We start from the raw sequence: 115,161 nt of genomic DNA, 5'->3' as shown, positions 1-115,161 counted from the left end.
AATAGCAGCAAATGATGGCATAAAACTCAGATGCCTTTCTGAAGCTTATGTAAGGGATGTTCTAGGCAGGCTTAACCAATTGCTTCTAAGGAAACAGGTATTTTGAAGGATGTCTTAATTTTGCATGTTGGAATATAACATTCCCACTTCAGATGTGTTCTCTTTAGAATGGCCTGTTCATGTGTACCTGGAGGGTAATGTTCAACTCCCACGTAAATAATGCACAGGTTCAAATTAGTCTTTAAATCTTTTCAGAGTTTATGGCATAGTGTGCAGTCAGTACAGTGATACATTCATCTTAATAAAACAAAAATCAAGGTGATGGCTGGCAACAAAATAGTTTTTAAAAGATGCCTTATGGTACTCTTAGTCTAGCAGCTGTGTGCATAAAACTTTCATTTCCTTTGGTGCACTGATGAATGTGATGAAGGAGGGGTGGGTTTGAGGGGTGAGGAAGCTTTGTTTGTTTCTTTTGTTTTTCTGAAAGCCTCTCTTAATTGCAAACTTTGTGATTAGTTCAAGAAATAAATGCATTTGATGGAGAAGAAGCCTTCATGATCAAAGCTGAGGTATAATCTGTACAGAATTTTTCTCCTTTTGCTTGGTGCCATTTGCTTTCCACCCTAATGACCTCAAAGTGCCTCATGTGTATGTTGCTTCCATTAAACCTCAACTGCTATTTCTTTCTACTAAATGATGTATAATTTAGTTAACTCATCCCATAGGCGTTTCTTTTTTGTACATGAATATAGCTTATTACTTTGAGTATATAATGTTAATATGCCTTTAAATTTGTAACTGGTTTATTACATCCTATTCTTGTAAGTTGACATAGCAGATAACACCATAAAAATTGTTTTAATATTTTTTTTCTCCTGTAATTACTTAATTAAAACTATCTTGAAATGAAACAGTTGATGTTTTTCCATTCTGTGTTGGGATTACGCCAAACAGTGCATATGAAGTCAAGCATTGCAGCTCAAGAACAGAATAAAACTATTTCAATACAGGTAACATTTTGCCATAGTATTTTATTTACTGGTTAAACAAAATCAGGTCATTTTATGATTTTTAAGATTGATCAAACCTAAATATTGTATTACCTTCAAGGTCTCTCATCTTTCATTCTAAGAACTGTTTATAAGAGTTGCTACGATGTTTTATACAAAAATGTCCTTTGCTTTGTGTCTCCAGCGGTGCGTGTTCTTGGCTCATTCTTGCCTTCATGCTATGCAGGTCAAGATTCCTTTATATAAATCATATCTATTCTAGCTTCCACTCAACCCCCATCACAAAATATGTGTGTGTTTAGATATAATGTTAAGCTTTGTGCAAATTAAATAATAATACATTTATGTGTACACCAACAAAAAAAAAAAAAAAAGGAAAGTCCCTCTGTTCATGAAGAAAAATGGAGCTGAAGATTAATGTAGAAATCTGAGAGACTTTGCTTTTGAAAGCTCAGTGGTCAGGATTTAGGGTGGATTATTCTAAACTGAATCTTACTTGCCTCTAGCTTTTGTAAATGTTTCCTTACTTGTTACAATTGATAAAGTAATTCTCAGTGTTCATTTAATCAGTTTCTAATGTGAAGAACTTTGGTTGCTGGGGGTAATCATTAGGTGGACAATTAACTGTTGATACTTGAGCTTTTAACTGGTGATTTGAAAGTGCAGCTCTGCCAGAAAAAGGAAAGAGGCACGTGATTTAAGGGACAACCAAAGGAGGGGTTAACAGGCAATGTTATAGAACTATTGAGGACCACATATAAGGAAGTGTTTCAGCGTTAAATGTGGCTTTACAAGAATTGAAAACCTAACTGTAAGATCTCTGTCAAATCCCCCTTAATGTTATGGATAATACACAACCTTCTGGTTTTGAATGAGAGAGAAGGACAGGTAAGAGGGTCCTTTTTCATTTTTTTTTGGAGAAGGAGAGTAGGGTGGCAGCTAAGTCAACCTTGCCTGCTGGGTTTTATAAATTAAATCCAAAACTGGCTATGGCACACAGATATAGTGGCCAGTTTCTAAGGAGACTTCATAATAGTATCCCAATTAGTCTTTGCTGTATTCCAATTAATGTATTAACATAGTACTTGCGTGTCACCATTTCTTGAACCTTTTGGCTTTCTGTCATGGATCAATATATGCTTATATACCAGAATGGAGACTTTAGACTGTGGTGTTATGTCAATACTTGCATCATTTGGGAATGCTGAGCTAATGAAATTCAATAGTTTAGAGAGAGATTTCACAAGTAAATGGATGGGAATAAAAATGATTCCTGCATTTCATACCTTAAACTTGAGGCTGGAGAGTATACACATATACACACAATGGGCTGTTGCTAAACTATGCTTTGAGTACAGCACAGTGTGAATGACTAGGAATATTTGTTTTTACATGGGAGGAAAAGAAGAGGGAAGTCAAATTCTTCAAGAAGCTAATATCTGTGTACTATCCATGTTCAAATATCTTTATAGTATCAATGCTTGATTTGAGAAATTTAGAAATACTTCATAAAATCCAAGGTAATGAACTCCTCCGATAGAGCAAGTCTCTCAGATGGATTGTGAATTCAGTTAAGTAGGGATTTGCCAAACTCTTAAGAATATATTAGTACCCACCAAGCTATATCCGATGCATTTTTAGCAGCGTACAGTTATTTGTGTCATTTTGAGGTAATACACAGGAACAATTATATTTGGCACTTACAATTTACTTTAAAACCACAAAGGAAAATCTCTCCTGTGTTCTGGATGTTGAGTAATGTGTAACAGGATAAGGTAAGATGACCAAAAAGCTCAGTATTTGGTGGGAGGATGGGTGGAAAGGAAAACAGTCGTGGCAAGATGAAGGCTGTTGCCATAGGACCTGCTCTTTAAAACTTGAGACTTTTCCTGTGAAGACAGATTTAGCCTAGTGGCTTGTTATGTTGGACTATGAGAGAGTTCCAAGCAGCATGAAGGAAAACATGCAGATGTTAATGAGTTTGCTAACCCTGGAAAATACAGCTTTTTGTGACAGTAGAACCTTATTTAGCAGGATTAACAATATCTGTTTGAAAGATCAATACAGGATCTATGTTTGAAAAGATTGTTGCCCATGTCCTGACTTTGCTGTAATAGGCACCATCTTTGAAATCCACCAAGTGGATTTCACCCCAGACCACTCCCTTTTGTAAAAGCTTGTCTGTGATTTGCACAGATGAATAACCGATATTGAAGGCTGACTGCTTTTCAGATGTTTCAATTAACACCCTGTTCTAAAGTGATCGTGTTCAGATTTCTGAATAATTCTAGCTTGTGGTGGGCTTACAAAGCTAGTAATGTAAACTTATGTTTCAGAAGTCTGGGTTATGAAAGTAGCATACAGAAAACCTTAGTGTGTTTGGAGCTGGTTGCCCACAGAAGGCGGTGGAGTCTCCATCCTTGGAGACATTAAAAACATCTGCACATGTCCCTGAGCAACCTGCTACAACTGACCATTCTTTGAGCAGGTAGGGTTGGACTTGGCGATCTCCAGAAGTCCCTTATGACATCAGTGATTCTGTGACTCATTTTTCAAGAAAATGATGATTTTGGAGAAGGAAGACAGCAGTCTCAGAGACTTTGTACCAGAAGAACTTGTTTCCTGATTTGGAGGCAGATCCTACTGTTACTGCTTAAATATTTCAAGTACCATAGAAGGATTGTCTTTTTAGTCACATCATTGCTATATTTCAATGTTTTTCACTGACACAATTATTAAAATATTAATGCATTTCATGAACGAAGTCTTCAACATACATGTAAGTAATAGATATTAGCATAGCATTGGGGTGAGGGGAAAAACTGTTCCAACTGTTAGTAAGTTTAAAAATATGCACAGGTGTTTGCATAAGTACTGAACAGCAGCTTGAAATGCTCTTCTGACACAGAAAATGTTTTCCCATAATTGCTAGCTAATTTTAAGATAGTTCAGTTTAAATAAAAATAAAAACTAGGTCCTCCAAATCTTTTCCAGATTACCAATCAAGTTTAAAAGCTTCTCTAAAAACTGGCTGGAATCTGAGGTAAGTTTGCTGAGTGAAGACAGGCAAAAATGCCTGAGCAGACTGTGCTTGGAAGGAGCGCACATGCTCAGACTGGAGCAGCAGCAGGGGGATGAGACTGGACTCTGGTTTCCCAACTCATGGAGAGTTGGCAGCCTAGTAGTGGCTGTATCTTTGGGACCCTGCAGGTACCCTGCACCTACTTCACAATTTATGTTGTGCTCAGTGGCCAGAGTCAAAGGACAGGTGGGGACTTGAGAAGAAGTTTGAGTCATTTGTTTTCTTGCCTCTCCTGAAAAATCAAAGTAATGTTTCTGCACACAGACGTCCATCCTGTCTTCAGACAGACATTTCTCTCAAATGGTTCATAGAATAATTCTATTGTATAATGGCCAGTTCAGAGTTCTTGGTCACGTTTGTCTCTTACAAAGTTTAGAATTATAAAATATTCTAAAAACTTTGTCTCTTTCTTTGTTTTTAGAAAATTCCAAAGTACCTGAACTTCACCATGTGCTTGTCAGTTATCTGGTTGTCTGTGGATGTCTGCTAGCTTACCTCCAGCCTTTTCTGAAGGGGCAGCTCCAGCTCACCAGTTCATTCACAATCATGACTCAAGCCCTTCCTCACTTCTTGACTTCGTTCTCCACAGCTTTCCTCTGCATTGATCTACCAGTCTTTCCAGGAAGTGCTCAATTATTTGCTGAAGTTTCTCTTCCCTTTGGATGGGAGGGTTCAAAAAACTGTTTTCCTCTCAGTCCTCATTTGTTCAGCCTGATACCTCTGAACAGACTCAAATATTTGTAATATGGCAGCAGTCCTGGCCATACAGTACTGTCTGTCCACCAACAGCATTGTCTGCCTGCACCTATTAACTGCAGATCTCATCTCTTGGTAACCACTGCCTTTAGGCTTAACAATAGTTTTAGTAAAGTAGTGTGGAGGATCCTCCCCAAGACTAACAAAAAAAATTAAAGAATCTCAGTCTCTCCTTTTAGCAAGATGGGAAGCAAGCTGAGGGGAGGGAGGAGAAGATGTGTATGATGTACTTTCCATGCTCTCTCTCCCCAGCCTTGCAGCAGTAGGTCCTTGGACAGGTGCAAAGGTCACACAGGCAGCAGAGTTTTGATCTTTGCACACAGCAGCTGAGGCTCCGACTTCACACCATTAGCCTCTAAGGCAGGCTGGTAGCTGATGGACATATCATTATCAGCATGATTTTTGGCTTCCTGAACTGCCTGTCTTACTAAAACCTAAAGCTAACCCTATCTGGGCATGTGGTCCGTAAGTATCTGCTGAAACTCTTTCACCACAAAGTATCTTCATTCTCTTTTCAGCTTCCCTTTTTCTAGCTTTCCATTTCTTTAAAATACACATTTATATTTAATTTTACATTTTGATGCTAAAATAGAATGAGAATGCTTGCAGATTTTTATTGTAACAGGACACTTACTATTTAGAAAAAGTTAGAAAATGGGCACAACCTGTTGAGCTTTATAGTTCTAGATCATCTGGAGTAGTTTCAGATTTTCCAGACTAATCTTTACAATGTACTTTGTTCAGTGCAAGTATTTATAATCTGCTATGTATCCAATGAGGCATGGTCCAGAAGTTACCTTTAACATACGCCTGGGGTTTAGGCTTCAGTTATATCTTGAGTACAAAGCTATCTGCACTTTGCAGCAGCTTTTTTGCAAGTCGTAGATCCCTTGATTTGCATTTTTTTCATTCTTCGTAAGCACCTGCACCTGACAATCTACTTTAAATCTTCTAAGGAGGATAAGATTTCCTTCTAGCAATCTTTAGGTCAAATAGTGGAGATTTTTTTTGTAGATGTGTACAGAACACCATATGGGTTTCCTCTTCAATTCACAAGTGGCAAGTACTAAATTAACGATGGTTTGTGTTGCCACACAAAAGGTTCATTTATCCACAAATGAACCTTTAACAAATGTAAGTTTCCTTATCGGGCTTTTGGTTACAGAACTGTTCTTTTCAAGACACCAAAGCTAAGTAGGCTTCTAAACAGTGAAACTACAGCCTGCTATGTGTGGGGATCTGCTCTAAGATTGCATCCCTTGTGAAAAATTTGTGCGTGTGAAAAACCACACTTTGTGTAATTAATGATAATATTGTAGAAAAGATCTTGAAGTATGCCCAGTTCAAAATAGTGTGTGTGGTAATTGGGCATAAGAACATGAAAGTGAAACAGCTCCCACGTGTTGCCAAGGTCATTTAGGAAAGGTTGACATCATGACTGATTCATGTCTGCAAAAACAGGGTGACTGACATACTATCACAACATCACTTGAGATGAAAGTCTTGGCTGTCAGAGTGTTTGGTGACCGCACTGCCAGGGCTTGGTGGAACTTGGACATCTGTGATGAAGCTTAAAACGACTTCTAGTTTGCATATTTACATGGGTGATCAGATGGCACCTCATCAGCAGCAGTCAATCTTGCAATTAATTTTCTTTGCCCATTTCCACTACATCGTATGATTAGGGCTTAACTGTTATATCTCTGACTTGGAAGAACTGCTTTGTGGAGATATATCATAAGAAGTTTCTTTCCAGTGGGGCAGAGCTTAGTGAGCCAGAAAACATCCCCAGGAACAGACAAAATGTCAGCTCATGTCTTGATGCTGAAGCAGAATATGTTATCCCAAGCAAAATCTTTACAGTCAGGTCATTCTGCTCCTCTCCTGTCACCAAATACATCGCAGAAATGTGGCTGTTTTTCTTGGTTGCTTATTTGCTTACATACACTGTCCCCTGAGCAGCAAATGTACATGGTTAAGGTCTTTCTTATGCTGTCTGCCACCTGTGGCATGAGTATGGAAGTGTTTATACAAGGCTCTCTTCTATATGCACACTGCTTTAGATTCCTACCGACAGTCAGGGCCAGCTCTTCAGGAGGTCTGTTATGAGCTTGAATCTTTGACAACAAACACCAGACAGCAACATGATCAATATCACTTGTGGTCTTACAGGTTCCTGTGGTGTGACTCAAAGCTTCTTCATGCTTTTAGTTAGTCTCACTGCTATAACAGCAGCGACAGCACTGCATTTCATCAAGGACCTTAACAATGAAATTGCAATCTTGTGCCAGGATGTACAGACTATGACAGTTTTCAACCGTCCCATAGAAATAAAGAGGAAAACTTTGGGGGATGGGGAGCACCTCCTAAGCAATGTTTCAGGAAAAAGAAAGATTATACAGCTTATATCAAGGTTTCCAACAATAATATCATGTAATTCTTTGGTTAGCAGGTTAGAGGGCACAGTACCTTCAGTTTGAGGTCTCTGCAGAGGAAATTGTTCCATTCCTTTTGAAATGATGAGATCTGATTACACCAGCTCCCTGATCTCAAGCTCTTTTTACACCATCTTTTTTTCTTGTCTCAGAACTTCCACTGTGCTCACACTGTTGCCATTCAGTGATGTTAATTTTTATTATTGTCTACATGTATTTATGTACATTGCTAAGTGTGACTTGCACAGCTCAAATGATCTTAGAGGTCTTTTCCAACCTAAATGATCCTATGATTCTACGATTCTAAGCTAGCTTTCTCCTGTTCCCTCTGTCTCCTAAAAACAGGTCCTTATAGGCCAGGGGGAGCCCCTCACCTGATTCCTAACCCACCAAAGCTCCCAAATCCCTCATTTAGTCTCTGTAAATTGGATCACTACAAAGCCACCTGGCAAGCAGTGACCCTCCTGTGTGCAGCCTTCCAATGGCATTGTTGTGCTCTATTTTAGTTCATTTTCAGGCTGTGGCAGTCCCGAATTCACTTTCTCTCTTTGTTTTGTCCAGTACACCCATTCCAGCTGGTAGCAGGCCTCTGAGTCTGTCATTGCTCAGTGAATAAACCACATTGATGTTTTTATAAGTTGCATGGATAAACCCTGTTGTGCTTTTCCTCCTTTACTCCCTCTGCTATGAGAAGCCTGCATAAATTTCAGCGTCACTTAGTCAGAGATGAATAAGACTCTTTCAATGCCGTGAAAAAAAATGTCATTGGAAGGCCAGTTATGAAAACAAACTCAATTTCCCTTAAATACAGTAGAAGCTGTAAGTATTAATTTTATCTCTGGATCAGGTCTTTAGCTGTTAGAACTTATGTGGGTGCTCTTATTGTGATATACGTCTCAAGTGATTACTTTTTTTTTGTTTCAAGGAAAAATGCATAACTGGATAATGTATGAATTTCATTGTACAGGTTGAGGAATGTAAGCAGAGGGGCGCACTGAATATTTCCAAAATTGTTTTAACCTGTAAGTGGTTAATGTTAACATTTGTCTAGTGCCAAAAAAGTTAAATTTATGTGGCACGTAATTTAGGAAATTGAGTAGGCAGAGAGCTGGTGGATGCCTTCTTAGCTAAAAAAAAAAAAAAAAAAAGAAAAAGAAAAAAAATGTTCACTTTCCGTTAAACGCTCACACACATTTGTCATAGCAACCTTGAAGGTGGCCATAATGCTAAGCAAAATAAATAGTGCTAGCATAATGTTCGCTGTAATAACATGTCTCATGAGCTAGTTCAGTACTTCTTTTTATTACCTTATTTTCATTGCTCATTCTCTGTGCTGGAGTTCTGTTTTGTGGTTTAATCATTATTACATCATTTTCCTTTCTTAATTTAAAGCTGCTGCCCTGTTCCTGTCATTCCATGCCACCTCTTTACTATGTGCACGTATCACTTCTGACTTGATTTCTTAATAATGAGTTCTCCGCTCCTTTAGTTCCCAATAATGACTAATCATTTGATAAAATTTGTATAAATCTAAATAGCTGATACTTTATCATTAGAAGAAAAAAAACAACATGCAGGATTAACAGGAAAAGGGTAGTACATTTAACAAAGTATGACAACCCAAAAGGCACAGAAAGCTTAATCAAGGTGCATCATATACACTTTTACATGAAGCAAAGCTAAGCAAGATTCTGAAGTGAAGTTAATTATCATTGAACGTAACAAATCATGGTCAAACTAACCAACATTTTTCACAAATACTGAGTTTAGAGTAGGGAGGAAAAAAAAAAAAAGAAAAAAAAAAAAAAAACTCTATTCCAGTCTTCTTCCTTTTTGTAGATGAAGAAACCCATGTAAAAACAGGGCTGGATAAGTATTATTCTGAATTATTTGCAGAATAAAGCACCAGAGGTTTCTAGAGGATTAAAAATTGCTATTCTGTGCACCTTCCCAGTCTCTCCTAATACTCCTGGCAAAATCCCTGCTGACGTTCCCTGGGAAAGGCCACTACCAACTCAGGATACAAGAGGGACAGGAGTCCAGGGCTGGCACCCTATTTTATTCTTTTTACTGTTTAATAACTGAAATGATGAAATAACTGAACTGCTTATTCTTGAGCAACATATGTGAATGGAATAAATAGTGGACGTTTTTCCTTTTCTTTTTCCTTCTACCTTTTTAGAAAAATGTGCTAGTTCATCATATTGGTAGATATTTTTTATCTGCCTCATCTGAAATGTGAAACTCTGGTTGCCTCAGTGGCTCACGTAGAGGAAAAGAAATGTTTGCTTTCAAGAACTTTTCTAAGTTTCCTTCACAGCATTTTGACATAAATTTTGTTAAATGGACAGTTTTTTAAAGGTTTCATATTATCCATTATCCATCTTCTGAAGTTCTGTCAAAGTGTCCAATTGTGTATAGATATATGAAAATTATCTTATGTGAGTTGTTTTTTTTTTTTTTTTGACATAATGTTTATTCACAGTGCTATATTTATGGAAAGACTTTGTGTGATGTAAAGAACAGCAGAAGGAACCAATAGGATAATAAAACATCAATCTAATAATATATTACTTACATTAACTTTATATTTTCTTTACAAAGCAACAAAAAAAGCAAAAAAAAAACACAAGGCTAAACCAACTAGAAAGGTCTCCTACCCTCCCAAAATAAAAATATAACCACCAAAAATGTGCTTGTTTCAGGTACTGATAATTCTGTGACTACTTGCAAAAATGGTGCAGCGTACCTAAAGCAACAAAGTTGCTCTTATTTGATCATCTGCACTGAAAATTAATATAGTTATTTTTGCAATGGCTGTATGATTCCTCTCTCTCCTCACTAATCTTTTCAGGTACCACCACTCTCACCAAGTTCCCCTCTCCTTGTGCTCATCTAAAGGAACAATGGGATAATTGCCAGCAGGCAAAACTCATGTCCAAAGGTCTATCTGCATGAGTAAGGACATCCTTGCAAGATTGTGAGTTGACAGTCTGGGTCACGTTCTGCTAAAGCACAGTAGTTTCATTTACAACAACAACAAAACACTCAATTTCTCATTTCAAATGAAAAAGAAATAAGCAACATACTAGAAATGGAGTAAAAGACCTTGACTGGTACTTTTTCATTAGTACAATGTGACAATTCATTTATAGAACTGGGTTTATTTGAGAGTATGCATCCTAACCTTTTTATGCAATGGTATTCAGAAGAAACTACTAGATTAGTCAAGAGCTCATGGGCTAATGCAGTTTGTCTTTGTTTTATGATGTTAATTAGGTTTACTTGAATGTCTGCCATTTACCTCAGACCACAGGATTAACTGAGCGCCCTTCGTATTAACTCGCTCATCAAATAATTATCATTGCTTTTTCCATGCGGTATTATTACATACAGCATTTACTTTAATTTCCTCCAAATACTGAATAAAATGCGCATTCATTATATATTTACTCTCAGAGTCATGCAGTCATGAAATCATTTTAAGGACTGAGGAAAAGAAGCACATATAAAATGATTATGGGCAAGACATGCTGTCTGCCTCAGCAGTCAGTTTAATGTCTATCATGGAGAAACGTATTTTCCAAGGCCAATTGTGGCACAAGTATTTTTAACTTGTCCTTGCTTACACTGTTTTAAATCTGCAGTAACTCACTAAAGTTAAAGGAGAAGCCTGGAAAAATTCCACAAAGTGAGAAAAGAATTTGGCTACCAGCATATAAAACTAACACTGTTAATCTTCCTTTTGGTTCTAGAGTAGGTCATTTCTTTATGAATGTTTACTACAGTTGTAGTATCCAGGAAGAAAATTTTTTAGCATTTTTGGCTGAAAATATAAATTCTCTTCTTGAAATGTGTATCTCAAGTGTTGTATTCTATCCAATATGTTTGCCTTTTTCCCTTCCCCCAACTGTATACTTCTCAATATTTCCAAGAGATTTTCTTCAAAATGCTTCCAGGAAGTAAGGATGTGAGAGTATTCCCATTTTAGGGACAGCCAGCTGAATCTCATAGGGATTGTGGTCTAAATTCAGAGCAAGGATTTTTTCCAAAACTGCACTGTCTCTGTGAGGACTTACATATATGTTCAGGTCTCTTATTTACTCAACGCTGGAAGGCACGTAAAGTCAATATCTAATATTTCATTTGTGAAGTCATATTAGCTGTTGGACCTCTCACAGAATCATAGAATAATTTGGGTTGGAACTTAAAGCCCATCCAGTTCCAAAACCCTGCCACAAGCAGGGACACCCCCCATTAGATCAGGTTGTCCAAAGCCCCATGCAACCTGGCCTTGAATACTTCCAGGGATGGGGCAAATAATCATCAAAAAATTATGTGCAGGTGCATCAGGTTTCAACCATATCAACATAACTAGCTTCTGGGCAGTTCCTGAGTTCTGTCAGGATTCCCAAAGAGAAGTTCCTTGTCTGCTTTTTATCCACGAGACTCAGTTCACTACCTAAATGGGTAGTATAAATTTTACAGAAAGACAGGGTGGTCATACAAGGTGGTCCTGGTGGTTCAGCCTAAGTATTGCCTTGGGCTCTGGGCCCTGGCTTGGGCCCCATTAGTGTGTATATGAATCCTCACCCCCAGCTTCTAGGCGATTGCTCCATCGACCAGGTGCTCTGGCGATTTACTGCAGTGGGGTTTGCTTTCTATAAAACACATATTGGCTATGTGAAAAAGGCATATTTATTTGACAAGCATATAGACAGGAGAGGGTCTCTCAGATAGACAGGAGAGTTTTAGAAATTTCTCTCTGCAACCAATTCATTCGTAACTGACGATCGATCTTCAGAGTAGAGGTTTGAGATTGGCACTCCTACAATACCCAGAATGCTGGAATACTGAGTTGAAGTATACCTTCTCCATCTCTCTTGTCTTAGCTGTTGATAAAAGAAATTGACCACTGCTTAGAAGAGCAGTGACACCAATCGTTGCCCACCCCTCCAGACAACCATGCTGCCTCATGCTCAAATCACTCTGTCTTATGAACTTCACCCTTCAGCATCTAAGACCTTACATGCTTTATGAGGAGAATGATGGGCACTTATATCAGGATGTACGTTGCAGATTGTAACTAGAAAAACAAAACCCAGACATGCAAGACCCAGCCAAAGACTTGAGCACCGCCATCACCTTGCGGGCAAGATTGACGGAGGTGAAAACTAACCTGGAAAATCTGCTCCAGCATGTTATCCCAGTTTTCCCTGATGTCTATTGCATTTTTATTCTTGAAACATAGCAGCGTCTCAGTGGCATTGCAAAATATGTTAGTTTTTCTTTTTTCTTAAAAAACAAACAAACAAGCAAACAAAAAAAAAATCACCAACAACAAAACACCATCTCACCACTTTTATTTTATCCTTATCTTTAGAAAGACAGCAAGGAGAGCAGCAACCATATGTGAGAAAGGAGTGGTGAAAAGATCTTCGGTGCATATGTAGCATGCTTAATTTGTCATGGAGGAAAGTATCTTTTCCACTGTCATTGTGAGATTGAGAGTGAGCCATTGTCAACTTGTATACTTTGTACATGCTGTGATTTGTAACTGTTCCCAAACAAAGAGCCTTCTGTCTTGCATGATGATGAACTCTTCATCTCAGTAAAGCCAATAGAAAACAATACACTTCAAGGTTTAGTTATGCCTCAACACTATTTTTTTATTATTTGTATTTATGATTATAATTATTATAGGTAGTCTGGTGTGGTCTGAATGGGTGTCTGTATGGTAAAAAATAAAATAAGGATGAGCAAAAGTCCCTACAAGAGTGCTCTTAAATAATTCTGGCACATGTATAGGTGTCATTTAATGATGGGAACAAAATAAACAGAACAATAGTGCATGATAATCAACATAAAGGGCTAATATAATATGTATTAAAGGTAAGTTTATTGCTAAAATATGGTGGGGTTTTTTGGGGCTTTTTTTTTTTTTTTTTTTTTTTTTTTTTTTTTTAAGGACTATTAAGAAATATCATTCTCAAATAAGGACCTAAGCAGATATACATATGGAGCTACATGTAGTTATGGTGAAAATCAGTTCAGCTGGGAAACAAGCTTGTTTACTGATTTGTTTTCATTTACTACCTTATATACAGAAGCCAGAAGATCCACTGAAGCAGAACCCGCCTAAGACAGTACCTCAACTGAAAGAGGAGTTAGAAAATAAGAGACAAAACGTGTATTTTTAAGTTAACATAACTAAAATGATAAATATTTTTTAATTAAAATGTACTTTTTCTTCTGCAAAGTCCTTTCTGTTCCATTTAAGGGAAGGCTATGTAACAATTATTTCCTATAAAACCACTCGATGCACATACGGTGTGTATGCAGACAGCATACAGAGCACCATCTACTGGCATGCAAAGAGTATGAAGCATTCGTCCTTCCTAAAGCATTTTTACTACTCCTGGTAACTGTGATTTTAGTTTTGTTACAGTGCACTGTTTGTCCTTCATTTAGCTTGCTTTCTAACTCCAACTCATGTAGAAGGAGTATAAGGCAAAAGGAAATATGCTGGGAAGTGATCAGGCTGAGGAGTTTCTCATCCTGTATCTCAAACCAGCACATGCTTTGTCCTGAATGTGGTGACTTCTAAGAGTAATTATGTTTATAGTAATAAAAGCCACTATTTTAAAACATATATTTATACATATCTTCTTGCATTGGCAGGGAGTAAAACAGGTATTTGTACAGGCCATTCATCTTCTCTGTCTGCATGCATAACTCACACCAAATCCCTGCCTGGCTAACCAGCTCTTTCAATGACAGCAGCCTTAACTTTGCTTGCTTGTGGGAAGAGCCAGTAGCAGGTATTATATGACAGGGATCATTGTATCTGCCTCTCCTGTTAAGATGAGTTTTAAGGTTTTAGTCTGCCATTTGAGAGCTGTTGATTAAGGACTGCCATCTCTCCTTCTCTCAGTCAGGTGTGAGGAAGGGCTATATACCACAGTTCCCTGTCCTTCCACCAGACAAACTGAATGTGACCTTTCAAGACTGCTCTTGGTGGATTTACTGCTGTCACTCTCCGGATATCCCTGAAGTGGCTCAGATAGCAATAGCTTGCTGATAAGAGACAGTGAGTGGTATATAGCTATATGAGAGTTCTGTAAGCTAAATGTGATCTGATGGAGATTTTTTTTCCCAGTTTATAGAAAGTAAATGCAGTTCCAAAGAATGCAGACATAAATGACAAATAATGCTTCAGAAATAAAAAGTAAGTTGTGTCTTCCCTACTTGTCCATTCCATAGTATATTATTATTATTTTAATAAAATAAAAAGCTAATAAGGGAGCAAGAAATCCAGGTGTTTTCCCCCATCTGTGTAGTTTAGCCACCAGTTAGTTTACCCAGGAATTACAAATGCAAATAGTGAGAGGGAAACGAATATTTGCAGTGTAGCTGGAGGAAGCCGTCACACACACTTCAAGTGACTGTCTTGGTATCACCCAAATTACTTCCTCATCTCAGTTACAGACCCCCAGCTCTTTGAGGAGCAACCATGTGGTCAGGAAGAGGGGAACTGATGCTGCACAGACAGGACTTTTTTTCTTTTTTTTTTTTTTTTAATGTGCTCTCAAACAGTGATCTCCTTGGGGACAAGCTAGGCTTAGGTCGTTGCATAACTTTGTTATATTTCCCCAGTAATTTTTGCAAGATCCTTTTCAAAAGCTTGCCCAAACCTCCTTTTCTTAGTTTATAATCTTATCTTTTTGTTTCTGTCTTAATAACTCATCTGAAGGTATGTTATTGGCAAAGTTCTATCATTTAACAAAGGCAGTCTTTGGCAGCATAGCTGATATTTTAAAGGGCTATACTAATGTTAAGAGGACACACAAAAATACTGCCAGATTCTTTCTGCAAGTACTGAAAAGTGTCTGAGTTTCCTGAGTATTCCCTAAAGACATTAAAAAAAATGTGGATAACCCTTCTGATTTCATCTTACCAAGATTATATTGAGGTCATCTGAAATTTATGCAATGCAGGCATTCGGGGAAAGGGGGAAGGGACTTTTCTTAAAGAGCTGCAAGTGTGCTAATAATTATTGTTATTATACGTTAATAGTAAGGTCAGAAATATATTAGATGCCTTCAAGCTGCATTAGACATGATGTTACCATTGGAACCAGACCCCAAAAAAGGAAACATAAGCAATAAATATGCTGGAAGGTCAGAAAAAGAATTTAGTACTGTCAGAACAGAATGGGTCTAAGCATTTTTCCTGATGGGGAAAAATAGCCATTAGAAAAAATGATTGTTGCTATTTATGAACATCAGGTTGCTAAGTGACATCATGTGATGTTCGCTGCTTCATCGGCCACCCACAGTTCTCAAGGAATAGCAACAGAGGAGGTGAGAGGGGTGAAAGAAAATCAAAAGGCTGAGTTACTATTATAAAAAGTCCTAGAGTTAGGGAAAAAAAAAAAAAAAAAAAAAAAAAAAAAGACAAAATAAGCTTTCTAAAAATACCTTATTTCTTTTTCTAGGAGAGTCTATCACAATTAGGTTAAGAATTTTAAACAAAACCAATACATAGGTGAATCATCTGAAAGAGAAAGAACAAGAACCAAACCTACTCCCAACCTCAAACATATGTCAGCCACTTGCTAACCTGTGTGTGTGAATTAATTTCCATATACCACAAGGAAGAATGTATGCAGTTATGGCCACACAGTTTTGAGCTGCTTCTAATGTTGTCAGACTTCAATCATTTGGGCTCAAATGCTTCATGCTCTTTAAATGTATGCATTATTAGTACTTCACCAATGTCAGCTCAGCTGCTTCATGTAGGTTAGATTGTTTAAGCAGCCATGCCACTGAACCTTCAGCACTTCTCAGGCTTTGTAGTATTCTTTTGAGATTTGTCAGAGGAAGTGGGACAAGGACAAGATTGAAGAGGAGAGGAGAAAAAGTCTGGATCAAACACCCGAGGAAAGCATGTCTAAGGAACTGATATGCTTGGATGAAGAAACAGAAGATGGAGAAGAGACAAGAGATTGAATAATTCCATTATGTTGTTGTTGTTGTTATTATTTCTTAAGAAAACATACCATGGGTCCAAGGACAGAAAGCAAAACCTCACCTCTTCCCAATTTGGATATTCCTCACACTGGGCCACAAGCATTTGTCTTAACTTTCTTGATGCTTTGCTTTCAATATTAATATATAAAATGATCAATATATGTGCATGCCATAAATGTCCTTCCTCCCACCCTCTAGGAACCTTGTGGTACCTCTCTCTTTTTCAGATACTTTCAGTTACATTATTCACACACAGAAAAAAAATAAATGAATAGGTGTTTCTCGAAGATTCTGATTGTTTTCATTTTCAATGAACATGTTATTAATTTGACACAGGTTATTAATTTAATGTCTGCTGTCCAGAGAAAACCACTTAGGATAATGAATTAATTTTCTCTAATCACACATACAGCGAGTGGAAAGGAAAGGCAATTCAGCAGCTGTGAGTGCTAGGATAAACATGTTAGCCAGATACGTTTGTTTTTTGCCTCTTGACATGATTATCAATAAGTACCCATTATCAGTACATCATTGCTAACTTTCAGAGTTAGTATGCACAGAAGTACATAAACTGTTTACTGTTTCAGAACTACAAGATTATGCTGATTTACATTCAGGTCACACTTTGATTCGGAGCATAATTCCCTCCCAAGAAGGGAATTTCTGTTAGAAAATGAAAAATGTAGCCTTCTAATCTTGCTTGGTTAAGCCTTTCCATTACCAGACTCCCTGAAAACTATTTCTGTAGCACCACTGAAGCCTTTAAATTAGAAATGTGTCTGCTTTTAGAGGGGAAAAAGCAAAAATTTCATTTCATGCACACTTCTTTTGTTTACATTTTCATTTGTGCTGTTTAAAAAAAAAAAAAAAAGACAAACATGCCCTCAGTTCATTTTCCCATGCTAACAGAGTAGCTTTTTTTCTGTGGCAAACACACCTTCCAGACAGGGAGTTGCTTTCGGACTTTAGTGGTTCACTCCCTTCCTGTTTGAGACCAATTACGTCTCATTTGCAATACCATTAGTCAAGGAAGTGGCTATTCTGAGGTCACGTCTTAGCCCACCCTTCCTAAATGGCACTGGTAGGCCTTTCTTCCAAGCCACTGGCCATGAGGTTGGGTCCTCTTTGTGGTTCAGTCTCTTCTAAATGTACAAGCAATGTAAATCTTTCAGGACTGGCCACAACTGGTGCATGCTGAAATTCTCCAAAATAATTTGAAAGCTGTGGTTGCAGGCTATTTATTAAAACAGCAAGCATGATCAGACCAAGCCAACTTGCTGGTTTAACAGATGGAAGCTTGTTAAAAATCTTTATTCCAATACGTTAAGAATCCAGTTTTGCTACAAATTGTGAAGTATGACTTGTGAGTCAAGCCCCAGTGGAAAGGATGTCTCATACTTTGAAACTCTCAGCTTTACATTCAAGACCTAACATTTGCCACTTTATAATGCTTTGATTTGTTTGTTGTTGTTGTTTTCCTGTGATTCCTTTCTTTTTTTTTTTTTTTCCTTTTTTTTTTTGGAGAGGATCAACTATTCCCATCATATAATAGCTACCTCACATTTCCTGTTTTTCCTTTCAACTAGGACAGATACTCTGATACTTTGCATTTTGTGAGTTGAGGAGAGTATGATGGTTACTATTATTTCTTAAATTCTTTAAGCTCTGGTCTACCATTTCTACCATGCAGATAACACTGTTTTTTACACATGAAGCACAGAGACTTCAAAGTGTTTTCTCAGGGTCACACTGTGTGTGACTAGGAGAGAAATCATTTTGTCTTACAATTTGAAAAAGACCTGCCTTTCTCTCATTTTTGTTCCCCTCGCTAGAAAGAAGCAAATTGGAAAAAGAGAAAGAGAAAGAGAAAGAAAAAGAAAAAGAAAAAGAAAAAGAAAAAGAAAAAGAAAAAGAAAAAGAAAAAGAAAAAGAAAAAGAAAAAGAAAAAGAAAAAGAAAAAGAAAAAGAAAAAGAAAAGAAAAAAAATCATTTAGCTGTGGAAAATCCATGGAATAAAGAAATCAGTAGTGAGAAAAAAAATCAGTAGTGAGCTGAGAGAGATCTTTTGCAATTCTAGATGTTTGGTTTCTCTATGGAGGCAGCCTGAAGTGTGCCCTACCACACATGCGTTCCTGGAAAACTTCAGGCTCCTAGTGCTTCTGACACAGGCTGTGGGAATTCAGCAGCAGCTTTCTGACCTCAGAGAATCCCCTGCAGGTAGCTCACACACTTAGCCACATACCTCATTCACCCACTCAAATATTCATCATATTTTAATTCAATTGATGCTTGCATAATACTTTTCTCTGTTGTTATCATGAGACTTTTTCTCTTTCTTATAAGGAGGATGGCGTAAGTATTAAGCAGGCACCTCTGAATACATCATATATGAGTAAAAAATCTTAAAATAAGTTTGTGTGCATTCATGAAGAGATTAATTTTCAATCAGAAAACCTAAAAGTAGGAACTCTGTATGATTGTTTTTTCACACCTGCAACTCCAAGCTGAGTAAAATTACCTTTCAGTGAAGCAAGTGAAACAACAGAGAAAGACTGCAATACACAGAGCTCCTCACAGTGAGGCCCTACCACTTAACTTCTAAGAAATAATGTCGATGTAAATCATGATGTGATGAATGCTTCACTGAAATGATTCATGCCATATGGTCTGAAGAGCAAAATGGGCACAGTTTATTTTTAAAAGAATGAGAAATATGAACTTGGAATATTCATTGCTTTGTCCTGCCAGGCTGAACATTTGCTGCAGCAGGGGCCAGACCTACTGCAGGTCTGTCTTTTTTTGCTCACTTAATAGCATATGTTGCAGTAGTTTGAGGCTTTAGTCTCATTCATAGTGGAATAATGTCTAAAAAACTATGACCAGTACTCAGAAGAAATCTTCTGTAAACAGATGTTCACTGTGCACCCAGAGATTAAATTGTCTTCTCACTATCTCTTACAAAAATCTATGAGAACTTCACAAGCAAACAGTCCTCACAGGGTAATGACTATCTTGGTAGTGAGAAGCTAATTAAATTCAGTCCCCTGACAGAGGCAAAAGGTGCTGGTGGTTCCACAAGTCACTCATCTTTCCCTTTTGTGAGGCTACTGATGATCAACAATTTTCTTGATATTCTGTCATATATCAGTATATTCAACGTGAGATTCCATTTAAGCAAAACAAAATTATCAATAAAAATTAGGTTCTTTCAATAGTCATAACTCTTCTCTTGCAATACACCAATGGGAAAGAAAATAAATAAATAAATAAATAAATAAAAGAAGCGAAAAAATGTGTACGCTGGGGCTGCAAAGAATTGTTTTTATGTTAAGAGTGGTACCAAAATGTACAAGCACATCTCACTGAAATACTTTAGGCTGCACACCTACTCCTTGTAAAGTAAATGACAAAAATCTCAGTAACTTCAGCTATGTGCTTTTAAGTCTATAACATCACAGAGCTAGACTGTGCATTATTGATTTTATTCCAAGTTGCAGATAGTGAAGAACCACTGCCTCCTTAGACAGGCACTGGTAAAAGAGGAATGGTCAATATGTTGCAGTCAGTCTGCAAAGTCTGTTGATGACTGCGCGCTCCTGACTTCTCCCCTACCAACTGTGCAGAGATGTGTGCCCCAGGAAAGTACTTTGAGAGCAGTCCACTTTCAAGAAATTGACATTTTCATTAGAATTCACAGAATGGTTTGGGTTGGAAGGGATGTTAAGGATCATCTAATTCCAACCTCCAGGGACACCTCACACTAGATCATCACGTATATAATTTCTAGCAGAAATTCATTTGGGATTGAGAACTTCATTACTTTGGGTGGCTTGATTTGGTGTAGAATATGTTAGAAGCGTGATCTCTAAATCAAATGTTTATAATGTCAGGTCGGCTTCAACTTAATTATACAAGAATCCTGCCTCTTAAACCAACAGGTAGGATTCTTGTATAAATCCTTTCAGGTTCAGTGGAGTCAGTAGACCTATCATTCACATCTACTTTATTTGCAAGACTGATTTAATTTATAAATAGACAGATTTTACCTTGCAATCTGGTTCCACAATGTTCTAATGAAGTTGGTAATGCCTGGGGTGAGTGCTCCCAAATCATCCTTAAAGATAGCAAAGAGTTTATTGAAGGATTAAGAGCAATTCTAAAGAATGGTACCTATTTTTTTCAATAGCCTAGTGCGTTTCAACACATGCAAGTTGAACAAATTCAACCTGTATCAATTTAAACTGATGGAAAAAAAAAAAAAAAAAGTAAAGAAGTTATTTCACTTTAACAATTAAAACTGCTATTGATCTGTTTTAAACTCAATTGACATAAACTTTTTATATTGTCTTAAGTATGCATAATATGGTGTTGTTTTTTTTTTCAATCATTTTTAAACTGTGAACACACAGTAAAATATTGCATACAGGTAAGTTTATGTTAGGGGAAAACATTTATTATGTGGTATATCCAATTCCTTCTCTATGCCTGTGATCCCCTCTGGTGGTCAATAATTGCTAAATATTTCTTAGTACTACAAGTTACTTGTATCTCTTCTGTATTAAAATAGAGACCGTCTCCTTCTCATTTGAATTCAAGAAATCTGTTTTTTAATCCTGTGCCGCATTTTAGAAGGACAGAGCAACTGAATCTTTCCAAACATGCAGCTGGCATATCTGTGAACAGTTTCACTCTCTTTACTAGAAAGAGAAAGAGATATGTTGTGCATATAATGCACAAGCAAGAATGTTTTCTCACATCACAAGCCAGGAGGTGACTGTCCTGCTGCAGCAGGAAGCAGAGCCCTTTCTCCCCACCCTGCCCATTGGGCTGTATGAGAATGCCTGGTGCCCATTTGTGAGTCTGGAAGTAGGAGTACTCCTCAAGCAATTTTGAATAGTGTAACAACAGTTTGTCATAGTCATACAAGTAATTTAATAAGTAGTTGAGATTTACCTTAGATTAACTTCAGTAGAAAATAATAATAATAATAATAATAATAATAATAATAATAATAATAATAATAATAATAATAATAATAATAATAATAATAATAATAATAATAATAATTATTATTATTATTATTATTATTATTATTATTAAGATTACAGACACCTTGTAATTGTAGAGATTTAATATGAATTGGCAGAAGACCTAGCCCCAGATTCTTGTCTTCACCTTGCTTTCAACTCCAGGTACTTTCCAGTATATTTAAGAGAGGTGTAGACAGCTGCAGCTGCACACTCCATTAAGATGCCATTTCATATCAGTTTACAGGGATTCAAGTCAGTGCTGATCAGTCCTGACTACATTTCCTAACCCAGTCTGTGCATTTCTGCAATGTCCTCATGCTAGCACTAAGGCATACCTGACTGCCAGGTGAGATTCCTAACTGCTAGACTAATAAAAAATAAATCCTGACAAAAAACTAGTTCCGGTTTCAAATATTTAGGTCTCTTGACGAAAGAGCTGACAGCAGGGAAGCCACATATACCTTTCACGTGAAGGTAAGTAAGAGCTGTATGCTGGGGCCTCCACCCTTGTTGTTTGTGTTTTACATGGTGCATAATATAAAGGCAAAATCAATTCTCTTGAGAATAAGCGGCTACAAAATATTATTTAGCCAGCTTTATCATGATTTCTTTTTTTTTTCACTCACCAGGGACAGGAGACAGAGGAATGGACATGGAGAAAGGTGTGGACTGTATGAATGGCAAAGTTGTAAGAAGGTGTTGGGCAACATTATACGTGCAATATATGTACGTTGTAGGTGAATGACAGTAGGAGAAATTTTGTGTATCTTATGTTATTTATATTATTATATATTAATTACATTATATTAATATAATTATATTATATTATTATGTTATGTTTATTTTATTTTATTTTATTTTATTTTATTTTATTTTATTTTATTTTATTTTATTTTATTTTATGTATTAGGAGAAGTTTTATGTATTGTTCGGTAACATAGGAAACCACACTTATGACGTGACAAAACATACAGAGAAACCCAGGGAATAATGCTGCCACCTACTTGTATCATGCAGTACTTCTTACATTACCAGATTACTTTCTAGTTTTGATATCGTTATTTGATAGTTTCACTTTCAGTTGTTCCCAGTCCTTTTTCTTAGCGTGAACTGCTGGGTGATACAAAAATATCAGGAAAGAATGAGAAAGAAGACTTTTTCTGCATATTTTGCTTTCTCACTCTGTTAACTAGGCATTCATTTAAATCCAAAATAGGGGTAGAATTCTGCTACAGTGGCAAAAGCCTGGTGTTTCAGGACCTCAAAATGCACAGACAAGAAAACTTGATTGAAATGTTATTTTTCAGCAGACTGGAGAAGACATTATTGTAGGCCTACAAGACTTCAGCAAAAAAAGTTTTCTGACTAAAACAGAGCTTTCAATGGGGAACACTGGTATACTAATTACACCACCCTTGAATAAAATGCACAGTATTTTCCCATTCAAGTTGCTGCAGGAATATCCTGGTTCTATTTCAAACAGCAAGCACAAATGGAAGAAATAAAGATTGAAATCCTTTTGGGGTTAGATCCATTTCTCAAGTGGGAGAAAAAAAGGATAAGGAAACTCCCTGTGACCCTTTCTTCTTGTAAAGTAGGCAATGCTCAAACTTCCATCTTATTTCATATTGTCCATGGCTTTCATCATTCTCCTTAAAGCTATCCTGAAATCTTATCTATTCCATTAATACTAACACTACTCAGTACAAGCTTCTCATTGCCAGATGATGCAGGAACGTTTGAGTCTACCAAAATGTGGTCCTAACTAATGTTGTTTTAGCAGGAGTAAGAGATCTTATTTTCAGATTCTCCACTCTCAGAGACATGCTCTTGGGTTAGGATAAACCCTGCTGAAACAAAACTGCTCTTAAAGCTCTATTGTTGGAGAGAGAGGCAGATGAGAGCTGTGAAAGAGGCTGCAGAGCAACTGGCACTGATGTACATCATATGGTTGACATAAGCCTGCCTGACTTTAGCATGCTCTTTTCCACTGACTGCCATAAACATTTTATTTTTTTTTTACTTTCTAGATTTCTGTCCATATGTGTGGGAGGGTCTCATGGCTGTTCAAAATAGTTGCTTCCAAAATTACGGCAATTTCACTCATTGGGAATGAGAGAACACCTTTATAGGCCTTCAGCACAGGGTTAGCTGTTTCTGAAGGTACATGTAAAACATTAAAAAAAGAAAAGAAAAGAAAAGAAAAGAAAAGAAAAGAAAAGAAAAGAAAAGAAAAGAAAAGAAAAGAAAAGAAAAGAAAAGAAAAGAAAAGAAAAGAAAAGAAAAGAAAAGAAAAGAAAAGAAAAAAAAAAAAAGAAAAAGGCAGATTTTTCCTTCACCTAATAGAAAAGATAGGAGTGCATGGCTGAGGTGGGGGTGGATGAAATTAGTATCTTTGGACGGCTGATGTGGCAGTAGCGTTTTAGAGGGAATGCAGTGATGCTTCAGCAGAAGTGGCTGAGCGAGCCTATGGAATAGCTTGCAGCCAAGCAGAAAAAGAGAGAGAAAAAAAATGTTTTTTGGTTTATTTCTCTCTCTCAACACCGCTGAAAAGGGATCTCAGGAGACCCGAGTCAGGACAACGCGACCCGCAGGCAGCGGAGGCCCGGCGTGCCCACGGGCCGGGCCAGGCCGAGGGGGGCCGGGGCAGCCCGACCAGCCGGCCGGGCCCCGCCGCGGGGCTGACAGCGGCCGGGGGCAGCCGGGGGCCCCCTGCTGGGCCCGGTGCCCGCGGCCGGCGGAACGCAGCGGCGGGTGCAGGTTGCGGCGGGCCGCTTTGAGGCGGGCACAGCGCGGCGCGGCGCGGCGGGCCGCCGGGGCGGCATGAGGGAGCTGGCGGCCGGCCTGAAGATGGAGGGCGACATCTTGGACGCGTTGGAGGCTCTGGGGTGAGCGGGGGGTGGCCGGGCCTCGGCGGGCGAGGGGAGGATCCTGGCGGCCGCGCGGCCCGGGCCGGCCCTGCTCGGGCGGGGAGCGGCTGGGGACGGAGCGGGGGCCGGGGCCGGCCCCGGGGCCGGCCCGGGGTCTTGTCGACCGCGCTGGGGCTGCCGTGGCCGTGCTGCCGGGGGCTGCCCCGAGGGGGGATCTGGTCGCTGCTTGGGGCTGGGAGGTGCCCCGGCTCGCAGGGGTGGTGGGTGGCTTTCCGTTTCGTACGGATAAAACGTGTTTTCTTTGTTCGGGGTGGAGAATAACGGGTGCAGCAAGTAAAAATAGTGTAACATGCAGTTCAGTTATCAGTTACCTCTTAGTATTGAGGGTCTCGGGCAGCGAGTTAAAGGCGTTGGAAGGAGAATTGCTTGACTCAGCACTTGAATTAATGCTGGATTTAGTGCGTTTAGCATGTATTGAAACATGGGACTCTGTTCTCACATACCTGTCATGCGTGAAGATGCCTCTCACATTTTCTGACAAACCGTTTTGTTTATAAATTACCTCTCTTTTGTTGGCATGTTTAAAAAAGTCTGAATTATTCATTCACAAAAGTAATTCACAAGTATTCATCTCAGTGTAGTTCCTAACCAGCTTATGTTAAAATTATTTAGAAGTATGCACATTTTATGTTAAACCCATTTCTTATTGCAAATGTTTATCTCTCTGCACAGGTACACAGGTCCCCTTTTGGAGGAGGAAGCCCTGAAAAAAGCAGTCGAAAAAGGATTGTCTTCACCAGAGTTTTTTGACCTCTGTGTTTGGTTAGGTTCCCAAATAAAGCCACTTTGTAACATGGAAGAAAGTATCACGCCAACAGATGGTAAATGGATGTTAATTTGTTGAAGCTACTTAGTATTTAGTGGATTCAGTATATTTAGACTTGTATTTTTAGCTAGTAGTAAAATCAGTGTTGAAATTGAACGGATAACCAAAAGGTAGCCAAAGAGGTGCTGATGTTTGTGTGTATGTAGCTGTTAGATTAAGGTCCTACCTTGTGAAGATTCTTTACAAAACAAAAGAAAAAAGAAAAAAATAAAAATAAAATGGGCTCATACATGTGGTTTGGTTAATTTGATTCCTGTACCTTGTTCATCAGAAAGTTAATTACGTTGATCCACTGTTTTGTGACATAAGCTGTTCACATGATAGAAGGAATAAGCACTGTCTGTTCCTCTGCTTGGTGTAAATTAAATGCTGGTTCATTCCAAATACTTGCATTCATGTTTTCAAGCTGTTGTAGCATCAACTTTTGTTTAAAGCATGAATACAACACTGTTTTAACTATTATAAAGGAGTGTCTGCTTGTATGTGGGACTTCTTTAAGAAGAAAGAAAATATTATGAGTGGTAGGTGGTAAATATTTGTCTGGGGTCTTGAAACCCACAATCTAAATGTGTAAATTAAAAAAAAAAATTAAAAAATTATAGTTTGATGTTTCTGTAAAAACAACATAAAAGGGCCATTAACTTTTAATTTATTTCTTTATAACTTTATAGGTGATAAAGATATAGAGAGCTTCCAGCTTGAGATTAGTGGCTTTCTGAGAGAAATGGCTTGTCCATATTCATCGCTTATATCTGGAGACATAAAAGACAGATTAAAAGAGAAAGAAGATTGTCTTAAACTCCTCTGTAAGTTAAGACCATTTTTGCCACTTAGTATACTACTATTTTACATGCGTCTTTTATCATTATTCTACAATTTACATTAAATAGTTCTTTGTGTGTATTTTAGCTTATCTCTACAATCACTACAGCCTACCCAAGCATGCTCACTTGTGGAGGGGTGGAAATGGTAGAACTAATATTTCTCTGTGATGTACAGTTCAACCTACTGATTCCTCCTGACAATTTCTTGATCCAATTCCAGCTCAGCTGAAACAGATTTTCCTTCTCTTGTTTCTGAGAGGTTTTGGGGCAGCTTGTAAGAACATGTGACATGCTTTGAAGGTGCTGAAAGCAGGATCAAGAGGAGTGAACTTGGACAAAGGAGGACCAGCTGAGACTAAGTGTGGAAAGAGATTACATTGAGAAATTGGTGGTGGCAAACGCTTGGAATTTTCCAGGAAAAGAATGGAATAACATCAGGGATCAGTGTGACAACATGAAACTAGTCAAGGAACTAGGGGTCTGGGGAAGGAGGTATGGTAAGCAGTTAAGTATGGTGTACAGACAGGAAATTAGATGGAAGTCAGTTTAGGTAATGAATGGGAAACTGATACTGGTCTGTCTAGAAGAGGATGGAGAGTCTGTTTTATTGTTGTCTTCTTATCTGTATTATGAGAATGTGGGCGCAAAAAATTTTGAGTCCCTAAATATGCCATTATCTGCCATTTTTCTTTCTAGTATTTCTAAGTACAGAACTCCAAGCTTTGAAGATATTGCACAGCAAGAAAAGTAAAGGCTCTCATTTGGAAAAGCACAATGAAATTTATCAGGAAGTACAAACTATTTGTGATGCACTGGGCCTGCCAAACTCATCACCTGATATTCCTCCCTTGTTAACCAATGTGGAACAAAAGGTATGGGTTTTATGTTTTCTCTCTTGTTAACTCTTACTTCTGTAAGCGTTCATCTTAGTTGAGGGCCTAACAATATGATTCATGAAGGCCCTATCCAACAAGTGCAAAGGGATTTTTATTCTGGAAACCAGTGTAGTGTACAAGTTAAACTGTCTTAGCTGTGAGGTGAAATATTTGAGTGGTTCCCTCAGGATGAGATGTACCTGATGCACCTTGCCACGCAACCTTAGGGTATGAGTTGTAGGAACGCTTTCCTCCTACCTATTCAAATATATCAATCACAAAACTTTGGGTAATAACTGATTGCATGTTTACATACCTGTCGTTGTCAATTCTGAGATGTTTTCAAATTTAATGTGTAAAACTAAACTTCTTGCTCTTTGGTTTATGAATACCTTAATTGCAAGTATTGATTTGTTGGTGCCATTTCCTTAGTTTTAATTCAGGCATTTTTCAACCTACTAAGTTAGGTAGTCAATATGCAGCCTCATACCTTATCCAACCTTATAGTTCTTTCAATTGTATCCCACCAGATTCTAACTCATTTCACTGATGTGATGTTTAATTTGGATTCCTCACTGCAGATTATAAGTGCCACCCACCATCTTCTCTGTTAAAAGTTTGGCTCTTCATTTCTCCCTAGTATTTGGGAAGAGAATTGGTCCCCTCTTGAGTTATGAGAGATGCGTGAAGTGAATTTCCCTCTGCTGCTCTCTGAATCTTTGAATTTACTAATTTTTGCGTGATGATCGTTTTTTGTTTTTTTTTCTCCCTCCTCATCGCTCAATGGGAAGTTGAACATTCAGAGGTTTTGGGGAGGGGGCCTGTTTTTTCCCAGATTTTCTTACAGATGTAGATCTTTATTGTGGCAAGACAGAACCTTTAATAGATTCATATATAAAAAGCAATATCCAGGTGGCAGTGAAATTGTCTGCATTCCCAAAGTGTCCCTGTACTTGATCTGTTTAGTTCATATGAAATCTTTAAATCTATTCTTTCCATTAAATATCTTTGAGGGGATGGAGAAACAATTCCATCACTGTTTTCTGAGGGTTAAAATGTCAGAGTTCCAGCTAGTAACTAGTTGATTAAAGCTGCCTAGTACTGTTGATCTTCCCCTGTGGGTGTTTACATCCAAGGGGCTTGTAGTCTCCAACAGGAACAACAAGGAAGACAGTGGCCTTCCTTGCACACTTCTTGGCTTCACTTCTTGGATACAGGCTTAGTTTCATGCCATATTAAAAGAATAACACTCTAATGCTGCAATAGCAGACATGGTGGGCCAGCTTTTCACACAAACACCTAGCAAGTTGTCTTTGCATTACAAGGTTTTGCAAAGTCCAAGACTTCTTTCAGATAGGGTCACATGCTTGCACTGATGTGTAGTGTGTTACTGTTAAACTGTTTACATAAACTGTTAACAGTTTCATAAGTCCTGAAGCAGAAAAATCTTCTAAGCATGTTCTCTCACTCTCCCTCCTTCCCCCTCTCTCCCCTCTCTCTCATATCACAAACTGCCTTGAGCTGTTTTTCAGTGTTTTCCAGGTCTGTCAATTTCACAGTGGTTATACAACTTATACGCACTTCAGAGTGTAGAAAGGTGGCAAAACTAGTTCATTCATCTTCTCTGACTTCAGATTAATAGTGTAATTTGTGCTCTGAAATGTTCTGGCCCCTTACAACTGAAGAACTTTTATTTTTCCTGCTTCTCAGGAGATTTTGTACAATTTCTGCTGTATGTTTCATTGTCCTTCATCCCCTACTTTCATGTGGGACAAGTTCCGAGTTTATTTTGATACAGTGCATAGAGAATTAGATGCCTAAGTTTGTTGATGTAGCTGCATTAGCGTGGTGATGCCCCTGATTGAAATTCTTTGGCTTCATAAACATCTTTTTCAGTCCCATTTATAACTTTTTTAGATTCTCACAAAATTTCACTTGCAATGATCAATTTATTTTTCCAAATATTATGTTGCTCCTGATTTAATTAGGCTGTGTAAAATTGCACTGCTAACATGTAGTGTTATACTATATGATTTGTAACAGAAACTTATATACTAATCTAGCATTTTTATTGAATTTGAAAATGTATCTGCAGCATTTCAACATGTCTACTCTTTGTCTCTGTCTAGCATCTTCAGCATTGTCAGTAGCTGTGGGAATAGTTCTGAGAATAGTTTGGCTGTGCAGCAGCAATCTACCAAAGGGACAGATCACACATTGTGTTTTGGTATGACACGTTAGAATATTGATTGTTTTTAATAATTTGTCAGATTATTTAAAAGACTAGTATAAAATCAAGATCACCTTCTTCATTCAAACTATGAGTTTTGTTGTACATCAAACCGAATATGCAATCATTGGAAGTACCTTTTAAATTTGCATCTCCTGTAATGAACTACGGCAGTGGTTACGCATATAAGAAAAATTGAGGGAAGAGTTGGTAGCGTTACAGCTTCCTACCGCTTAATGTAATGTATTATATTCTATAGCATAGAAAAATTGATGGTCTTTTTTTTTGAGATTCCCTTGTGAAGTTTCCTTATAAAGTATATTTATAAAACTTACCTCTGGGAGGTGTTCTGAAATTTGCTACTAGAAAGCCCATAACTTGTAAATGAACCTTGATCAAAGATTCAGAAAAGTTTCTGCCAGCATTATGCTACATGCTTATATCTAGCTTTTTCCATTCAAAATGGTGTGAATTTTACACCTAGTTACAAAGAAACTTTCTAATACTGTTTATTCCAAAAACCTTTTTACTACAAAAATATTCAATTTTTTTTTTTTTTTTTTTTTTTTACCATGTATTGCTTTGCATCATTTTTTCTTAGTTTTCTAATGTAAAAAAAGGTAATCTCCTAACAGTCTACTGCAATAAAAGGAAACTGTAAAGGGTTACCTAAGAAATTAAATGGAAAGCAAGCTAAAATAGGCTTTAACTGAAATGTGAGGAGGCTATCTTTAAAAAAAATATTTGGGAATATTTTCGATAATTTATTCATATTTAAGTTAGTGTTAGTGTTTAGTAATTGTACAGCCATAATGGTGCCTGTGCATTAAATGTCAATATAGCTTCAGGGAACAAGACAGAAGAGTTGTCTGGTTCGAAGTCTTTGTGCCTAAACTTGTAGGCATTCACCAGACACAAAGCTCAGGCAAAAATGTCTTTAAAATTAGATAAGTATTGAAAATAAAATGACATGTAAGTAAATGGAAGACGGGCATTGTTTGGATTAACATGTTCTGTGCTCAAGAATTTAGGTGATCTTTCTGCAAATTAAGAAAATGTTCCTTCCTGTGTAGTGACAGCGTTTTAACATAAATTCCTTTAATGACACCTCTTTACAGGTTATTTTTTAAAATATGAGAAACCCTGAAGTTGTGTGCATATATTGTTTCTCTTTGCAAATAGTGTTAAACATAAAAAGTATAGGTTTATTTTGACCGAGGGTAAAGATATTTATTAAATATGTGGAACATTGAACCTGTATTGTGAGCTAATGTTTTGTTTTTTTAAAGGAGCATAGACTTATAAAACAAATGAGAAATGTTCGATACATAAAGGTGCGCTTTATTTGGTAAAAAATAGAATAACTATGTTTTTATACAACAGAGTTTGGAGTCAAATCCCAATACTTTTGTCTCAAACATCATATTTTTTTGAGTATATGAACTTCTAAATCAATCTTGTAAATATTTAATGTTATCAAGGAGTTTGATTACAATATATATTGAATAGTCAAATATATGCATCTCCCTTTAGCTTTTAATTAATTGGTTTGCTTCTCATAACTAAGTGTGGGAGAGTTTTAGGATGATTTGGCTGGCACAATTTGTTTTACATTTCTGTGAATATTTTCACTGCCCTTTTATCTGGACACTGCTTTTTGTATTGTTCCCACTTACAAATGCAGAATTTATATTTTTTATTTTTCTCCCCCAGAACTTCTGTTTATTCTCCTTAATGCAAGGCAACTATCATGTCTAGGAATGAGTTACAGCATAGATTCTTGTATTGGTTGTGCTTTTGTCCTTTGGTAGACAGGATATGTGCCAGAGACCTTATGCTCATAGCCCTGTTGGTCAAGGTTGGACAACATATTCTGGAACTATAAGGCAGCAAAGCATATTTCACTCTTGTAGTTGTAGGACATGCACTCAGAGTACTGCTAAGTGAGGGAGTAAAGTATTAATGGAGATTCAGAAATCTGGATATGACTTTTCATTGTCTGTAAAACTCTGCAAGTAGATAAAGTTATCTGTGGAACAAGTTTCTCCTTAACTTGATTCATTTTATCCAGTGACAATTATACTATCAATGTATTTTTTTTTAACTCGGGGGGAGGGGGGGCGAGAAAAAGGTTGCAGAATTTTGCAGTTTCCTAGCCAGTAAAGGCTAGTTTCACTTAGCTGCTCCTACTGCTTCTGATTGTGAGTTTCACTGATTTTCTTCTTTTATTGTTCCTCTGAACTTCCTTTCATATTTCAACTTACAGAAATCAGGGGTAGATGGTGCTGAGTTAGGTCTTTCAATTGTGATTCACTTGTCATGGCAGAATTTATTATTTTTTGTGTGTGGAGCCCAGTGTTGTATTTACTTCTTAGCTGCACTGGCAGCTGCAAGCTTGTAATAATTCTAATCTCCAGAGCATCTTCATCATCTGTGCTTTCCAGGTTTTATTTCAATCTATAGCTACAAGTTATTGAGGTGTTATGTTGTTGTGTTTTTTGGCTTGTGGCTTTTGTCTTCTCCCAGAAGTCAGGCTCATTTTGTTAGATTCTTATCCTTTCAACTCATTAGGACCTTTGAGGATAATATATTTCTGACCTTAATGGCTACAAACGTCTTCACTAATAGAGCTTTTAATTCATGTGTTGTTTATTAGTATAGAAGTTCTGTAGTAATTGCTGGTTTCTACATCTTTTTCTGTCATGCTGATCTTATGTTGATGATTATTACATTTCTTCTTGGCTCTTCATGTATTTATTTAAATTAAAGCATAGTTTGTGCTAAAGTACATTTGAATTTTGAAGCAGATTGAGAGGCATCATGTACATGCTTCATTAGAATCAAAACAGGTTGGCTAGATTTACAGGATAGACAAGTCAGTCAGCCCTGGAGGGCTTTTTGTAAATAAAGGTTGCAAAGGTACAAGAATTTAAGAGAAAGAAGAGTGTGGGGGCAATACGGTACATGAAACAGAACTTCAACCCTTATCATAATCACTTCTTTTATATGGATGGAATCTAATAGCACAGGTGGTACTTTTAATTCATCACTTCATGCCATTTGTTCCTTCTTCTATATTAATTGATGATTTCTTCATCTCTTGCTGTCATGCTGATCTTATATTGATTATTGTTCATTGACTACCACAATGCTAGGTGAGCACTTCTCAGTGCCCACTATGATAACTTAGTTAACTAGGTGCTCTAGAATTTGAGCAAGTTGACTTGTCTCCTGCAGTTACTGCACAGTGCTCACTGCAGATGATATTTCTGTAATGTGTAGAACTCAAAACTCTGACAAAATGAGAAGGTAATACTAGAGAAGTTAGCACTGGACCTTACCTCTATTATAAATATTAATGTAAATGGCTGTATGCCTACGCGAAGTCTTATAATCCTAGCAAATGTATCTAATGTCTCTCTTCAGCTATAGGTTTTATTGTAGGTCATGGACTGCCTTAGTCCTTCCTCGTGAAATGTTTAAAAAAGAAAAAAAAAGATATAGTTTTAGTCTTGTTTGACTTGATTCCACATGAAAGCAAGTGAAGATGTAGTTCTTCCAATCAGACCATGTCCAAAACTTCTTCCAATCAGACCGTGTCCAGGAACAGTAATATGCTGTTCTCTAGTAATCTACTACTGCTTAAAAATCAGTTGGCCTGAAAGTTATGTAGGAGTGTTGTGACCATTTGTGGTAAGGTTTGTAGAAGAGTGTGTGGAAAAGAAAGTGTATGCTGAAAGAAGTTCCTTGGTAGAAGCTTTTTGTAAGGAGAGAGGGGGATGCAGTGGAGTTTGGAAGTCAGAAAGAGAGGGCACACTTCGTTCCCAAATACCGAAGGCAAAGCTAATAAAGAAGTATAAGGCAAGCTGGTTTGGAGTGAGTGCAAAAGTCTTAAACAATGTTAATTGGAACCAATAACAGGATTAGAAGGAAAGAAGTGGGAGAGCGACCTCATACCTATCATATCTCCTGCCTTCCTTACTGACACCCATTGTCAGCTTTCTGTAGCCAGGTCTACTATTTGTCAGTGAACTCCCAGCTTTCAATTGTTAATTTCCTTAGATGTAATTACGATGCTTAATGATGAGTAAACCCAGTAAATTTAATTAGTTGTATTGCCTGTGTGCACTTCATAAATTTGACATATAGATATTTTTCAATTATAATTGGGAGGAGAAATGCTATGCCGTATAGTCTTTTTATATAGAGGTTGATCATGTAGTGGAAGTATTCAGGAACTCGTCTTTTTGTAATGGATGATAATAAGGCAGAAGACATCTGTTTTTATGAGTCTGCTAAAACAAACGTGCTATAGTTGATCTTAGAATTGTAGCATATTTTTGCTGAAATAAATGTAAATATAATTTGTGTTCTGAAAAGAAGTATGTGTTTTGTTACAGATAAAGGACGTTCTCTCAAAAGTTCAAAAAAACCATGTGGGGAAGTCACTGCTAACAAAACCTCTGAATTCTGATCAAGTGGTAAAAAAAAAAAAAAAAAAAAAAAAAAAAAAAAGTCCCTTATTTTGTTTTCTGTGTTTTGTGGGGTGGTCAAAATTAATGCTTATGGTTTTGTCTGTCTATTTTACAGTCACTCTTCTACTACTTAATATTCAATTACTAAATATTAATAATGCTAATCAGATACTTCCAGAATTAATGTTTTTAACAGACATTGTCTTGATATATGTACATACTAACTTTTAAAATATTTCGTAAATACATGCTACTGCAGCACTACATATCTGCACCCCTAATTTTATGTTGTTTGTAGTGATCACCAGAGAATAGTCATCTTATTTGCTGAGTGGGGTTAACTTTCAATTGATTTGTATATCTTTATTGAATTAATATTTGGACTTTTTATTGTAACACTGTAGGAAAGATTGGAAAAAATCAATGATGCTCTTCGCAGTGAGTATGAATGTCGCCGACGTATGTTAATGAAGAGGCTAGATGTGACAGTGCAGTCTTTTGGCTGGTCTGATAGAGCAAAGGTAAGGTTGCTGTATTTTTTGCTTCCTGTAGGTGGGAGTCTGCTACAGTTCCATAGATCTTGTTACCAAGTATATGTACTATGTAAATACACTTCCCTTACTGCTGTCTTCTTTCCAAGCAGTTTCTCATCCTGGATTGTAACATCCAAGTTGTAGGTATTGAGAAAACTGAAGGATTTGAGTAGGTGACACGGTCCATGTTTTGTGACTGTCTATAGCTTCATAAATATATATATTCTAGCATCCTTTGTTGGGGGTTTTCACTTTAAGTCCATACCTCCCTTTTTCTTTCCTATATCCGCCCCTCCAATCAAGTAAAGTAGGAGAAAACCTCAGCATTTCTCTGGAGATGCAGGAGGAAGACAAACACTAGGCCTTAACAGAGATTGGGTGCAGAAAGCGTCTTCCCACAAGGTCAGTGAGATTATTACAGTGACTGCTACCTATCTTGGGTGCAAAGCAACCGAATAAACAAACGGTCAACTGAACAGCTGGTGTGAGAAAAGCCTTCAGATGGCTAAAACATCCAAACTATTGGGGATTTTGTCTGCTGGTATTGTTTTAATCACAGTAATTTCATTTGTGGTATTTTCTAGCACTCTGTATATTAGAAAATAGACATGACTTAACCAGTCTGATATTTCTGAGCTAGAAATCCATATTGTTTCTATCCAGCAAAGTAAGAAGATACTAAAAGTTTGTAACTTGATTAATATATGTGTGGTAAGCTGAAGGCTTTTTTTTTGCTCATGAACTGCAAGATCAACTTTACTTCTAAGAGAAGGTTTGTGTAGAAATCTTAAGATTGATAAGTCTTAAAACTTCAAAAGCTTTCTGAAAGTGATATTATAGTTTGGCATAGATATGTGCAAACAGAGTCTGCTCACTAAATATCACTGAAAGACATGAGTCTACATTCTGCTTTGCTGCTTCAAAATGGCCCACTTTAATTTCTGCAGGGGTTATGAGTGCTTTTATGGTACAAGAGAGGAAAAGAGGGCATTTACCTCAAAATTATCAGGAGATTTCACTATGTGTAACTCTTATAACTGAACCAATGCAACTATAAATTTTTAAATTTAAGGTGTACTTCAAAGATGTAGTTGATGTTTACTGATAACTCAGACTAAAATCTGATGTTTATTCCAAATGACATTAAAAACAATGAATACTTTTATGATAAATCAAGTTTAATGAGATTTTTAATGATGCCAAAGCAGTAAGATGATTCCTTTTCCTGTCTTAGAAAGGCTGTTGATGCAAAATAGCATGCAGTTAGAAATAACCCCATTACATATTAAATCTGTGATGAAGATTTACACAAATTGACCTTCATTTAAAATTGCATATGATTTTTTTGTACTTTTTCCCCTCATTTTTCATGTAAAATACTTGTTTAGAATGTCTCCAAAAACTTTGGGGGGGGATTCAAAATATTTTGGCATTGAAACAATTTTGATTTTTCTTTTTTTTTTTAAGCAATGAAGCAAGTTCTTGTCCTTTTTTAATTCATTAGCTAGGTTGCCTTCCCCTCCCTCTCCATTAAGTAGGTATTTATACCTGTCTCTGCTTTTGATGGTGTGTTTTGTTGTTTGTTTGTTTTTTGGAGGAGTGGTGGCAGTGTAGTTTTATTTTTTTCTGTCCCCCAGGGGGTTAGTTTTGCAGATTGAAATGGATCCATAAATGATGACGTAATTGTCTAGCAAAACAGCAGTGACAAAGAACAGCACCTGTTGTCTGGTCCATCCAAGATCAAATGTTTATTTACTCTGAAGATCGTCCTAGTTGCTCACAGAAAGTGTGTTTATTTTTCATCTTTTGTTAAACAAGTAAACATCAAAGTGAATTTGGAAAAAAATCTATTTTTTTCCCCTTCTCAGTTTCACTTTTTCATGGCTTGCACAAGTGTTCTGCTTCATTGATGCAGATTTTCACAAATTGACCTGCATTTAAAGTCACTCCTTTTTCACATTTTGGAGTGATCTGTTAAATATGGCTATTTAAAGCACTGCTTCAGACAACAGCATGGAGCCTAAAATTTAGTCTTAGATATGTTGCCAGTGGATACAGTTTCTGTTGTAATAAGTTCAGCATCAATTAAACATAATCAACATTTCCTTGCACATCATCAGAGAACAGAACTGGTAGCAACTGGCACCAAATTTTTCATACATCACACCTTGTGCTCAAACTGCAATGTACTGAGACCACTGTGTGGCTTACAGTGTGTGTTTGTATTTGTATGCCTCACAAGTAAGTAATGTCTGATTTTTATTGTTTAGGTAAAGACAGATGACATAGCACGCATCTATCAGCCCAAGCGCTACGCATTATCTCCAAAGTCAACTATAACATTAGCTCACCTTCTTGCTGCTCGAGAGGATTTATCAAAGATCATAAGAACAAGTAGTGGATCAACACGGAAAAATACAGTCTGTGCGATCAACAAGGTAATGTTTCTTCCTGGGATATGATAAAAGGATGTGGGAGTTTACAGACCCATCAAAAGTAATTCTGGAATTACACTCTTTGTTTAACATTTTTGTTCCTTTGTACAAGGTGGTTATAGCTGGTGCTTTTAACAAGAAAAGTTTGCAGCATTCCAATAAACACTGCATTAAGTTCTTTTTTTATCTTACTACACAGTCAGTTTTACAACCAGATTAAATAGTAATCTAGATGAGAAAGAACAGTGGAGGAAGTAGACAGAGTTCAGAAGTTACTTTTCCCTTCCTACTGAGTTGTTCTTTTCAAACAGCAGTCTCAGAAAGCAGGGCTACACTAGCCAGTTCTCAGGAAGAGTCAATGCTTAATCTTTCTGGACAGCTTGGCCTGTCCTGCCTTTTCACAGCAGAATCTGCTGAGTTTTAATCTGCCTTCCAGCAGGGTCAAATGCACCATTCACAAATAAGATAAGATAAGAATCATCCATTTGCTTTGGTATCTGTATTTTCATAGGAAAGGGACTCCATTCAGCATAAAATTATAGTAGCGATTGTTTCTTTTTCTTAGTCAACACAGAAACAGGATCACCTGAGAACTGTTAATTTTCCTTAGAGCTACTAAAGAGCAGGTAGAGTATACTTGGTAAAACAGGGGAAAGGAGGAAGGTTTGCTTCAAGTCGGTTTATACTTCATGTTAGGACTAGGGAGTAAATACAATACTTAACACAGCTGGATTTATTATTGATTGTTTTTTGTTGTTGTTCTTTTTGTTTGTTTCTATATTTGGCTTACAAACTTAGGTCCTTGAGTTCAATGGAACTGTACACCTCAAGTTAAGGATACGTGTTAGTCTTTCTGGTATTGGTGCCTAGGCATTGGTGCCTGGGTATTGTCAAGCACAGTAATGAAAAAGTAAAACACAAGGTTTTTTTAGTTTCCTTTTGTTGTTGTTGTTGTTAATAAGCATCTTTAGTGTATCAGTACATTACAAACCTCAGAAGTTTCTGTGGAAGTGACATTTAATTATTTGGTAAAATTGTTTGGTTTGGCTGTTTGTAATAAATAAACATAGTACTTCCTTCTGGACTATAACAAAAGCTTGCAAATAACTGTGTTAGTTCACTATTTCAATAGTGAATAGTTCACTATTTAAATGGTGACTGTTTTCATTAATCCTTTATTTACAGACTTTCTTAAATGCTGTGCCCCATTTTGAAATCCTTTTAATTGTTTTGATCTCAAGAGTTCTGAAGTTTTATTTTACCATACAGGTTCTTATGGGGAGAGTACCTGATCGTGGAGGCAGACCAACAGAGATTGAACCACCACCTCCTGAAATGCCTCCATGGCAGAAAAGACAAGAAGGTGGCGGAAGAGGTGGCTGGGGAGGTGGTGGTGGAAGGGGCGGCTGGGGTGGTGGAGGGGGTCGAGGAGGAGGAGGTTGTGGTGGTGGTTTTGGAGGTGGGGGTTTCAGAGGTGGTGGAAGAGGTGGAGGTGGCTTCCAAGGTGGAGGTGGCAGGGGAGATTATGGTGGCAGGGGAGGTTATGGTGGCAGGGGTGGTTACGGAGATCCATATGGTGGAAGAGGAGGTGGAGGATACCGGCGATACTAAAAAAAAAAAAAAAAAAAAAAAAAAAAAAAAAAACTACAACAAAAAAAAACTGTAAATACTAAGAGTAACTGGCAAAATATAGTGGTGGTGTTTACTGGTAATCAGAAATGTAGCTATGGTACCTTTGGTTTAGGTTAGATTTAAGTATGACCATATGAATCATTGCTTTAGACCAACTGATGTTGTCATTGAATTCTTTTAGTTAACTGAAGAGAAGTTTTATACTAAAATATTATGACTAGAATCCTTGTTTTTCGTACTGGTCATGTTTTTTTTTTTTTATTATGTCCTCTTATTTAAAATAAGCCTCAGAAAACTGAATAAAAACCTTTTTAAAGTAAAAATAATTTTTTGATGTTCAGGCCTCTCTAATTATTGCATGTTGCATGTCCATTCCCTTGCTCCTAAAACTGTATAGTACGGAGAGAGAGAAGAGGAGAAAAACAAAACAAAACAAACAAACAAACAAAAAACAAACAAACAAACAAACAAAAAAACAGGCCTGAGAACCAGAGGGAAACACTTTCAGAAGAATGCTGTTTTCAGGCTTTTCTCTTCATCCAGTTTTCTTATCAGACATGTAGAAGAATTTAGATGTTAAAACCCTTAAGGCTTTGGTCAAAATTATTCATTTAGGTTTCTTATTATTCCAAAACTTGTCATAAAAGTAATATTCTGAATTACTTCTTTAGAGAAATTGATAAAATTAGGTAGCTTTGTGTGTTCATAAATATATTAGAGACTAATTGAAAGTCAAAGTTTGTACCATAAAATAAGAATAATGGTGACTTTTTTTAATGTTTATTATCATTTTACCTGTTTTCCGTTTTATTGAGGTTTCATAAAAGTATTTTAAGATCGGATTGAGCTGGAAATGTCTGCAACCATCATGTCCAGTGGGAGTTCATTCCTTTTGCATCAGCCTTTAAAAATAAAGGTTGAGTAAAGCTGAGCTTTCTGAGAAAGAACGTGCCATTTCTTCTTCTTTTCCATTTTTATTTTTTTTTCCCTCCCGCTTGGTAAGGTATCTCATACAAAAGTTGTTCTTCCGCATTGAGTTCTCTGGAAAAAGTGCAATTGTAATTTTCAAAGGCTTTTCTTCTCTTATTCTGCCAACCAAATGGTCTGATAACTTAAAAGAAACTCCATCTTGATATGATGTGGATATCTTCTCCTTCACACACAGTGCTACGCTAGGAGAAGAGCATCTAGGTAAGGAGTTAGATTTTGTATAATTACGGCTGTAAATACATATAGGCAAGTTCACGGCTGTCAGTTAAAGAAGGCAATTTCTGTTGTCCAGCTTCTTGAGATCTCCCTTGTTATGATGCTACCTGAGTAGATGTGGAACAGGGAGACAATGCCCAAGTGTATATTCATGACAGTATTTATCAGGATCACATTACTGCAGAGAGATTCAGGAAGACATATGATAAACCTTGGCATGTGTGTTGATGGCATAGCACAGAAACCTTCCAGCACTTCCACTGAATATATAACTTAGTCTTAACTGCAGGTTGAACTCTTAAGATTTGATTGTAGTTTATGTTCCACAGTTATGAGGTGTGGTTTTCTTGTTTTTTGTTTTTTCACAAATCTACTGTTGGTGTCTGTATTTGGTCTGCTTTCAAGTTGTTACCCTGTCTTCAGGGACACGTGCATCGTGTCCTCAGTTACAGAGGCAGATCTGTGCACGAATGTAAAGCTCTGTTTAAAACTGGGATTATCTATCACATCCTTTAAAAGCCTGTGTAAGATGTTATTAATTAGTTACCACCAACACGTTCAGTTGAAATCTTAGTCTAGATAACTTGAAAATTCCCTCCTGGAACTTCCCTGAATGATTGCTTGTTCGAGTGTGCTGCTTTATGATGGGACTGATGGAGTCTTATCCATACCTGGGGTCCCAGCAGGTGCCTACCAAAAAAGGGCAGTTTTCCTTGCTTGAACACATTGGCTTGGATGTAAACTTGGTGCAATGAGTTGACTCAGCTGGCCTAACTTCACCTACCTGCTAGCAGTATGGTTTCTTTATCACTTTTTCCTATGCTCATTTCTGTTGTCAGTGTCTGCTGTCATTGCAGAGGTCTTCATGGGTCATGTGGAAACATAGCACTGGTGTACTTGCTTTTGAGCTTGATTTTTGCCTAGTGCTACAGAATGTCTCACAAGTTCATGACGTTCTGGGTGAGTCTACTGGCCTTGGACTTGAGAAGTATTGATCAGCAAGGAAGTGGAAAGAGTAAGTTTTAACAAACAAAGCCTTAATTTTAAGTTTTGTTTCCTCATTCCAGTGATGTTGTTTCTGTTACAAGTAATTTCTGAACTGCAGCCAAGCATTTAATAATATCAAGGAAATTCGGGTGGTTTGTCTCTACATAAAAATTTCATCAGTCAAGATCTGAAATTGCACTGGTTTAGTTGAACTGTTTTAACTGTGTGTGTGGATGTGTCTTGGTGCTTTTATGCTCACCAGTTCATATAGTTTGTAACAGGGAAGGCAGTTTGGAATGAAGTAGACCGTCATGTAAACCAGCTGTGTGCCCACATCCAATTCTAGCAGTTAAGTATGCCAATATCTTAGTTCAATTGTATTGATGTGGGCCATGTAGAAGACAACAGTTTAAATAGGAGGAAGTTTTGTTGGAGACTTTTTTTTTTTACTCAAGCCATTTCATTTTTTCTTGAATAATTCCAAAATGTGAAGGCAGTAGTAAAAAAGTAAAGTAAGCACCACCACCTTTCATAGAGGTATCCTTTTCTCAGTTTCCTTTACTGTCAGAATGTATGTTTTTATCAAAAGATACAATAATAGCATTAAAATAATTTTGAGAAGAGGTTTAAATCAATTTTCTGTTTCAGTCCTGACAAAAAGTATCGTCAGAACAAAAATTCTGTTGTAATTTTTTTTTCATATATATGTTTGTAAGCATTTTTGTGTTTATTCAGACTTAGTGAATGGTTTTGGTTGCTTGAGAATTGGGAAAAAAAAAAGATTTTTGTGTCAGGTTTTGAGACTTTTGTTAACAGCTGTAAACACTGAGGAATAAAGTACTGTATTTGAAGTTACTTGCATGACTGTATTTGAAATTACTTGCATCACTGTAGTGTGATTTGGATTCTCTATCTCATAGTGCTCCTGTGTTTGTAAGGAAGAATTCCAGCTGGCGATTTGCAGTAATGATGAAACTTGCTTTTTATGACCATGACCAAAATAGACAAGGCAGATAACAATACAGGAAAATTTCACCAGACAGGACAGATTCCAGATACATCCCAATTGTATTGTCTCATTTGAAAGTGTCGGTGTCCAAAAGAATTGGACAAAAAGCATAGGCCTACATGACTGTTACTACTGTCTTTATGTAAATTAAGGAAATAACTTCTAATTACTTGTGAAACTTTAAATTTTTAACTTCTGTAATTCTGAAATAGAACAGAACTTGTCTCCCCTGTCAGATATTTTGATGTTCAGTACCTCACATAAAAAACGCCTTTAAGATACAGTATTTTGAGTTTTGCTGTAAGGTAAATAGCAAATTTTCAGGCTGCTGTGATGCTGTGTGTGTAATAGCCAGCCTTAGTAGAAAGGTTCTTTGTCATGCTGTTAAATCTATTCAGAATTAGTAGAAGATCGTGCTTTGCAATACTTGGAACATTAGAGTGGCAGAAACAGTGTCTGCAGCGTCTCAACCACTAAAATACTGAAAGAATAATCTGCACAGGCCTAGCTTCCTGAGCATTCTCAATATTCTCAGGTGCAAGAGAGAGTAGAGACTCAGACACTAGGTTAGTCCAGCAGAAGTGTCACAGATAACAGAATCAAGGAAAATGAATTTAGGTTAAGATTTTTCAGATACAAACACAGAGGTAATGTGCAATTTTAATATTTTTTCTATTATAAATATTAAACGAAAATCTTACACTTTTATATATAAATCTTTACAATCTGTACACTTTTTCAATCTTCTTTAATATCATTAAAACAAAAACTTTTCAAGTTGCTGTAGAGAACAGGTACAACAGAATAACAGACTGCTTCTATAATAAAGAGTTCCAAAGGGTAGCTTTGTTATTTTCAGAAGCTACTTTAAATGCGGTTGTCTTTAATTTGAATATTAAAAGTAGCTCTGCCATTTTAACTTTCATATTATTCAGTCTACTTTATCTTTAGAAGATCAGAATTTATACTTAAAAATAAACAGTAGTTGGGGCAGGAGTGTTCATTTTTTCTTCCTTCCCGTACTTACATGAAACACAGCTGAGCCTGGTGAGAGCATAAAAGGTAAGTGCTTTTCATTTTTATTGACAAGATAAATGGTAAGTGGTGTTCAATATCACTGTTTGCTGATAAGACTTAAACAGCATTTGGTAGTTTAACTCTATTTTTTTCCTAGCATAGAGCATTAAGATTAACAGAGATGCATGTGATGTTTGCTCATAGCTTAGTCTGTTTCAGCAGTATCCCACTACAGTCTGTTTTTGCTATTAGCACAAGTCTTTCATGCATCAAAATTGAAGTTCCAAAAGTAATAAGAAGGAACTATCACCAAAACAGAACAAAACAGACAAAAAACATTGTAAAGGGATTTTGGCAAACAAAGAACCTGAAGGTAGTTGAAGAGCTCTCAAGTTTTCCAGGTATCAACCAAGTCATTTGAAGCAGGAAGCTTTCAGCACACATGAAGCACCACTTGTGATGTCAGATGTTCCTGCAAATAGGTGTTGTAAATCATTTAAGCTGTTTGTAGGAACAATAGGATGACAAAGAGAAACATTAACATTTACAAATATGGTCTTAACTCAATTTTAAGCATTAAGCACTAAAAAAACCCCTTAGTACTCTTAACGTAATAATGCTGGTCTTTGGGCCAGCTGTTGACATTAGGTTGTCTACTTTGGAGAGGGAGGGAAGGAAATGAACAAAGTATATATATGTATATACACATACAGAAATTCTATTAGAATCCAGAGTTCAGAGCATAAGCAAGCAGTTAGCTGCACAACAGGATTTACCAGTCTTTGTTGCTCTTTTTAGCTATTTTCCAAATACATGAAAATATATTCAGTATTTATCCTGTTTTATTTGTTGCAGAAGTAGACTTTTGTTTGCTAAATGCATATCAGAAGTTCTTGCTGTAGTCCTGCATAGAGGGCAAATATCAAGAAGCTTACAGAAAATTGGCAAAGCAAATTTACAAACGTGATCTGAAAGCCATTTCGACTGCTTCACTAATCAAAGTGCAATTACGTGTTAACTGTTAATAATTCAGGTTTAGTGTATGAGGAACAAAAGTTGCACAATCTTCACAGCTGCTATATGCATTTCAATTCTTTACATACCATATTTATTTACAGTAAATAACAAACTCCATTATTACTACTGTCTCCTTCCAGTCATGGAGGTACAAGCACAATCCAAATGCTAAACAAGGACTTAGAACCACTAAACTTCAAAGTAGTTTCCAATGTTGTCTTTTTTTTTTTTTTAAACAATAATTAAACCATTCATATACTTGACAATTAATGACTGTAAACTAGAGATAGAACATACACTTACGCCACTTTGAACACAAAGCACGCATGCTATTATAATGGGTCAACTAAAAATTCAATCTATAATGGAGTTTGTAAAGTAACTTGCAAGTTTTGAAGAGCATTAAGTATAATTTATTAGTAAATATATTAATTTTAACTTTCTGCTGTTTACATGTTTGATGAGAAATGCCTGCTTGATAAATGCAAGTGAGTTTTATACAGCTGTAAGTGTAAGAATTACCTTGAAATGCAAATGCAATTTTAAAATTGACTATTTTGACAAATATACCAGTAACTTGAAAGACTGTTTTGTCATCTTTTGCCAGTATGAACACTTAATAGCATTAAGAAAACTAAGTTAACTCCCTAGCACCTTTTGCTATACAAAATTTATACACATGAGAGCATGGTCATCTTGACTCTTTATCTAAAGTGCATGTGAAAACTGAGAAAGATAATGGAGAAATCCTGGTTAGAGCTTTAAGATGTTAGAAGCTCCGAAATACATTATCTGTTGCACTGGGATTACTATACAGTTTCCCTCATAATATGGCCTTTAAGGTTTTACTCAGATGTTGCAACACTGGTGTCATTTGACATTATAAAAAAAATAATCAACTTTGTCCCATATTTATGGTAAAGGAACAGCAAGCTATCCTTTAAGCTGAATAAGTAGGGCTCATTTCCACAAAAGTGGAAGCAGTGTTCACTCTAAACTCTCAAGTCTTATATATTACCTTAACAAAGGTAAGCATTTGAGCAGCAGGACTACAAAGCTCTGAAGGAGTTTTAAAACATCTGTCAGTTTATCCTAACAAAGCCTAAAGAATCAAGTAATCAAATATCATTAGCTTTACTTATTTTAATATTTTTGCTAAACTTCAGAAATACAAGTCACAGTCCATGTAATGATTTTAATTGTTTTCAGACACAATGAGAAGGAACTCTCTCTCAATGAAATATTTCTGCAGTTTTACTTAAATGCTTAGCTTTATGGACCATGTTTCTACAAACCTGAATTTGGACCAAATCTGACGTGACAGTCTTATGAATAGCTATGTTGTCAGAACACTTGTAGAGTAATGTGTGCTGCCTGCAGCCAACTCACTGTGGAATCCATCATGAACATAAACTTCAGGAACAGTGTTGCTCCTTTTAAAAGCAATCCCAGAAGATTGGATTTTCATTGTGCAGATGGTGCTAAATTACCTTAAAAAGGTCAAAGGAATTCATTGATACACTTGAAAGTGTATTTCTAATACAGAAGTGTACAGAATAGAGAGCATTTCCATTTAAAATCCTTTGGACTAGCTCTCCAGATCACTTGGTAAAGCAGCTTTGTCACACCTTCAGTCTTTCATTCTTCCATAGGGATCTTCCCCTTTTCTGCTAGGAGCAGTCTCTGTGCTGTAGGTCATCAACTACATGATTTCTTCTCTGGATTGTAAGAGATTCGATTGTTTTATGTGCCTGCTCCAGCTGGATCTTTAAACCTTCATTGTCTGCCTTTAGAATATTTCTTTCCTAGACAAACAAACAAACAAAAAAAAAGAGAATGGGATTTGATTTTAATTCTGTTTCAGGATTGTCTGGTTGTATATTTAGGTTGATTGGCTTAAACATAAGTTGAAGGTGTCTCTTAAAGATAGAAAAGATACTGCATGTAAGCTAGTAACATTAAAAGGATGAGACATTTTAGCTAACAATCAGTTAATGTATTAAGACTTAATCATTTGCAAATCATATATATATGCATATATACACAAAGCTATCTATAAGATGTGTTATCAGTCATTAACAAGAAGTTCCTCTTACAATCCAAAGCAGAGTCTAAATTAAGACATGTTTTAGAAATGTGTCTCTTTACAGTGCTTGATTACATAGTGAGAATCAACACATGCAAGAGATAACAGTAGACACTACAAATTTTGGAGCTTGTACACAGAGCTGATTTACCAGCATTGTAATCCATGAGGAAAGAAATACAGAAAACTTCTCTATGCATTGTTCATAACAGTTGTCTCCAAGGCAGGCTGGGATATTTACATTATTATTTTTTTTAATTTTAAGAAAATGTTAAAGCTTTGAACAGATTTCTAATTCCTTGTTTAGTAATAGCTGATGTGCATCTCACTGTATGCTTTCTGTTTATTCTATATTCTCTGTACTTCTAGGAATTTTTTTTTTTTGACTAACATTGTTGTCTTAAACTTGTAGTAGAAGTCATTTTCTTTAGCCATAAATATTTTTGTTAAGGTAAGTGTTAGACTGGTTTCAATGTAATGCCTTACATAAATAGTATTCTGTCAAAGTTATGTTAAAACACTAATTCAAGTTTCCCAGTCCTGTATTACATGTGCAGAAGGCTGTTCCTTAAAATAACTTATTTTGTGGAGTAACATCCTGTCCTAAGCAATTGGATTACAGTCACATTCTTACTTGTCACTTATAAGGCTACAGGGATGAATGTAACCATAACAAAGGCTTCAAAATATATTCCCTAAGCCCTGTACCACTACTAAAATTTACATTTGAAGTGAAACATCACTGATGCGGTTAAAGCGGCTAAGAATTCATTATACCTCTCATAGATTATTCTGGCAATTATACTGGAGTACAGTGGTAGTGTGACATCTTCCCACTCAGCCACCCCACTCTTACCACTTTACAGTACTGTTGTACAAAGACAATTTTGTTTCACTATGTACATACCTGCTCAAGTTCATGGTATGAGGGTTTATAGCTGTGATGCTCCTTCATTTTCTGGCTGGAGTCCTTGTTTTCCCATTTAACATATGCCTTTTTGCGGCTTAGTAGTGGGCTTGGACATGGGGATGATGGGGTAGGCTGGAGATAAGGATTTTCTGGCATCCTTTCTTTCTTCTCTGTCTGCCTATGAGATACATCACCAACCAGCAGTACAGAATCAGTCTGTGTACCTTTATGAACGACAGCTGGTTTCAGTCTTACTGAGATTTTCTGAGCTGAGGAACCCATCAGCATAATGGTTCGGTCCTTGCTGCCTTCATTGTGTTCCACTACTTCTCCATTAGGAAACGTGAATGGTCCTTCTTCTTGTCCTATAGAACATGCATCATAAATTGAGTCAAGATTTTATCCCAGGAAAGGAGCACAACAGGTACAGTAATTAAATATTATTTTAATGAATAAATAAAACAATATTTGTTCTTTATTTTTACATTAGTAAATGTAAAATTGGTGCCATGGGACATCTTTCAATATCATGTTTCTTGGAACAATGCTGTGCCCTATCTCAGTAGCCTAAATATGGATTATAAAGAGGAAAACACAAGTCTTCTATCACAATCAGAGCATACCTGTCATTAAGCTCAGAGAAAAACCTCTAGCTATTTATATGTTAATAAATTTTATACAGACCATTGATCTTACTGCTTGGGCTGGAGGTCTACTGGTTCTAGTTACTATGTTGGTAAAACTCTGCAATTAAATTAACCAAACCCTAAACAATACTGTACAACTCATCTTTAAAAGAAAAAGAAACAAAACAAAAAATATCTAGATATTTTGATCTTTTTAACATGACCTTTCCTCACCGTGGAGTTGCTCTTTGACCCCTAGTGTGCAGAGGTTTGAAGCAAGAGCAGATGTTGGGCTGCTGTCTGGAACTGAAGTTTTGGGTCTTCTTTTGCACTCTATCACAACCAGGTCTTTGCATTGCTTGTGGCAATTCATTCCACAATCTGTAAACAAAACAAACTTTGCATGATTCAGTGGCTCTGTTGTAGTATTTCAGGTCAGCTCTCACACTGTGTTGCTTCCAAAGGAAGCAGGAAAGTTTCTTTAAGATTCTCTACGTGCCTTACCTGAAACATATGCTTAGTAACAACTCAACTGTATCCCCTTGCTATATACACCTCAAACTCCTTTTCAATATAAAAATATCAAATAGCAACATATGGTTGTAACAGTTCTGACTGTAGAAGTTGCAGAGAAAGCAGATACATGCATGAGGTGGAAAACTGCAAAATACTTGTGAATCTGTTATGTTACATGGTTTTCAGAGAATTTGTATTGCACTCATCAGAAGAGAAGGGTCTGTTTATCAACCCTTGGGATTCAGTGAAGGTTTGCAAAAGTTTAGGGCTATCAGTTCCTTCACCTTTGCATTTCTTTTGGAGCATGCCTGTCATCCTATTCTTGTCACCTTCTCCCTGAGAGGCCAGATTAAATAGGTCCATAGACATAGCAATGGATCTTGGAAAAAATCAAGATGTTTTTTTGTTTGGTTGTTTTGCCATTCACCATTGGTTATAGATTAAATTTAACAAAGAATAAAGTATCTTACCTTTGCATCTGTATCCTTGTTTTATGACTCCCCAAAGCTGAAATTGAAACAAACAGAATAATTTATTAACATATGTCTGTGCACATTTGATACCTCTAGATAAAAATATTCACTAAACACTCCACTCACATCTGAAATTTGAGCACCTGCAGAGTACTTTGCTTTCATATCCTTTTAATGGTAAAAATCAAAATATGAACTATCTACACATCTTCAGAGTAAGGTAAACAGAATATTTGTATGCATGTTCCTTAATCACAAACAAAATAGCTTAACTGAGTCTCTAATGAATACATCAGCAGATCTAACAGCTCCCAATGAATGTGTAAAACTAGAGTGGATGTAGAATTGTGCATCAGCACTCTTGTTTGATCCCAGCTAAGCCAGGTAGTGGTTGGAGTCAGTTTTACTAAACCTTCCTGTGCCAGGCACAGGGCTTGTGTGTACCAGGACATGAGTTCATATAATCATAGAATACCTCAAGTTGAAAGGAACCCACAAGTCCAACGCCTGGCTCTGCACACGACCACCCAAAACTAAAGCCATATTTCTGAGAGCATTTTCCAAACACTTCTTGAACTCCAGTAGGCTCAGATCCATGAATATTTACAGATATACATACATACAAATATTCTCAGTGCCACTTTCCTGGGGAATCTACTCCAGTGCCCAACCACCCTCTGGGTGCAGAACCTTTTCCTAACACCCAGCCTGACCCTCCCCTGTCCCAGCTCCATGCCATTCACTCGGGTCCTGTCACTGTCCCCAGAGAGCAGAGCTCTCTGGATTTGGAAAGTCTTCTCGGAGAGTGACACAGCCAAATACCACAAGGTAGGAGCCATGTTTAAACAAATAATAGCACTGCCAAGAGGGATTTAAAGGGTACATTAAATAGCTACACAGGCAATAGCCTGATGGTTGTAGTTTCACTGGTGTTTTAAGCAGATTCATTTCTGTATGTGACACAAAGTAATTATGAGATAAAAATAGGCATTTTTCTAGACAATATTAACATAGTTTACTAAAAAGTGAACTTACAAATCCAGCACAGTTGTCGCAGAAAGTAGGCCTTAAATAAGTGGTTTCTTGGAAGTTGTGAGCAAACCCAAGTCCTAATTTGGAATAGATTGAGCTAGCCCTCATAAAGTAAGCAGTTATTTCATCCCTGCTAATCAGACCTTCCCTGAAAATAAACAAGAAAAGGTGTTTGTGAGGCACCTCTTTTCTTAAAAACAATAAGGAGAGCTAAACATACCTTCACAATTTATAGTGGCAATACTTTAATTGGCCAAGAACTACAGCGATATCAGTAATTTTGTCAACAATTAACAAAGTCTACAGAAGCTTTTCTACACATTACAATTGCAGCTTGTAAGGATAAATGAACTACTTGTATATGAGGTGCAACCTCAAAACTACTTTAAAATTTTGAAATAACCATGTTTGCATTTTTCCATGCTTTAATGTGTTGAGAGAAATATTTTTAATTTGGCCAAAATAGACATTTACCAATTCTCTCTCTTTTTTTTTTTTTTTTTTTTTTTTTTTTTTTTTACAAACAGGCCATCTTTGGAAAGTTCCTCAGTAGTATATACTGCATATCATTCTAAAAATATTTCTTCTTCTATTATCTCTGTTCTTACGATGCTTTTGTCAGTTATGTTTTCATTTCCATTTGTTGGTGAAGAGGATGATTTTACCATTCTAGTGACAGAAGTAAAAAAAAGGAAACAAACAAAACCACCAACAACAAAACAACAGAATAACACACACAGGACCTACAAAGTTGATAAGCAGAACTAGGTTAAGAGGTTTGTAAGTACTTACCAGTCTTTAGTCATTACACAAAATGAGAATGGAAAACTGGCTGCTATCTTTTCAAATTCTTCCTGAGAAATGTATCCATCCTGATCATGGTCATAATTTTTGAAGACAGACTGTGTAAAATAATAGTAGAATAGTTTATAACATGGACAGAAACTATTGAATTACCACTTCAGAAAGTCTTCACAGTATTCAGAGGATTCCTCTCCCACTTTCCCTCAATATCTATTCAACAGTACAACAGTTTTTTTTAATTGTTTTTCTTGCTTGAGTCTGAAGAAGCATTATGATTTCTTGATTTGTAGGAAGGTATAGATAAACCAACATAAAACAGACTGAGCACTTCACAACACTAGCTCTTATTTCATCAGTCTTCAAGATCATCATTAAGGCACAACTTGTACTAATACACTCAGTTAATGCTGTCAGTGATGCTCTAGCCAAATCCGTGCAGCTGCCTGGGTTATTTGGTCAGTTTAATGTTATGTGAGAAGCAGCTGTATGACAGACCTATTTTCACTTATAGGGTGACATCACTGATTGTGTCTGGCCCTATTTTTTTCCCTGCTTTGTGTCTTTTCATACCTAAACATTGAGACTATAATTGAGGTGTAAGGTAGATAGTCCAACTGTACTTACATCCACCATCCTCTGAACATGTTTGCTGATGGTTTTTGGATCAGGTTTTGGGGCTACTCCTGAGGCCCAGTCTGCAACTACTGGTGGTCTGGAAGGTGTCAAAGGCTACAATAAATTGAATGGAACTTTATTAGTACTATGTTAAAATATTTTCAGTGTAATGCTTCCTCAATTTGTGATGATGAACTGTGTGATACAGGACTGCAGAAATGGCTTATCTGACCCGACATCATACTTTTGATAATTATGTGGTACTTCAGAGCAAGCTTTTCCCTCAACTGTCCAAAACAATGGTTTAAATTCTCACAGTTCACTGGCAACCCTGCAAATTCCCTCTTTTCCATGTTTATAAAACAAGAACAAAAACTGCACTCATAGGTTTGATCATTTGAGTCATGTAAGAATTCTTAACTTAAAAGAACCAATATGGTTTGTCAAGGTTGAGCCTGATGTCTCTATAAAAGTAACTGCATTTTTGTTTGTACTGTGAAAACCAACATTGGTGTTGTCTCACATATGCTCTCATTTATGCTTCATCATCATCCTATTCAACCATCAAACTATTTATGCTTTAACAGATTTTGCTCAGTCTATGAAGTTTATGCTAAGCCAAAAACATATAAAATAAAATGAATGCAAGGGATAAAATTTAATTGCTCAAAATTTGTTTTGTTAAGAATCTGGAAAGGCTCTTACTGCCGCTCGGTGACTTCTTGGCTCTCGTGCATATGAAAGCTCATAAATTTCATCTTCTGTGTAGTACAGATCAAGGGACAGCTGAAAACAAACACAATATTAGTTTAATCCCAAAGCATTTGCTGCTACTTGATTCATTTCTTCCTGGCACACATTAGTATATTATGGTGGGCTATTTTTTAATTTAGGTTGCACCACAGGAAAAAAATGCATTTGAGCTGCGTAGGCGTTGACCATGATTTGAAATAGGCACATTTCTATATTCCAGTATGTTGCTGCTGTTATCTGGAAATCTGTAACATTACACAGCTACAGCCACTAACAGGCAAGTGACTGAAGGCATAACTAGCTGTGTGTTAATAAGTAACCTGAAAAAAAAACCTGTTACTCCCATGATATACAGATAGTCTACCATGCAACTAAGCACAATTCCAATGAAACTGTCTGTCAACCATAATTCTCAGAAAATTCTCGTTTCAACATGTCAGGGGACCACACTGAACCAACGAGTATATGACGAGGATAAAAGATGGACTCTCATATGTTTAGTGAGAACTTAGCTGTCAACTGCAGTTATGTAAAACAAGAAAATTTACACCTGGATAAATAAAGGAATTTGAAAAAGTTATCAAATTTATCTCTTTGCTTATGGGTGTGCCCCAGAAAATGGTATAGCAAATAATTGGAAACAATTTCAAGTTAAGTTTTTAAGACTGGCAACATGACGCTTTTTGACTGTATGAAAATATTCACATTAGAAATGTGAAGCAAGTCTGAAGAAAATATAATGTTGAAATACTCTCTCCGTAACAAAATTAGTTTCAAGTTATCCTAGTATATCAATCCAGATGGTGGCACTCACATATATATAAAATAAGAAACCAACATACTGCGGAATGCAAATAACACATCAGACCAAAGCTGAATAATGTGGCTTAAATTTTATATGTGCAACAACTTTCTTGTGAATGACTAAAAGATTGCTGTTGTAGTAAAAGTAGTGAATAATTTTTGATTCCTGGGGAAATATTAAAGTATTTTCTAACACTCAAAAACTAGTGCAAATGTCAAGATATTTCTATTAATTATTGATTCATGTATGTAATCACTACTACCTCTTCAAACTGATTTGGCTGTTGTTAGGAACACATAGGAGAAAGAGTGTTGAGAGAAAAAAAAAAAAAAAAAAAAAGGGAACAAACAAGAAAATCATACAGCCTGGAATATTAGCAGTTGAGAAACTCCTGCTTTGAAATGAAGAAGTATTTCTTTTATGTTATGTCCTGTAATATATAGTTACATGAACTTGTGGCCAAAGTTCTACAAGCTTGTAATAGGCACTTTTATAAAATGTTAGTGAAAAAGATCTACTTCTAATCATTTGAGACAAAGCATTTAAAACATTTTACAGGAAGAAATTCACCACTTTATGTAGCTGTATGAGAAGTACTGAATAGCCTGTTTCAGGCCCTGGGCACAAGACCTTACACAAGTGTTCCCAGAGAGGACAAATAACCTTAAGCACATGAACATTCTAACTATCAGGTTTTCCTGAAACAGGGCATATAACCAGAAAGAGTCAGCAGGCTATCTAGCTTTTCCAATCTGTGAGACTTGTTAGGGCCAAACAAAACTGAGAAACAAGAAAATATTAATTTTGTTCGTAACATGTACTGACTAGAGATTACTAGAAGCACAATACAACTACACTTGACTGATCTTTATGTCAAACAGTTTTATTAGTATCAGAAGAAACTTGGCTAGAAGTGTGGTATGTTTAACCCTACACATCTTGAGGAACCCCTTTTATGTGCAGGTTTATATGTTCAACACGAGCAAGCATTATATGCAATCTTCTGCCTCCAAGGTGCACCCTAAGGAAGCTTTCCACCTTTTTCCCTATTTAGGCTTAATCAGCAGAGGAGTCAGGGTGCTTCCGTAGGGAAAGTACACACAGAATGTATGGTACCATAGTGAAATGTAAATAAATGTTTCCTTTCCTTATGTAAGTAATTGGGAGCAAATTTCAATAAACTTTAAAATAATAGTGTTCATGAGGCACCTCTACCCTTGCTGCCAGGTAAACTAACTTTTTCTCCTCTTCTGTTATTTTACACTTCTTTAAGGAAAAAAAAAAAAAAAAAAAAAAAAAAAGTCTTAACAGCGTTATAATTAATGGAATTCTCTACTTAGTTTAATTTGAGAGGTACTTGAAAATCATTTTTTAAACAGAGGTATTTATCTCATCCAATAGACTTACTGTAAGCAAATGAACAAGGTCCATATTAGCCTCCAGGGGAAGTGGCATTTCCTGGAGTTGTATCAGCTCATTTATGTGGTTATACAGAGAGTACAGTTTGTATATGTTAATTTTCTTGTCTTCTAAGTAGTCTGGCATGGCCTCATGAAGTGATATCAAGTCTTTCAGGTGAACCCCAAGGATTGGGATCTTAAAGTTAGTGCACTCATTATAGGCACGTCGATAACTGTCATAGTTTTTGTAAGACGAAAGCAATTCTGTCATTTCATTAAACACCTAAAAAGAAGAGAACACAAATAATCAAAAGTGGTTCCTCCTTCTGTTCTGGGCATATATCACAAGAATTTTCCATATTCTTAAGTGGTTTGCTCACTGTGACTCTCAACATTGATTTAAAAATGTAAGGCTCCAAATGAAATCTAGTTATTTACCTTGTTTAAATTAATAATACATCTTATGTGCCTCATTTATAATGCCTTCCTACATTCCCTATTAAGTCAATTAAAAGAAAGAATCTTCTCAAATCAAGGGAATGCTTCTGCAGATAAAGCAGCTGTCACGTCTCTGACCTTCCTAAAATCAAGCATCCTCACCTTACAATGTGGAATGTAATTCTCCAACTTCCAGGTCACCAGCTGGAATGGACTGGCAGAGAAACCTTACACTGTGCTGTGATTCTATCACAACATGACCAGAACTCTTGCAGTTCAAAGTGGCACATCTGTGTCACTTTAAGAAGACTTTCTTCCTTGATAAGGATGGTAAATATATCATAACTTGTTGCAAAGACCAAACAAATCTTATGTCTAGCAATATAAACACCTTCCTTGCTTATAACTGTACAGGCACAAAACTGACTTTTAATGTTATAAAGTCACTGGAGCATTTATTTTATTTGTTTAGTTGGTTGGTTTGGTTTTTTTTTTTGGTTGGTTGGTTGGCTTTTTTGTGGAAGTTCCTGTCTAACCACTTGATTTTTAACCTTCACAAGTTAATCTTTTTAGTTAAAATTTAATTACTTTAGTAGTGTAAAGTTTATTTAATTACCAACCTTAATTTACTTAGTTTTTATTAGTGCTTATATACAATTTCTTGATGCAAAAAGTTACTCAAATCATAGGCACGTGCAGTACACTCCTCACAACGAGGAAATTTGTAAAACAACATGCTTCTAAAATAAGCTTGCTAAACTGGATCTATAGATCCTGAGATCTGCACCAGTGGGAAGTCATTTCAGTTCTATACTCCAGATATGCACTGTTCATTAAAGCTGTTTAAATATACCGTGATCAAAACAAATTCTTTAGATAACTTTATGAAACCTTTCAGGACACAAATAAGATAAAATAAAGTGTATTAGTCTCTTAAGACCAAGTGACTAAAGCCATTTCATAAAACCAAACCAAAACAAACAAGCAAAAAATCTTCACAGTTTTAGTAGCTGGAATCACAGCAAAAATATGTCCATTCTACAACTCACATGAATTAAAATGAATATATCAACTAATTCCCAATGTTACACTGTATTACAATATATGTGTCTTGGAGTTAAGTTTGTTCAAGTCTCAAATAGATAAAATCTGTCATAGGGAAAGATCAGATGAACAAAACTGGTCTTTTCAGGTTTAAAGTGCAAATGTCTGTGCTAGCATTTTATAGACTCAGGCTGGTGAGTGTTGCTATGGATAGCAAAGTTTTGTTCTCAAATATTCTAGGATCTAATTGTCTGCATTTGTATTTGAACGCTATTCTGTGCTACTCCATGTAAATGAAAATGCATCTTCTCAAACTCAAACAAAAAAATTGAGAAAGCTCTACAAATCTCTAAGAGAGGGTTGAAAGCATAGGACGAACTGGTGTTTGTAAAGATGAAATGACAACCAAAAAAAAAAAAAAAAAAAAAAGAACAGAGAGAACAGAGGGAGTCTCCCTTTTTCTTTTTCTTTTTTTTTTTCTCCTCTTTCTATCTGTCAGATTTAACAAAGTAAGCTTGTTTTTTTGCATGTGTGCGTAGGCAATGACAAAAAAAAACCTTAAAGTTATCTCATTTATAAATCAATACCAACCTTAGTTACATCATGAGGAACACATGAGCTTGTTTCCTTGAGTCTGGAAATGGAACTGTGACAGAGACCTCCTATCACTGCCATTAATGTATTGAAATTCTGCAACTGGTGAAGCTTCTGTGTTGACATAAAAACAGTCAGTATTTATTATTTAAAGGGTGAAATTGTTCTACATGAATACCCAAATTCTACATTTCCTCTATTGTTCAGGGACAAGTTTAATATTGTTCTTACAAGTTTTGTCCCATAATCCATAGCAGTTCATACAGTAGAAAGATAAGCAGTTTCAGCTTCAGATCTCACCAACTGATTGAAAAGGAATTCTAGTTTGTTGGTGCAGTTTCTTCAGAATAGATATGAGAAAGCCATAGTGCCATTGAAGATAATGTAACTGAATACGTGGTATGAACTCACACATATGTACACTGTATATATGAATCAGAAGACCACTGCCACCACCTCTTTCCTAGCTGACCCCCAACTAGTAGCGTGGGAAGAGCATCTAAAGGGCTGTTACAGAGAAAGACAAAATAAATAACTGTAGTTATTTATTTATGTAGGGTTTATGTGGCAAGGTTTTGGTAGCAGGGGGTCATAGGGATGGTTTCTGTGAGAAGGATCTAGAAGCTGCCCCATGTTTGGTAAGGGCCCCACTGCTGACCAGAGCCAAGCTAATAAGCAATGTTGCTTTGCGCCTCTGTGAGAGCATATTTAAGACAGGGAAAAAAACGCAGCACCACACAGCAGCTGGGAGACTGAGAGGAGTGAGGAACAGACTTGCAGGCACCAAGGTCAGTGAAGAAGGAGGGGGAGAGGTGCTCCAGGCACTGGAGCAGAAGTCCCCTGCAGCCTGTGGTGGGGATCATGGTGAAGCAGGCTGTCCCCCTGCAGCCCATGGAGTACCACAGTGGAGCAGGGTTCCACGCTGCAGCCTGTGGAGTAGACCACAGTGGAGCAGGTGGACCTGCACTGATGGGAGGCTGTCGCCTGTGGAAGACCCCTGCCGGAGCAGATTCCGGGCCGGACCTGTAGCCTGTGGAGAGGAGACCACACAGGAGCAGGTGACCTGGCAGGAGCTGCTGCCCGTAGGGGAGCCAGGTTGGAGCAATTTGCTCCTGAGGGATAGATCCTGTGGTACAGACCCATATCTGGAGCAGTTCTGGAAGAGCTGCTGCCGGTGGGAAGCCCACGCTGGATCAGTTCATCAAGGACTGCATCCTGTGGGAGGGACCCCACAGCACAGAGGATGAGAGTGACTGAGAAGGAGCGGCAGAGAAGAAGCGCTGTAGACTGACCATAACCCCCATTCCCGCGTTCTCCTGCGCCGCTTGGGGGGGGGGGGAGGAGGTGGAAGATGGTGAATGGGGGGGGGAGGTGCTTTTGGTTTCTTTCCTTTGTTTCTCACTTCTCTAGCTTGTTAGTAATAAGCAATAAATCTTACTTTCTCCCTATGCCGAGTCTGTTTTGCCTGTTACAATAATTACTGTGTGATCTCCTTGTCCTTATCTCAACCTTTGAGCCCTTTTCATCGTATTGTCTCCCCATTCCTCTTTGAGGAGGTCCCCCTCCTCAAAGTGAGAGAGAGGTTGTGGTGGAGCTCAGCTGCCCACTCGAGCGGAACCACCACAATAACACGTGTCAAAATTTAACTGACCTGTGCAACATGAATGAACTTGATGAACACTTCAGCTCGAAGCTGTGGTGTTGGTCTACTGAGAACCATTAGCTGCACCCACTGAGAGATACCATTGCAAAGAGCAATTGATCTTTCCATCGTTGGATTCTCCTTCACACAACTATTCACAATGTAGTTTTGATAATCTGAGAACTTAAAAGAAAAAAAAAAAGTATATTAAAATTCATCTTCCATTTCATACACCTTGTGATCTGTTTGCAAATAAAGGTGCACTTTACAAGTTAAATACTAAAGAACAAGATCTATCTTGCACTTTAAATATCCATAAGACTCTACTTTGTCAAAGCTATGTTCAACTTTCTTTAAAGCAGACTTGCAGTAATTAACTGCAGAATGCAGAAATTAACTGAAAGCATCTTTTCTTGATGATTTGTATCACATCACTTGCATCATGTATATCCCACAAGCTTTGACTCTTATAAACCCTAGGATGAGCAAAGTTGGGGTTTTCCTCTCCAGTGGCTCCACAGATTGGTACATTACATTTAACTAACATTTGCCATAGAAACCTAGATTCAATCAATCTAGTAATTCAGTAATGGTTTATGTTCAAATTATGTATCTACATCACAATTCTGAATTAAGCTGTACAAAAACAAAGAAGCAAGTTCAATCATATTTATATAAAACTGTGATTAAACCCATTAAGAAATAAGAAAGGCTATGGACTCCTTAATATTTTGATATGGGTTGTGAGATTGTTGTCTTTTACCAAAATGATCCAAAATTGTTTAGGGGACAAACAGTTTAAACATTCTTTGAAGCCATTCTTCCCATTAAGATTAAAAAGAAGCAATCATTTGTTTTTGTTGATGCAACATTTATCTGTTCTCTTGATATATCCATTAACAGGAATGCACAGAAATGTAACTAATCAGAAGATTTGACAGGAGATTTATATACTCATTCTTTACTATGGGTACTAATACTGACATCTTACCAAAAACTTTTGTAGCCATAGTAGATATGTATTCCTTTCTTAATGTCAGAGAAATACATGTATATACTGAATGGCACTGATCCTTAAGGAAAGGTCATAAATTGTAATACTGCTATGTTTCTTGCCCATTCTCTCTGTGTTTTTAACTTTGTTTCCCCCCACCCATTTAATGAGAACTATTAATACTAAAAAGCAGAGACAACAGCAGACACCTGGATTCATCTTATGAAATTAAAAATGGAAGAAATACTATGAGTAATAAGTAGAGCTCTCTCTAAGATTTCATAGCATGCACTTACCGTTATTGTTTGAATGGTGAACCATAGCCAGATTTGGCTGGATGTTGAAATTTAAGCAACTACTCTCTACTGATAATTAATTTTTCAACATCTGACTACATAATTATCAACTTTGTAGCAGTTTCAGTGCAATTATAAATCAGTTTGATTAATTTATATTTTGTTGTCACCAGCTCTCTCCTTCAGAAAATGATTTTTTTTTTTTTTTTAATGCTGAACAAGTTTATATTTAATACTACTTAAAGGCTCAAGATAGCTGTAAAAGAACTGTAAGCGGCATATACTGTAAAGAAGTTCAGGTACTTAAATAATGCAAGGGTCTGGTATTGTAATGACTAATTAAAGAGCCTCAACATTAAAGCAGGTTCTTATAAGAGAGCATAGGATCCTTGTATTTTATAGCTATGCATTAAAATGATTTCCAAGTGCAAGCATACCTGCAGTCATTACTTTGTGAACACCACTCCCTGCATTTTTTGCTGCAAGATACAAGGTGTCTCCTGCAAGATTTTGCTATGTGCTGTATATGTGTAGGGGATCAAGTATTCCTTTCTCATTTTCAAATGACTGAGTCTATAAGTAGTTATGCCAATGACTGATAACATAACAGGCCATTTGCAGTCTCGTTCCTGCTATATTCTGCCCTGTTAGAAAAGGATTCTGTGGCTTAGCATATTGTGAATACATTCTGCAAAGAGTTAATGATTAAAGCTATTTCTTAATTACACACTTTTTTCCTGATCTGAGGTTTCAGTAAACTCAATTTATACCAAAATGCATGCAGGTATGTAACTGTAATTTGGAGTCCTATGACAAATCCAAGACTCTGACAGCAATCATACTTGCTATGCTCATTAATCACTAATTATTTTATGTCTGCACAAAGCCTTGAAAGCATTAAGACTTGTATAAGCTTTAAGTATTAGTACTGCCTACAGGCAGCATGTCTATGCATGACTTTGGTTGTACAGCTGTTTGAATTTAGCACAATACTTGAAGAGTCACGTGCAGTCAGCTCAAAATAAACTACACATAAACTACACTAACACATGACTGAAATTTGCAATCTACTGAGAGCCACCTTCCTTACTAGACCTCATTTTCAAATTCTGCTATTTTGAGAAAAAAAGTGTCTGATTTTTTCTCTGCTTTCAGTGTTATCACATTGACTTTGCAACTCAATTACATTTTGGTGTCTAATGTTTACTATTCTGTTTCATCTGTGAACTGTACCATGTTTGAATAAAAATAACGGATTATAAAAGGATGCAAGTGAGGCCAAAGTGTGTAGGGAAACTAGCATCTTAAAATGCTGTTTTCTCGACTGCTTACTTATCCTTGTTTTTTTGTTACACACACACACACAAAAAAAAAAAAAAAAAAGGGAAAAAAGGCAAGCACAGTCCAGTTACTCCTTATGCAGAAAAGCCCTTAGCCACTGTATGAGAATGATGCATTGTTTCCTACTTTCCTATTGCCACAGGAAATTAACACTCTGGGAGCTTTCCAAGTTTCCTTCATACCTTTTCAGCTTGACTGATGATTTGAGTCAAAGGATGATGTTTGTTTCTGTGCCCAATTATACCACTTGTTCTAATAGGGACAGATTATTTGGAAGAAGATTGTTTATTCCTCTTCCTTCCAATGGACCCTGCCCTGACTCTCTTGCATAGCTACCATAGCTACTTAAAAGCTTCTACTCTCCCTCTCCCCCCCCCCCCCCCCAACTGTAGGGAAAAGAAAGGTACTCAGAATAAGTATCACTGGCCAATTCAATTCCAGTAAGACAAGAAGGGCCTGGACACAGACATAGGCATATATTTGTCCATACATATAATTGTTAGCATAAAATTGAAAAAATTTCAACTCATGACACTAACACTCTCTCAACAACAGTTGGATTTGGTCCATGCATATATCTGTATGGATATGGACAGCACAGACCAAGGAATATTCTTAACACACAGCATGCATCAGTATCCTTCTCTAGAAGACATGATAGTTTAGCCCTGCAGATGCAAGTTGAGCTGTAATCAGTCTGCTTGATTTCAGGGCCAGGGAACTTAACTACTTCATTTTGTTGTACTGATACACAGATAACAGTTTTCTCAGCTGGTTCTGTAATTGACCTCGACGTTACTAGCCCTCCAGCAAAACTGTTTTACTTGCACTGCAGGGTTAATCTTGTAATACTATTCCTCTCACATCTTTTCTACATCATTCCTGCTTTTGTTTTAAAATATGAAACAAAATAAATTACTTACTGATATTCTTCTGAAAGACTTAAATTCCAGATAGGTAAGGTGGTCTGACAGCTCCTCTGGCTCAAGGTGATCAAAAAGAAGTGAAACTTTCCGTTTCTTGCTGGTGTTAGCCTTTACACGCTGTGTCAGCTTTCTAGACCAGTCCCTGGAATTTCTTTTAGAGAAATTTTAAAAACAGAATTACCCCGAGTTATCTTCTGAAGATAATTTCTTTTCTTCTCTTTATAATACAAAATTTACATTGTTTTCATGTTTTACTGCATTAAAAAGTTGATTACCTGAATTTCTAAACAGCAAGCTTCTGTCACATATTACAGATTATATAAGAATACATTAGTATTACATTAATGAAGCACATAAGTACAGTACAACTATATTACTAAACAAAACAAGATCATATACTGCACTTTCCAAACTGCTGTCCTAACTTTGGCTTTATGGAACGTGTACAGTGTTCTTCGATTTATTAGGTCTTAACATATTTCATTGACCTGCATCTGAATAAGAATTATTCCTCCTATGATAGTTGTCTTCAGAGTAACAAAATTTACTTGAGTATGAAAAACTAAATATCATCTTTCATAAACAGATATAAAGTGCATGCCAAGTTCTGCTTTGTGTTTGCCTGTGTATTTCCAAAGTACGAATTTATAGTTAGGCAGTTCCACAGTTATCTTACCCTAACATAACAAGGAAGGTTCCCTTCCCAAGACAGAACTATGCTGTAGAGTTTTATGTACAGATGTAGGGTTTGTTCATGACAGTATAAGTCATCCTACAGCTAGAAATCACACAAAATAAAGAGTCTGACAATGCAATAAACTGTATCTTCTATCTTACCTTTGGCTTTAAAATGCAAACACATTTTACCTCCTTTATTACCCAATTAAAGTTTACTTTCCTTTTTCATCAACTGAGTCAGTAAGACCTTCCAAAACCATTAGGCCTCTACAAATTTTCTAAGTTCCCTGGATAGAATAAAATTTATCTGGTACAGAGCACAGTCTACACAACAGTTCAACTGAACGTCAGCCATTCTTGAAAGGCATTCTATTCTTCTATGTAATATATATTTTGACTATAATAAGGTATACATTCTTCTAGGATAAATAACAGTCAACTTATCTTATTACAGACTAAACCTAACCCACTGTAGGATCATGACCCTGTTGTACTGGAAAGATATTATATTTGAATAAAGGAAATTCAGAACAAAAGCTTGTTTTCTAAGCATACTGAAACTTCTGCACTCACATTTGAGTTGTGTCAATTAGACGACAGTGTAACTCCTCACCATTAGCTTTAACCAGTTCTTGAAATTCCTCCATAGTTGCGGATAGTTTAGAGTCCATTTTGAACATAACCCAAAACTCTGTAATCCAATATCTATTGTATGGTGAAAAAACAGAAATACAAAAATAAAGATGTTGCTTTACCATGAGTAAGGCTGAAACTTAGATAGTTGCTATAGATGCTCCAGTTTATCATTTGTTTTTGATCAACTTTTTGATCAACTTCAGGGGATAAACCATGCTTTTAAATGCTTCTGCTTTATTCTATCAGAAATCAAATATTCAAGGTTAAAAAAGAAGCTACTTATTTCTGTATATAGAAATTCTGTATAAAACTATAGTACATTTTTGAATGGAATTCAGTAATTCAATATTAAATCTTCTGTTTTCACATTAAATTTAGATAATATGCATGCTGATTATTTTCTTCATGATCTCACAAATATCTTCTATATTCCTTTAGAACTTGAAATAATTCAGTCTGAAAACACACTGCGCTAGTCAGAATTTTTACTATTAACTGAAGAAAAATTTACTATTTAAATTTATTTGTTTGGTGGTGCACCAAATATCTTCTGAGAACTACACTTTTCTGTGTTGGGCATTCAAAATGTTTCTGTCATGTATTTTATATTTCAGTTCCCATATGTGAATTGTCACCCATTGTGGTAAGTTGAACCTGGTCAGCAACTAAACAGCGACCCAGTCACTCACTCATTCCTCCCTCCTGCAGCAGGACCGGGAGAGAATAGAAAGGGCACAAGTGAGAAAAACTTGTGGGTTAAGATAAAAAGAGTTTAACAATCGAATAAAAGAAGGAAAAAAAAAAAAAAAAAGAAAAGAAAAAAAAAAAGAATGAAAAAACACCACCAAACAAGTGTTGCAATGGCATTCACTCACAATCTCTCATGAGCAGACCGAAGCCCGTGCATTATTCAAGGTATAGCTACTTTGGAATGGCAACTCAGTTTTTATTGTTGAGCATATTGTTATATGGCATGGAATATCCCATTGTTCAGTCTCGTTCAGCTGTCCCAGCTTTGTCCCCTCCCAACCTCTTGTTCACTCCTTGCCTACTCTCTGGGGTGCAGGGTGGGAAACTGAGCAAGCCTTGGTGCTATGCAAACCTGTGCAAACACTGTTCACCACAGCAACATTTTACCTGTTATTGTAAACACCATTTTAGTCATAAATTCGAAACACAGCACCATACAGGCAGGTACGAAGACAATTAATACAATCCCAGCCAGACCCAGTACACCCATACACATAAAGATCTGTGCTTGTTGGAAGAATGGAAATGTGTGCTCTCATGGATGCATACATGTATATACATCAGTCTGGCAGGAAGCAAAAATGTTCCCTGACCACACACAATAGCAAAGCACTCTGACCTAACAATCTACTTTGAGATTCTAGAATCACCATTTAAACAAACAAACACTTTCATAACTGATGCTAGTTATTTCCTATTTCATGTAAAGAAGAATTATCATATGCTAATCTGTTACCAGAGCTGTATCTTTATTTCCTCCTTTTTGTTTTCTCTACACTAAGATATCAAATTTTATCACATTTAGTCCAAAAGAAAAAAAAAAAGTGATAAGCAATCCAGGATATTTCAAGTGACTAAGAACAGTTACTAGGGAAAATTACCTAATAAATACAATGGTGTATTTATTAGGTAATGGTGTATTTATTATGTATTTTGCTTAGTATTAAAGTAGCTGCAATATCCCACATCATTTTTTTTTTTAAAAATAGACCTATATAATAATATTAGACACAACGCTACTGATTCCTGAACACTGTCAATTCTCACTGATGTTCAAGGTACAGCCTTATACAGAATCAGTTTGAAACTGACCCAGTAATTCATGCACTGACTTTAATGGATCTACACAAGGCTACCTGGACATTTTTTAAGTTGCTAAAGTGAAATTTGAAAAGATGAAGAAATGCAACTCTTTCTCTTTCAATGTCATCTTAAGATATGCAAAAGCATTCTTCTATATGGTACAGGAACAACTGCAGACTAATAGCTACCGTATGAGAATATTCTTACCTCACAAAATAGCATATCTTTACACATAGCATGGAAGATTTCTTTTCTAAAGCACTAAGATAGGTAGAAAACTGTTAAGGAAAATCATATTTATCCACATATGATATGAAATGTAGCATGCTTAATATTTCCCTACCTTTAAGTATAGTAGGAATCATTCTCATGGCATATTAGATTATAGTTTTATACAAAGGTATAGAAATTATGTTCCAAGATCACTAGCAAATGTTTGCTGTAAATATGACAACTCTGAGTAATACTGATGTAACTTCCCAAGTATAGACTGTTAAATACTGAAATGACTGCTTTGTACACATACTTCACAATTTCTCATAAAAATCACTTGCATATCTCACTAAAATTTGAAACAATACCAAATATATCAATTATGTTTAATTAATAAATACTCCAGTTTAGTATGAGTCACTGAAGCTTTTCAAAAAAGAAAAAAAAAAAAAAAGGAGTATATTTTCTTTTAAATATAAACAGCTATATAAAATACTCCTTGCTAATCTTACCCCTCTGACTGCAATAGTTTTCATTTGACATGCTCTGGTACCTAGAAAGAAACATCCATACTTTTAGTCTATTAGCTCTGTAAAACACATATTCTTATATTGTAACCAATACCTTATGAAGACATGGAAGATACATTTGGAAAAAATATATTATATGTATCTTCAGTATTCTGCTATAGATAATACATATATTTTCAGTACTACAAAAAATAATTTAATGAAAACACCTTGTAGATTCTCTCACAGATTGATTGAGATTAACTGCAGCTGAAATCTTCCCCAACTGAGGAGAGAAAATCCACAAAAAAAGTACCTGTATTAAGTGCTTAAATGAGACTGACAGTAGAGTTCATGAAGCCTGAAAAGGTTTCCCAAGTATTTTGAAGTGCTCTGAACAAACCACCTGAAATTAAATCATTCCTAACTATCCAAAATCACTCAAGAAATTTGTGGGAAAATTTGCACGAGAAAGAATACTTGTAGAAAATTGTCATCTCCAGGTGATAAAATCAGACTATTAAAAAAAAAAAAATGCTTTTGTGCCTTTTTCTTCTACTTGTATAGAGGAGAGAAAAATAAAGAGAAATCTGGACCAGTCCCAGGTTCATAGTATCTAACTAAGGTGCCTAATTTAATCTAACACCTGTTAGATATTCCCTAGGTATTTCTTCCACAGCTAATGGAGGGTGATTTATCCAACTTAAAATCTGAACTGGAATTTCATCTCTCTCTGTAGATCATAAACTAAACCAAACAGACAAAAACAAACAAAAAACAAAACAACACTAAAACAAAACAAACAAACAAAAAAACATTATACAGCCACAAAATTTGTAAGGAGCAAATCCATTGTTTTATTAGCGAAACAGTAGTATACCCCTAAATTAAGTATTCTACACTTACCTATTTTAAAATTGTCAAGTATATCTAATTTTACCTTAACAACAGTTGGATATTACAAAGGATATAGATCAACAAGTTTCTGGAGCATGTCTGCAGAGGAGATGAAAAACTGATGCATGGTCAGAATCATCTTTAGCAGCTGGTTGTTCTGATAAGCATTTCCTTCTAAATCTGAAAAATAAATAAATAAATAAATAAATATATATATATAGGAATCTTGATACAATTTCATAAACAACATGCAAGAGGCTTCTTCAGAACAATAATTTTAATCATGCCTGTTTGTCTATGCTGTTTGACAGACAGCAGTTACATACTGACTTAGGAAGTCCATCTTTTTTGTGATAAGAGCTATATAACAATTAAAAAACAAAAAGCTTTGTCTCAAAAACAGTCAAGTATTTAGACAAGTATACATAATGATCTGAGCCCAGCAACAATAACTTAAATAGTTAGCTTTAGGCAGGTGAGATAACCTTTGAATCAATGAATTGAGGAGCAAGAGAGTTAAGGCTACCGAATCATATAAGTCAGTGGCATGACTGAACTCATGAAAGGGAATTGAGATATTCTTAAGTGCTTGTGAACCTTTTTCTGTTGCTGACACATATAATCCTGAAGTATACACACAGGTTAGGACCTAGAAATGCATGGAATGAGACACAATGTATGCAGAAGTCTAGGGGTTAACTGATGCATACTTAGCAGTGGACCTAGAAGCCATAATGAATTTCCTTGAACTGTGTATTACAAGGATTTCACTTGAAGGACATTTTTAGACTACATTTGTCTTCTGGGTATTGTATTTTTTTTCCATATTTGGAAAAGATCAAGGACATCAAATATATCAGAATGTTTTACAACGTTTCCTTTTCTGTTACACACACTTTAACTACTTTGTTAATATTAACAGGCAATGGTTGTGTACAGACTGCCATGAGACAAACTAGGTAGCTTGAAGTGGAATTAGACACCTTTTCAAAATGTATTTTTCAATAATTTTTAAATATTTAGTCCTCTATCAGGACAAATGCAGTTGCCATTTAACAAGAGCAGTATGCAGAAGTACAGTAAGGCAAAACAGAAGAGGCGGGTGAAACAGCAGATCTGGAACATAAGAAGTGGAATATAATGGTAGAGGAAAAAAAATAAATCGCACAGCACAGAAAAAGGAACATTAAGCTGAGTCCACTCACAAAACAACATAATCTGTGTTAGTCACTGAGCAACAATTGCCATGCCCTTATACAGGGAGGTACCAAATGTGAAGAGAGGACCCCAAAACCCAGGGCTTTCCTTTTGATCAATACATTGGATCTTTGGTAGAACTAACAAAGCCTGATAGCTTCTAGATGTGTCTCCTCTATTCTTCACAACAGCCCTATTCACACCCTTTACTGCCCCCTGGAAATCTTTGCCTTCTCTTCCCTGTATCAATGCCACAAATCCCCACTCATGCTTACAGAGAGCCAACACAGGGCAGTACATGCTGTGACAGGACCCTTACAGTCAAATCCAGCCATACACACAGGAGGCTCACCCCACTGCCCCTACACCAACTTGGGCACCAAGGTGGATGTCTCCCTTCTGCACAGTCAATTCTTTACAGAGTACTGCCTTTCCATCAAATTTTTGCATTGTATGATCATTTTAAGCTTCTTTGATAAATTCAGCAATTCCATCACTTTTTACAAATTTCAGTCAAAACAAGTTCATTAAATCTTTTCAGGTAAGGGGGGTATGGGTGGGAGAGGTGGTTTATGGTTTTTTGTTTGTTTGTTTGGTTGGTTGGTTGGTTTTTTAAAACAGCTGATGCAATACACACTAGCCCAATATTTTAAGGCAAACAGAAATGTTTGCAGCATCACAACAGAGCACACCACAACTGAGTAGTGGGCAGTAGCATCTCTTAGTGACTCAGTTAGAAAGGCTCTAACTGAAAAATTTAGGTGTGTAGAAAACATGGCTGTACGTATAACCTCAGTCTGATAAACTTACGGAGAGAAAGCACTGGAGAGTTAGGAGAATAAGTTGCAGAAAATTTCCTATGAGCAATTGCTATCAATGCAGAATTTAAGGCTAAGCTTTTCAAAAGCCAAACCTCCCTGCGCTTACACTAAGAAAACAAGTAAGATGATAAAAGTCCTGAAGACTAATCTCTGTAGTGTTATTCTCAGCCTCTTTTAAAAGAGTGACAGGTTTAAGTTAACAGAAGCACTTGCAGATATGTTTAGAGATTTGTGTGCTCTTTGCCACACTTCCAATTTTGTTTTCACGTGTTAGCTGAGCTCCAAGGTCGTGACAGTGCATTCACCACTCAAGAAATACAGAAGACTCTGCTTAGCATACGATTCAACTAAGATGATACGAAGAGCTTAAAAATACCCTGTTACCAACCACAGGCACATCCTTAAACATCTAGGGCTTTTTGGTAGCAATGTACAGGAACTGTTAGTACTCCTGCACTACAACAACAGTATAAAGGTTTAGTTTCCTTTCAGGGAATCAAGTAGAGCTAAAGAATAATAAGCATTTTGAACTGTATAAATACATGTTCTCTCAGTGTAGCAGATAGAAACCAGTCATTTTCTGTAGTATGGGATATACTAATTGTATTTAACTACCCACTGTTTGCACAGATAAGAGAGAAACAGGCCATCTGGAAAGGCTACACTGGAAATCAGTTGAGTCAGGACTCTTAATTGATGGCATAAGAAATTGCAATTGGGCGAAGAGAGTTGAGTAACTGGAAAGAGAATACTAACCAGCAATCTCCAAAAAGGGACATAAACTAAATAAAAATATTGACTTCTTAAATACAGAAGTTACTCTAACAGATCAATGTAAAATAAAAATTAACGTTGGTGAATAGTCATCTGCATCACGCTTAAAAAGTTCTTGAGCTGTCTTTTGACTTTTACTACAAGTTCTCAATTTTACAGCATGAACCAAAGTTTACACATCTCCTGTTCATGTTCTCACGTAATTTCATTCATTACTCAACAGAACCTATTACAACATTCATTAAACAACAGATTTTTTCTGTTCTTATTTCTACTAGAACTATAAACAGTTTCTATTTCTACTAGAGTATAAACAGTCTGGTAGAGCAGGTGTTGTGTGCCAAGGCACTGAGGACAAAACAGCAAGTTTTGCCAGAGAAGTAGGGAATTCACAGGAGAAGGCTGGGACATCAGGAATCATAACGTGTTTTCAACTCTTTAGTATCTGGCTTTTTGTACTATTCCAAGTGTTTTCAACAAGAGTAAAGTTCTTTCAGGTCTATCACATAGAGGTTGGTATCAATTTTCATCTTTTTTTTTTTTTTTTTTTTTTTTTTTTTTTTTTTTTTACAAAACTTTTTGTTTTGCTACGGTTTACATCTAATGGGTCTTGTTTAACCAGAAAAGCAGTTCAATGTATCCTTAACTTGAAAGCTGCAATGATTACATGCACAATTATTATTAAGTATGTAGAGCTGTAGTTAAATTACCTGCTTTTAAGACATGCTCAATATAGGTCACACCCTGCTGACAAGGACAGCAAATAACTATCTTAGCAGCTTCTCCTCTGTGCATATTCCAAACTCTTCTATCAAGACGTACAACAGGTACCACTTGGTACCATGTTCCAAAATGCACTTTTATCCTTTTTTTAGTCTTTTTAATTTTCTTTTTCTTTTTTTTCCTCCATATTATAAAGGTGCACAGAAAAATAGCACATTCTGCTTAATGTTAGGTCAATACACTTAATGGAACTGTCTTGCATAACAGAAGTGGATTTTTGCTTCAAAACATCCAGATCTAACTATCTTACAAGAGAGGTGGACTTTACGATATTTTACAGTAACATATAATTATTTTGCACACACTAATGCATTACCGTTTTGTGCTATCCATTCCTCCACTGCACCAATAATTAAAAGGTTCAATCTACACAAAGAAAAACATTGTATTACTGATGGTTTAAAAAACAAACACACACTGCAGCCACAAATCTGAAGGTTCCCAGTACCGTCCAGCACTGAACAGCAAACTTGTATGGGATTATAACAGCACACAATTTTACAAACACATCTGATACCAAATATGTAATGTCATATTCCTGCCAGATCTATGAAAGAAGCACTTTTCAAGTAATGCACTATGACTCCAGCTCAGTTGCAGAATTGTCACTGGTTATTTCACACCTCTGACCACTAGGTCACTTCTTTTTAGAAGAGCTAACCTGCTAAACATAGCCATGTGTAAGGAAGTTACAAAAGTCGTGGTAAACTATCTTTGTGCAAATGCTGAAGCCAATAAGAGGGCTTTCCTGACTCTCTTGCAAGACTGTCTCTGACTGCCTCTACAGCATTCTCTTGAACCTCCAGCAGTGCTTTTTTTTAAAAAAAAAAAAAAAAAAAAAAGTTTGAGACTCATTTTCATTTCCGTTTGTATACCTGTTTCTAACCACACACCCTGCTGAGCAGAAACCACTAAGTGAACATTAAATAAAGTGGCATGGGTGTGTTTCAGTTAGTCAATTTACCTTAACAGAATGCTACAAAATACTGTATAAGCCTTAGCTTTGTTTCACTGCAGAAAAATGTAAGTAGTCCATCGGTTACATTCTTTTTCTCCTGTAAATACCCTTAATGTGTTGTTTTAATAAATAATCTCTGAAGCAAACAAGAAAGCAGGAAATGAAAATACTTTTCCAGTATTTAACTACATGAGTACAAAGAGCACAAAGAAATATAGGGCTGAATATTTTAGTATCCATACAGTAACAGAATGCCACTAAAATTATAGCTATGAAAGTTCCATTGCATATGTTACACTTAGAACAAATGAGAGTAAAAACATCCCAACCTAGGTGTATCAGCCACTCTACTGCACGGAGCCACCGGTTGGAGCATGTGATCTGTGATTTAGAAATAGGTGAACTATATCACTTGTTCCTAGAATAATTAGAAGAATCAAAGTACTCAAAAGCTAATAAGCAAGGCTGTAACAGTTGCCTGTTTTTCACCATCTCCTGGCAGCCACCAAGCCTACAGTAAATGTGCTTACTAGAAAAAGTATGTTCTATAGGCTGTATCGTTGTACTAGGACCTTCCCACTCATGAGGGCAATCATTAGGCAACAGGAAGAATGCCAAAATGTCTTAACTGAACTTAATTTTGGAAGAAAGAAGTTAGTTTTTCCTAGGTCTGAGAGGCCTTTATTTCATAAGCATTTCTTTACCAGCCAGTTCTAACTCTATCACCTACTGTACAATTTGAAATGAATCAGAAGTGAATCACAGAACCCTGACATCACATGAATAGTGATTATACTACTAAGAATACAAATAACTTCTTGTAAGCTACCTGTAAGCTACCAGTCATTATCAAAAGCTACCATCAAAAACAACACAACACAAGAAAGCATCAAGCAATTGCCAAGTAGTCCAGCAAAATGCAAAGCTGAAACTCATGGGTTGCTATATTAACGTTGCTGTATAATATTCTTCAAGACTTCTGCAAAGTGTTTTTTCATGTTGTTATTTTCCTGGTAACTTAAAGAAGATGGTGTGAGGACAGTGTTATAAATGTCTGTAAAGATTATTAAAGCAGCATCTGATAGCAAAACTGGGGCAAGTGATGTTTTTAAGGTTTAGCAGCAGGAAAACTTAATGAAACATACAGACCTGTGTTAAATACAGAGCTACATGTGGAAGTACCATGCTAGGGTTTAGTGGCTGAATTGAAATAGCTGTAAGACAGTATCACTGCCCCAAATCTTATGAGATAACTTAGAAAGGCTAGAAGGAGCTGAAACTGAACAAAATATTTCCTGAATACTTCATGGATACTTTCTGGAACTTGACCTCACAGATTGGAACACTATTCCCTGCAATCATTCTGTTTCAATTCAGTTAAAAACTTATACAACACATAATAACCTTACTATGGGCTTATTATTCCCTTTTAGCAAGGGAATTTGCTACCCTGCTAAGGAGGCAGTCATTTAACTCTGTTTGTTCAACTGATCAAATTTGGACAGAATCAGATTCTTAAGAAGCCATCCTCCCAGCTATTAGTTATGACTGTAATATCATAGAACAGAATCACAGAATGGGCTGGGTTGGAAGGATCCTTAAGGACCACCCAGTTCCAACTCCCTGCCATGTGCAGGAAAACTCCCACCAGACCAAGCTGCCCAAAGCCCCATCCAGCCTGGTCTCGAACACCTCTAGGGATGGGGCATCTAGAGGTTCTCTGGGCAACCTGCTCCAGTGCCTCACCACCCTCTGAGTAAAGAATTTCTTTCTAATGCCTAATCTAAATCTACCCTCTTTTACAGCCATTAGTCCTTGTCATATCACTGCACCCCCTCAAAGAGTCCCTCCCCAGCTTTCCTGTATGCCCCCTTTAGGCCCTGGAAGGCTGCTATAACGTCTCCCCAGAGCCTTCTCTTCTCCAGACTGAACAGCCCCAGCTCTCTCAGCCTCTCTTCATAGGAGAGGTGTTCCAGCCCTCTGATCATCCTTATGGCCTTCCTCTGGACTCACTCCAAAAGTTCCATGTCCTTTTTATGTTGGGTAATGCCATCACCAAGAGCTGAGAAACAGATTCAAACTAAACTAGGGTGTTTACTTTTTGAGTCATAAATAGCCTTATTTGTTACAGGCAGGTGAAAGCTCAGTTAACGTAGACATCAGGACTAGAGGCTAATGTTCCCATTCCAATGCAGAATTGGTTTTCTGTAAGCCAGTGTGTTTCAGAACCAGTTTAATTTGTTGCTAAATTGACCAGTGATGAAGATACCAGTCTCTGTAGGTGACTTATTCCAGCACTTGACCATCTGTGTCAGAGTTCTTCCTGTTGCCTTAAGTTTTTGATTAGAAAATGTGAGCAGCTTCAGGATATTACATCCAACCCCCAGTAGAGAGAAAAAATACTCTGTTTTCCTTAGCAATGTATTTTTTTCTATTTAAAGATTTCTTCCCCCATCTTTTCTCTATTAGGAAACATTAATATTGTCTTTTTTAATTTTTCCTTAGAAGCCAGACTTTCTAGATCTCTGGTCAACTTTAATGTTTTCTGAACCTTCAGCAATTTACCCACTTATGAAGAGAACTTGAACAAAGTAATCCAGAAGACATCTTAGCATCAGAGTTAGCATATTATTTTGAATATATATGTATATATATATAAAGCTATGGCACACAGGATAACTGTATATATATGTTATAAATAATAAAAATAAGCATATGCACTCCTCTATGCATACATATATCCCCTTAGAGTTTTTGCCTTTTCTGCAGTACTACAATACCATTACATCCTTTTCAGTTTTAAAGTCTGTCTTCATGTTGATATTCTTTCTTGTGGAACAGCTGTATATCAAGTTCACTGTACTCTGCTTTTACAACTGATTTTTACAACTGATTACTCTAAGTGTACCCTAAGAACTTAGTACTTGTTCTTAGAGAATTCTTCTTCATTTCAAATTATTATTTTAGATGGTTAATGTCTTTCAGAAATGGTGTAAGCTAATTACTATGACCTTACAAAGATGATGCATCAATTAGGTAAAAGAATGGTACTCAGAGTAAACCAAAGCATTCAGGGAATTATTGCATTAAAGCTTTTTTTTTTTTTTTTTTTTTTTTTTTTTTTTAAATTTGGCTTAGTCTGCATAAATGCTTGTAGCCACTAGGTGAGTAATATATAAACTTATTTACACAAGCAATTGGACTTATGGGAAAAACCTCCAAAATTAAAATGAGAACAAATCAGTATTTTTACAGAGAGGAAAGAACCATACTATATTGTGATGAGTTGTGCACTAGCAGAACCCTAAATGAGCCAAATAAACAGAAATGCTGAAAGAAATGCTATAAATGTGACAGTTCCCCAAGTCTAATTCCCACTTCAAACTCCCTATAGAATGGGAAGGAAAAAAAAAAGAAAGCAGAAAAAAAAAAAGTTCTTCCAAATACTCATTAACAATGCAGATATATCCAAGACACATGTGAGTCTAATATGCATCCAAGAAGGATAATAAGACTGTTCTGTGTGCAGGTAGGGAACATTAGGGGCTAAAAGCCTCAAGGGAAAGCCATTATTCTCTCTCAGAAACAGCTTTTGGAAAGCTAAATCTTGCAGAAAGCTCTGGGTGGATAATTCTTTAAAATGAAAACAAGAGGATAAAAGCTCTTGTCAAGGGGAAATGGGATGATTCTGAGAAATTAAAATGTTCTTCAAGAGAAACCAAATGAAATGTGGGTGGAAAGCATTCCATTAGCCTTGGAAATTCATATCAAGTACACAGAACAAGGTAAAAACTTAACACGCCCCTACACACGCTAATATTCATTGTTCTACAGTATGGTTAAAGCATTGATCTTGGCGAGTGTAGATGAAAACTTTTAAATCAAGTACTTTTTTTCTATAGAGCCTAACAATTGTAATTTGAGAGCTCAAGTTTTTTCAAAACTTGAAGTCATCATACTAAAGGAGCCATGTGAAGTTTTTCAGCTACAGACAACTTCTGAATAATTCAGGTGTAATGCCTGGCAACACAGCTGTGCTGGTATAAACACAGGTAGCTAAGACAAACCAGACTTCCAGAACAGAAACAGAAAATTCTCAAGATGGTACCACTAGGTGACCACTCACCTCAGCTGCATGCTTCACACTTACTCATCCCACAGCAACAGTGTTTTTACAATGAGCTTCTATCTAACTACATGATTGATCCTGGTGCATCCAGTTATCAAACCCACAGAAGCATGAAGTCGGCTTCATTTGAAAGTGTGAACTGTAACAGAGCAGCAGACACAAGCAGCTTTCCTTTAGGTCCCTAAGAGATGTTACAGGTAGCTTAGACCCCAGTTTCTGGCCTTGACTTTCATTGCTTACTCGTACTTCTACCCTAACTATAAAGTTGCTCTAGTATAGTATTTCTGACTTAGTTTTAAATTTCTCTTAAATACCTCAGCTTCCCAGTCTTCGGTCTAACTTCTAGATATATTTCTGGAATTAACATTTACACACTACCAGGCAAGCTATCTTCTAACCCAGCAGATGCGGGCATGCCTTTGTCCCTTCCTCAGACTGGGACATATCTTATTCTGTAAACAGGGGAAAAAAAAAAAAAAAAAAGTTTCCAAAAAGCTTTCAGCTTCACTACTGACTTAAAACACACCTAAGCACCATGCACCACTATCAAATACTTACATACAGAAGCTTCCCAATTGCTGATTCAAGCTAGCTGCAGTATGTCAAGTTTTCACCAGAGAAATTTTCTCGTATGTTCATGTGTAAGCTTTATTGGCCCCACAGCAGCAGTTGCTCTAGCACAGAAAGTGTCTCATGCCTCCCAAGTACTGTTGTAGTACATTTCTTAATATTAATAACAGAGGTATCTGATCATTTTCTTATTCAAAGTAAACACTGTTTGTTTTTTTTCTAGTGTACATTATTTAAAAGAATAACACTACATAGTGGAGACCAACATTAGACAGAGCTGATTAAATATAGCTGAGGAACAGAGCTGACAACCTCATCCTTATCCAAACCATAAATTTGGAAGGTGAAATATTTTCAAGAAAACGTAAAGGTTAACATAGAAAAAAATCATCTCACACTACAGTTCTCTGCCAGAGGATTCTGTATTTCAAAAGAAAGGAATTATGGCATGACCACAATATAGGTGACACTAAGCACTTTATTCTTCTTAACATGACCTCTATATACACATGAACATTAAAGCTGCAGTGTTTGAGGATTCCTGAAGTTATTTCCAATGCAAATACAATCTTAATAGCTATTAATGGGTGCTCTCTTACCTTTGCCTTTTCCCAGCTTTTGCACTTTCACATTCTGACCTCTTTAATGCGAGGAAAAAAGTGTTATCATGTTTAGAAAATTATCTTTTTTTTATAAATTTTAGAAAATTATCCTGGGTAACAGAAACATCTACTGAACTGTGTAATACTTCATGGGAAGCCCCTTCTTTCTCAGACTTATAAAGAGCATTGCCAAAGTATGTATTTATACCTGGCAATAAACAGCAGAATACTGAAAGACTCAACATTAAAGCATACACAAACCAAACAAGTAAAACACACGGGGAAGCCTAAAGAGCAAGTGACTGATTTCTTGCTTCTACTTCATACATATGCTGTAGAGAAGAAAGAATTGAAATTCATGAAACATTCTCAAGAGAATGAATTATTTTCTATTGCTATCTAAGCTTTTGTGCACTGCAAATTAGAAGTTATATTGTTTTTCTGAAGTTACATTTACAGGTATGAAGATATAATTTTCTGTCATAGCCCTATGGTAACTATCAGTAAATGGGAGGCAGCTTTGTAAAGCAAGATGTCTAAGTTCTATGTATTTTCTTTTATTGTTTATTTCATGACTCAGACAACTATATTGAAAAGACCGAAGTCAAATTAGCTAATTGGAACTTTAAAACACACACAAAGAAATCCAGTTTAATTTCTTTGGGAAAAAAACCCACAGACATCAGTTTAAAAAAAAAAAAATCATTTTCTTTTTGGTACTATCACAATTACCATTAATAGTTAGCTAAATGGCACTTAGCTTTCTACAGAGCAACAGCTGCTCTTCTGTTCCCACAATGTCATTAACTGATCATTAACATAGTTTCTGTTGCCAAGCAATACTAAATTTTCTGCGCTGTATTTGACCAAATCACACCCAAATTACTAAACACATAATCATTGATGCCATTGTAACACAGTATAACACTGTGAACAAACTTTAATCACTTTTTGGGGGGGTCAGGGACTTCAACATTCACTCTAGACTTTGGGAGCAGAAGGGACAAACATGAGACAAACAAACAAATGACTGGCTAGGCAATGCTAACAAAAAAAAAAAAAAAGCCAGAATTCTGACTAAAAGGCAATTATATTCTATAATTTGGTATATTTGGTAAAAGAGTAAAGATAAACTTGATAAACTTGGTACTTGAACTGTGATTGTTTTATTAGTTATTGCATATTGCAACTAGACTAGAAGAATGTATTTATGTTGAGTAGAATTTTTTTCTTAGAAGACTCATTATGTTTTTGCATGATACTGATACAAAAGTGAGCTATAGAAATATGAGTTCACAGAACTAGACAACACTGCTAACATAGGTTGTTGTTTTTTTTTTTAATAATTATTTATTTTTGAAAACATAAATTATGATCAACTTGTTGATCACCTACAGAGACAACCAGCTCCTTTGACAGATGGTCTCAATTCTATCACATATTTATCTGGCATCTTTCATCCAGATCAGTCCTGAACCAGTTTCCCAGATTTCTAAGGTTAGTTTACAAACACTCTCTTTATCCCACACTGAGTCAACAAGCTGGTTTAATAAGCTGATCATATACTGCAAAACAATTTGCATCACAGCCTAAGATTAGTATGACCATTAGAAACTGCAAATTGCACTAGGTTCACATGAATTCTATTAACATTACTAATTTATGAAGTTAAAATAATAGCTTTTTAGAAAAGTGGATTGCGGGTTTAAATCTTTTTTAAAATACAATTTTTTTCCCTACTGAAGACTGACAAACAATTAATTCCACTGCAAACAGTTTTTCATGACTGAGTTTCTATATAGAATTACAATACATAAAACATGTATTAATGTATGTGTATTATGTACACGTATAGATGTACATGTACTCTGGGGAAGAGAAAAAAACAAAAACAACAAGAACAACCAGTTGCTTCCCTAAAACCCTTTACTTACATCTCTCAAGAAACCACGCACAGGGACACTGCATGGTGACAGACACTTAAAAGAAGTTTCATATTTCTTTTTTCCACTGAGCATGCTCATCTTGCCCAGCAGTAACTGAAGTGCCTGAACAAGCAGGCACAGGTTAAGCATAGCTCTTCTATGTGCTACAGCAAGTATGCTTGTAGTGCTTAGACACAGAGGCAAATATATAAGATCCACACTCAAAGGCTGAAGACATAAATACTTCATAATATTAAAATTGTGACAGCTTAGGGATTTCTTAGCTCCTTCGTGACCCTCTGATGTTTTCAGGAAGCATTTGTAGAAATTAGGACTGTCAAGTATGCTCTTAGGAGTGTTTGTTAGGTAATTTTAAGTAAAATTTCAGGACTTTGCTGTAAACAAAGCAGGGAGGTAGAAAAATGACAATATGCTACAGATACATTTTGTCCCAATTGCTACAGACTTTATAAACATTTGTAAAAATGATTTAAACAAATGTATTGTGTACTCAGAGGAAAGACCCTTTAACTCTATATAGCCTATAAGCTTTAATGCACATTAAAATAGTTCATTGAATCTTCAAAAGATGTATTTAAAAAAAATAAAAAATCAGCACACTTCAACATTAAATTCAACATTTACATGGTAAGATAGAAGCTTAAAGTCAAAGAAATAAATTGGGATCTCTTACCCTACACAGTGAATGTATAAATAGGGGGAAAGAAAACATCTGCTAGAACAGAAACTGACTTACTACAAACAGTCAAAACATCAAGCTCGCAGTAGCATTAGAATAGCCATGGATAAAACGTATGATGAAGTATTGTTATTTCACTTCTATATGTAGCAGATACAGAGTTTAAAAAATTAAGATATAATTATTCAGTGAAGTGAACACTGCTGAAATATTTTTACTAATTTGTAACACTTTCTGGACTAAATATATGTCAACATGTATTTATGCAGTCTTGCAAAGATTATTATAAAGAAGAACTAGCAAAAATAGAGCTCCGCTACTGAGCGTACACTTCCTGTGTTCTACTGAACTGTCAGCATTAAATAGTCGATGTGGCCATGGAACAGCAAGCTACTATGGTGGTTTTGACAACAAAGCTGATAGTACTAGTGTCTTTACAACCAAGCAGTGATGTAGGAGACAAAGTCGTACTGACTTCCAGAGACCGGTCTGACCATCAAATAGTTTTATATACTACATAATAGGAAAACATGGATACGAGGAGTTAAAGCCACTTTTATAATTGTTTTATCTACAGTTTCACTACAGAATCACAGTCACTAGCAAAGACTTCCTCCAGAATAAATTAACTCCCTCCTGAAGTTGTCATATTCTAAGCCAAGATTTATTAATTACTTTTTTTCCATGAATTCACAGCTTCAGCCATCTTGTTGCCAATTAAAAGAGGAAATTAAAAGTAGGTGTTAGTTAAAAGTAGGAGACCTTTCTGTTCCAAATTAACATCTCCGATGGAGAGGTTCCACCAAATCTAGCCCTTCCTTATGCAAGCTACATTTTCTAGTCTTTTCAGTCACCTTACCCTACCTCCTGCTCTTCCCCTCTATCCACTCCCCTCCCTCCTTTGATTTCTCTTTTCCTCTATTACGACTTCTTTCCTTCCATACAACCTTTTTTTTTTTTAATCCATAAATGTTATTGTCAGCTCCTACACTTTCCCTTCTTTTCAAAGGCAATCAAATGTAATGCATTCATTTACACTCTGCAGCTCTTGTCAATCTAGATCATAGCAGTAACAGCATCCTGCAGGTACTTGTAAAGCTGAAAGGTTTTCCCAGTCACATAGAAAATGTTTTAATCCCTGTCCTATCTAATCACATTTTTTCCTCTTTGCACTGTTGAGAGCTGTTTCAAGCCTCTACAAGCTTCTACATAGACTAAAAACAGGACCAATGTCCCTTTCTGAGAAACTACCTGCCTTCATTCTCTCATCGTACTCTTCTTTTCCTGAATTCTTGTCCTAGTCCATGTCCTGGCTTTTCTATTGCCTTTACTTTTGGCAATTCTTTTTTGGAACTCATCTTACTCATCCTGACGCAACCTTTCCATGGCTTGAAGAAGCCTCTTTCAGCATCTCCTTCTATCTTTGTTAATAAAAATCATGCTGTTGAATAAAATAAGCACTGGTGCTACACTCTTCTCTCAGATGTAGTTATCCACATGACTTCACGCTACCTCATATGACCCTCGCTGTTCAAGCTAAAGATGGCCAGATTTGAGAGGGGAGAGAGAGAATACATTAATCATTCTAAAGTACGTGTTCAAGTTGATTACACTGAATAAGATTTTGGTCTTTTCTAAAAAAGAAAATGAAAGTCCACCTAACTCTCAACTTTTGGAAACAGCAGGTAACCACCACCTTGTTGATTTTGGACTCACTACCTTGTAAATCAAGGTGTTAAATCCACATTCTACTGTCATTTTCTAACCAGCACTTTTGCAGACCCACAGACAATATCACAAACTCCAAGATCCAATCTTTGCTTCTTACCTCCTTAGCATAGGTTTTAGATTATCTCAGCTCTCTTGAGCTTTCTCTTGAAAGTTGCCTTTCTACAAAACATCCTGGAATTGTTTACAACACTGTGGCAAAATTTTCTCACTCATTATTTGAGCTTCACACATCCCACTTTCTCATTTTCCCCCTTATCCATACTGTAAGACAAATTATGAATACTTGTGCCCTCCACAGTTTTAAGTGTGGGTTAATTCTTAATGCCTTCTTGGTTAGGCCATCTTTCTGCTATTCCTCACATAAATGGCAGAAGGCTGCCAACTTCCCTTTACACACCATTTTTGACAGCAGCCTCTCTTACACATAATGTGGTTTTTTTTTCCAAGCTTTTATAATTGATTTCAGGAATATAAATTTGGCAGCATACTTTATAGAAAAACTGTATTTATAATTGTATACATAATACTAGCAAGTGCTGTATAGTATTAACATGATTAAGTACATATTCTGAAGTGTGACACATCAACATCTCTATCTACTACATACTGTATTTCTTAACCCTAGACAGTAAATACATCAAGGGCTTTTTTCCAGAAAGCAAATTAAAAATGTAGTAAGAAGATCTGTGCTTAAGTCTTGGAGGATTCAGCATTTTTAATATTGAAGTAACACTTGTTCAGATTACAATAATCAATTTCTGGAATAATATACAAAATAACACACAGCAGCATATTTGAAACTGAGAATACAACTTTAATCTGATTAGAATAAAGGGTAGTAGCTTTACTTAATACACTTAATATTATGCATGGGAATAAACTTGCTTAATCATTCAATATACTTGTAATAATTCAGCCTTTTTTTTACCCACTCTTTTTCTCCCTACTCCTCCTCAGTCTCCCAGATTAAAGTTTTTCCATTGCTTCCTTTGTTGGCATGACAAAATAAACATATTTTCCACAGCACTTTTGTTGATGGCTACAAAAACCTTCTCTAAGCAACTTTGTTAAATAGGTTATCTATAGTTTTAAGTTGCATTTTACAGTTACCTTAAATACTCAGCTTGGAAATTCCAACATATTTTAAGAATATGCATAATGTCATAGAAGACACGCAAATACAGACACACACAAAAAAGAGTCTCAGTGTCTACCGTGCACATCATGACTGTAGCAGTCCTTAATGAGCTTAACTATGAAACCCTTTTGAAAGATTCACATGCACTGACAACTGAACTGGACAGGTACACTTCTTATCTCTGTCACCTTAGTCCTTATAACACATGGATGCCCAGGAATCTGAGAGCACATGCTGATTTATATACTTCGAATATGAAAAAGTTATTAAAATAAAGCTAAGCAAAATAAATCAACCATTCAGTGTTTTACATATCGTACTTAAAATCAACCACATAAAAATAGATACAAGTTAGTATTGGTTAAAAAATCTCAATATTTTAACTGTACAAAGGTCTTACACATGCTTTAGATGTCTTGCCTCACTCCCAGTGAATCAAAACTTATAACTGATGTTTGTTTAAAACCTGGGGCTTTGTAGCAGTTCAATGAATACGTTATTTACAATAATTAAATGGAGGAGGAAAGGAGCCAGAAAGAAACAAAACAGTATTGATAATTGGATGTTTTGTCAACTTTTCCCAGACACGTTTCTCTGTACAAGTTTTAAGTATATTAAAAAAAAAAAAAAAAACAAAAAAAAAAACATTTCCAATGGATGCTAAAGATTAGTCATTGTTTATACAGTATTTATGTGCTGCAGTACTACATCAACGCTGTGTTACTATTTAACTGCACAGATTAATTATTTTTAGAGGTGAGTGGGTGTTTGAGAGCATTCAGTGTTTAAGGACTACTCTGCAAGTAAACTTTGCAAGATGCTTTCAGAGTAGTTCACATTACTGAAAGATACAGTGTTAAACAAATTACCTACAAAGTATTTGGAACCCTTCTGAGTGCTTCAGTACTAGTATATTTTAATCATATAAAAAAAATGAACATGTTTACTAATGAAAAAGATTGGAAAAGTAGACTAAGGATACAGGGTTACTGCAATAATCATCCATGTACTACAATTCTTATGGCAGAAAGAGAAATGAATGGCTTGAAAAAGAATTCAGCTGTGATTTTTATTAGGATTTTTTCTCACTACTGAGATACAACTTAAAATCTATACAGATAATGTAAGAGGCAATCCAACGTTAGTTTACTCATCTTAAAAATAGCTCTGCTCATTTCAAAATATTTAACATAAACACATCATTGACACATTATGAACATATTACAGTAACATAATGATTACTTGTTAAAGTTTACCAAACTGATATTCAAAGAACCAATTAAAAAAAAAATAAAATAAAAGAGGGAAAAAAAGCACAAACATAAGGAAGTACGAATGACTGGGGTTTGTTCTATTCTCTCAAGATAAAAATAAATAAATAATCACATCAATCTCTTGGCATATATTAACATGCATACAAAGATCAACAAACCCATAAAATATCCATTTACCTACTGAATGCATAACAATCAGTTAAGCCTTTCTAACTCTCTAGTAAATCAATGTAATTCACTAGTAAATGACCTAGAAATAACCAGTACAGAAACATATTCATACCATTCCAAAAACTCCCAGACACTCACCAAAAGACTGAATGCAGGTTTCAAGAAGATCTTCCAAAGTCGCCCCCTTGGCCAGGTGTCCCAGTGGCACCATTGTGACTTGGGTAAGGTTTGAAAGGCTGTGACAATGACTGATCTGCTTCAGCTCAAGTGCTGATTCAGGAACAGTGCTGCATCCTTGGGCAGGTTGCCTAGAAGAAAACACAGTAGCGAAGTAAGTACAAGATGAGTGAGTGGCAAATTTTATGCTACATGGAAAAGGGGGAGAAATTTAAAGGGCAATTAATTCCCTGAAGCTAGGTTGATGAAATACATAGCCCTCCCACTTAATAAGTACACCAAAGAGACTACTCAGTAAATTATTTTTTCTTCCTTCTAAACGTGGATTGTAGAGCACACAGTTATAGAGCTCCTTGAATGATCTCTCAGGTTAACTCTCAAGCAAAGCAATAAGACTTCTGGTATGTTTACATTACTGTTTTAGCACAAGTTTAAAAAACAGCAGCAAAACTTTAAACTGTATATACAAGTCATGTAACAGGAACATCATTATGCATTAGTGTACCACATATTTTTGTGGTTACCAAAAGTAAAGAAGAAAAAAAATATAACTATAATCAAATATTACACATTGAAAAAACACAGACGAGCTTTATTAATAGTGATTTTCCAAGTGATTTTCTAAGTCCCCAAAATATCAGTGCAACTTTACAGTGGAGCATTTCACAAAATAAATAAATAAATAAATAAATAAAAATTGCTGGTGAGTTTGTATCCATTCTATACTATTATTTCCTACTAAATTGTTTTAAGAGTGCATACATGACTGAATTAATGGTTTTATTATGAAAGGCTTACAACTATAAATGAGGCCAAAAATAAAGCTAGTATCTAGTTCTAGGCTTGTATTTTGCTCATATTATCGTTTCTCAGAGCCTAAGAATGCATTAGTTACAGATAGTATTAAAATATGTTCATTACTTGTGGACATGTTCTTCTTTCTGTATGAAACATTAAAGAAGAACAAATATCATGAAGAGTGCTGAAACATTTTCACCTGCAAATAACAGGAACCACTTCAAAATCTGACTTGAGAGCATGACAGCACGGCTCCCAAAAGGGCAACAGTCACTACTGTTTCCATAAAACTCAGGATTATTTTGAGACAATTCACACTCCACAATCTCCCTAAGGAAGTTACTGCAGCATCTTTAAGTTGCTATCTTAAGCTTTCATACAATTTTTCTTTGACAGAGCACTATGCAAAACTTTTTATTAATACACTGACAATCCTGAGAAGAAAAGGCATAGAAACGTATCCAGTGTGCATACCACATACAGGCAGAGACTGCAGTAACGACGCCAGCATCCCATACAGGTGGTCCCGAACAAATATGGAAATACGGATGCCTGGCGAAGACAGACTGGACCCTACCTCATGTCAGCGACTTTCAAGACTTCACTTAAGTTTCTGACTCATTTCCACGCTGGAAAAGCCACAGAACTCCACGTGATGTCACTCCTCGCCCACCGCCAGCAGAGCGCAGCCCTGACCCCGCAGAGCCAGCGACCATCGCTCAGCTCTCCTGCGCTCAATCTGGCACTAGCTATGCAAAGAATTTTCTGTTCCCTTCCCCCTTTCTCTAGATTTCCCTCGTCGCTCTGTGATCTGACTTCCTGTTCTCTCATAAAGCAGAGCGAGGGCCCGATCAGCTTTCAGGGTTCTCTTTTTACATGCTCGGCCACCACCCCTCCTAGCTTCGTGCCGGGCCCCCGCAGCTCAGGGCAGAGGATGCTCGGGACGCGGTGGCGGCGAAGCCCGAGTTTTAGTGGAGGATATTTTCGGTCTGGTCATCCGAGCCGGCACCGAACAGCGCACAAAAGCAAAGTTCACGGCCCCAGATAGGGTCGGAGCAACGCCGCGGCCCGCTCGGCGGACCCCGGCGGAAGAGGCACCCCAAAACTGGCCAGGCGGTAGCGCAGCCCCCGGGGGCCGCGGAGGGGACCCCTCAGGGACCTCCGCAACACCCGCAGGTTCCCCGGGGGCGGAGGCGCCCCCCGGCAGAGCCCTGTCCCCCCCAGGTTCCGAGCGCCCCGCGGCGAGACCGGCGCTGGGAAGGGTGAAAGCGGGTCCTGCCCGCCGCCTCCTGCCCCCCTGCCCCGCAGCCCCCGGCCCGAGCGGACTCACCGGTTCTCCCTCCTCTTGCCCAGGGTCCCCATGTCGCCGCTAGCCTCGGCTCCGCCGCCCGGCCGGCGGAGCGGGGCGCGGGGCTGCGCGGGACGGAGGGGGTCGGGGCAGCGGGGCGGCCCCGCGCATCGCCCGCTCCCGCCTCGCCTCGCCTTAGCAGCTCGCAGCCGAGTGAGCGGGGCAGCCGCCGCCCGTGACGAGCGAAGGCGAAGATCTTATCGGCAGAAGGAAGTCCCGAGCCGCCAGGCTGCTCTTCTTTGAAGCCGCCGCGTTTACCAGGTACTGAAGCGCCCGCTCCTGCCTGGCTCCGATGCCGGCCGCGACCCTGCCTTGGGGGCAGCCCCCGGGGGCCGGCCCTGGCGGAGCCCACGCGTGCCTCCAGGCAAACGCTGCGGCCCTGCACGCCTGCGCCCCGCCTGCGGGACGTCCCGCGTGGGGGCCGGGGGCCGCCGCAGCCCCTGGGAGGTCCCGGGGGACCAAACCCTCAGCCCCGAGGGAGCGGCGCAGGGCGTATTCAGTGTGGGCGAGCACCCGCGGGGAGCTGCTCCGTGGGGCCGTGGCTCGGCTTTCCCCGAGGTGCTGGCGGCTGGAAGTGGAGGCTGAGATGCCTTTGTGCAGCTCCTGTCGGCTGCCACCTCACGCTGCCTCGCCGGATGAGATGTGATGTACCCCAGGCGTCTGCACTGCTGACTGTCCCGTTCTGGCCACTGATAGAAAAGAGAAAGAAACTCCTTCGCTTCTGAGAAGAAAAGGCCGGGCAGGAAATCTGAAAGGTCAGGCTCGTTGCACGTAGCACAGTTTGACTAAATGGGCTTGCGTTTAGAAGTATGACCATCTGAGCCGTGCAAAAGTCACAAATCACTTAGGCTCCACCACTTTGAGAGCTCAGTTTACATTACAGAAGGCTACTTGGGCATCACATGCCGTTGTACTGAGATCCACACAGTTTCTTTGACCAGTAAGATTCAGATATTCTGAATAATTTGATACCAACAACCTGGGCACATTCTTCTTTAGGTCTCCAAGATGATCAAATTCACAAATGCACTCATGGGCATTTTCTCAGGTGAACTGCCACTATCACCATGAGTTGCATAAACCTGCCTGACCGTGCACAAGACCTGCAGGTGAAAGGAAAAGCCCTGCATGCAACTGGAAATCACATTAGTGATTCAGCAGGTGCCATTCCCCTGAGTGATACTGAGCTCATTCCCAGCTTGAAGATCACTGTGGTTTATGGAACACAAATGCACAATATATATCCAAGACCACTAGTCATGTAATCTGTGATATTCTCTGTAACACCTAAATTGTTAAGCCAATATCCTGGCCTAATTCTACTTCAGACAAGCCCATCCCAGCTATCTTTGCTTTTTCTTTAACTGTAGTTTTCTTGAGAAGTTCATGTGCATGTGTATACACACACAAATAAATGGGGGGTTGAGAGAAAGAACACTGTCCAGATTTGTAGTTAGAAGGTAACCATCAGTAAATCTTACACAATCTCATACAAAAATGCAATTGTATCTTACACACCTGTATGGCAGCCTGACATACTGACCCTTGAATGTAATGTGTTCCAGGTGAAATGGTCTCCTGCTGTAAAGTACATTCACACCTGTTTTTTGTCCTCAGAAGATCAGAGACCTGTGGAAAGGGAAGGTAATTCTCTTTTCTGAGAGTTTCTATCAGTAGATGATTGTTTTACAGTGAAACTTACAGAGCCATGCTAACAGAGTTGTATGAAGACTGTTATGCCTAGGATAGGCCATATTGATCCTGAGGGAACACTTCTGATTCAGAAATTTTAAACCATTTTGTTCCGATCTCTGGGATATCTTGCAGCAGTCAAACTCACAAAATGAATTTTACCATTGGAACTGAGTGAAGGGATCTAGTTTTTGCCTCAGAGTAAGTCAGATCTTTGAAGTTCTGCTGTACCTTTTCCCCTTCAAGTTAGTGTGAGTTCACAAACCTAGCTTGCCCTCAAAGTAGAGTAAAAATAATTTTCTGAAGCCAATGGGACAGCTAGTAGAGCTCTATAAGCATACGAGTCTGCATGCAAAAAATTAATCAAGGAAAAAACCCCACCCCAACTAAAAACGATGCATGTTCTGCCATACCAATTCTTTCATTTCCCCACCCACTCATATTAGTTCAAGTGCTGCCACAGCCAATTAATGGTAAAAGAGAAAGACCGCACGTTTTTCCAGTAGCATTCACTTAGATCTGTTTTACTTAGATCGTTGTGAAATCACAGCATGAGTGCGAAGGCTCTTAGGTGTTCTCGTGGGATAATGAATGAGGTGGCTTCCTGCACTGATAGAGGACCCTGTTGGGTCATGGGGTCAGCAGACAACATCAAGAAGGCAAGCTAGACAATCTACTGTGGAAACTAATTCCAGAGAAGGAGAAAAGATTACTAATACAATTGGAAAGAAGGAAGCTACAAAGAACTACTGCTGGCTTAACATATGTTATGCAAATAAATAGTAATCAGAATCACTAGTTCTCTTCAGTTAGGGCCTGCTACCAATTGCATGTGAAAAAAAAAAAAGAATAAAATCTTTTATCTGAGTTGTGATATGCCAAAGGTGTGGCTATGTGTGTGATCAGCTGATACAAATAGCAGCTGTAATGAAGACTCCATCTGAATGTGTTTACCTATTATAACTTAAATTTATAGCTGCTAGAGCAGTTTGCCTTAATATGAATGCTGACTTCAGCTGTAGCTAGTAGAGCATTTCTAGTGTCTTGTTCCAAGCCTGGGTCATAACTTTTCATCAGGATTATCTAGAGTTTGGTGTTTCTCTTTTTGTAAAAGTTGCAGTGTTAGTGGAGATTTTCATCCAATAATCCTGTTGAGGTTATCAGACAATAGTAATCCCCTTAGCTATTTTTCTCCTGATGCAGCTTTGCTAAAGGGGCCAGAGATGGAACGTCCACTTTCTGAAACAATGTGGCATATAGCAACCTTAGTTTTTTTTGTCTTTAGCACATACATTGCAATAGCAATATCTTCCTTTGTAAGGTACCTGTAAGGCCCCCATTTTCTGAGAGAACAGAGGGAACTAAGCACCCAATTGTTGCTGCTTGTACTTAAGGGCCATAGATTTGTATACAGTATATGTAAGACATCTTAAAAAAATCAGTAGCTGTGCTACTAATAGGTCTATCTATCCAATCTACCTCTATACTGAGTTTTCTGCTGTAAAGGCTGCTTCTGTCAAACCCTTCAACATCCAGTAGTCAGCCTTAAGTAAAGCCTCCACTGTGAGGGCTTAACTCAAAGAAAGCCAGTGCAAATTAATTGATTGTCCACATGTCTTTAGAGAGCTTGAAAATATACGGGTAATATTACTTTTAGCATTGAAGATGTATGACGAACTAAATACAACTGATTTTCCTTTATCTGTGTACCTTTGAACATAAGGCAGAGGAAGGTCAGTGGAAAATGTGTAAAATTATATAAAGCAGTGTTGTACACCCATCCCATGCTTAACAGTGTATGTATGTTTTATTGCAGTTCTCATACAGAAAATGTTCTTGTATCATCTAGGTGAACAAGTGCTGAAAAAGATGAAAGTTTTTGATATCAGTGTGAAGATAAACTAGTCCCCTAGCATTCTGTTACTAGAAATTTTTTTTTTCTGTTATAGCAGAATGTTTTAAAATAAAGATTCTGTATTATTCACGCTTCGGGTCTGGTATGGTACTTCACTCATCTGAGGCAAAGTTGAATGCCAGAGAAGTAGTGTATGTGCAATAGGCATTTTAAATTATCACGGTGCATAGGAAAAAGCTAAGAATTACCCTGCCTGAGTAGACACCATGTTTAGGTCTGTGGTATCTCTCATGTAAGATAGTTTGTGTGTAAAATCTTCTGAATCCTTCATGTTTTTAAGGATGTCTCTTGTGCTTTTTTTAAAGATAGTAAAAGTAAGATAGCAAAATGTGAGGCTTGCTTTTTGTGAAAATACCTCTGGGATAATAGCATAAGCAACTGATTACAGCAGTTTAATAGAGCCCAGTCTTACTTAAACTGGACTTGATTTATTTTTTTTTTTAAAGCTTGCAAACACACATTGTTCATAAGAAGTGTCAAATAAATATTCTCTTCTATGTCTGAGTTTATGTCCACATCATTTCACTATTACATAGTAAAATTCCATACTGCTGCAGGTTTCTGTATGATAAGGCACTTAAAATGTCTTTGAATGATTTAGTATCCCAGGTCAGCGAATAGGAATACACAGCATGTAGATTTTCTGAAATAACTTGAAAATCAGTACCAAATTGTCTTAAAATGCTTCAAGTAAATTCTGTATTCCTTCAAAGGGCAAATAAAGGAACACTGGCTTAGTTTCATTATTCTTAAATTTGTGTCTGATTACCATATACATTGTATAACTCCTGAATATTCAGCAGATTTCTTTGATAAGAACTGATGATTTCAGTAATTTCTTATGGCTTATGTTTTTTCAGAGTTACTCCAAAACAAAACCTACTAATGATTTCAGTAATTTATTGTGGCTGATGTTTTTTCAGAGTTACCCCGAAACAAAACCTATGCTCTGTGTTTGGATTACATTGTTTTCTTGAAATTAGATCTGCTGGGGGAGGACGGGGGGATGGGGACAAAACAAACAAACAAACACTAAAACAATGGCAACCTTTTCTTTCCTGTTCTCAGCATACACAGCTACTTCCATAACCAAGTAACTAACAAGCCACCTGCCTGTGTACATCATGCTTAGAGGACTGGAGCACCTGTTGTACAAGGACAGGCTGAGAGAGCTGGACCTGTTTAGTCTGGAAAAGAGAAGACTAAGGGGAGACCTCATTGAAGTGTATAAATATCTGAGGGGAGGGTGTCAAGAGGATGGAGCTAGTCTCTTTCTGGTTGTGCCCAGCAACAGGTTGAGAGGCCCTGGGCACAAACTGAAGCATGGGAAATTCTGGCTGAGTATGAGGGGGCACTTCTTTACTGTGAGGGTGACAGAGCACTGGAAGAGGTTGCCCATAAAGGTTGTGGAGTCTCCTTCTCTGGAGATATTCAAAACCTGCCTGGATGTCATCCTATGCAATGTGCTTTAGGTGATCCTGTTCAGCAGGGAATTGGACCAGATGACCTCTAGAGGTCCCTTCCAACCTCGGCCATTCTGTGATCAGGAAAGGGTAAGTGATTCCTGCTAACAGGACCATGGCATACAAAAGGCTTCTTTAAGGCAAACATAACACAATTGTAAAAGATCTTTTAGGGTCTGGCATTTAAAGTAAATGACGTTAAACAAGATGGAAAAGAGACAAGACAGGAATTCATGTAAAATCAAAAGAAGATCAGGAAAATTGTCAGATGGATCTCAAACTACTAGCAAACACTTCTTTGCAGAACACAGAGTAGAACATGTAGCACTGGGATCTTGCTGGTTTGGGATTCTGCCAGAGCATTTCATAGGTATTAGCCAGCCATGAATTCCCCACCATGCTCAGTGAACACTCAGGCTGATCATTACAGCTCCTGTGAGTCATTTTGTCAGTTCAGGTGCCACAGGTCCGTGGGATGCATTGAATGATTCCAGTCCTAGTAATGATCCATGTGGGTGTGAGCACGCCACATGATGGAACGTCTGTGGTTTTGAGTCTTGGAAATTATAGGCAAGACAGTTTGTAGGTAAAGGCAGCATTTTCTATCAGGCCAACTAGCACAGCTGGAAGGCAAGGTTTGGGGTAGACTTGGAACTCAGGTAGTCTGTATTCCAACTTCCTGCCCAAAGCATGACCAGCTGTGGGACCAGACTTGGTTGTGAAGGGCTTTATCTGGTTGAGTCTTGAAAGATTGGAAGTCTGAAGACTGCACAGTCTCTGTGGATAATGTGTTGCAGTGTTTGACTATTCTCATGTTTTGCTTTTGTTAAATAATAATAATAATAATTTAAAAAAATATATGTTTCCTTATACCAAATTAGATCTTCTCTTGTTTCAGTTTGTCTCAAAGTCCTGCCATACACTGGTGTGAAGAGCCTGGTTTCTTCTCAATAAGCTTCTCAGAAGCATTGTCAGTCTGTAGTTACATTGGTAATTACTCACATCACACACATTGATGTGAGTCCTCTTGGACACCTCGAGGTGCAGGATTCTGCCTTTGTCCTTGATGAGTTTCATAAAAGTTCTTGTCAGTACATTCCTTCATTCTGGCTAAGGCCTTCTGGGTGGCAGTCCTGACCTCAAGCACACTGGCTTGTCCTCCTGGTTTGATGCTGCTTGCGAACTTGACAAGAATGCACTCTTGGACTGCTGAGGACAGTGTTAAAAAGGGCTGGTCCCAGGATAGACCACTGTGCTACTCACTGCCAGACTTGTTAGTGTACAACATGTACCCTCTGGGCCTAACCATTCAAATGGCTTTTTACCCATCTAGTTGTACACCCTTCCAGATCTCAGTGTCACAAAGTGAACACAAAGATATCGTGGGAAACAGTGTTGAAAGCTTTATTAAAGCTAAGAAATAGCAACATCTGGAAATCTGTCTACTTTATCCTTTATTATACTAGTTTGCCTAATAAAAGGCATTGTCTCTACCTACAGATCTTGTCTTACTTATGTCTGTAAGCCATTGCAGTTATGACAGTGCTACTACACAGAGATGCCCATTGGAGAACTGTAATCCAAAATGAAGAGATTGATTTGTATCATTGCGTTTATGGATGTCTATTGCCTTTAACTATAAAGCAAGGTACAATTTCCATCATAGCACCTCTGCTTCATTCGGATCATAGTGTGGATATGTAAAAAGAGCAAATAAGGAAGCATCAACAGCTTTGGCTCCAGAAGTTCGATTGCATGTGATCATTAAGGAAGGAGGAATGTACAAGTAAAAACGTGGTCTGATGGCTGAGATAAATGTGATTTATCATTAGTTGTTCGTGCAGATAATTTGCAAGTTGCTAGTGGACAAGTCTTGCACTTTCAGCTATATATAACTAAACGATTGAAACAGGTGGTTTTGGTTTTAATCTGGAAGACTTTAGATAATGGAGTAAAATGACTTGTTCCAGCAAGGCGAGCAATGAACATATATGTTGATAATATAGGGAGACACCAAGTCTAGTAAGTTAGAAAACGCAATTAGCTGGTGGCATTCTGAGTAGGAGCATGCTTTGATTTTTTTTTGTCTCAGTCCTACAAGTAATATCTTGGCCTTTCTATTGAGTAAAGATTTTGTTTTCCTATTTAGAAGAATGCTGAAATACAGTCAGCACTGGTCATCAGCCTAGAAGGAAGACTTGACTACCTTGCATCAACGTGCAGCTGTTTCAGAAGTAGCACAAAGTGGGTTTGTCTTTGAGATATTATGATATTGCAATACAGAGTGAGAGGTAATGATATTGCTAACTGCAGTCTCTTCTGCATCACCAAAACCAAAAGTAGGTTTAATTCTAGCAACAAGGAAATACAAAGCTCATATTTACTGTAAGTGAGTCCAAGAGCAGTGTCGTCATAACTTCTACTTTATGTCTTACAGCAGCCCATAGCGCTTACTTTTATTGTCTTTCAGAAGTAAAATATCTCATCAGTTTTGATTCAGGTCACCAAGATGCTTATGTGTGCGTACAATTTATGAATTGATTTTGGTAAGAATTGTACAAAAATGCCACCTCCCCCCCCCAAGCAAACAAACAAACTAACAAAACCCACTAAAAATACTGCAACATCTTTTTTCTTAAAATGCATGCAAGTGAAATATGGGAAGAAAAAGTGATAAACATGTGGTACCTTGAAACAAATTATGTCCAGAAACTGTGAGAATCAAGGTACAGAAAGGAAAAGCATAACAGTGCCACTGAGAATGCCTCTTTTTCGTTTACCATCTGCTTTAATAGAACAAAACAGCTGTTTGAACAGGATGTAGATAACATCATCCTCAATGTTCCTTTGTAAACATTTTCCAAGGAGACAGTGATTAGCTACTTCCTTCACAGGATATTTCCTGGTCAGCAGCAAGAGGCAAGACACCATTCACTAGAAATATATAAGTGTATTGTTTTAACATTTTTAAAGTGCTTTCACAGATAAATTGTTGTGGATCTGACAGTACATTTGAAAGTTTGACAGGATGAAAGTCAGGCTATGTGAAATGTATTTTTATTTTAATATATTTATAGCTTAATGTAATACTTCCTTTAAAAATCTGTTTAGCAAATAACAACTAAAATTGCAGTGATCCTTTGAGCTGGAAAGAAATGTAGATACATGATTTCCATCAGAGACAGCTGCTTCAAAATTTGCAAACAGTGCAAAATTTCATTTTGCTGCTGCAGGCTTGAAGGCCAGTCTTAATGATATTGCCTTCTTTATTAGCAGTGACAAAAGTAAGAGGTGTTGTGTGAAGAAACAAGAGTGAAAGATGAGGAGAAATAAGGAGTAATCACAGGGGTTTCACAGGATGTGGGTGTGTAGGGAGTGGTATTTCTCTTTGCTGCCTTTTCTGACTGATCTAATCTGCAGGGCAGAAAAGTTTTCCAAGGGGATTTCACCCTGAAGTGCAAGGTGGTGCTGATTTGAACCAAACACTGGATTAAGTGCTGAAAATGTAGGTGGACATGATACACCACATAGATAAGGTCCAGACTCTTCCTCTCCCAGGGGACTTTCTTTCCTTTTGTATTGCTTTAGGGGAAATGCTCTTTTCCCTTCTAACCTGGTTTTGCTTGCCCATCTCTCTCCTCTCAGTATGCTCAGTATGTGAGTCAGCTGGGGAAGAGAGGAGGTGAGAGGACAGTAGAGGAGGAGCAGCATCCCTCAAACCTGTTCCAGCCACCCATGGAGCTCCTGGTGCTGGAGGATCAGTAGGAAGCACAACAGGGCTGGGAACAAAGGCAGGGTGGATGCAGCTAGTGGCAGCCCAAGGTTTTCTGTCTTCAGTTGTTATTGATACAAGAATTAATGTAAGTTGGATGTTATTTAAAATAAAAGAATCATAGAATGGCTTGGGTTGGAAGAGACCTTAAAGATCACCTAGTTTCAACTCCCCTGCCATGGCAGTGTCTTATCTGTGGGCTGAACATGGTAAGCTTACCAGCCATATGTATAAATAAAGAGAAAGATTAATCTTTCCAGGACTCCATTTGTCTGTTATGTTCTCAGGAAGAGAATGTAAGACTTGTTCCTCAATTTTTTGGACTCAAACAAACCTTGGCAATAAATTAGGTTGGGAACAGAATCAGGCAGATAAATGCAGTAAGGAAATTTTTGAGTAAGCTCAGAGATAATGGGCCACCTTCATTTGTGGTCCATTGTGGCTAGATATAAAATGAATACAGGCAAATTGTTAACTACCTAGACCTAAAATCATGCAAGTTTTTTTCTTAACTCCTAAGACCTTTTCCTTCTCCTCTCAGTTTTGTCTCTCCTCACCTTCCCTGCTTTGAAACAACATGTATTGTTTCCTGTTTTAAAGGACCGCTCAGAATAGCAATATTGTCAAGCATTGCTGTTGCTTTCTGAATTAGAAACATTATCAGTTGCTGGCTTCAGTTTTAATCAGGGAGAGTAGTTGAAACAATTCTGAACAGAATGTAATTGCAAACATCTACCAAAAACGATATTCAATACCATATCAATAGTTGTATGATTTGAAAGTATTTAGGCACCGGTTCAACAAACACATTTAAACCCAATTATTTTAAAATTACAGGCAGGGAGAGACTTAGTCATATGCAGAAAATTAAACTGGTTTAAAAGAAGTCCATACTTGCTAGGAGCAATATAAGGGGTTCTTATGAAGACCTCGCCCTTCTTATGAAGACCTAGACATTGTTAGCTTCAGGAACTTAAACTCTAATTATTGGTGTCTCTGTGAACATCCAACCTAGAAAGCAAGGTACAGCTATCAAGATGTGCTGCACATGTCTAGTGCTAAGATGTCTGCCAGTCAGGTTACAAGAGGGTTAGGTAAAGTACCTAAGACTTCTTGTAGATTCAACTGGATGGGATTATGGAAATAGTTAGTTTGCAACTTTTTATTTTGTCAATGTCAAAATTTTATCAATGTCAAATTTTGTCAATAAAAAACAGTTAATAGTGCCCTTCTATAATATCTTTGAAAGCTTTTAAAATCCTGTGTTAGGAACATGAACAATGAAGTCTTATGACAATATGAAAATAGTTTGGTAGTGAAAGTTAGAGATTCTATTGCTGTCTAAAAGTGGTAGTTTGGGTGGGTTTTCTCTTCTCGCATCTACTTGTCCTATTTCATTGCTTCTTTGGAATTTTGAAGGCAAGGGTTGCTAATGGTTTTTTAGGGTGACTCACAGGTTAAAAAAAAAATGATTTATGCCATTTCCTTGTCAAATACAAGCATATTTTAAAAATTGAGTTTAAAGTTAGTGGTATCTATCTTTGAAAAGTCAGAAAACCAAAGGGGAAGGGGGAAAAACATTGTCAGTAAATTGTGTAAATAACAAGTCAGAGTAACTTGAACTAATATTTTAAATGTAGGGTGGTTTGCATCACTTTTAAGAACATGACATACATTATGATTTTTAGTGCTAATTGCATCAGTTATAGAGTATTATTTAAAAATAGGGACAAAAAAATTTAAAGTTCTTTTCTACGGTAGAGGGAAATTACAAAAATGAAGGAAAATTGTGCTTAAGTGGACATGTCAGATTCTACCAATATTCAAATCACTATTTTTTATAAGGTGCAAACTGTGTACAGACAGGAAAGCTACTTAGGTGCTTTTGTCTCAGTCTGTGGTTGTGGCAATGAAAAAACAGTTCAGGCTCTAAAACAAAATAAGTTTTCTAGTCTGTAGATCCCTCAGCTTTTTTGCAGGATAGATAGCAAAAAATAGACAGCAGCACCATGTAGGAGTAATTGCTGATTGAAATTCAGAACCTGATACCTCTTTCACCTGGGTGTAGATCAGAATAGCTTTTCTGACTTGTCTGAGGCACTCTTGTATTTACACAGTAGTTACTGAGGCTTCAGTTTGACCCATCAGTGGGAAGCATTCACATACCACAGTAACTTCACAACATTGTCAGGACCAACGGAAGTCATGCATATGTAGATGTGCTAAACCATTTCATTTTCATACAGATTTTCAGCACTGTGCTATGCTGATAATTGCGGTGATAATGCCAAGATAAGCAGATGCAATGTGAATATGTTTGACATGGTTAAATAGGAAGTTGTTCCATTTTTGCTGCGTAGATTGCAGAACATGGTTAGGGACTGAAAGGAGCACTTGATTTATTTTTTTGTTTTCTTTTCATGTTCTACTTTATCTGCCATACTTACATCTATGCAGTTCAACTTAATATGCAGCTACTTTTTCAAGCATTGCATGTATCCCTCAAAACTGCTTATACCATTTACCTGATCCTCCTGTTTCCTGAAATATCATCTCAGTATTTTTGGTAATTTTGGGGAAAAGAGATGATTCAGATCACCCCAGCTATCTAACAAGCCTATTTCAAACATGGGCCTTCTATCTTTCATTTTTCTGCCATTTACCAAAAGATGGTGTTTTCTGTTTGTTTTAATTTTATTTTTAATTTCATCTGTTGTGAAAAGATCACCTTTTCCCTTTTTATTTTCTTTATATTTCATGTGTCTTTTTGGCATTCACAAACAAATTGTTTAACAAGACAATTATTCTAACACGATTAGCTTATAGACTATATTTTGGAAAACAACAAAAATGTCTCACTATACAAAGTCCTTGTGCTACTTTTTGACATACTATGCATTTTGCAAGCTTAATCCTTTTAATTTGTTGATACTTGCAAAAAATGCATAAAGGAATCTTTTAAATTGAAGCTTTTAAACTTAGTTAAATAAATGTCCATTGTATCTTTCTCTCACTTGTTTATGGGATGATAATTTCTGATTTTCTCACAGCTTTAATGTAGTTAATCCCACAGGACCTGGGGCAGGTAGGAAACTACCAACATCATCATTGTACTAATGGACATCTCAGTCCACAGAGTGTTTTATATTTCAAACTCTTTAGATACAATTTAAAATTCTTAATACCCTGGAATAGCTGCTTCCTCACCCTGGTGGCATCTAAAACTCCGTTATGAGACGGGTTGTAAGCACTCAGCAATGCTGATGCATCTAAGCCTCATCATAATCCATAGGCTGTTTGGTCCTCTGGCTATGTTACCTTAAAAACTTGATCCAAGCACTACTTAATACTTAATATAACAGAAATGGAACTCAATTTTCTCCCTTTCCTAATAAACTGTTTTGGTAGTTGGCCATGTTCATGTTTGTTGTTTGTAGTCTCTGTGGTTCAGTGGTTCTTTAATTATTGAATAGGAGAGAGTGAGAGCACCCTTTCCTTTTAAATATCCTGTAGCCTGCCATTTAAGATATTTTTTCCACTGAGATGTGGGAGTTAAGATTTAAATTTCCATGGACAGTGGAAGGAATTGAACCGAGGCATCTCATACCCTAGGAGAGTGCTGTGGCATGTTAGGCATTGAATTTAAATGCATTACAAATGTATTAAGAAAAGTGCTGCCTTCTCTGCCCTTTGAAAGGAAAGTCTCAAGAAGCTACCCATGGAGAGATTCCAAGCCTCAAGTAAAGGAAGTGCTTTCTTTCAACAGAGACTATGTATGTACCTCACATGAAGTAATTTAAGATATGGTATCTCAGTAGGAGTTATTTACCTACATTAAGCTGCTCCCATCTCAGGATGCAGCCTATTGTAAATGAGTCGTTTAAGGTTCTCAGTTCTGGTTCCTTGGCCAAGCACCTAAACTTGCTTGTTATTGCTCCTAACTTCTAGTCAACACCACGTTTCAGTGGATCTAAACTGGGAGACACACACTCATGGTCACAAAAAAAAAAGCTGTGGAAGAGCAAAACACTGAATTTAGATGTCAAAAATCTTAACCAAAAGCCAGCCTTCCTCTCTCAAATATTTCATCATAATTTAATAAACATGTCTGAAGCATGCTATTGACCTATGTGTTCATCTTTCCCTGATTACATCACTTCCTTGCATTGCAGTTGTATTACTCGTCTGAAACTACCACTCTTTATAAATGTGTAATTGCAGTGATTGTGCAATCATCATCTGTATGCATTACTATAGCAACCAGCATAAATACATTCCCTAGCCCAGCCCATATAAAAAGATCTTAGAGTTTCAGCTTCTCTCCTTCAATTTTATGCATATGCTGAGTGAATGTGTGTGACACAATGGAAATTACATGCTTTGAAGGCTGCTCACATATGTGAGGGTGGAAAGTTAAATTCTACTGAAACTCTTGTCTCAAAAAAGGGAAGAAAAACTTCTGACCTGCTCAGCAGGACTCAAATGAAGCACATGTATCCTCTCTCCAGCTTCCTTCACGTACTGCTGGCAGGGTACTCACCAGCTAGGAAGAACAACAATGCTTGTGGTTAGCAAAACAAGTTCCAATACGAGGCAGATGCTCAAATTTCGTATTCTAACATGAGAAGAAGTCTTTGCCCTCCTTGAGCCTTAATGAGGCCTTGCTTACGCTGATATTTTTGTAATGACAACCCCTAAGCCTTGCCTAATTTTAACATCTGATATCACTAACATAAATACTCTGAGTCATGAACACAGCTTTGCCCCAGATTTTGTCTCTCTTCCTTCCTTCCCCCTTTGAATACAGTATCAGGTAGTCAGCCTTGCACCTTGTGTTCCAGAGCTTTCTCCAGAGGTTCACCCTCCAAAGCACAGAAGAAATTTGAATGGTCTTGAAGGCTTTTCGTAAAAACATGATATGCGCAAATTGAAGGGAGAAATCCACATAATTTATGCATGTGCAGTTATTCTAGTTAATTATTTCATTATAAATACTGTCATATTTATTTGTCTTCCTTTAAGCCCCCATTACTGCTGGTGTATTGTTTCATGAGATTCTGTTTTGTTCTTGGCTTTTTTAATAATACATTTCTTAATACAGAAGAAAACTTGAAAACCTGGCTGAAGGGGTTTGCGCATTGTTCTGTTAATAACTAAATGGAAGTAATATTATTTCTACCACATACATTTTCAAGGGTCTATGATATTTACTCCCAGGCTATGGGCTGGCATTTACAATTGTGTCCCTATTTCCACAGTTTATGTAAGAATTACATTATGTTTGACACTACTACTCTGTGTCAAATTTCGATAACGTTTGCCAGCAGGCTCAAAACTTACTACTTCAACTCATGTGCATGTACCCATACACACCCACTGTGATTGCAGAAGTTTCATTTCCTTAGGGAACAAGACTGAAAACAAAAGGCAAAAATAAAGAACTCAGAATTGTGCAACATGCCACATAGATTCTAACAAGTGAATAGATTTAGTGTTTGGTCTCCCCTGCAAATTCTACAGGTAAAATGCAGCATGAGCCACACTGCCTCTTGGACTTAAATGCAGTTAATGTTGATTTCATTGTTTGCTATTAGTCACTTGTGTAATTTTGGACATATTCTCCTCTCCCGTTTCCCTTTTTGCCTGCTTAGACAAAGTTTGGTCAGGCAGGAGCACTTTCTTCATGCTTTAAAGTGCTTAGCCCGCTTCTGCCCACAAGAGACTGAAAATCAATTCAGATATGTAGTGCTGCAGCTCTCTAGTTGATTGCTATATGAATAACCAGAACAGACACGACATCTGAGGATTTCAGTAACCAGTACACCAGTGAAGAGAGATGGTCACAGCTAGATTTTTGAAATCTGCCTGCAGATCAAAGGAAATTTGTTCATTGACTTTGTGGACAATTTTAAACTGGGATATTTTTTTTTTTTTCTGGATCATTTAAAAGCAGGAAACAAACAAACAAACAAATAATAAATTGTTCCTTATGAAGAATGAGTCCAAGTTAGTAGTTGCATCTACTCTTAACCACTCTTCTTAAGGATCCTTCTGTTAAGCAGCCATTTCTTCATCTATTTAGAAAATGTGAGAATCCTGTGAGTGAATGATGCTCTTGCTTATTACTTCTCCTTTTTCTAAATGGAAAATGAAAACAACATTGAGAAATTATGTCTAGTTTTGATGTCGCTGGTGGTGCAAGTGAAGACATCTGTAGTAGAGATTTTTAAGTGAGTTAAAAAGAGTTATAAAAGCCTGGCTTGTGCTGCACCTTACTGTAAACAGCTCAAGGGAGGGGCTCCACAATAAGATAGTAAGCCTACACCACACCCTGCGTTCAGTTACTTGAGAAACACTGACAGGTTTTCATTCACACTGCCCACCTGACATGCTGTTTACTTCTGCTTTCCTTTCAGTACAGTTAGTCTGTACTGAATGATGGATTAAGTTTAATGGCTATAAATAAGCATCCTAAGTTGTTAAAAAGCCATCCGTGGCTTAACTGTAACTGGGATGGTCTCATTGGGCATGAAAATTATGTGCTGTGCTTTGAACTAATGTAATGATGATCCCCCCCAGTCCTGTGCAAATTTTGAGGAACAGTGAAACTTGAGCTTAGATGTCTACCACTCTCAATTTGTATTAAATCAGTACTAAGTTCTGTATTGGCAAAGCCACCTCCTCCCCCCAGTTACTTAGATTTTCTTCACACACAGTGTATTTACAAAGGTCTGCTTCACTTTCATGCACTATTCTAGGAATTTCCAATACTCAAACTTCTGATAAATTTTTCTACCTGTTTGATAACTGATCAGAATTTGTTCTTGATCCATAGAAGGAACTTTAAGAAAAAACTTTGACAGCAAGATATGCTTATTACTTGGAGTATCAATTAGCAAAATACTTTAAAAATACCAACACCTATGCAAATCAGCCTGAAACAGTAGTGATGAGTACAGTTAAGCTGATGAATAGAGGTTGGAATAGTACAGAAAAGCAAACAGTTTGTCTGTGCTAGGAATGTGAGAACTGTCATTGAACAATGCATCAATGCTCTTTCATTTCAACCTGGAACTTTGTATTTATACGATACATTGCTTGAACATCTTCAAGCAAGATGTTAAGAGAAAGAAAAAAGTTTTTACTTATTGCTTAAGCAATTACTTCTATAATGTGTTTTTGTAGACTTTATAATACAATATTTTATACTCAGACTGCAACTTAGAAAAAAACAACACCCAAGTAGCTGGAATTCAACCTTGTAATGAATGCAACAATACTGTCACAAAACAGGATCTCTTTAGATTCCCTAGGTGGAAAGAAATTTTACTTTGAGGGATAATTCTAATCCCACTTGTTTTGTTTTTTTGTTTGTTTGTTTGTTTGTTTACTTGTTTGTTTAATGAGTTGTGATGAACTGTAAAGCAGCGTATTGTGCAAACTTTGTGCAGCTGTTAGAACACTGTTTTGCAAGATTGGGTAATTCCTTATATATTGAAGATCAGAGCAAAAGCATCAAGAAACTGGTGTCAAAGAAGACATTTAAAAACAGAAGATTAAACAAACAGCAATAAAACCAAATAAAGTGGCTTTGGGAGGCATATGCCTTCCTTGACAGTTTCTGTAACTTAGATAAATGATATTTACACAGACAGTTTTATGTGGAGCAGAGAAGACTCTTTCAGGTTCTGGGCAGGCTGAGATAGATATAATGTATTTTTAGAATAAATCTTTACAACAGAGATAAATGAGCTTACTGTATAAAAAGCTTCAGATGATGAATAAAGGAAATAACAAAATAGAATATATCACTGACTCAAAAAAAAAAAGTACATGGAGATTTATCCTTTCTTATCAGTACATTTATGAACAAAATTAATTTACTGAGCTTTGCACATTTATAAAATCCAGCTTGTAGCCTCCTGCCATTCATTAAACTTTCCTTATTAGACCTACTACATCTCTTAAAATGACTCATGCACTTGTATGTAGAATTTCAGTAACATCCTGGTTGCTAGGGGACATGTGATCACTCTGACATATAAAGTATCTGCTAGAAATAGTTTTTAACTATATAAGGAACAAATCTGTAGGGTTTTTTATTAAATAAATATTTCTGCCATTAGTTAATTATGCAAAACAGGATGCTATTTTAAGCCTTCAAATACATTTTGAGTATATTCAAATATATTTCAAGTATATTTTGAACATTGTACACAATCCCTAGTTAATAAATATGACTTTATTTTTTTCTTCCATTTCCTTAAACTTTTTATTTCTGCCATATGTGAGTGATACAATATTTTCACACTGGGCGATTTTCCTTGACTTACTTTTTTCCCCACTGGCCTACTCTGTCTACATTGTTCCTTGCCCATAACTAGTTTTTATCTTTTTTTCAAGACCAACACATAAGCATTACCCCGTGTTTGCATAGGGCTTTTAATATGTGGTTTTATATCTTCATCTTAGAACTAAAGCCTTGCTTATGCACTTGGCACTATGCTTGTCCCTGCATGAAATGCTTTCCTTCAGAAAATGGCAAGAATTGCAGGACTGATCAATTCTCCATTAGTGCAGCCTTCTCCAGAATTTATGTTCATGGATCCTGTGACATAATCACTTTAAGACCAGGGCTTTGTCTGTCACACTGCTATTTAATTTTAAATTGTGTCCTGAAATAATATGTTAAAGGAACATTAAACCTGTGAAGTGCTCCCTAAATTTATACAAATCCTTACCTCAGTCTCTAGGTGAACATGCATCATTAGACTTAGATAAGAATGTGTTAACTCTGCAGGATTCCTATCTGATGGCTGTGCCTTCAGCACACACGATAATCAACACTCTCTAATTGGTAAATGGACTATGATGTGATGGAGGAAACTAGCTAAAAGGAAGATAACAAGTGGCACTGAAAGGGAAAGTGCTCTGTTACCAGAGCATGACTGGTGGAGCTCTTCAGGGCTGAGTCTTTAAACAATTTTTGTTTTATCATTTTATAAGTTTAGTCTGTAGAGAAAAGTGCATGGTGATTGAATTTGCCAATAGCAAAAAATATGTCTATTGTTAATAGAGAAGAAAGCTGCAAGGTTTGGGAAGAAATGAATGACTGTAAGGACTGCAATAATGTATAAGGGATAAAATTTGATAGTATGAAGTGCAAATACAATGCAGGACTAAGAGCTGCTCTTGTTTGCTCACTGACTGGAAACAGCTGTGGTGGGGACAACTGCAGAGAGTGATTGATCACAGTGATTTATGAGTCACCAATATGATATGGCTGCAGAAAAGACAAGTGTACTAGATGAAATTGGATACAGTAGTGCCAGAAAGCAGTTGTACTATTTGATGTGCAGCAGATTCCTCATCTATGATAGTCATTGGAATCCAAGCTCAATGAGATGAATTCAGTGTGCAACACACACTAAGAAGTGTTATGGAATGAGGCGCTCCATTTTTATGCTATATTCTATCTGTCATAAAATCTTTGTTCCTTTAGCTGAATTATGAAAATCTGTTCTAAAGGAAGATTAGCACAAGAACAGACACAATCTATCCATGAATAAATTCAGATTGAGCATTAGAAGTTTTCTGGCAAAATGGTGAGTGAAATCCAGAGATGGCTGAGTTGTGGCTTCTCATATTCTGGGCAAGCAATCCAATAAGCTTTAAGACAAATTTTGAGCATTAGGAAAAAGATTAGAGTATGTGGTTGGCTGCAATTACAGGAAATTAGATTTTGTGACCCATAGCATAATTTAGGTCTGATTGTTGTATGGTCAGTTTGTTGTATGAACTGTTGTATGAACAGTTTGCAATTTTCTGCAGCATGTTGCTCTGTGAATTATTTACAGCTTATTGCAGTCTGTACTGAGTTCAGAATAATTAGCTTCCTTTTTGCAATTTCTGTTGCTATTACTTACTTAATTTTATTAAGGATTGAAAGAAAGACTGTTCATGTTGTATGCATGTAATTCCAAAGTACTGAGAGTAAAACCCAGACAAATAAATGAGGTAATGTTGGGTATCCAATCTGAGATACCTACAATCTGATCTTCCAAGTATTTAAAAATATATATTCAAATCTTACTTATCACCAAATTTAATTGAAGAAACTCAGCTCTGCTGCAAGTCAGACCACAGCTGACTTTTTTGTATGTGTCCTGATTGATACTTAAACTGTGGAACTGTATGGAAGAGGCAAATTAATATAAAATTAAAAAAGAGGCAAATTAATAGAAAATTCTCTGTTGTGTTCTATAACATTAGCTTAAGCTGTAGCAAAAGATCCATTGCTTTGCACCTGAGCTGTTCCTAGCAAGCAGAGGTGTTTATCCAAGCAGTGTTTTAGCACAAGGTGACTGTTAAAACGGTTGAAACTGAAATGGTGCTGATACGCAGCTTATGCAAAATATTTAACTGTACCACATGGTTGAATTGACACCATTCTTTTTTAGATGCTCTGCCCGTCATGGTTGTTATCCCCCAGAGCTTCGGTTTAGAGGAGAACCCCGCCAGGCTCTAATCCCACTGTGCAGCACCTCAGTGGTAGGGCCAGTCTGAGGCATTTCAGTCTTTCCTATCCAGCACTGACTACTCCAGTGCTGCACCTCACATCCCCTGCCTTGTAACTGCCACTGGTGGTGGGGCTGTGTTGTGAACCAAGTCACTCAACTGATCTGACCTATTTGTGCATGTTTTCTTTCTTTCTAACTCAAGTCAGTTAAATCATCCAGTTCACAGAATGACTCACAAAGTGTTGCTCTGGCTTAATCTAGAAGGGGGGCATGCGCTACCACCTGAATGCAGGAGTAAGCAACCTGAAGAGCTTATTAAGCCACTGTATCATAGAACAAGGACTTCTTTGTATGTCTGTGTTGGACACCAAAAGTGTGACCATTGCTTGGTGAAAAGAATTCAACTGTGAATCAATGTGTGGTAAAAGTAACTGTATTCATTACAAAGTTATCAAATGAAACAAATTTTTATCAGTGCAGGCAAATCCACACCATCATCCTGGTGAATTTAACAAGGCATGACTGATTATTTGTCCCATAGTATGGTTTACAGGTTGATCCCATAAGATTGTCATTAAGCTCAGACAATACAAAGTACTTGCTTTTAATTTTACTATAGGCAATGGTTCCATTAAAGCAGCTGAAATCTACAGAAATATCCAGCCAGTGGCAAACAGCAGCATGAAAAATTTCAGCCTAAATCATTGACATACACGATTTTTTACACAGGAGATAATAGAAATTTATAAAGATAACAACACTGACAAGATGTTTAAAAAAAAAAAAAAAAAGGCAAGAATATTGTTTTTAAGCTGTCATTTTACCCTGTCCTTCAATGATCTGCTTTGATTTTGACATAGCTCATATAAGAGCTATTAAAATCTGTGAAATTATACATATTTTTAAAGTGTGCTTCTGGGAAATCTTCATGCTTGTCAGGTACTGATTTTGTAAAACCTGACAAAAAAAAGACAGTATTAATCTCATCACCAGCTACCAGTTTCTTTAACTTTCTTTCTCAGTAATGTGCAAGGAGTTTCTATTTAGTCAGAATTCCTAAACAGTCAGACCTGAACTTTTCTCGCACTCGAAGGTGCTGCAGCTTGCACAGGTGCCTTTGAGAAGTGTTTTCTCTCAGATGTTTATTGAAGTCATGGGTTTAAGCTAGAACTTGTATGTTAATGAACTTCATGTTATGACATTCTATTAAGCTCACCTGCCATACAGTTTCACTAAGGGAATCATTCTGCTTTTCCTACTGCTCCTTCAATGTGAAGTTAAAAAATTATAAAAAGTAACTGGAAATTTTAGCAGATGGGTTAATTATAATCAAACAATTATATTTCTTTTTGCATTTGCTTCTCATAACTATCACGTAAGACATAAGTGTCCATATTCAGCTCTACCTGGTGTTGAACAGTGAGCAGTAAATGTAGCACTTCAAGTTACCTTAATTACAGAAACTGGGAATGACTTCTTAAGGATGAATCAGTGCTGTGATCTTTTTTATTCTGTCAGTTTAAATATCGCTCACTGTTGAGGGATTTTTGAAACAGCAAAAATCCCATGGCTTGCTGTAGCTGAGCAAACCAAGCTACCAGGGCAACTATGAGAAGTTCCCATGACAGTGTTCCCACATCGCCCAATTGAGGAATTCAGAAAAATATTGTTACCAGTAGCTGGCTTCAAGGACAAGGTCTATGTGACTGCTAATCACAAGGGGGTTGTTTTCTTGCAGATGGGGTTGTTTTCTTGTAGTTGTTTGTCTGAGTGCTTTTGACCAATAATCTTGTGTGAAATACTGTCCGCCCTTGTTAAGTTCACTATAAAAGTTAGGCTATTCGGGCAATAAAATGGAGCATGATCTGACTCTACTGGTGTCTGTCGTGCTTTCGGCCGTGCTTCCTGCAACAGCTCACCAGCTTGCTTGCTAACTCAACTATGGCCTTATATTGAGTCCAAAAAAGGCACATATGATGGAGTGATTTCAAATTAGTTAATTAACTAACCTAATCTAACTCAATTGTAAATACTGTATGCTGTCAACATTGTGACAAGTTTTTAGCTCAGTTATAGCCTAGGTTTATGCTTTATAAAGAACTTGTTTCTGGTATGAAGTTGGGGAAAAACTTAAAGTAGATAGTGAAACATGAATTCTAAATGTGTTTTTAAAATCCTGAGTATCAGCTGAAGTCCCATTCTCAATCCAGGCTTTTGTGTATAGGAATAACACCTGTACTTTAAGTAGTATATCCATGGGATGAAAAGTTATTTCCCTCTTATTCTATCTAAAACTGCAGACAAGCCTTCCTATAAAGGGAAAATGTATCCAGTAAGGCAAGTGTCATTGAAAATTCACATTTCTTTAACAGTTAGACTCCAATTTTCACATTGTATGGCACCTGATGAGTAAGACTAGACATTTTGTAAAGAAATTGTACAATTGAGAAGTATATGAAAGTCATTGAACAACCTAGTTGTGGAGTAAAGTTTTGTGCTGCATCCATCACTGAGTATGGAATACAAAAGCACATTTCTTACTGAAAGAGTTTCCAGGCATTGGTTCACCTAATGCACTTTTTTTCCTATTAAAAATGTTGCTTTGGTTTCAGTTTTTTTTTTTTTTTTTTTTTTTTTTGTAATGCTCTCCTTCTCCTGTCAGAGTAGAAATTTAATTGCTGTCTTTTAATTCACAAATGTGTCCCTTGCGATATAAACAAAGAAATGATATACTCTTTAGAGAAGGAAACAACATCACAGCAGAGGAGGAGGAAGAAACTACATGGCTTTTCTGCTGTGAGGTGGTATGCCACGTGTGCCTAATGGGAAACTGCAGCCCTTCCTCAGTCCATGCCTAAAAAATTCTTTACTTTGTAATTTCCATGATTCACTGGTTACTTTAAACTGATCCACCTATGCATATAAGTAATACTTGTAATTGAAATTTTCAACTAAAAAATCAGCCTTACACTCTATCCTACTATCTAGGGTGACCTACTATCTAGGGCATTCTGATTTCTGCACCAATATTATATACAAGCATTCACATGAAAGACCAGGGATGTGGACCTCTACCCAGCTCTTGGTGGAACAGTGTAACCAGTTGGGTGCATCTTTTGCTGGATGCATGTGAGTGCACAGGCATGAATATTATTTTCTTACACAGTGTCAAAAACAAAGACAAGAACATTATCTTCCTATTTTGATCTACTTTCACCCTCACAAGAAAAAAATTAATGTATATATTTGTCACAGAAAAAAGTACCCATTTTAGTAAGAGCCTAAGTTGCATAGCATTCAATATTTAATTACTTATTCAATAGGCAACTTCCACTATGTACCTTTCAGCAGCAGTGCAAAGGAGTAATAACTTTAAAGAAGCAATTTTCAGAGATTACTATAGATAAGTGCATAGAGTTTCAGATGCAATCAGCAGTGTTTCTGAGCTTTGCAGTGATTGATTAAAGAAGCTCTGTTACTCAACATTGACCCAAACAGGAATAAATATCCTCAGGCTCAGAAGAGATCTTAAGTAGACCTTCCATTTACAGCATGAGTACGTGTTGGAACTAAAATGGTAAGGGAGGAAAAGAACAAAAAGTTCTGTAAAGAAATGTCAAAAGCCATTAGAGGAAGAGGTATTAAAAAGGAAACTGTAACATATGGCAAAATGGTCAGGGACTGCTATGTAAAGAGAAATATTCAGCTATTAAATGAAAGTGACTGATTACATCTTAAAAGCAGTAGAAATTCAAAATTTATGAGACTTGTCTGTGAGGTGTTTTTGCTCTGGTTAAAAGCTGTTGTGTATAACAGTTACCAAAGCATGAACATTTGTTACTTATCTGAATTCAATTATTATTTTTAACTGGAAAAATACAAAACAAAACAAAACAACAACAACAAAAAAACATTGTTCATATATTGAATGTAGGCAATATCTGTTTTTTTGTTGGTGGTGGTGGTGGTGTTTTTTTTTAAGCTGAAAAATATATATAAAAATTGTTGAGCAGGTCTACCATTTTAATGAATTAGATTAAAAATACTAGAAACACCATGTGGTTTAGTAAATAAGAGAATATATTAATGAAATAGATGGTTGACATGAGAATGATCACTTTTAGTCATATCACCTTAATGAGGTCATTTTACAGTTGATAACCCAAACCATTTAATACTGGATTAATTGATTTTTCTTTTCTCGAAGTTACTACTAAACAACATTCTTCTCTATTGAATCTAGTTAAATCTTTCTATATCCATCCTTATATCTCTATTTTATGTAAAAATGGCCTCTCTGAAAACTTACTATGTGGCAAGTTTTTAAGAACTGAAAAATTCTAAATGGCTTAAAATGCAAAATGTTTTTATGAACCTGAACCTACATCCTTGATTTTAGAAATGCTTTCTCTAGTAGAGAAACAAGCACACAAGTTTATTCAATCACACAGTATAGTAAGAGAGAATTTGACATGCCGGTTCCTCTTAACCAAAATAGTCTTAGCATAATGCAAAGGGTAAACAACAAGGCTCATTTCAAAATGAAGTATGAAGTGCCCATTAGGCACTTAATTCCTGTAGACTCTTTAGAAAATTCAGTTACAAAGAGTATCTAGTCAGGCATATGATGTTTTCTATGTAGCATAACATCATCTGTTGGTGTTTGACCTAGTTCTTAATCTCATATACTATGCATTTGATATATTAAAAATAGGTTGATACATAGCTATGATTAATTGCATTGCATTTGTGGAACAAATACAAACACTGGGCTCATAATTGATTTTTAATTGTTTTTTGAAATTATTCCTAGATATTGCCAAATGTTTAATTTTGTATTCTGTCATGATCCATGTTTACGAATTATTTAGTCTGTAGATAAGAATCAACATATAATGACAAAAAGCGTAAAAATAAAAATGTAAAGAAGTAAGTTTCTAGTATATTTTTCTTAGTTCTGGTGTCTGTTTTGTATTACTGTTTTAAAGGTACTTAGTATATATTGCCAGGGGAATAACAACTCCTGTTTTACTGAAAGAAATGAGTTGTTTTTCTAGTTGTTTTTCTAGAAAGCACATACACCCCATTGGATGGATTAGAAGTGATGTTTTGCAATACAGTGGTTGCACAAAGAAAAGAATCTTATTAATTTTGTCAATATTTTCATAATTTTGGTCTAAGTGGCATGCGGCTGGTAAGATACAAGACTGCTTTGTTCTTCTCAAGACTCATCCACATCACCGGATGGAGACAATAGCTTGTCCTGTTGGAAGATCATGTCTTCACCTCATCTTCAGCTTGGTAAAAAGATAAGGAGCAAAGTTGGACAAGCAGTGTAGGCAACAGATGCCTCAGCTGTGTTGGCCATGCCACATTGAGCAAAACTGATGAAATTTCTTTCCAAACTGACTCTTGGACTTGGAAGAAATGAATTGGAGTAAAAAATCTATAAACACACCTGTGATGTGCAGCATTGCATCCCTTGAGACATGCAAAGTAAAGGATTTACAGAGTATTTACAGTGATGCAGGAGTCTCAGGTAGTGAAGGCATTTAGAGTATATGTCATTCACTGCATGGTGCTCTCACACACAAATAAATGGAACCAGGCAGCTTAAACATTTAAGGAACAGTTTCTGGGAAATTACAAGGAAAATCAATTGGAAAAAATCAGGAAAATATATATTTACTAATCTAACTAAAAAGTCCAAAGTATAGTTACATGAATTAGGTAAGGGCAATAATGCCCAAACTGCTGCTCAGTAGCAGCAACTCAATCTTCAGTGCGATGCAATACTTCAAGAAGTTCTTGAAAAACTTTCCAAGCTCATGGACGTGAGAAATGACACCCACAATAGAATGATACCTTGGGTAGAACTGGGGTTGCACAACAACTGGCTTGTATCAGGAACAGTGTGACCAGCAGGGCTAGGGAGGTGATCGTCCCCCTGTACTCAGCTCTGGTGAGGCCGCACCTCGAGCACTGTGTTCAGTTTTGGGCCCCTCGCTACAAGAAGGACATCGAGGTGCTTGAGCGGGTGCAGAGAAGGGCAATGAAGCTGGTGAGGGGCCTGGAGAACAAGTCCTACGAGGAGCGGCTGAGGGAGCTGGGCTTGTTCAGCCTGGAGAAGAGGAGGCTCAGGGGCGACCTTATCGCTCTCTGTGGGTACCTCAAGGGAGGCTGTAGCGAGGTGGGGGTTGGCCTGTTCTCCCACGTGCCTGGTGACAGGGAATGGGCTTAAGTTGAGCCAGGGGAGTTTTAGGTTAGATGTTAGGAAGAACTTCTTCACTGAAAGGGTTGTGAGACACTGGAACAGGCTGCCCAGGGAAGTGGTGGAGTCACCATCCCTGGAAGTCTTCAAAAGACGTTTAGATGTAGAGCTTAGGGAAATGGTTTAGTGGGGACTGTTAGCGTTAGGTCAGAGGTTGGACTCAATGATCTTGAGGTCTCTTCCAACCTAGAAAATTCTGTGTGATTCTGTGTGTGAACAACAACAACAACAACAACAACAACAAAAAGGTGAGCTTTCTTCTTGGTTAAACTTTTACAGAACAAGAATTCTCATATTGGAAATTTCTCAGACATGACCTGAAATGAATGCATTTCTGAGAGTAGTCTTTTATACTCAGACAACACTGGGTGGCGTTGTGCAATTTATAACATTAAAAATTATTAGAATTTATCCAGATTTTTAAAAAGTTTATCGTCTTCTACTCCTCCAGGCCCTAGATTGTAAAAATGTTGGGAGTAACTCACTGCCAGCTTGGATACACACTTGTGCTGCAGTTACAGCTCCTGAACACACGGATGTGATTACATTATTGCTACCTCTCAAAGGAAGTGTTTATGTCTTTCTGCATAATTAGCTCCACTGAGAAGTCCTGAGAAGGAAAAGGCCTGGTTATCTTGTTAGACTTGTGGTTCAGCAGGGTTGGAGGTAGTGAGATAGAAGAGAGGGTTTTTCACTTAGTCATAAGCTGTGCTGGAGGCAAGTAAAATCATTAGTATCGACTGGCTGAGTGTGGGATTCCATTACCAGCAGAAAAAGAGAGATTCAAAACCTGACAGTGGTTTCAGAGAAATGCTGCTGGGTGGAAATTCCATCCCGTCCTGAAATCTGGCCCTGAGGGAACATGAAAGAGAAATAAATTTCTGTGCAGAGAAACAACACCCATACATCAAATGACACAACTAGACAGAGATTTGAATGAGATTCCTGATTGTATTGAAATTTGTTTTCCTTTCAGTTATTCTGTGCTTTATAGTTTCTAGCAGGTAACATTTATTATGAAATGCTACTGAAGAGGCACATAAGCAAGGACAGTGTAAACACTTACCTGTATTTAAGGAAATCAGTTGATAATCTAGATAATTCAAAAGAAAAACTGAAATACAAATAAAATGTGTTGACTTACTGCCTTATACTGTCCCTGTTATCTCTCTGTATTCACCTCATTAAATTTTAATGTTTGAGACTTCTGTTCAACGTTCTGTCATTCTGTTCAATGTGAGCAAGTCTGCTCACCTATACAGGAATTTAATGTAAGTACATTAAAATTTCTTTCTACAAGACTAACAAAATAAGGATATGCACTTCACAGGTATGACATGATAAAGCCACTGTGTCATTATTACTGTTCTGTATTTATTTGCAGTTAAACCTGGTCTGTACATTCTCTTATAGCTCTCCTACATATTTATGCTTAGATGGCTGAGAGTATAAACACATTACTGTATTTATCTTTTAAAAATCTGACATAAAACTGAAGAATCAGTCTTCTATATAAACCCATCTGCTCCCCTGACATAGTTATACAATACTAAAGTCTACAGGTGTTTCACTGATATTTTTTGAATCTTGTTTAGCTTAAATTGAAATGCTAATAAATGCGTGTATGAATATATATATATGTATATGTAAAGAAAGACATTTAGATGGCATTTTATTCTATCTTATATCACTTTGAATATTACAAAGCCACAAGGATTTTAATTGAGTTGCTGTTGATTACAAGTTAATTAGTATCATAATAAAAAAGAGAAAAATAAGCAAGAGTGCTGATCATAATGGATTAAAAGTGTTTGCATATCCACACCAAAAAGTTTCGAAAATCCTTAAATGGATGAAATCAGAGTATTTAAAACCTGAAATCTTTATCTGCACTTTGTTTCCAAAAGTGCCAGTCACTATGGGTATTTCAGTTTTCTGTACACTTGGTTTGTAAATCCAGATCTCTGGGGGGTGCCCATTAGTGACTACATTGATTATTCTTAGTGCTAACTACTGCTGTGCATCAGGTCCTAGATATTTTGATCTGAATCTGTCAAAATGGCATTTAAATTCAAAGAGCTCATAAAAACTCACAGCCCCTTTTTTTATTTATTAAGTACTTTTCCAGTCAACTGTGTGAGATCTGTTTAAATTAGCAGCCCAGGTCTTAGCGGTAGAAGCTGGGCTGTAACATTCTGACTACTCAGGATGGTTAGGTTGCCTTCAAGATCATTTTCAGCACCTGAAGCCCTGTAAGCCCTTTTTTTCTCTCCTGTGTGCACCTTATCTTTCTATCCTGTCCCTCAACTGGCTCTCCTTTGAAGCAGTCTTGGTCCTCACCCTGGTATTGTATTTCCTAGGTGCAGCATGTGAAGTGCAGAAGGATATGAAATCAGAGACAGCAAGCTGTGGAGTTACTTCTAGTTGGTTTCCTGTGCTCAAGCCTTTGACACACAGAAAAGCTGCAAACACACATAGAAGAGGAGGGGCTAGCGGAAAAGCAACACAACTGACTTCCAACCCCAGCATGAAGGAAAATTCCTGGGTATTAAATTCAGAGCCTTTTAACGTGGATGGTTAGAAGGCCTGCGTTTAAGGGCATCCTATCATATCTCAGAAATGATATTCTCACCATTTTCACATAGACATGGGAGCAATGAACACTGCATAGCCTAAATACTGTTAAAAACTGCATACCTAAGATAACAAAGCAGTCTTCTGAGAATTTATTTTTTAGATGTTAAAGTCTGAGCTATTTTCATTAATTAATCTTCATCATTTTCATTAAGGAAAAAAATGTTTAATTTGGACATTAAATACGCTGAAGATTTGGCTTTGAAAATTGAATAAGTAACAAGGAGTTATCATCCAACAATAAGTAAATAATAAATGAAATCTGCTAAATACCACAAGCTACCTGTTGCTCTCTGCACATCGTTTTTTTTTCATGTCAGTCATGTACAAGCAGTTATCCTGGCACCATGTGTTTGAACCTTGGTAACTGACTCAAAGAGAGTGGGAAGGATTTTAACTTTTCAAAAATCAGCAGGTGGAAAGTGAGTTGGTAAAGATGACAGTTGACTGAAAAAAAGCAGCTGCCTACTCTTTACCCAAATGCTCTTCGGAGCAGTTGAAAGTGAAAGATTTAACACTAAAGGATGGAGCTTGCTTTACTTCATGCTATATCATCACATCCAGCAGCATTAACAGCATACAAATGACAAGCAGATTATCTTCTTCACAGAACGTGCAAAAGACTTGCAACCCATTCTGCATCAGATAGGTTTTAACACAGTAACTGCTCTAAGCGGAGGATCTCTCAAAACGTAGCTTTTGTTCTGCAATTAGCTTACGGTTTTTCAAGCAGGAAATCAGCATCAGAGGTGGTGGTTTTTCTGCAGCTAACAAAACAAATGTAGGAATTGTTTGATCTTTGCAGGTTTTGAAACGGATATTTTTGTGCATAGTCAATGGAGAGAGTTAAGTATCTCTGTAGCTACCTGAAATTATCTCATAAAACTACAAGTAAATGGATGTAGAAGCTACTGAAACAAGAACTTTTTCACATTCCAGTAATTTTGTTTGCCTATTTGCCTATTTTGAGAGCTTAAATATTTATGAAAGACGGAAAACAAATAGAAGAAATAATATGCTTGCATGATAATATGCAAATAACTTTGTTTCTTCTAAAACATGAAGGAGGGAAGTTTTGCTTTCCAGGGGGTTACAGGATGTAGGCTATTTAAAAAAGTATCTGACTGGTAAAGGGAAAAGGGGAAGATCAGTCTGGCAGCTGTGACACTGGAACTGATGGAACCCATTCTTCCACTGGAAAAATTTTCTCTGACACTATGTGCAATTCATAGTCTATTTCTATTTGAAATTTTTCCTTTCTACTTTTCCTTTCTGACAAAAATAGTTACAAATACCACAATCTTAAAGGTGCAGCATTTTTTTTTTATTTTGCTGCATTCCTTTATTTTTTATTTTTGAAGGAAAAATGGATTGTAAGCGTTTACTTGAAAAACATAAGGTACTCACAAAATATTGTAGCAATTTAAGAGTAAATTAAAATTGGATGGAGCGTGGGAAGCTCAAATGACATGTAGCGTTTTTACCTTGACAGCCTTTCACTGGAGGTGGAACAGCAAAAGATCTTGACACGTCTTGACACCTTCAAGTGGAAGGCAGGTAATTTATTTCAGGTGCAGTAAGAATCTAAACATAACGTAGTCATGAGACCAAAAAAAATAATGGATGAACTTCAACATTTCCTAGACAAGTGCTGATTTTGTGTATTTTTAGAAGCAAACTTCTAATATCAAAATACATTTTAAAATATCATGTAAATAACTTACATGTAAAAACAGTTAGGTGTAATTAATTAGAACTAGTTTGCCTAGTAGCGTAAAACTGGGAAAAATATGTTCATTATGGGAATTTGGAAAATGGAGATTTTTGGAAATGTCAAATGAAAAACAGTGCAAAGTTCCAGACACCACAAAGAACAGAGAAAATTTAAGTATAGAGCAGTAGGTTCGTATTTACCACTTTTGTTAGGTGTCTGAAGTAACTTTACTTTTTTTTTCTTCTGAATTGCTGCCTTCTCTTTAGTTCTCATTCTCAGTGCATTTAGTGTATTTCATTCATCTTTTAAGTTTTCTTCTAAAATAATTGAAAATAATAAATGAATTGATCCTGCAAAATTAATAGTTTTACTACCTGGAATTTTGAGTTTTTATGCTTAAGTGAGGCTGTTGACTGCATTAATATTAATTATGATTAGTTTTCAGTTATCTAAGTTGATGAGAAATGAGACAGTAGTTAAAACATACATAATAGAGTACTTAAGTAATAAAGCTAGAAGAACACAGAGTGAGATGTAGAGATGAAACTACTAACCATTGAACACTTAGCTGTGAAGTGCAGACATTTTCAAAAGCCTCGAAGTTCACACATACATGGATATCAGCTAGGGAAGCTGCATAGCTGTAGTCCATTGGGATTGCTTTGAAGCCATAAACCCTATC

General features: G+C 37.0%; 2 protein-coding genes across 3 annotated transcripts; one reads left to right on the top strand and one right to left on the bottom strand.

Annotated features, from left to right (window-relative positions):
• Window positions 1-23,976: 23,976 nt before the first annotated feature.
• Window positions 23,977-41,073, top strand: FAM98B (family with sequence similarity 98 member B). The gene is made up of 8 exons (XM_082762095.1): window positions 23,977-24,233; window positions 24,948-25,096; window positions 25,773-25,907; window positions 26,622-26,797; window positions 33,431-33,511; window positions 33,910-34,026; window positions 36,309-36,476; window positions 37,743-41,073. The coding sequence occupies exons 1-8, from the start codon at window positions 24,169-24,171 to the stop codon at window positions 38,082-38,084; spliced, it is 1,233 nt and encodes a 410-aa protein (XP_082618221.1). The 5' UTR covers window positions 23,977-24,168; the 3' UTR covers window positions 38,085-41,073.
• Window positions 41,074-41,940: 867 nt separating this feature from the next.
• On the bottom strand, window positions 41,941-85,079 carry RASGRP1 (RAS guanyl releasing protein 1). 2 transcript variants are annotated; one of them, XM_082762094.1, is made up of 17 exons: window positions 84,481-85,079; window positions 82,314-82,483; window positions 65,468-65,582; window positions 63,991-64,044; window positions 61,888-62,019; window positions 60,634-60,787; window positions 57,089-57,262; window positions 55,435-55,551; window positions 53,369-53,644; window positions 51,109-51,189; window positions 50,413-50,517; window positions 49,777-49,886; window positions 48,988-49,132; window positions 47,950-47,986; window positions 47,198-47,344; window positions 46,335-46,702; window positions 41,941-45,146 (listed from the first exon to the last, which is right to left on the bottom strand). In XM_082762094.1, the coding sequence occupies exons 1-17, from the start codon at window positions 84,510-84,512 to the stop codon at window positions 45,012-45,014; spliced, it is 2,352 nt and encodes a 783-aa protein (XP_082618220.1). In that variant the 5' UTR covers window positions 84,513-85,079; the 3' UTR covers window positions 41,941-45,011. The 2 variants fall into 2 exon arrangements, 1 of the variants encoding a protein (XP_082618220.1); XR_014317636.1 differs by lacking the exons at window positions 65,468-65,582; window positions 82,314-82,483; window positions 84,481-85,079 and having other exon boundaries at window positions 42,015-42,796; window positions 44,637-45,146; window positions 63,991-64,047.
• Window positions 85,080-115,161: the final 30,082 nt, after the last annotated feature.

The sequence above is a fragment of the Aythya marila genome (genome assembly GCF_965140915.1).
Source record: "Aythya marila genome assembly, chromosome: 5".
NCBI lineage: Eukaryota > Metazoa > Chordata > Aves > Anseriformes > Anatidae > Aythya > Aythya marila.
The sequence above is the reverse complement of the archived record's forward strand: the minus strand, read 5'-3'. Positions and strand labels throughout refer to the sequence as shown.

Excerpts from the sequence above, each read along its gene's own strand:
- FAM98B (XM_082762095.1), top strand. The coding sequence starts at position 24,169 with ATGAGGGAGCTGGCGGCCGGCCTGAAGATGGAGGGCGACATCTTGGAC. Across the intron at positions 34,027-36,308 it reads GCTGGTCTGATAGAGCAAAG|GTAAAGACAGATGACATAGC; the intron begins GTAAGGTTGCTG and ends TTTATTGTTTAG. Across the intron at positions 36,477-37,742 it reads CAGTCTGTGCGATCAACAAG|GTTCTTATGGGGAGAGTACC; the intron begins GTAATGTTTCTT and ends TTTACCATACAG.
- RASGRP1 (XM_082762094.1), bottom strand. The coding sequence starts at position 84,512 with ATGGGGACCCTGGGCAAGAGGAGGGAGAACCG. Across the intron at positions 65,583-82,313 it reads AACCTGCATTCAGTCTTTTG|ATTTAGAAGGAAATGCTTAT; the intron begins GTGAGTGTCTGG and ends TTTATTTTTCAG. Across the intron at positions 49,133-49,776 it reads TGTGTAATGACTAAAGACTG|GGAAGGTCTGATTAGCAGGG; the intron begins GTAAGTACTTAC and ends GTTTATTTTCAG.